The 144,179-nt window shown below is 39.0% G+C and overlaps 5 protein-coding genes and 2 long non-coding RNA genes across 8 annotated transcripts; 1 reads left to right on the top strand and 6 right to left on the bottom strand.

Moving 5' to 3' along the window:
• Nucleotides 1-1,085: 1,085 nt before the first annotated feature.
• Nucleotides 1,086-13,842, bottom strand: sybl1 (synaptobrevin-like 1). The gene is made up of 8 exons (XM_079892262.1): nt 13,613-13,842; nt 12,154-12,324; nt 12,009-12,066; nt 11,796-11,933; nt 5,121-5,211; nt 4,973-5,040; nt 4,789-4,881; nt 1,086-1,472 (listed from the first exon to the last, which is right to left on the bottom strand). The coding sequence occupies exons 2-8, from the start codon at nt 12,297-12,299 to the stop codon at nt 1,404-1,406; spliced, it is 663 nt and encodes a 220-aa protein (XP_079748388.1). The 5' UTR covers nt 12,300-12,324; nt 13,613-13,842; the 3' UTR covers nt 1,086-1,403.
• Nucleotides 13,843-31,632: 17,790 nt separating this feature from the next.
• LOC307171404 (nuclear GTPase SLIP-GC-like) lies at nt 31,633-39,520 on the bottom strand (the record flags this gene model as incomplete). Its single annotated transcript, XM_079893012.1, has 8 exons — nt 31,633-31,713; nt 31,835-31,954; nt 32,918-32,930; nt 33,115-33,293; nt 38,418-38,612; nt 38,702-38,902; nt 39,008-39,237; nt 39,508-39,520. The coding sequence occupies 8 exons, from the start codon at nt 39,518-39,520 to the stop codon at nt 31,633-31,635; spliced, it is 1,032 nt and encodes a 343-aa protein (XP_079749138.1).
• Nucleotides 39,521-45,381: 5,861 nt separating this feature from the next.
• Nucleotides 45,382-46,431, bottom strand: LOC307171721. Its single transcript, XR_013823587.1, has 4 exons — nt 46,295-46,431; nt 45,896-46,173; nt 45,572-45,749; nt 45,382-45,447 (listed from the first exon to the last, which is right to left on the bottom strand). It is a non-coding gene; the product is annotated as an uncharacterized lncRNA (long non-coding RNA).
• Nucleotides 46,432-50,306: 3,875 nt separating this feature from the next.
• polr1d (RNA polymerase I and III subunit D) lies at nt 50,307-72,271 on the bottom strand. Its single transcript, XM_079893382.1, has 5 exons — nt 72,175-72,271; nt 71,086-71,183; nt 70,786-70,862; nt 61,390-61,472; nt 50,307-52,255 (listed from the first exon to the last, which is right to left on the bottom strand). Exons 1-5 carry the CDS (start codon nt 72,208-72,210, stop codon nt 52,211-52,213), a joined length of 339 nt encoding a protein of 112 aa, XP_079749508.1. The 5' UTR covers nt 72,211-72,271; the 3' UTR covers nt 50,307-52,210.
• A 10,844-nt stretch (nt 72,272-83,115) lies between these two features.
• LOC307171535 lies at nt 83,116-83,977 on the top strand. Of its 2 annotated transcripts, XR_013823563.1 has the most exons (4): nt 83,116-83,212; nt 83,316-83,389; nt 83,466-83,710; nt 83,798-83,977. It is a non-coding gene; the product is annotated as an uncharacterized lncRNA (long non-coding RNA). The 2 variants fall into 2 exon arrangements; XR_013823562.1 differs by having other exon boundaries at nt 83,466-83,977.
• Nucleotides 83,978-92,762: 8,785 nt separating this feature from the next.
• On the bottom strand, nt 92,763-95,618 carry LOC307170619 (uncharacterized protein). The gene is made up of 3 exons (XM_079891805.1): nt 94,427-95,618; nt 93,540-94,088; nt 92,763-93,420 (listed from the first exon to the last, which is right to left on the bottom strand). The coding sequence occupies exons 2-3, from the start codon at nt 93,723-93,725 to the stop codon at nt 93,079-93,081; spliced, it is 528 nt and encodes a 175-aa protein (XP_079747931.1). The 5' UTR covers nt 93,726-94,088; nt 94,427-95,618; the 3' UTR covers nt 92,763-93,078.
• A 29,190-nt stretch (nt 95,619-124,808) lies between these two features.
• On the bottom strand, nt 124,809-126,571 carry sh2d1ab (SH2 domain containing 1A duplicate b). Its single transcript, XM_079893526.1, has 3 exons — nt 126,380-126,571; nt 126,118-126,181; nt 124,809-125,357 (listed from the first exon to the last, which is right to left on the bottom strand). Exons 1-3 carry the CDS (start codon nt 126,538-126,540, stop codon nt 125,232-125,234), a joined length of 351 nt encoding a protein of 116 aa, XP_079749652.1. The 5' UTR covers nt 126,541-126,571; the 3' UTR covers nt 124,809-125,231.
• Between the last annotated feature and the right edge of the window lie 17,608 nt (nt 126,572-144,179).

The following is a 144,179-nucleotide window of genomic DNA, read 5'->3' on the forward strand; positions in this document are numbered from 1 at the left end:
ACTCTTGTGTAGCTGTTGTATTTTATGTGAGTAGTGGAAGCTTTTTTTTTTTTTTTTCTTGTGGTAATTTTAAGAAAATGTCATGATGCAAAATAATAATAATGGTCTTAATATCATCTTCATTTTCTTTATGCAACAATATAGTTTCCTCTTTATTTAATCTTGGGGTGAAACATGTTATTGACAGGTTTTGTGAAATTCACCCAAAAACATGTAAGTTGTGAATTAGAGTTCTGTGCTGCATGAACAATATCACACACAAATACTATTTAATACAGATGACTTTAAAAACAAATATGCTACTCAATCAATCAAACACAAGTCATCTTGGTGAATGACATTAGTTAAGTCTGTAGAATATGAACTTGGTAAGAGTAAGAAACCGTGGAGTTCCCTTCAGTATGATAACAATAAATGTGAAAGATTAACATACAAATCCTGATATTGTAAGCAGCATATATCAAAATCTAATTAAAGCAAAGATCAAACAGATGTGCCAAGTCATTGTTAAAAATCACGAATTTCTATTTCATCACAGTTATGCTTTTCTCCTTCAAGACATGAATGGGGTTAACCATAAAAAATAAAACTCACCGTTACCCTAAATAGATTTGACTCATTTTCTATTCATCTTACTTTCTTCCATGAAACACAGAAAATAGAAATGTTTAGCAGATAATTTACACTGCCTTGCAAAAATAAGATAAAATAAGATCATATAACTGGTGTATCACAAAGGTAGTCCATAACACACGCACACCATACAACAGCTTTGTGTGAGGAACAAACCCAACTGTACTTCAATACTTAAGTTATCAAATATAATTTGCACTTAAATAATGATACCAAAAAAAAAAAAAAAAAAAACCACCAAAAGGGTGCCTTTAGATGTGCCCCGCATGTAAAATGACAGACTGGGATGTGAAGAATCTTCAAGATGCAACAGCAAATGAGAATTAAGCACACGATGAAGGGGAAGATCAATTTTGGTCCTCACACAAAGCGATTATATGGCTTTAGAAAACACTGCAGTGCATGAGTATTATAGACAACTTTTATGGCACTTTCTTTTTTTTAAGTTAACAAAATAAATCCCCTTCTATTTTCGTAGTATAGTGATGATGATGAGCAGCGTGAATTAACACCTCCCGTGTTTCGCAGAAAAAATAATGACAACAGAATTTTCATTTATAGGTGGACTACTCCTTTAAACTCCCCATCTTCACGAACTGCACTAAAACACTGTGAAAAGAACTCAAAGAATCAAAACTAGATGATTAACATCAACGGGAAAAGACAATGATGTATCGTTTGTAAGCGTACAGGAAACACTGCCGGAGTTTAGTGCTGTCCTGTGTTTGTAAGTCTCTGAGGTGAGTTGGGAGAATGAGTAAAGGTTTCTACTACTGCTTCCGACAGCTGGGCCAGCTGAGTCCTCCACAGGCAGCCGTCACGATAACATACAGCACAACCTGAGACGACAAGACAAAACCAGAAGAACATCATTTACTAGATCACCGTCTACTGTAGGGGAAACCGGGGACAGTTGCAACACTTTTTGCATTTCTCTCAGTTACTCAGAGACTATTTGGACTAGACCAACCAAATTTGTATATATTAAACTTGCATCTGTCTGCTTGCATTGCATCAACCCATACCATTTAAAGATGATTATATATGACATATCGTTCACAGTATTTATTTGAATGGAAGAAGCCAGATGTTGCAACTGACCCCGACCCAGGAGACATGCAACATGTTAAAAATACCTTAAATTTCACTAATTAACTTAAGCTTTTTGTCTCAATGAGCATAGAATTCTGAAAATATTAACTGTTTTAGGCCTACTATAATATTATAGTATTATTTATTTCAATAATATTGTTGTAGCCTATAATTTATTTATTTAGTCATATTTATCAAATAACAGTTATTGAGTTTTGTTTGTTCATGTGTAGAACATAGGCCTACATAGATTCAGTGTTCAGGTGTTACAGATGCTATTCAGTCCCTCCATATTTCAGTGTCAGACAGGAAGAATTGAACAATTTGCAATGCAACAAACTTTTATTAAACATGCAATTTATAACTTGTTGCAATCGTCCCCAACCCTATCAGCCATGACAGAACATCATACGCCTGCTAGACACACTGACTCTGACACATGCTAACCATGTCACTTAGAAGTAAACAAAACAATAATTCAAACTAAGTAAGTTTTGATTAATTCATACAAAATGTCAGGACAGTATGCCAAAAAATTACTTTCATACCTCCAAAACAAGTTTTGTTCAATAAATGCAGCAGCATGTTGAATATGTCTATTGTCTTCTTGTTGGGGGGAGGGTCTAACTGTGCATGTGCAGTATGAGTGTCATCACTCTAGCTTGTTTCTGATCAGAGAAAAATGACATGTTGCAAGCAACCATCCCCATGTTGCAACTGTCCCCGGTCTCCCCCCGTCTGGCCTCTTCACATGCAGTTAAAGCATTTTATTAATAAACGTTACAAAATGTTCACCACAGGATGTCAAAAAGTGGCACGAATGATTCCACAGATATTCGCTAAAAGCTTACTTAGCTTAGCTTGCTTATAGTCGTCTCTGTCCATTAAAACGAGAATGCAGCTTCCTGGCAACATTAAAACGTTGCTGTTCTTGCGTAACTTGACCAGCATGACAGAGTAAGATCAGAACAACAGCTCAAACACTGGCATGTATTTGGGGCAGGACTATCGTCTGGCCAATCAGTGGCAGAAGAAAAAGTGAAAAATGTTGACAGAAGTATCATTACATATGAGTCTTTCTGAGGTTCATTTAGTGCAGGGGTAGGCAAGTTCGGTCCTAGAGAGCCGCTGTCCTGCAGAGTTTAGCTGAAAAAACACTCACCTGCCTGTAGCCTCAGGGTACGTTTACACGACAACGATATAAAGATGTTTTTCCTTTGAGTTTTCCACGTACAGACCCACGTTCATTCACACGGATCCGCGAAAACGACTGAAAACGCTGTATTCTGCTGCCAGGCCAGTAGATGGCGATGAAACACTATAGACTGAACACGTAACATGCATGTGCATGACGTCATCATCTTCAGGCACCCAAAACGCTGTTGTCGTGTAAACGAAAACAGCCAAAACGCATTAAAAGGTTTTACGATTTTAGTTGAAAATGGTGTTGTGTAAACAGCCCCTTGAAGACATTGATTAGCTTGTTCAGGTGTGCTTGATTAGGGTTGGAGCTAAACTCTTCAGGACAGAACTTGCCAACCCCTGATTTAGTGAAACAGTGTGGAGAACATGTCTTGATTATTTTGAACTTGATTTTTATTCTGTTTTATTGCATTAAACATTTTGGAATTAATTTGGTTTAAATGTCTTCTACACAATTTCAGAAGAAAAAAACATACAGATTGAGATATAGGACCAGATTTACTAAAAAGGGCAAATTAGCTTAAAGGGGGGGTGAAATGCTATTTCATGCATACTGAGTTTTTTACACTGGTAAAGAGTTGGATTCCCATGCTAAACATGGACAAAGTTTCAAAAACTAAGTTGTACGTTTGAAGGAGTATTTTTGTTCCAAAAATACTCCTTCCGGTTTGTCACAAGTTTCGGAAAGTTTTTTTCGAGTATGGCTCTGTCTTACGTAAGATAGGGCGGAATTTCCTTATATGGGTCCTAAGGGCACTTCTCCAGTAAGATCGCGGCCGCGCGCGCACTCGTAGACCAGAGCAAGAGAGTGAAAGCAGTTCGCCATCAAAGCGCCCTGCCCGGCTTTTGGGAAGTCAATGTCACCAAAGAAGTGTGTTTTTGGTTGCCAGGGCAAGACAACCCTGCACAGATTCCCAAAGAACCCAGCGTTAAGGAACCCGTGGATGGAGTTTGTTTTCCTGAGCATAAACGGAGTTGTGTAAAGACTGTTGTTCCCTGCATTTCGACGATGATTGTTTTATAAACAAAGCCCAGATCTACGGATTTGCAGATCGTCTAATGCTTAAGGATCGAGCAGTCACAATGATAAAAATTCGCGGTCGTGCGTTGGAACCGGATGGTGAGTAAAACTGTTTGTTGAACAAATGTCTCTGTGTGTTGTCACTAGCTTGGCGCGTTAGCACAGCTAAGCTTCGCCCACACGGCCCGCCCCCAGCCGCTCGGTTTTTTCCGGAAAGACTCGGTACAGCCTATCTTTCTGTTAAAAATTTAATAAAACAAAATACTTTTTGGAGATATGAAGGATGCAATATTACTCTATAGGTACTCAAGATTAACAGGAGATTGAGTGAAAATGAGCATTTCACCCCCCCTTTAAGAGCGCAACTCCATAAAAGCACAGACGGGAGTGTAAAGTTCTGCTCGTGATCTACTGACAATATCAAATTAAAGAACACAGACGCAGCCAGATCATTTCCATAATGACCAAAACAAGTTACCAAGAGCAGCGCAAACTACCGTCCGGTTTAAGACATGCTTTTTTGGTGCGGTAAATAATGGCGTAAAAAACAGACGAGCGCAAACCTTGGCAAATCACCTTGCATGATTAATTTAAATATTCTCCTCCCATAAATGTTGCGCCTGAAAGGGAAACTCCTACAAATGCATATGCAATAAGGTCAGCCGCAAAAATAACTGTGTCCACGCCTTTTCAGTGCTAATTTTACACTCATGTCTTTAGTAAATCCTGACATTAGTTTTTCAACGCCAAAAGAGGGTTTAGTAAATCTGACTATATAGTTATTGCTGTGTCGCTCTTGAGTTTCTGACAATAAACCTACAGTCCGCTCCAGAACTTACCAGCACAACTATTACGACAATGACTGTTAACTTCATGTTCTTCATACACATGGCGTGGGCCAGGTTACGGCTTGTTGTTTTAAAGGTGACAGACTGCACATACAAGAGAAATATTCATCAGCATACACATTATACAGTGACATAAACAAATATGTTTCAAACAGGACATAAAACCAAAACTCACAGAATCCATCAAGTTCTCGGTTTTATCGATGAGCAGTTCGAGCCGCTCTCCTCTCTGAGCTACGAGATCTACAGTGGCACAATACAGCACACATTCACTCAAACGTTCACTGACATTAATAAAAGTGATCAAAGTGACTCAGTCTCACCAATGTTCCGGACCATAATGCCTTTCAAGTCATCTACGTGCATCTGAGTTTCCGTCAGTCTGTCTGAGCCTTTGGGATCTGAGTGATGTTTCTAACAATAACAGCAAAACACATGCATGTCAATATGTGGCAAAAAAATATTGTTCTGGGCATAGCTACTCAAAAATGAGAATTATTTTGAAATGCATAGAATGACATGAGGATGAGTAAATGATGACACAATTTATTTTTAGGAGCAACACACAGTGTTTCCCTGACTATCCAAAGCATGTAAATATGAGGTACGTGATTGGCTGTCTGTTTCTAAGCATCTAGTCATAACATTAGCTTGGTTTCTATTCAAAGTTGCAAATTTAACTAATGCGCAAAATTGTAATATTAAAACATTTGCGAATAAAGCACCGTTTCCATCCAGCAAATCGAAGAGAACAAAAACAAATTTCCTGATAAACTAGTGCTAAATATCACTAAGAAAAGTAGGAGAAGTCACTGTACAGTATATAATAATTTCTGTGACTTCTTTAAATGACTACTGTTTCAGAGAGTGCAGACGAAATGCAATGAACGTGTTATCTTGCTTTCGGAGGCAGATGCTGCTGTGGGAACGTGGTCGTGTAAGGGCGATCTGGGAGGGAATTATACCGAACCATTTTGACGACAGACTTTGTTTGGGTATTTCAGAACAACCAAAACAGCATTTCAGATTCTGTGCAACGAGAACGGTCCGCTGGTTTATTCGCTAAATGTGTTCCATCGTAATTTATGCGCATGTTTTCTTATCGGATAAAAAAATGTATCTGACTCAAACGAGCGCATAAGTTTTAAATGCACATTTTTTGCATTTATGCGCATCTTGGCATTTCCATCCATCAGTTTTTGATGCGATATCCCAAAACGAGCATAAAAATAGGTGGATGGAAACATAGCTATTCTAACATTATTCTAACATCTATCTTTTTACACTGCACACGCTTGGCACCAAGGGTAAAAAGTGTGATAACCCTGCTTTACAAGTGTGAAACGTTCCTCTACCCAGGGTTAAAAGCGAGGTTTAGAGAGATGATAACCCGGGGTTAAGTCGGTTCACTGAGTGGGTTCTGCAGTATGACTAGTCAAAGTCTTTCTGTGCGAGACTATTAAATGAATGATACTGTCTTTTCCGCCTGTACATGTCAGGTAAAATAACATTTGATACCCAAAATATAGCATGGGATTGCAGGTTTTGTTTTAATCATTCTCACAAACTCTGCATTTATAATGCAGGAAATTGACTACTGGATCAAATGTACATACTGTAGGTTTGTTGGCTGTGCTTAGACACTAATGATCAGCTGCTCAATACAAAATGTAAGTAAATTTGATTTGCAAAATTTGCAACTGATTATAAAAAGCTAAAGATTAGGGCCCGGTTTCACAGACAGGACTTATACTAAACCAGGATTAGGCCTTATTTCAATTAGAACATTTAAGTAGCTTTTATAAACATGCCTCAGAAAAGGCAAAAACATTACTGGTGTGCATCTTGAGATTAAACAATGGCAGTGACATATTTTAAGATATGTCAGTGCAAGTGGCTTTCAGAACAGCTCAAACATGCATTTTAGTCTGGACTAGCTTAAGCCTTGTCTGTGAAACCGGGGGTACATGTTTTTTTGTATGAAATGAAATGTTTATCATTGCACAATCACAATATATGATTGATAAGAGTATTATACACTAAAATATTTTGGCCAAATTGTGCAGCTCAACTCTGAGAATACCATCTCAACAGTCTGTTTACAGCACACACTGAACTAAGCTTTTCCAAACACACAGTGTACACTATAGCTCATGGCATCCTTGAACACCAATATTTTAATTTAAACCACTGTATGGCCAACTGAGATTTCACTACGGAGATAAAGGTTATGATCATGATTTTTTTACAGCACACTTTTTTATATATTTTTTATATTAGCACCGTTTGCATTTGGGATCTGAAAAAGTGCTTAGACCCGGAAACAAACGGATTAGCAAAGACATTTGACACACCATTGTGCCTTTGAGAAAGACATTTACGGTACCTACACACTAAAGGATGTTCTGGCGGAGAGTTTGATAAATAGGAATGAGCGTATGTTGTAGCAAAAGCTGTAATTTCCTCAATTTTCTTGTGATTGTGGCTGAAGAGTCACTTTGTTTCTACTGTATATCAGTGTCACTGAAGCCATGTTACTCCAGGTTTCTTTTGTTTACTGAAAATTCAAAGTGTCTGCTAAATGCATACTTGGAATTTTGTTCATAGGATACACTTTTCTCTAATTATTACTCAACACAGTCATGTGAAAAGTATTGAATAAGATCTAAGCTAAAGCTCAACACCATCACAGGCCCCTTAATCCTAAACCTACATGATCCATATCCACAGTCGTGTAGTTCAGAAGAGGGTTTCTCAACTGGTGGGTTGCAAGACCTTTTTGAGCTGGTCGTGGAGAGTGTATAGTCGAAGAAACAACAACCATAAAAAAAAAAAAAACGTAATTCTAAATGTTTTTCTGATGCGAAACCTTTATTTTGAAAGACGACCATGACAAAGTTGTTGTCTCTGTCAGACTCAGATTGCCTGAGAAAAATGCATTGTACTGATTCAGTATTTGCGCTCAGATGAGATGAGATGATGTCTGGCTATATGTCAGTATCATTATTCTAATGTTATTTTTCGTAACTTGTTACAAAATAAAAAGTCTCTCACCTCAGAAAAACAAACTTTCCTCTCTTGTCAGACATTATACTGCGCACGCTGTATATCAATTCACTATATATAAAAAGCAAAATTACGAACATGCAACGTCTTAGTTACGTTGTCAATTACTAAGTCATGAAATTACCAAAAAGTATCAATATATTATGTAGCTGGTACGTCGCGGGTTTGCATGCCGGTATGATGTTGCGGCATGCAATGTAATTGTAATGTAAATAAATGTAATGTAACGAATTATGTTCATCCTATTCATCAGGATGTTGTATGGACATCAAGGATGAATATATTTTATTAACAGTTCATGTTAGTATTGTGTATTTACTATGGTTACATATAATCCCCCCTTTTACAAGAAATAGTATAATCAAGTGTCTGTGAAGTTTCAACTCAAAATACCCCAGAGATCATTTATTATAGCATGTCAAATTTGCCCCTATTTGGGTGCGAGCAAAAATACACAGTTTTTGTGTGTGTAAACAGCTGGTGCTTCGGATTCTCCGGCAACAACAAAACTGGAGAATCTCCCGCAGCCAAAATGTCCGAAATTGTCAGTAGTGGAGTTCAGCCTCACATGTTTGAACCAGAGTCGGGCAATAATGGAGTTACAACTTTTAGTCTGCACCTGGAATTGATTCAATCGACTAGCATGTTCTGTCATGGTCATCTATAAATTGAACTGATGCTGTTTGCGAAGCAGTCTGGCGTAAAGTGATTTGCACAAACATAAGAATTTACCTAATTTCTTTGGCACATTTCCTTCATAAATAAACTTCATCCACTGTGTCCTCAGTACCGGGAGTCTATGGAGACTTATGCTGATTGGTACAACAGAACATCTATAATGTTTCTGTGGCGCTGACATTATATCAATAGGTGCTATATAACGAGGATATAAACATGGCGGACTATGTGAGGCTCACTCAGGGCGGGATCTATGCTAATTGGGCAGATCGTCACCAGTCATGGGCGGGGCTTGTACTGTGACATCACAGTAAGGGGAAATCTGGAACAGAGTATTTTTCAGTCACTGCTTCTCATTTCTGGGGATAAAAAAAAAATGCGTAAAAAATAAATAAAAAAAGAGGGTGGATTTTTATGATAGGTCCCCTTTAACCCAAAATACCACTATTTTAACTTTGTGCTTTCTATATTTTGATGACTGTGGCTCATACCAACTTACTAACTTTATTGCATTAACAAAAGCTCATTTGGGACTGCTATTCAACAGCTTTATCCAGTGTTAGTAATATTCTTACAGTTTATATATATGTTGTAAGTAAAGTGGGAAGGTACTTGTTTGTGTTTGCAATTTTTGAGAAATAATTTTGCTTGGTTCAAATTCCAAATTCCTAATGGGAAAATGTGGGTCCCATGGATCCCAAACCAGTTGAGAACCACTGGTCTAGGGTACACGCAGATATATGCCGTGTGACCAGCTACTTTTAAAGGGATTCTGCGTATGCCCACCCTGAATATGACAGACCATACGTTCAAACTCTAAATTGAAAATTAATCATTATTTTTGTACAAATCATTGCTTGATTTGCGAACATAGCCCTTCACGAAAGGCTTTAAGACGTGCAGAATCCTCTGTTGGCTGTTTGCTAGCAGCAATTCCCTTCACGGTGTACGTTTTTATTTTAGCAAATCAGTTTGAGTGAATGCAGAAAAATGATTATTGTTCATGACACCAACAACCAGCCAAGCAAGAAAACGTGATCAAAAAGAGAAATTATCTTTCACTATGGTAAGTTAAAGTTGTTAAACAGAGAAAAACATCTTTAGTGTTTCCTTAACCTTGAACCTCATTATTCCATTTTACAGTCTTTTTCATAAAAACACAACATAACGCATGAAGTCCAAGCACCACCGGCAGCTCATACCGATTCTCGAAGGTCCCTTTAATATGAAAAAAATATGCATTTTCATTTATACATGGTTGCAAAAACATTTTAGTTGTAATTTTGAAGTGCCATTGTTTAAAATGGCTGATGTTTCATGGAGGTTCAGTTGTTATTATGCTGTTCAAAATAAAAATAAAACAGATTTCATAGGGCCCTTTTATTGTTCAGATTTTAATAAATTATTACAATGATAATGCTTTAATAAACTCAATTGATTAAACTTGTTTTTTTTTTGGTGATTCATTTTTAAATAAACCATTAAAAGAGAATGCAGGAAATGGAAAACCTAGAATTAAAATAAAATTTATTTAAATAAATTTGGCAAGTTTTGCTGCACATTTGATCATTTCGATAGCATCCAGATAAAATCAAGAGCAGGCTTTCTGAGTAATAATAATAAATCTATTTCATATAGCACCTTTAAAAGCTGCTTTCTCAAAGCGCTTTAACAGCGGCAAACAGAGAAACAACAGAGAAAACAACACACTTTAAATACCACAATAAACAAATTAATAATCAAGTAAAAGCAATCCTAAAATAGAATGTTTTGAGAAGAGCTTTAAAAGTCACTAATGTATTTGCTTCCCTGATGTCAGTCGGGAGAGAATTCCAAAGCTTAGGAGCACAGGAAGAAAATGCTCGATCACCCCTAGAACGAAGCCGTGTCTTGGGAACAACCGAGAGACCACTCTGAGAGGAACGCAGATTACGACGTGGTGTGTAAGACATTAATAGATCAGTCAAGTACTGAGGAGACAAATTATGCAAAGCCTTATATGCTAACATAAGGATTTTAAAATCAATACGGTACCTGACAGGGAGCCAGTGCGTTGCGTCCTATAAAGAACGCACCTGTGTGGGATTTGCACGCTAGAGCACACTTTCGCTTGATCTTTCTGTGATGCATGTTTTGCCCTGTACTATTTTAATGTTTGAGTGTTCTTTGAGAACTTGGTAACTAGAGGCTCATTGGGGCCATCATTTCTCTGTGAGTATTTTGCCGTTCTTTCTGATCTGGTTGTTAAACCTGTTATTAAACAGGGAAGAGAAAAGAACAGGTGAGATATCACATGATATACATGTGCCTAAGATTGGTTTTGGTTTTGGTTCTTTCTTTGATTTGGCACAGTCTAGTTCTTTTCTTTTGTGAACCTTTTCCTTGGTTATGATTTGTATATAAGTTGTACATTTATGTAAATAAGTATCTTGGGGTATTCTTTTCATCTCGTTTCTCACTGTAATAAATGATCACTTTACCTAAATTAGACTGGTTTGTTTGAGATGTTTTCCAGTACACGTGTTTGATGTTGCACGCCTTCTTCTCCCTAGACTCAAAAGGTTTGTAACACAGGGGTAATATAATCACGAGCCCTGACCCCAGACAGAAGTCCAGCAGCCGAATTTTGTAAATACTGAAGTTTGTCAATTGAGGATTTAGATACCCCAGCTAGAAGACCATTACAGTACTCAACAGGAGAAAAGATGAAAGAGTTTATCAACCTCTCAGCAACTGAGAAGGACAACACAGGACGTAAACGTGCTATATTTCTGAGGTGAAAAAAGGATGTCTTAACCGTATTCAGCACAAAAGGCTCAAATGACAGCGTGGCATCAAATATGACACCAAGATTTTTTCATTTGCTTTGAAACTCCAAGGCAACACCATCAACAGACCCAGCCTTTCACAGCTGAGTAAGCCGCGTACTTCAGATCACCATGAGAATGGCGACGAAAGCTTTTCGCAAAATCCTGCAAATTCATTCTTTATGCTAAGAAATTACATTAGAGGTAACAGTTTTCGAACTGTACAGTTACATCCTCAGCTAATGCACCAGTATGGCTCTGTTTATCGGTTTACTACAGTACATGTAGGATGTTTTTGTGAAGTACTGAGACTTTTGAGGGTTTTCAGAGGGAAGAGTTTGGCAACACTGTTGATCAGCTAAACCTCATTTTGTGTCTTACCACAGAGACAAACATAAAAGAGTCTGAACAGGAAATTGCGTTTACAAATACGGCAGACGCACGTACCATTTGTGCAGCCAGCGTGCTGGAAAACTCACTGTTCATGGCGTAGGGCAGCGCGGTCTGAGCTCGCGAGCCGTAGGTGGTCTGAAATCTCTTCTTCACCTCATTGAGGAAGCCGAACGCACGGGAGCGCTCAAACTCCTGCAAGAGAGACGGACAGCTCAGTGTGTGAGCGGAGCCGCAGAGAAACAGAGCTCACGAGGCTGACACACTTACGTCATCAGTGATGCACAGATAGACGATCCTCTCGTGGCAGATGTAGTGGAAGAGATAGCTGGAAAACAACAGAAGCGCATCAGAACATCAGAACAGACAAACGTCACTAAACATTCACAGCCGAGCAGCACGATGTCAGTCGCACCTGCCGTGAGAATACGTGAGTTTGTTGTTTTCCGATGGGATTTTGGCCAGAATCTGTTCCGTCACCTCCAGAAAGTTGCCAGTGAAGCACGCGTGTTTAGCCAAAACGGTCGATCCTCGAGCCACCACCGCAAACAGGATAGCCATCACCGCAGATAAACCTGATCCAACACTGCACGGTTCACAAACAAACACATGTGAGACAATTCACACGGTATATACTGTAGACGTGAAAAAGGCAGAGCACATTTCTGAGAGGGTATACCTCCGTATTTTTGGTGAATTATGTGTCAGCATCAAAGGACCAATAACAGACAAGCCCATTATGCCAGTGGGAATTTTTGGTCACCTCCTGTCAAGTGCTGTGCCCACTTGGTCTGAAGAGGCACGTGGATTTTGAATGCAAAATTCCTCCAAAATGTATTTTTATTTTCCTTAAAAAATTTTGTAGGTTAAATATGATCATTGCTGTACATTTGTGGCCTTTGGGTGAAAAATCATTATTTTGAATCCATGGTGGCTGATGGCAACAAAAGATGAGTTCGTCACCACAAGACTAACCAAATAATTATACCATTTTGGGATATACTTATTATACATCCACTTAAATGTCAAATTTATGTGAAAATGTCCAATTTTGCTCAGTCAATCGCATGCTTGAGTACATCAGTGGTTGAATAGAAAAGCTGATGTTCAAATCTTCATGTAAGACATAAAATACATAGAAACTGAATTCATGCAGGACTTGACAATAATCATAATTCAAAAGAATGACATTGTGAATACTAAACGAAAAATACAGAGAAAATAAAGAGACTTGATTGCTAATAAAACATTATGCCAAACTACTTCAGTGTATGTTTTCAACTGTAAAACTATTTTATTTGTTTGATTTATCTATTTCATTATTAAATCATTATAAAAGTGTCTCTCTGGCGCTTGAATTTTATTATAAAACGCCTATGTGTTTTTCATAGGATCTTTGTTCCCCCCCCCCCCCCCCGTGTTTACATAGAATCATATTTTACTGTTCAAGCCTGTCTTCGTGATGGAAAGACTAACTTAGTTCATTCTAGATGTGTTTTGACATTTGTACTAGTGCAATAGGAATTCATTCGAGAGCATTACAGTGCGGTTTCATTTATTGTTACATTACATTAACCATATACAACATATGTGTAACATCTGCCTTCGTGAGCTTTTAGTTTATCTGACTTAAAATCTATCTGACATAGTTAATGACATGCGTAAAAGTGTTTCCTTTTTTCATCAGCTTAAGTTAGTAACCGAACTACACTGAGAGCTGCCGTCAATCATCGGGCTGCTTATTAGGAAATCAAAACGATGAGAAATCATAAAATACCATTTCCAGCATGAGATATATGAGGAAATGACTGTGGATTAGATAAGATGATCTGATGACATGATCAACCCAATCGATCATCTTTTGTCTAAGTTACCTGATTTTTTGATGATCAAACAGCCGCTCGCGCTCCGCTCTTTGATGTCTTTAAACGGAAGTGGCCATAAACAGTACTTTCATTGCCTGACAAACATGGTTGAAATCATAAACAAATGATACTATTAAAAATAACAGCAGTCTATGTAAATACAGAAATGAACAAACGTCACTGTTTTCCGCGATAGGTCACAAACGTGCGACCACGAAAAGATTTCCGCGTTGCGTCACACACGCGCGACAGGGTTCTTTAAAGGTATAGCTCACCCAAAAAGAAACAAGCTCTGTCATCATGTACTCACCCTCAAGGTGTTCCAAACCTGTATGAATTTCTTTCTTCTGCTGAACACCAAAGAAGATATTTTGAAGAATGTCGGTAACCAAACAGTTGATGGGCCCAACTGACTTCCATAGTATTTTTTTCTATTCACCTTATTGCCACCTTTAATACTTTGCTCCCCAGCATTTGGTCATCCAACTTCCGCTAAACTGACACGGCACATCCGGTAGCTAGTTCAGTAGTTAGAAGATTGTTTATAGCTATCAATATAACTTTAGTGAAATGACAAATAACGTTCATGCCATAAATGTTTTAAATTGGGAGCACGGAGAAAACTTCATACGACGATCAGTGGTCTCATGTCCCATCCATCGTCATTGTTAACTTGGGGAGACAATATGAAGAAGTGGCCAGAGGTAACCTATGGGGACATATTTAACTACTTTGTCCTGTCAGAAGGAAAATTTAAAAAAGTACTAAGGCCTACCAATATTTACATAGTGGGAAAATAGGTTGTGTACTGTTACACAGTTAGGGTGATGTGTTTGTGACATATACACAGCTGATAACCTGATGACCATCTGCAGGCTAAGTATCTTGTCAAACCTCTTAATTGCATAGTAGAGTAGGTAAGTGAATGGAGTCCAGGTAGGCTAAGTACACTGTGTGCATAATTATTATGCAAGTTGATCTTTGAAAAAAATATGATCAGAAAATCAATTTGCATAATAATTATATGCACGCACTGAATATGCAAAAGGTACGATAAAGGACTTAGGTAAAGTTGGTTTTATATTCGCATATTCGCACATTCGCGGACTTCCGCGTTCAATAACTCGTGAACTAAACGTTGTTGCTACACAAAACACCTATCACATATAACTACAGATAAAACACCAGAAGCTACAACATAATTTTCCTCAAAACGATCTTTCCTTCGCACTGGACAAAATACATTGATCTCTATGCGCAGGCTTCTAAGAAGGGACCATCTGCAAAGTGCAAACCCGAAGGAAAGTTCGTTTAGAGGAAGATTTAAATATTAAAACAATGTTATTTGTGTAGTAACAATATTCAGCTCACGAGATATTGAACACGGAACTCTGCAAATATGAAAATATAAAACCAACTTTACCCAAGTTGCAGACTTGATCATGTAGGACCTTCAGGACCACATACGTGGACAGCACCATGAACATAGTCAAGTAAAAAAAAACAAAAAAAACAAATTGCCAACCAGGGTAAAAATAGTTTCAGGTTTGATATTTGCTGCGTATTCACCTAGACTGCTTTAGTGTACTTTTGTGTAGGCTACTGTACATACAGTACGCAAAAATGTTTTATGTAAAAGTTACAGTAATTCACCAAAGGGATTTTTTTCATGTTCCAAAGGTTGTAGTATGTTCTGACCAGACTGACTTACTACAGGTGGAATTTTGACAATACCTCCCTTACTGTACGTTCAGTATACAAATATTAATTTTAAAAAATTACAGTAATTCACCTAAAGTATTTTTTCCAGTTCCAAAGGCTGTAGTGCTTTCCTAGTGACCACACTGACTTACTACACATACAATTTTGACAATACCTCATTTACTGTACGTACAATAAACAAATAAGTTTAAGAAAAAATTACAGTAATTCACCTAAAGTATTTTTTCATGTTCCAAAGGCTGTAGTGCTTTCCTAGTGACCACACTGACTTACTACAGGTGGAATTTTGACAATACCTCCTTTACTGTACGTACAATAAACAAATAAGTTTAAGAAAAAATTACAGTAATTCACCTAAAGTATTTTTTCCAGTTCCAAAGGCTGTAGTGCTTTCGTAGTGACCACACTGACTTACTACACGTACAATTTTGACAATACCTCCTTTACTGTACGTACTATAAACAAATAAGTTTAAGAAAAAATTACAGTAATTAACCTAAAGTATTTTTTCATGTTCCAAAGGCTGTAGTGCTTTCCTAGTGACCACACTGACTTACTACAGGTGAAATTTTGACAATTCCTCCCTTACTGTACAATTATAAAATATATTTATGTAATAAACATATTATTGCATTTGTTTATTACATATGTTTAAGTAATAAACTGTAATTCACCTATAGTGTTTTTTATATATTCCAAAAGTTGTAGTACTTTCATAGTGATCAGACTGACTTACTACATGTTAAATATTGCCAATACCTTACTGTAAGTATAGTACAAACATATTATTATTAAAAAAATACTGTAATTTCTCCTTTTTTCATGTTCCAATGGTTATAGTATGTTCCTAGTGATCACTCTACTCAATTAACTTTGATAAATGTATTAGGTAAAAGTATGTATTAGAACTGCTGTTCCTTGTACAACACAATTCTTTCATTGATTAAAAAAATGCAGATATTTTAGGTTAATCATATTTTCAGCGTTATAAATAAGCAACACCCTTATTGTAATGATTCAAGTTAAGTTTTTGTTATGAAGTCCTGAAGAAGTGGATTCTGGAACACACTGCTGCTTCAATGTACACTCACCTAAAGGATTATTAGGAACACCTGTTCAATTTCTCATTAATGCAATTATCTAATCAACCAATCACATGGCAGTTGCTTCAATGCATTTAGGGGTGTGGTCCTGGTCAAGACAATCTCCTGAACTCCAAACTGAATGTCAGAATGGGAAAGAAAGGTGATTTAACCCTCTGGGGTCTGGGGTGTTTTTGGGGTCCTTGAGATGTTCTGACATGCCCTGACATTTGTGCTTTTTTCAGTTGCTTATAAACATATTAATGGCAAAGGTGTAAATTCACTCTATATAGCACAAACAGGACTTCCATAATATGTGAGCCATATGTATGTACATGTTTTCATTTTTGAGAGAATAATGTTTATGCATGGTTATCGAAAAAACTAAAAATTAAAGTTTCTGAAATAAGGCCACAAAACACATACTAAATATGTGGCAATAAGACTTTTGACTAATGGATTTCATCGCCTAGTGTTTTTTCTTCAAAATGATATGAAAATCATCCTGCCTAATCATTCACAAAAAAACGATACATTGATTTTAGTTTTGTGAAACACTTTTAGTTTGGAAAGCCAATATGCGGATGGGGCGTAAACGCTCCAACAGCATCATGCATATGTAGTAGTTCACATATATAGCTATAGCTAACTATAGCTAACTTAAATATACAAGCTTCATAAAAATGATCATTCTAGGAGAAAAATTCAGATGGCATTTAGAGGCTTTTGCATCTGAACTCTTCATATATACACACACACACATACATACTTTATAATCTTTTCAAAACTAGTCAACGTCTTTCAAAACTAAAGTATACATTTTATCATACGTATTTCAAAGTAAAGGATTCATTAGTTAGTTGATGACTTTATTTTTGACAAAACACATACAGTATATATTCCTCATCTCAGTATAGCAATAGAGTTTGCTAAAAGCTGTTCATTCAATACAGCAGTATTTGAAAATCGATCATATTTTGAAAAATTACATTTATATTTGCATTTATGTCAAAACCTAGACACTTTTAAACATCAAAAGGACATTTATTAATATGTATTCGTGTCAAAATGACAAATAAACAGATTTTCCTATTCAATTTTGCATGGAAACGCTTCCAAGACGCTTGCGTGTCGCGTGAAAAATAGGCGTCGGTTCTATTTCTAGAATGCACGCGTTTTCCACGCGGCTCGTGCCGCGCCTGAGACGCGCGTCTCACACAGGCAGTATGCAAACTCTAAACTGTTAACATGGGAGCCGAAATAAAAACGGACACGCCACGCAGCTGAGACAACGCCACGCATCCAGTGTTTCACCGGCCTTTTCCAGCTGATGTGGGCGTTTCACAGGTTTGTATGGATCGCCTCACATTTGCGTTTGAATAGCGCGGTCTCCGTAGGCGGAGTCACATTAAAACTTAATTAGCTGAGATGAGAACGACTGACATCTCTCTCTTTACATACATATTATATAAACTGTGAATATTTGTTTTTTATAAAAATTACTTCATTTGAAAGAAGAGAATTCAAGCTTCATGCCTGTGTGACTGTATGCCTGTTTGACTGAGTATTCGCTGAGTTACAGTTAATTTTCGGACGCGTTTCAGAATTGACTTCACTGACGGAGAGTAGGCAGAACTCGCATCATGTTTATTTTTCTTTATTTGGCGAAAAGCACAACACTTTGTTTTTATTATGAGCATACACAAAAAAATACACACTAAACAGGATCGATTGATGTATAACACAAGCATATAAGATAAAAATTAATAATTTTTTTTTTTTTTTTTTTTGCACTCATACGGAAAAAAATGAGCCTATCGCGCCGGCGCGATAGTCGACCTCAGGGGGTTAAGCCATTTTGAGCGTGACATGGTTGTTGGTGCCAGACGGGCCGGTCTGAGTATTTCACAATCTGCTCAGTCACGCACAACCATGTCTAGGGTTTACAAAGAATGGTGTGAAAAGGGAAAAACATCCAGTATGCGGCAGTCCTGTGGGCGAAAATGCCTTGTTGATGCTAGAGGTCAGAGGAGAATGGGCCGACTGATTCAAGCTGATAGAAGAGCAACTTTGACTGAAATAACCACTCGTTACAACCGAGGTATGCAGCAAAGCATTTGTGAAGCCACAACATGCACAACCTTGAGGCGGATGGGCTACAACAGCAGAAGACCCCACCGGGTACCACTCATCTCCACTACAAATAGGAAAAAGAGACTACAATTTGCACGAGCTCACCAAAATTGGAAAGTTGAAGACTGGAAATATGTTGCCTGGTCTGATGAGTCTCGATTTCTGTTGAGACATTCAGATGGTAGAGTCAGAATTTGGCGTAAACAGAATGAGAACATGGATCCATCATGCCTTGTTACCACTGTGCAGGCTGGTGGTGGTGGTGTAATGGTGTGGGGGATGTTTTCTTGGCACACTTTAGGCCCCTTAGTGCCAATTGGGCATCGTTTAAATGCCACGGCCTACCTGAGCATTGTTTCTGACCATGTCCATCCCTTTATGACCACCATGTATCCATCCTTTGATGGCTACTTCCAGCAGGATAATGCACCATGTCACAAAGCTCGAATAATTTCAAATTGGTTTCTTGAACATGACAATGAGTTCACTGTACTAAAATGGCCCCCACAGTCACCAGATCTCAACCCAATAGAGCATCTTTGGGATGTGATGGAATGGGAGCTTCGTGCCCTGGATGTGCATCCCACAAATCTCCATCAACTGCAAGATGCTATCCTATCAATATGGGCCAACATTTCTAAAGAATGCTTTCAGCACCTTGTTGAATCAATGCCACGTAGAATTAAGGCAGTTCTGAAGGCGAAAGGGGGTCAAACACAGTATTAGTATGGTGTTCCTAATAATCCTTTAGGTGAGTGTATATCTAATGAGTGATTATAATCAAGGTATTAATCAATAGTTTTCCTTCTAAATATCAAATGAGTTGATTGACTTCTCTAGGCTAGATTTCTCTAGATTTTACTTTGTTATAGAAATTACCAGTGTGATTATCGAAAATGTTATTTCATGTATCTTTTAAATGTCTGTATTTGATATCTGAGGTGTAACGTATAAGGGTCTTGCCCATGCCAGGAATGCAGTAACAGTGCTTGCTCATTTAGCCCGGCTTCCAGAGATGAAATATGGATTTCTTTAACAGGTGTCACTACATCCATCTGCTTTTCTAGGCTACCCTGATAGCAATGGTCTCAGGAGTCATTGAAACCTATAGTTGAGAGACCATTTCTTAGTTAAAGTCTTTACTTTACAGTTAGATTTAAAGTATCCTCTCCTTGAGAGAAAGAACATGTTATCTTAATGTTTTGAGAAGACTCTCCTCCTCACCAAATCCAATCTTGAAGAAACTGTGTCTGTGTGTGTTAGTATTCTTGGTTACAGGTTAAGGAACAAGTGGAAATATAGCTGCAAGCAGCGATACGGGGCCAAGCCCCTGAAGCAGCAGCAAGAGCAGGAAGAGTAAAAACAGCCGAAATTGAAGAAAAAAAGAGCTGGTTTAGAAGTATATGTGAAAATGAACTCAAAATGAACAGAAGTTCAGATGAGAATGAACATAGAATGAACAAGACATACTTTAATCCAAGAGGAAGAAAGATTAGTACAACGTTGAATAATAAAGGAATCGACATGACACAACATTACACACAATTTTTAAAAATCATGCCATGTGGGGCTTGAACCCATTATCTCTGGGTCAGATACCTGTCACTCATATCATTGCGCCACTGGGAAGTTGTGTTTTTGGCAAGATGAAGAAGGTCCAATAGTTCAAGTGAGAAGCAATTCAAAATGAATAATTTTTGTATAAATTTGCTGCATGTTGTATTTATCGACTTCGTTCACATATAGGCACCATGTCTGGAACAGAAGCAACTTTTCCACCACTTAAGGCCACAATATCTCTTGCGATCTGGGAATGTGCCACACAGCATTCAAACCCACAACCGGAATGGTTCATGGTTCATGCTAACCAATTAGCATGCTAAGCTATCTACCATAAGGCAACAAATACAGGTCAAATTTGGAGAAAAATATATCGGGAACGGTAGCAAAAATCAAAAATCTGTTCAATCACTTCTGTGTGGCTCGGTCCAAAAATCATCTGAGCCAATTTTCGTAAAAATTGAACAAAATTTGAAGGAGGAGTAGCACAAAAAATGTAATACTGTACTTTTCAAAATGGCCACTAATGTAATGGGCAGAGTCTTATTGTAAGATATTGATTGTGATTACCATAATGAGTGGAATCAGGTGTACTGAGTTTCATTTTACATCTATTTACATTCACATCTACATCAAAGGGTTCAAAAGCTATAACCCTTTTAATGTGGAATTTTTGAACTGGTGGTGGCGCTATAGAGTTGGTCCTACAGACTCAAAAATTGGTCCAATAACTAATCATTACAATCACTACAAGTGTGGAAGGTCACGACGTGCCTAAATTCAGGGTCCGAATGTCAGCCGCATAATTGATGGAGATACAGTGGTGGTCAAAATTGATGGCACCCCTGATAAATATGATAAAAAATGGCTGTAAAAAATAAATCTGCATTGTTTATTCTTTTGATCTTTCATTTAAAAAATGCACAAAAATCTAACCTTTCATTGAAGTAAAAGAATTGAAAGTGGGGGGTAAATTACATTATAAAAAAAATGTTTTTCTCCAAAACACGCTGGCCATAATTGTTGGCACCCTGTTATTAAATACTTTTTGCAACCTCCTTTTGCCAAGATAACAGATCTGAGTTTTATTCTATAATGCCTGATGAGTTTGGAGAACACCTGACAAGAGATCAGAGACCATTCCTCCATACAGAATCTCTCCAGATCCTTCAGATTCCCAGATCCATGTTGGTGCTGCTTCTCTTCAGTTCACTCCACTCATCAGGTCAGGGAACTGGGACGCTCATGGCAGAAGCTTCATTTTGTGCTCCCTAACACATTTTTGTGTTGATTTTGATGTTTGTTTTGGACCGTTGTCCGGATGGAAGATCCAACCACGGCCCATTATAAGATTTCTAGCAGAGGCGTCAGGTTTAGATTTTTTATCTGTTTGTATTTGCTAGAATCCATAATACCATGTATCTGAACAAGATGTCCAGGACCTCCAGCAAATAAATAGGCCCACAACATATAAGATCCAGCAGTATATTTAACCGTAGGCATGGGGTACTCTTCATCCCTGTTTGCACCAAACACATCTGCTGGGTTTGCTGCCAAAAAGCCATTTTTTTCGTTTTATCTGACAATAGAATCCGGTCCCTTTTGAAGTTCCAGTCGTGTCTGACAACTGAATATGCTGGAGTTTATTTTTGGAAGAGCGACGAGGATTTTTCTTGAAACCCTCCCAAACAACATGTGGGGATGTAGGGGTGGTTTGATTTTTTTTTTTTTTTTTAAGCTTTCTGACCCCCAAGACTCAACTAATCTCTGCAATTCTCCATCTGTTATCCTTGGAGAGTCTTTGGCCACTCAAACCATCCTCCTCACCATCCATTAAGACAATATAGACACACGTCCTCTTCCTGGCAGATTCGTAACATCTTTAGTTGATTATAACTTCTTAATTATTGCCCTGATGGTCAAAATGGGGATTTTCATTTCAAGTCAAGTCAAGTCAAGTCAAGTCAAGTCATCTTCATTTATATAGCGCTTTTAACAATGTAGATTGTCTCAAAGCAGCTTTACAGAGATAAGCGTATAATTTAAGGTAACAGAGATTGTTTCGGCTTTACAGCAGAGTTAAGTTATTTCCATCTAAAGTTAGTTTTGATTGATTTGCTTCCGTCGCAATGATCATTTGTTATTAAATTAGGGGCCGCTAAGACGACACCATTCTCTCTACACAGACTTTAAACGCGAACCTGTGAGAAACGCTGATGGCGGTCACATGAGCATTTAGAACGGGTTCTATAGTTATGTGCGTTTGAATATACGCAGGTTTGGAATTCCCTACAAGCCAAGCCTAAACAAAATACTTGTCTTTCCTTATAAATTTTGATAAAGAATTTTATTTTATTTGTTGCTTTGGGGTAGGAACGCGAGACGAATTTTCCCGACAACGCCTTATCTGTAGAGTGGTAGTGGGATCCTCCATAGGGAGAGACTAGTTGGCACTTCAGCACTGCGTTGTCATCGGTCCAGGCGAAGGTCCTTCGTCAGATCTGGATACGGCCTGGATCCGGCAGGCTGCAGGAAAACCTCGGAATAAACACAGACACTAAAATTAGCGTAGATGCCATTCTTCTCATGATGTAACGAGTACATCAGGATTTTTGGGAAGTGTTCCCGGTTCCGGCTGACCTACTATATGCAGCCTAACATTCAATTATAGAAGTCTATAATGTATTATGTGAAAGCTAGGTCAAAGAGATGTGTCTTTAATCTGGCTTTGAACTGACAGAGTGTGTCTGCTTCCCGGACAATGGTAGGAAGACTGTTCCAGAGTTTTGGTGCTAAATAGGAAAAGGATCTACCGCCAGCAGTCGATTTTGACATTCTAGGTATTATCAACTGGCCGGAATTTTGAGATCGCAATAGACGTGACGGACTATAATGCGTTAAGAGCTTTAGATATTTTCTTACAGCCACTTTCTATTTTGTGACACTCAACAATCTTTTGCTGCACATGAGAACTATATTCTTTGGTTTTACTCATTGTGATGGATGATTAAGGGAATTTGGCCTTTGTGTTTCCTCATATTTAAACTCCTGTGAAACAAGAAGCCATAGCTGGACAATTTCATATTCCTAGTCACCCTGGTGTGCTTAAAAATGTAAATATTAATGGGAATATACTTCAGAGATATTTTTCTCATAAAAAAATTCTAGGGGTGCCTACGATTATGGCCAGCGTGTTTTGGAGAAAAACATTTATTTCATAATGTGATTTACCCCCCAATTTCAATTCTTTTACTTCAATGAAAGGTTAGATTTTTGTGAATTTTTTTAATGAAAGATCAAAAGGATAAACAATGCAGATTTATTTTTTACAGCCATTTTTTATCATATTTATCAGGGGTGCCATCAATTTTGACCACCACTGTATGCTTCAGTCTATCTATGTGTAGAAAAAGTGTGATTATTTATTAGACAATCAGAATCATTCAACCTGAAGCAATGACAAAGCTTAGACCTTGGTGAAGGGTATAATTGCTGTGATTTTTGTAAATGTAAGGGGAAGCAGCCTACTTTTGATCACTGGAGTAATCACTCCTTGTGATTCTTGAAGCTGACTTCTGCCTGACTTCTGCAAACTATCTTCAGTAAAATTTCCTTTAATTTATTATAATTCTGACTCTTAACTTAAATTGACTGCACTTCTAATGCCTGGTCTTAATAAATCCTATCTGGTCCTTGGGTCTTTAACTGTAAGTCCCAAAATACAGATATACAGTGGTAATCCATATTGAAACAAGGACAATAAAGCAGAAGTTTCAGCAGATATTCTTCAATGATGTTCCACTGTTTAAGGTACACAGTGAGCACAACCATTGGGCATCTTTTCCAGGTAGCTTGTCTGGTGATAGTCCAATGCAGCATACATTGGGTACCATCTTTGGCACTGTTCACATTGGTAAACATGACAAGGATTAATTATGTAACAAACCAACAGTTATAGTTATGTGTGTTAACCAATTACATAATTCATTGAATAAATATTAAATAACATGTTCAATTGCTTAAATATTTTTGTTTACCCAAAGTAGTCCTGACTGAAAACATTTGAAAAAATTGTATTCAAACACACACATTTGTTTTACTTAAACTTTTACGTCACTTCACTAAACGAAAATATTGTAAAGTACAATCAGTTAAAGGGTTTATGATAATATAAGAACAACTTAAACCAAGAGAGGATCAACAACAGCAAAATTTTGAAGAGGTGAAATTGAAATATTACTTTAACCACGAGGAATTAATTACAACTTTTATGTGTAATCCCAGTGGTATTCCATGAACAATTATAAAGATAATAGAAATAAAACAGTGCACTGTACATTACCTTGAATGCCTCCATGATCTTGCTGTTCATTATCTGTCAGATTTGCTGCACCAATGCGTACAGGTTCAGTCACTACTGTTAATAATAATGTAGCCCCTATTAATGTACTACAACTACTACAATGTACAAACAAACAAAAAATTACAGTATTATATTATTATGTAAAACAGTATTATTAGGTATTGTCAAAATTTCACCTGTAGTAAGTCAGTTTGGTCGCTAGGAAAGCACTACACCCTTTGGAACATGAAAAAATATTTAGGGTGAATTACAGTAATTTTTTTAAAAACATATTTGTCAACTGTAGGTACAGTAAGGGACTTTTTGTCAAAATTTCACCTGTAGTAAGTCAGTCTGGTCCGTAGTATAGCACTACACCCTTTGGAACACGAAAAAATACTTAGGGTGAATTACATTAATTAAAAAAAAAAAACATATTTGTCAACTGTAGCTCCAGTAAGGGACTTTTTGTCAAAATTTCACCTGTAGTAAGTCAGTCTGGTCTGTAGGAAAACACTACAGCCTTTGGAACACGAAAAAATACTTAGGGTGAATTACAGTAATTTTTTAAAAACATATTTGTCAACTGTAGTGTCACGTACTGCTCAGAGACACGAAGTAGGAGATCCAAATGCAGCTTTATTTTGTGGGGCAATCCAGAGGCGTAATCCAACATACAGGCTAGGGTCATACACAGGAAAGCAGTCCAAAACAAAGAAACAAACAAAAAAAAAAACAGGCAGGGACCAGAGGCAAGAGAGTAATCCAGGGACCAGAGGCAAGAGAGTAATCCAGGGACCAGAGGCAAGATATCCAAAAACAAGAAAAAAGACAACCAGGGAAACGCTCAGAATGGCAGTGTAACACTTAACAAGACTTCGCGGTGAGTGAATGAATGAACAAGGTATATATAGACAGACTAACAGGATGATGAGACGGGTGAATGCAATCAGTGAATGAGGTACAGGTGAATGTGATCAGTGATAAGTGATGATGAGTCCGGGCAGTGAGTTATGGGAAATGTAGTTAGTGAGTGAATATGATAGTCTGATGTGGACTGCCCTCTGGTGGCTCACAAGGGCAGCTCCAGCTGGTGATCGTTACATGTAGGTACAGTAAGGGACTTTTTGTCAAAATGTCACCTGTAGTAAGTCAGTCTGGTCACTAGGAAAGCACTACACCCTTTGGAACACGAAAAAATACTTAGGGCGAATTACAGTAATTTTTTTTAAAACATATTTGTCAACTGTAGGTACAGTAAGGGACTTTTTGTCAAAATTTCACCTGTAGTAAGTCAGTCTGGTCCATAGGATAGCACTACACCCTTTGGAACACGAAAAAATACTTAGGGTGAATTACAGTAATTTTTTAAAAAACATATTTGTCAACTGTAGGTACAGTAAGGGACTTTTTGTCAAAATTTCACCTGTAGTAAGTCAGTCTGGTCCGTAGGATAGCACTACACCCTTTGGAACACGAAAAAATACTTAGGGTGAATTACAGTAATTTTTTTAAAAACATATTTGTCAACTGTAGGTACAGTAAGGGACTTTTTGTCAAAATTTCACCTGTAGTAAGTCAGTGCTTTCACTAGGAAAGTACTACAACCTTTGGGATATATAAAAAAACACTATAGGTGATTTACAGTTTATTTCATAAACATATGTAATAAACATATGTAATAATATGCTCAGTACATAAACATGTTTGATAATTGTACAGTAAGGGAGGTATTGTCAAAATTTCACCTGTAGTAAGTCAGTCTGGTCACTAGGAAAGCACTAGTGACTACACCCTTTGGAACACGAAAAAATACTTAGGGTGAATTACAGTAATTTTTTTTTAAACATATTTGTCAACTGTAGGTACAGTAAGGGACTTTTTGTCAAAATTTCACCTGTAGTAAGTCAGTCTGGTCTGTAGGAAAACACTACAGCCTTTGGAACACGAAAAAATACTTAGGGTGAATTACAGTAATTAAAAAAAAACATATTTGTCAACTGTACGTACAGTAAGGGACTTTTTGTCAAAATTTCACCTGTAGTAAGTCAGTCTGGTCTGTAGGAAAACACTACAGCCTTTGGAACACGAAAAAATACTTAGGGTGAATTACAGTAATTTTTTAAAAAACATATTTGTCAACTGTAGGTACAGTAAGGGACTTTTTGTCAAAATTTCACCTGTAGTAAGTCAGCGTGGTCACTAGGAACATGCTACAACCTTCGGATAGTAAAAAATCCCTTTGGTGAATTAATGTAATTTTATTCAAAAAATATTTATGTACATTATGTACAGTGAGGCAGGTTTCCTAAATACAATCATTATAATGCACTTTTTATTGTTGCTAAAGTACAATCAATAGCATTAGAACACATAATGTGAGAGATATTTGCTGGTACATCTGTACTTTGCAAAAATGTAGTTGTCTGTTTGCACACAATGGAAAAAATATATAACTTTTTAGACGGTCCCTAATCTTCTTTACCACACACATTGAATGTTCAGTGAACATGTATGCCATTAAAACAATATTTGCCCATTTTGATCGATTGTGGAGAGTGTTGTAGTTCACCATCTTTGTCCTAAAGATCATGTAGCTGCTTTTATTTTGCAAAAATGTGCTTTATTGCGCTTGTTATTGAGACAGTTTTTAAGCAAAAAAAGTGCGAATGTGCGAATATAAAACCAACTTTACTTAAGTCGATAAACTTTACATTTATTTTGAACTCAAAATAATGATGTAACTCCAGATGATGTTTCTTTCTGTTTGAATTGAGTGCTGAGTGAGGCGAGCTCTGTATGTGACTGCTGTGTTTCAGCATTTCTGCTCGTGCTCAGGTGAGTGGAAGGAGAAATGGCTTAGTTGGTCAAACTTCCAATCCATCACATATATTTGCTAACACAAATTTAGGCCTTCAGCACTTATGAAATTAATTTACTTTCATGCTAAATATGATGAAGAAATATCAAAGATTAACGATGTACATGAGATAAGAATAAAACAACATTCTTTACACTAACATTGAGAACAGATCTGCTTTGTACTATTGCATGAAAAAAGACCCTTGCTTCAAATTCATCTTAATGCATCACGCAAAGGTTGTTGAAAATGTGACAGCTGCACCCAGCTTTTAAATGACATTTCCATTTCCTGCTGTAAACTGTCACAATAAAAACAACAACAACTTGGTAATAAAAAGTGCAATAAATGAATGCACCGTTTGTGTAACATGCAGTTTTCATCCTAAAACAAAACCCAAGGTTCAAAGAAATCTGATGAAAGTGAACTATTTAAAAAACACTAAAATACCAACACATTAATGTGAGTAATCTAATGTAAAACTAATGAAAACATTTACTTAAAATGTGTTACCTATAATAATCTGTTAATTCTACTTCTTCTCGGGCATTTTGTTGCTTGACCTCAGTTTGACAGTTGCTCTGCAAGTCTCTCCTGCTGTTCAATCTCTTTCGAGACATCTAAAGACAGATGTTACATATTAGGGATTGATTGAGATTAATTAGTCAACACTTCATATCACAAAATATTATTTGTTTAAACTCTTGTTTCTATGGTTAAATAGGATGACATACTCTCTTACCCATCAATTTGATATTGCTGGTTTTTGACAGTGAGAGTTCCATTGATCTCTTTAGTCCTGATTCAAGAGCATCCATTATGTCCAGATTTACAAAGAAACAAGAGAAGATTCTGCTTGACTTTAGTCATTGGACAACGAAATACATTAATGTCTTAATATGATATCAGTACCTTTAAATGTTTGAACTTTTTAAGCATTTCAATTTTGGCCTTGTTGAACATGCCATGTTTTATTTTATCGACTGTGGTTATTAGCAGTTCTTGCCTTTTCTTCATGGATCCGATTCCGGTCACTGCTGCAGCTTCTAAAATATGAAACACTCGGCTTTATTTCTTATGAAGACACATTAGAACAAGAACGTGTTTAAAATAAAACTGCTAACACTGCTTATCTATATATTGTACCATTTTGCATTGGTGGCTTGTGAAAATGTTTATCAAATTATATAGTAAATCAGAGCTCAACAATGAGGATGGCCCGCCGGCCCTGGATCAGTGCTGGATAGTCTTCATTCTTGAATTTATTTGATCAAGTCAAAAAATGTATGCCTTGCAAACTTAAATATTTGGTTCCCCTACGAAGTGGAACTTCGATGCTGCGTCATGGTGTTGATGCTATGGGAACACTACTGCATGAGCCGGTGTCTAAACACAGCAATCTGATTGGTGGAACATATGAGCATGGGGACACAGAGACCATTAATAGACATCAGAAATGTGCGTCATCAGCTTCTTTGTCTTCAGAAGCCGCATGTTTGTTCAGCGCAAAGCCTCAGGACCTCAGACCAGCTCTTCGTCGGTTACAGAGGCCAGCAGAAGGGAAAGGCTGTCTCCAGGCAGAGGATGGCCCACTGGATAGTGGATGCCATTGCCTTGGCTTACGAAGCCCAAGGCGTGCCCTGCCCGTCCGGGTTGAGAGCCCACTCCACTAAGAAGCAGTTTTGCTTCTTCCTGGGCGCTGGCACACAGTGCCTCGCTTGACAGAGATCTGTAGAGCTGTGGACTGGGTGACACCTAACACGTTATAGCTTACATGTTGAACCAGTTTCTTCCTGTGTGCTCGCTTCAACCAGCCAGTAACAATGAAGTGCCCGCTCTAGTGACGACTTGCTGCGCCACTCCCCTCCACACTGAGCAGATACATGCGCTTTTTGCTCCAGTCGAGTTCCCCACGAAACCTGTTGAGTTCATCCGCACCCCTTCAGCAGTCAGATGATGCGGAGCGTCTCACACCAAGCCTAGTGCTCATATGCTTGTGTAACTTGTGCTAGGCTGGGTTCCATATGTGGTGATCCCTGTGGCGATCCCATATGCGTATTCCTCCACGACCAGCTCCCTGCAGTGAGCCCGTGTCTTTCCCTTGGCAGAGTCCGCTCTGCCGTCACTGTCCGGTGTTACCTCCCCCTTCTCAGGCTGGAGCTACCCCAGTGACATTCCATATGGTGCACTGCCCCTAACCGGCCAGTCCATATGTGTATTCTCCACATGGTACCTCCCTTCGGGCAGGATGTGGCTTCCGCAGCGTTCCTTTCCCCTGGAAAGGCACGGTTTCCCAGTGTTATCCAAGAGTTCCACTGTGTGGGGTATAACAGAACAGCAGTTTGAACTCCCTCTATGCAGGCCTTCTGCTCCAGTCAGTTGGGGGTCTGAGAGTCTTGCGTAGGGTGCTGGATGTGGCAGCAACCATGGCGTTTTCCATAGGGATCCCAATGTCGAACATGAGCGACTGATAGGGAACGTCTCGGTTAATAATGTAACCCTCGTTCCCTTAAGGAGGGAACGGGAGACGTTACGTCCCATTGCCACTGTCGCTGACCATCGCTGTAACGGCCGTCATGATCTCGGCTCCTCAGCGAAAAAAAATGAGTGTGTGCGCTCGCTTCCTGTTTATACCTGTGCTGCGCGATTCACGCATGCCAACGTTCATTGGCTTGTTCTGTAGATAATTGAAGATGGTAGGTCTCCCTGAAGTGATCCCAATTACGTTGTCACGTCAACGTAATGTCTCCCATTCCCTCCTTCAGGGAACGAGGGTTACATTAGTAATCGAGACGTTTCTTGTAGTGATTCTAGTAGTGATAGAAATGCTCCCTTTTACTGTATAGAAAATGAGCTAGTGATTAGAATAATTGTTTTGGAAGCCCATATAGGTGACTATTGATATAAATAGTTAGTGATTTAATTGTAACTTTTAATGCTAGCTTACGTTCATAGCAAGAAGACATTTCCTTCTCAATGGTTATTTGGATTGATGAGTAGATGTGCTTCTTTGTATCAACAACGCCTCTTTTGAGTGATGACTTCAGTTTAGTTTCCTTACAAAATAGGGGAAAAACACAAAGTCAGAAAAGTGTCAAAACACAGAGTGGCTAAAGTTTGTTTTTTAATCAATGTCCCTGCTTACTTTAGTAATGGAAGTTTGAAGACATTGAGGAAGTAAAGCCAGAGAGACCCAGGCTCGTATTAAGACCCCTGAGTGCACACAAGAGGACAACTGAACTCACTTCTGTATTGATGAAGTTGTGAATGTGATATAATATGGGAGATTCAGGGGAAGCGGAGTCACTCTGGATGATACTGAACTTGTCAATCTGTTTTTGCACTGACTTCCCTGTTGTTCCAGTCACACTGAAGCCAAGAGAAAACAAAATAGAATTTAATTTAAAACAATTCAGAATATTGTTGTAATGATATAATCAAATGCAAGAATGACCAGATAACTAGTATAAACATATATTATACATTTGGTCCTGTCTAACGCTGTGAGAAACAAAGCTTTTGGTCTCATATTAATCTGCCAATGACAGAATGTCAGCAGTGAATCATTCACTCAACCGATTTATTCAAATTGTGGATTCATTCAGTAAAGAAGCAATCAAGCAACAGGAGGAGAGTAACTGTAGTGTTTTGTATCTTTTCTCATTTGATTTTAGCACAGCTGTCGTTACTAGGAAACATTGTTTGTTTACTTTGTTCACATGCTATGGTCTCCTTTGGTCACGTTGTAAACAGTTTTGGTAGGGACGTGTGTCCAGCTAAATTTACTAATGACATTTCAGGCGAGTTTTTAATTGATTAGTGTGGCAGCCCTCGTGTGAAGACCGAAGAGTGGAAAGATCAGCGACTCTACCTGCGCGACTCCACCGAGCAAGGACACAGACAAGGCACCTGAGTATTGTATTTTGTTGTTTCCTTCCTTCCTTCCTTTTTTCACAACTTGTTCTCATCTTTTTGTTTTGTGACCTGTTTTCACTATGTGCCTCCAAATCCCTACAATTACTAACACATGTAAATCACATCATGCATAGGGGGCAGTGCAATCCTAACTACCTGCATACTTTTTCTGTGTCTTCTAGTACATTACTTTCTTTTCCTATTGGTCTCTGGAATTGTCAGTCTGCTGTATACAAAGCTGAGTGGGTGGTGTGGCGCAATGGATAAGACACATGCCTTTGGTGTGAGAGACCCGGGTTCGAATCCACTGTGAGACACCAATGTGTCCCTGAGCAAGACACTTAACCCCTAGTTGCTCCAGAGGCGTGCGACCTCTGACATATATAGCAATTGTAAGTCGCTTTGGATAAAAGCGTCAGCTAAATGAATAAATGTAAATGTAAATGTAAATTAGGTTGTTCTCTAATTCCATGTAGACTTTAACTTTTGTCTCAACCTGAAACACATCCACATAACAGCAGTGAATTACAGGATAATGTATATTGGCACATTCTGAAGATGTGAAATATAAAATTAATATCATGTGCATGTAAAATATCAGCAATTCAGACTCATACCGTTTTCTTGTCTGTATCCAGCTGGACACTCTGGATCAAGGACAAAACTCCCTTTGCTTCATTGACATTATCTCTGGTCAGTTCTCTGTTAATGTTCTTGTTAAGAATCCTCAGTTCATCCTACAGCTTTGGGATTTCTACAGAAGTGTGTGATTTTGGTCAGTCCTTTGACTGCATTGCTTGTAAAATAACTTTAGATGATGCAATTCATTTTTTGAATTATGAATAATGTGGTAGTTTGGTAAACAGGATCGTTTACCTGTTTCACCAGGTTCCAGATTTAAATTATGGTCGAAGAAGGCATTGGAACTTACAGTGAAGACATTAAGAAAATTACCATCAGTGCTGATTTTTGTCTAAAAAAAATAAAATAATTATATATATATATATATATATATATATATATATATATATATATATATATATATATAAAATCATACATTACCAGAAATTATAAAAAATGGTAACATTTAAGAAAATACCATGATTTCGGAATTTTCAAACTTTTCTTTGACTCTTGTCTTGGCATGTTCATTTCTATGAAGTATGCATACTTTTTTCTGATCCTTATAAGAATGATAAAACAACAATATATTAATTTAATGTATAATAAAATAAAACCAGTGTGAAATTTAATTCAATGATTGATTATACAATCAATAGTCAATTTAATTAGTCAATGTGATTTTCCAAACCTTGTCTTCTGAGATTTGGTCTCTAACCCGTCTAGCTCTAAAAAGAAATATTAAAATGTCACAAAGTGTTGTTGTTTTGAAAATCTGATCTTTGTTTTGGACAAAATAGCTGTGACAAACAGAAGCTGTATAAAGGGGTGCTGTTTGTGAAATTCCGCAAATTACATTCAGACTGAATTAGTCTCCCGTCCAGCCCCTCAACCATTCTCCAAAAAAGGGGTGTCCAAACTCTGTCCTGCAGAGTTTAGCTTAACACACTGGCCTGGAAGTTTCTAGTATGCCTAGTAAGACCTTGATTAGCAGGTTCAGGTGTGTTTAATTGAGGTTGGAGCTGAACTCTGCAGGACTGTGGCTTCCAGGAGCAGGATTGGACACCCCTGCTCCAAACCATGTCAGGAAACCTGAACAAGCAAAACAATTGACATATTTCCCGACCGGCACTGTGTTTTTTTTTTGTTTTGTTTTTTGCTTTTGAGAGAGCGTAGAGACACAAAGACAAGTTGATTTATCTTTGATACATACTTCAGTGATATCTGCCAATAATAATCATGACACCTTTCATGGCAAAGAGATTCTAATTCTAACCTCATATAGGCTGCTGGATTGATATCATCCGTCTTTGTACAAATGAAGTTGATGCTTTTGCATTCTCCTCCTGGTCCCAGTTCTTCAATGCAGTGCTTTAAAATCCCCCAAGGCCCACTGTCAGTGCTTGCTCGATTAATAGCACTTACAATCCACACAAAAGAGCACTCTTTCAGTTTCTACAAGATTGGAAATAGTGAGTTAGATGACGTGCTTTTAGTAGCCTAATAGATTGTGTGTTTATATGTATTCAGTGTTGGGGGTAATGCATTACGTAATCAGATTACTTTTTTGATGCAACAAGTAAAGTAACATTAGGCCTACTTTATAAATTACCACATTAATATTTGAGTTACTTTTTATGACTTTTTATGTTACTTGTAATGCTCATTACATTACAGTTTAATTAATTTGCTTAAACACTTTTTAATCTACTGAATTAATTTTCTCTCTTCTCCAAAACAGTCCCTTAGACATATTCACTCATTTGAGCACGGGAACAGATAATAAATATAAAAGTAATAAAAGCACATTACTTTCAAATTTCAGTGAAAAAAAAAAATAATAATAATGTTGAGAGATTTTTTGTATGGCATACGTAGCTCTAGGGATCAGGAAATATTCTAAGTGGTCAAAATATAGTAAAATTCTAAATGTGTTTTTAATAGAAAATAAAGGTGTATGTTATATAGGCTATGTCGTTGAATGCCTTCCTGCAAAAAAAGCACTAAAACACCTGTAAGGCCTGGAAGAGTGCAAGCCTCAGCCTCAGAAAGTAACGTAATGTATTACTTCCCATTAAAAGTAATGCAATTAGTTAATTTTTAGGGAGTAACGCACTATTGTAACGCATTACTTTTAAAGGTGTCATTACATGTTTTCTTTTTTTTATTATTTTATGTTCCTTGAGCTTCACTTATGTTAAAGTTTTTTGCACACACACACAAAAAAAATCAAATATATATGCGGCAAAACAATTATTTTCAACCTTCATTCTGAACCTCCTGAAATTATCTGTTTTAAGGGGTGGCTCCATTAAGGAGTGTCAATAAATGGACACTTATGATTGGTTAACATATTTGCATAAGAAACAGTATCAACGCCCACGCACTATTGCAAATGAGTAATTGTTTTGGAAACATCATCCATGCAACAATTTTTTTTTTTTTTAACCATGTACAGACAAAGCATTATGAAATCATTTATTTGTGGTTTGTAATGCAGCTGCTGTCAGATCCAATACAGTCGACTGCTTCATCTTTTAACAAAAGTTTCTTTGCAAACTCTTGATTACACTGTGCCTCATTTACAAAACAAAATGCTCTGAACAAACATATAGTCCTCCAACACAAACCACAATTGCATTAAATAAACCATCTACTTGTTTCTGACGCTAGGATCCTTCTGGGGGGTATTCCAGAAAGCAGGTTATGTGACATACCCGGGTAAGTTTAAGGGTAAGTTAGTGGATAACCTCAACTTTCGGTTCCAAAAACGGAGGTAACTTTCTGGGTATGTATGTAACCATAGGAACTTACTCTCTGAAGATAACCTGCTCGGTAGCAGGTTATGTTCCAGGGTTAGTTTGTTTCAGAAGGTTGCTGAGCATGGCGTGCCGTTTTAAAGACGATCCAGTGGATGTGGAAGCACAGATAATACGAATTCTTTTCCGCCGTGAGAGGGTGATACGACCACGTATCAATGTGTTTTCGTATCCAAATGAATATTTGCGGGAGCGTTGCCGTTTTTCAAAAGAATCGTTAATTTATTAAAGAAGATAATGGAGTTAAATAATTAACTCCATTTATTTAACTTTTTGCGACGGTGAGTTTTTTGTATACAATAGGCGATGCAGAGCATGTGGGAAAGGCAACTGTGTGTAGGGCTGTTCGTACAGTATGCATTGCACTCAAACGGTTCCTACACACTTTTGTGCAGTTCCCTGGCCATAAACCACTGAGGGTCATTAAAGAGGAATTCCACAGAGTGGTGGGTTTGTCCATTCTATGATATTCTATGAAAGACCATTTTAGTTACATAGCACTATACTTAATCTATTCATACTGTATACAGTGACAGTCACAATAATTTTAAAAGTTTCTAATTATATAACTTTCAATTTCAGGGTTCCCAAATGTGACTGGGTGCATTGATGGAACCCACATTCCCATTAAAGCTCCTTCAGTCAATGAAGGAGACTATGTTAATAGGAAGTCAATCCATAGCATCAATGTGCAGGTGACAATAGATTTTTTGGGTGCTAAATGTTTGGGTGTTTAAACCATTAAATCACCCTCATTACTGGTCCCCACTAACTAGGTAAAATGTGATGCAACCCACCTCATCACTAATGTTGAAGCCAAATGGCCAGGGTCTGTACATGATGCCAGAATGTTTAGGGAGTCATCATTGTGCCACAAATTTCAACAGGGTATGTTTTGCCTTACACAATGTTTTTTTTATTTTATTTTTAATGTTTTTTTTAATGCAATTATACACTTTAATACCTTTATATGACACTTCAATGGTTACTTGCTGGGGGACAGAGGGTACCCCTGTCTGCCCTATATGATGACACCCTACCCTGAACCTGAGCCTGGACCACAGGCACAATTCAACCTGGCCCACAGCAGAACATGGACCATAGGCATCCTAAAGGCAAGGTTTCAGTGCCTGCGTGGGCTCAGGGTCAACCCAGAAAGGTCATGTGACATCACAGCTGCTTGTGTTGTTCTTCACAACATTGCCACACTGAGAGGTGAGAGGGCCCCCCCCCTTCTCTTGAAGATGGCCAAGAGGAACCCCCAGTGAACCCAGTAGACCAAAGAGATGGCAGGGTGGTACGAGACATGATTTGCCAAAATCACTTTAATTAAAACCAGTTAACAGTCAAGTGTTGCTCATTGTTTCTTTATTTCCTGTAACAAAAGACATTTGTATTTATTGCTTTAGATTTCATTCATCAACCAATGACAGATTAATGTTCACATACTTTTCCCCACCTTAAGCTGGTGCTCCAGCAATTCAAGTCTGGCCTTTTTTTAGGTTAAGCCTTTTCTCCTCCATTTGAAGCTGTATAAGGTCCATCTCCATGTCACTTTTTCTGATTTGCTTTTGAAGGTGGACCTTATACAGCTCTTTGGCAGGCAACTAGAAAGACAGAATAATTAAACATGACTGAAAGTCTGTAATACAAACACAGACCAAATATTTAAATGAGGAAGGAGAACTGCAGAACATTTCTTACACTGCTAAGATTCTGTGTGGAGGTAGATGGACCCTCATCTGTATTCAAATCTCCTGCCATATTCTGTAAAATGACAATGACAATTTATTTATTCTCTTATGTAAAAAAGGGGGAATTCATTCTATGCATCATACCTCTATGGGCCTCCCCACATTTTCTGTTTCTGTCACAGCAGAAGTGGTCTCTTCATCGTCAGCCTACAGTGAAAATAAGGAAGGATGCTTGGTCTAGCAAACAGAAACATAAAGACAATAATCACTTACAACTGTGACAGAGTGTGGTGTTGCAGGAGGATCCAATAATACAATGTGGCCATCAGCAACTGCAAGATAATTAAACCAATAAGATAATCATGCATATTCAATACTCAATGTTATTCTTAAACAAATACAACTAATAAAGAAGGACATTAGGAACATCTAAGAGTACTAGAAATAAGATTACAGTACACAGCATATGCAGTCAAAGCAGCATGCATACTGCAAGTGAATCAATGACTGTAAAATGCATTCAAAATGCCTATTTAAAATGGTGACAATGTTGATGATTTTCTTTATTAAAACACTGACAAAAACAGTGAAAACATCAATAAATCCTAAGTATTAATATGGTACACCTACATTTTACTAAGCCACTTGTCTTGGTAGCTGAGTCTGATGAATTGCCCCTGGAATCCCATCGACCACAGGTCGCCCTTTACAGGACAGTGCCAGTTCCTCAGCTGGGGTGAGGGAAGGTGGAGCTGGACCCCCACCTGTTTTACGGGCCTCAGCCTTCTTTCTATTGGCTACATAGAAAACTAAATTACATGGCGTCAGTAACAAGTTTAGAAAATATTACCTTGCTGGAGAATGTTTTTGTGTTTCATTTTGACTTGGCTCACACTTCTTCTGGCTCCAGAAGGACTACACCTGATAAAACAAGAAGCCAACATATTACTAGCCAATTATGTGCATTACTACTGTAATATTAAGAAGTGTATGGAGGCCAACAAGTAAATACTTGTCTATTTTTACTACATGCCCCAAATAATGTTTGCGTCACAATGAAAGGGGAAAATAGCCCATTTATAATTTTATAAACTCGTGCGTTTACTCTGTCCATTATTTTTTGCCAAGCCAACTCTCTTTCTTTTGCTGATGCAGCAGTATTGTTTTTTTTTTTTTTTTTTTTTTTTTATATAATGGGCTTATAGTCTTCATAAGCAAGCATTAAAACCTCCAACTCAGTTTCACCTAAGTATGTAGCTCACTTTTTTTCTCCCTGGGTTTCCATGGTGACTCCTGAAATCGGCGATCCATTGAAAATGTCTTTATGTACTCACCGTGCGCGCGCATTAACTCTGGGTAACCAGTAGGAGGTTGATTAAACTAACTCTTCTCAGGTGTTTTGGAACTGACATACTCATGGTATGCGGGTTTGGGGTAAATCAACCCAGAGGTTATGATTTACCAAATGGTAAGTTAACCAAGCTTTCTGGAATACCCCCCTGAAGTCTGTACAGATACACAAACAAGCTGTTTAAACTGGGCGTGTCAAAGCGAGCGTTCTTTCACTTATCCATTTGTCCTATTGTTAACAGATTCAAATGGGTGTATATGTCAAACTAAACTTGCATCTTTATACTGTATCCAGTGTAGACAGCATCAGTGATAATGGGTTCTGTTTGCTTTTGACGTGACGTGATGCTCATTAAACAACTGAACGCCAATGGGCGGAGCCTATATGGTGTGATGGTGTATACTATTGGTCAATGTGTTGCTCTAGACGCAGTCATATGTAAATGTGTTTGCCCGTGTGACAAAGATCCTGCAATATCAAAATTAGCCATTTTTGGAGCTTGATTTAATAAATGATTTGATTATAATGAGGACGTTTTGAGCTATGAAACTTGCAGGATGTTTTAATAGTATAAAGACCTCTTATATGGCAAAAATATCAAGGTAAATTTGATTTCTCATGTCATGACCCTTTTTAAAAGTAACTTTCCGCAATACGGTGTGTAGCCTATACTTAGCAAAAGGTTAATTGGAAAAGACTGCAGTAATATACGTACAGATTTCCACTGGTCATCTCTTAACTTGTTGCAGTCTCCACTGCCAGGAATATCAACAAGCACAATGTGTTCCAGGAGTTCATGACAATCTGGAACCTTAAAGGTCACACTCTTCACAAGGGGCCAGTACCAGTCACCAGGACTGGACTCACTGTGCAGAATGTAAGATTCTGCAACACTGGCAAATTCAGAGACCTGTTGAGAAAATAAGTAATGTTGGATATTCATTATACATTTAATGTTATGAACCATCAGGCATTAACATATTTAGTCTACTAACTTACATCCTTGTTTGAGATTGTTTTCTTATTGATAGACAAAAAAGTTTCAATCTCATCAAATAATGATGAGAATGTTTTCTTATCTGCATCAGCTCCATACAATGCAGTGATCTTTTCTACAGCAATTTCAAACAAGTCATCATTCCTGTCCTCAGTTTCAGCAGACAAAACTCTGAAAAGATCTTTGAGCTCGTTCTCCCAGTCCTGCTGAGGCACAATAAGGCTTTATTTCCTTCAACTTTGATTTATTTACATATTTATAAAGAACTCAAATTAAAAGCATAGTAAAATGAATACAAATGAAGAAACCTCTTTTGAGAAGAGTTCAATCTCTGCTATGTAGGTCCCCAAGACTGCATTTAATAGAGAGCTCTTCCCTTCTCCTGATTTCCCAAAAATCCCAATGGTTGCCTTCTTCCTGGTGACATTATTCATTTTATTTATCTTTAAAATGATGTCTCTGTGCATAATGATTGTGTGGACTAAGTTGTCAGTGACTTTTTTCATGATTTGCTCTGCCTTAAACATGATCTCCATATCTGCACAATGAAGAAGAGAATCACAATGGGGATTATTTAAAGCACACAGTAAATAAAGAAAATTTGTGCAGACCTTTGACTCTAGTAGTGCCAGATTAAGGGTAGACAGATTATAATTTTACTTGTCTGATGTCAGTGGTGACTCTATGCTTGAGTCAGACGATTTGTGATCATGCTTTCTTTTAGTACCTATAAGAGACTCATTATATTTCCTCAATCTTTGACTGTAGATCAAACACGCAATTTTTTTTTTTGGAGACACTTTTATACCTTGGCTCGCCATTGTGAGATCGATGGAAAGGGGAAAAAAAAAAAACACTCGGATCAAGCACATGGTCTAGATTTGTTTTTAACCAGCTTTATGTACCCCACTGTTAACATGCTGATTTTTATATCAGAAGTGGAACATATTTAGCCTACATTTATTATTCATAGATTTTATATACTGCCGGGATTCCTTATTCAATTTACAGCTAAAAGGAAGACCAGTGATGACTCTAGAACTTTTTGCTTCAACATTGTTTCATTACCAAAACATTATCAATTCCTTAACTTACATTTATTAATTTCTCTTATTACAGATTCAGCATTGTTAACGTAACTTAATCTAAATAGAACTAATATATATATATATATATATATATATATATATATATATATATATATATATATATATACATTAACTAATAATTAGGTTTTCAAATTTTAGCCAAATTTGAACTATAACAATTTAAGAGAAGTGTTACCTTGTATTTCTCAGGATAATGTCTGTGGAACAAGACACTGCTGCCTTTACAGTGTAACGTGGCTGCTGTAGACAAAAGAGGCATTGGATCCAAGTGCAGTGAAACTGTATTGAATCAGGACACCAGAAATAACTCCAGACAAGTTATAAACAAGATAAAATCGAGGAAATAGAACACGAAAGTAACAACAAACACACACGATACAACGATATACTGGCAATGCTAGACAAGGAACAAAATAAACACTGGGGTATTTACAAGGGGAGATGGGCAAACAAGACACACCTGGGAAAATCAAGAATCATGGTTACAATGGAGACAAACAAGGCAGGAGGCACACGGGAATTGAACACACAGGAGTGAACACAACAACATAAAACTCCTTTGTAAAACAGGGAAACATAGGCTGAGATTGTGACATACAGACTCAGCTTTTGGATGTGGACTTCTTGCTAAAACATTCCGATATCAAATGAAACACACTGTGTGCTAAGCAAGTAAAAGATTCACGAGTCTAGCGTTTTATTTGACTTCATATTGTACTAAATGTATTATTATTATTATATCTTTATATACTCAGTGTGACAAACTTTTGTCTTCCCAGTCTGGAAATGAGGGAGGCAGTGTCTGAGAGCAGCTTTGTAACAGAGTGTCTCTTTATAAACAAACTTCTTCATAAACAAACAAATAGTAAGCACAAGAGATTTTCAGCTATCTCAAATAGAATAGTTTCAAACCAACAATTGTTTGGGCACAGCACACTTCCCATGCAGCTCTCTTCACTCTTCTTCTTCTTGTACGGTTTAATAGCCGTTGACAAGCCAACTTTTGATGTATTATCACCACCAACTGGACTGGAGTGTGAAGCGTCAACGGGGAAGGAAAAACATAATCATGAGGAGGAAAAAGAAACGAAAAGACAGAAAAGAAAAGAAAAAAGAAAAGAAAAAATATTTATGCCATATGTAATATAGATTCTATTTTCCAGTCCTGTTTTTTGAGATAACCAAGTATTTCTATCCTGAGGCACAACTTAATAGATTTGATAGACTGAAATTGATTAAACCTATATCTTTCAATGTCTTAATCATCTCTTCTCTTTCCTTAGTAAATACTGCCGCAGTGCTCAATAGTATATTCAGTAGTCTCTGCTTCACTACAGGATATACATAATCCAGTTTGATGTTTCCCTATTGTGAACAATGAATGATTTAAACCAGAATTTCTTTCAGTCGTGTAATTATTATATCCTCTTTCTATTGAAGCATACTCTCCCTTGACTAACTTGTTTTTGGATATTTCCCTGTTCTAATTTTTTTTTTTTTCACTTTTTATTCATGTGTTCTTTAATTCTTCCTTTTATTTCTGCTTTACTCAGTGGAATTTGTACTTCAACATTCATATGTTGTATTGCCTGTTTTGCCAGTTTGCCGACTATTTCATTACCTTGTACTCCCACATGTGCAGGTCCCTTGAAGGGGATGGATTTTGAAATCCATTGCTGCTTCAATATATATCTAATGAGTGATAATAATCAAGGTATTAATCAACATTTTTCCTTCTAAATATCACATGAGTTGAATGACTTCTCTAGGCTGATGAGATTTTACTTTGTTAGAAGTTACCAGTGTGATTACTGAAATGTTCTTTTCATGTATTCTCTAATGTCTGTATTTGATATCTGAATGCAGTAACAGTGCTTGCTCATTTAGCCCGGCTTCCAGAAATGAAATATGGACTCGTTTCGTGTTTGAGAAAGGTCTTCAAGATGTGTTAAAACATACAGGGGTCATTGAAGTATATAGTTTAAGGGACCATTTCTTTGTTAAAGCTTTACTTTACTGTGTTTGACTAAAGTGTTTTCTCCTTGACAGAAAGAACATGTTATCTTGATGTTTTGAGAGGACTCTCCTCTTTATAGTTAGAGCCTGGCCAATTCCAACCTTGAAGAAGCTGTGTGTCGGTGTGTGTGTGTGTTAGTCTTCTTGGTTACAGGTTAAGGAACCACTGGCATTATTGGAGATTGACTGAGTTGTTGCTCTGGAAATGCTGGAGCCCAGCAATACAAATCTGCGACCTGGAAGGTCACGATGTGCCTAACTTCAGTGTCCAATTGTCAGCTGCATAATCGATGGAGATATGCTTCAGTCTATCTGTATCTGTGGAAAATTACTATGTTTATCTATTTCTTAGCCAATCAGAATCATTGTCAAGTGTCAGTAAAGGCCTCATCGACAAGACAGCCATCGGCACTGATCCTCAACAAATTCGTCTCCATACCCGAGTCATCACTCCGATCTTCAACCAGATGGAACTGGATAATATTCTGAATGTTCCAATCCAATCTGACTTCTGACCCATAATGCTGCCTGAATCATAATAATACACTGTTCCCCAGAGGAGAACTGGCCCCTCGACTGAGCCTGGTTTCTCCCAAGGTTTTTTTCTCCATTGTGTCACCTGATGGAGTTTTGGCTCCTTGCCACATTCGCCTTTGTCACCATTGGCTTTTGGCTTGCTTAGTTGGGGACATTTAATTTAATATTCAACAATATTCTTGATATGCCTGCATTGACACCATTATATGAGAACTGAACTGAGCTGGACCATGACATCACGGATTTTTCCAGAGCGGCTATTTATATATAAATTAATTCAATTAATAACTTTTTTACAACAAAAATGAAACATTACTGAACTTAAGCTGGACTGTGATGTTATTTTCTTGACAAAGTGAGGTTCCTGGGTAAGATGGTATCTGGTGAAGGTTATACGATGGACCCAGCGGAGATTGCCCCAGTGCAGGCCCTGTAGGAAAGGACACCGTCCACAGTGGGTGACCTAAGGAAAATGTTAGGGTTCCTGTCCTATTACCATTCTTATATCCCCAATTTCTCACGCATCGCCCAGCCACTGTACCAGCTACTTACAGCGAAAGAAAAGGGTTCGAGTGAAGTAGGAATTGTGTCAATGAAAGGAAAATCCACAGAGAAAAGGAAAGAAGGTAATTTGGCATCACGGACACCCATTGATTGGACACAAACCCATCAGGCGACACTTATTAACTTGATAGATCACCTCGTTTCCCAGAATTCACTCAGCCCTTCGTGCTACACTGCGATGCATCCCAGGGAGTGTTGGGTGCATTATTGTATCAATGCCAGAATGGGAAGATGGTAGTGATATCGTACGGGTCCAGAACACTAAGCACCCCCAGAAAAAAAATACCACATGCATTCTGGAAAGCTTGAATTATTAGCGTTGAAGTGGGCTGTTTGTGAACGTTTCCGCCATTACTTGTACTACGCACCATCTTTTGCTGTCTACACTGACAACAAACAACAATCCTCTTACCTATCTGCTCACGACCGCCAAACTGAATGCCACCGGGCACTGATGGGTTGCGCAGCTGGCCGACTTTAACTTTTACATAAAATTCCGTCCAGGTAAAAGTAATGCTGATGCGGACGGTCTGTCACACATGCTGCTAGACATCGACAAGTTAATGGAGCAGTGCACAGAACAAATGCAAGTTCTTCAGTGGAAGGAGTGGTAGTGGAGAGTGAAAATCCCTCGCAAGGAACATGGTTGATTCAAGGTGACCTGCGTCCACCACTGACCTCAGCGCAGATTCAAGGTGCTCAGGAGAATGGCAGTATTATTGGGAAAGTCCTGAAATTCAAGGAAAAATATCAACGACCAAGTAGAGAGGCAGTGAAAGCAGAATATCCTGATGTGGCAATGCTGTTAAAACAATGGTTCAAACTCTGTGTGGGGGGAAGATGGAGTACTGTATAGGAAAACCAGTAAAAGAGAACAGTTGCTCCTGCCAAATTCTTACCACTTAATCATTCTGTCTGAACTACACCAAAAGATGGGTCATCTGGGTGTGGAGACAACCCTCTGCCTTATCCAAAACCGCTTTTACTGGCCAAGAATGCAGAGAGAAGTGGAGCACTTCATCACCAAGGTATGCGAGTGTCTGAAAAAGAAACAGCCAGTAAGACAAACTCGAGCACCTTTAACCCCAATTCACACCACACATCCAATTGAAACGGTCTCAATAGACTTTCTTCATTTGGAGACCTGCAAGAAGCAAGGTTTCAAATACATTCTCGTGGTGATGAATAACTTCACTAGATTCGCACAGGCTTATGCAACCAAAGACAAGTCTGCAAAGACTGTTGCAGAGAAACTTTTAAATGATTTTGCTTTGAAGTTTGGTTTCCCCTGTAAAATCCATCATGACATGGGCAAAGAATTCGACTTAGCAAATTAAGAATTCGATTTAGCAAATTACTGAAAAAACTGAAAGAACTCTGTGGAATCCAGGAATAACACACTACACCCTGCCATCCACAAGGCAATGGACAAGTGGAGCGATTCAGTCACACTCTATTGTCCATGCTCCGTACACTCGCGGATGAGGAGAAAGTTGACTGGAAGAATTCCTTGGCCAAAGTGGTTCATGCCTACCAATGCACAAGAAGTGAAGCAACAGGATTCTCCCCGTACTACTTGTTGTATGGAAGATCCCCTCGTTTACCAATTGACATTCTCGTGAACCTAAGGCGGATGAAGTGTCCGGCACTTACCAGGACTATGTGTCTCGTTGGAAGGAAAGGATGAGTGAAGCATACCAAATTGCAGCAAAGACTGCTTCAAAAGTAGCAGCCCGTGGGAAAGCTCACTATGATCAGAAGGCTCAGGGGAGAGATCTTCAGCCTGGTGACCGGGTCCTGATCCGTAATTTGACTCCTATGGAAGGTCCAGGAAAGATACGGTCATACTGGGAAGATCAAGTACATATGGTTAAGGTAAGAAAACATGCTGAAATTCCTGTATGTGAGGTGAGACCTGAAAGCGTGTACGGAAAAGCTGTGTCATTCACAGAAATCTTCTCCTGCCCTGTGACTTTCTGTCCCTGAAAAGGGAGAAACCTGATCGACTTTGCTCACAAAACAATCGGAATACATCAAAAGGGGAAAAGACAAACTGAGAGAAAAGACCACTTCCAGTAAATTCCGAGAGTCGACTCAGAGGAGGAGTATGTATTAACCTGCCAGTGGCAAGAAGGGGATCACAGAGCCATAGGGGATCGCAGGCCTCTCAACCCAAGAGCACCACCTTTCAAGCCTCAACTCTACCTGGCAGCCCTACATTTTAATGAGAATGCTGGGCGTCCCCAAGCCAGGACAGCAGCTGGAGAGCCACTATTTAAGGTGGTTTTCCCAAAATACAAGAAAGGACAATTGTCCTTAATAATAAAATAAAATAAAATAAAATAGCTACACAGTAAAAAATCCCTGTGCCTTTTTTTCTGTACATTTACTTTGTTGCATTGCATATGCATTACATCTTGCATAAGTCTGTAATGTTAGACTCACCTGAACTAGTTGCAGATCAATAATAGTGCTGGTCCTTAGGTCCATCACTGAGTAACTTCCAAACTTGGCTGAATGACCTTTACGTAGAAAATTAATGTTTACTTTGTATTACATTCAGTATTTATTATTTATTATTATTACTCTGTATGTTTTGCTTTCACAGTAATATGTAAACTGAGACCGTTGTTCAGCATTTAGTACCTGGTGAATCTGCCCTCATGTCTCCGCCCAGGACAATGTTCTGCTGCTGTCTGAGCTGCTGCAACATGCCATCCTGTGCTGTCTTCCAGCTATGTACAATTGCAGGCTGTATGTACCTCCGGGCATGAATTTGAAAGGTGGTGTAGTGGATCATTTTCAGTTTCATTGCCTGGAATATCTAAGGTCAGAAAAGAGGATTCCTTCATTTAGCTTGATTTCAGGGACAGTATGTTCATTTATTTTTGTTCAGGGTTGATCTTTGTGATATTACTTGCAATAGTAAATTATAGGCTAGACACTAGACAGTTGGCCTCACCAACCTACCTGTTTAACCTTGAAGAAAGAGGCACCATTGACATACACTGCAACAGAAAGCTGGAGGTTCCCTGCAGGAGTGCTTTGTATAATTGGCTGACTATTCCATTTTCTGAAGAAGTCACAGTGTGGGCAGCGTTGTTCCACAGAGAGGAATGTGCCAAATACTTTTCTCTGTACATTGGTAACACGTTGACACACTAGGGCACTGCTCAAAGAGCTGCAGCAGGCAGTTTTCATAAACAATGTAAGTCGCTGTCTTGTGAACCGGCTTTGAAGACTCAAATCTATTAGAATAATAAAGAGTTACTTAAATAATTTTCAAATTCCACATAACATAAAAAATATATATATATATACAATTGAACTGATTGCAACATTTAACAAAAAAATTGTCTTGTCACTTACGTCACATCTGTTGGCTCAGTCAAGGTTGTGACAGTCAGCTGGATCATATGTGGAATCCATAGGCTCTTCCACATTCATACTTGAGCTGGCTCCAGAAGGGTCCTCCTCTTCCTCCTCTAGCTCCAAGCGAGATCTCTTATTTGTGAGGCCTCTTTATTGGTATTGATAGCAGTGGTATTAACTGACCAACACCAATATCTGGGTATAACATAGTTGTCTGTGTGCCTGTTACATAATAGTTGACATTTTAATACTGTTGGAGTAATAAAAAATAAAAAAAAATAAAAAATAAACTTTATTACTGACAATACCACAAAAACTGAATATATGACTTCACACTATATAAGATCTGGATCAGCTAACCTGTGCTTTTGTAGTGCGGACGTAACATTTTCATTGAGAGCTGGGTGCCAACTGTGCACAGTTTCTTTTGGCTGGCCACATGTTGCACCATGTCCAATTCTCCAGATGTGCTTGCCTATACAAAAGCAAATAAGTGATCAGATAACATAACTTGTTCCGGCGTAATATTGAAAAACATCAATTAGAGTATTTATAGTCTTGAATCATATGCATTTGCAGGATGTAAACAGTATTTTGCAGGTATTGTGTTACCATTCATCTTCATGCAGTTATAACTTTTTTTGACATTACTTCTTAATCAGTAACAGACACCGTTATAAACCATCTACAAAAGTAAGCTCAGTGTAGTGTTACCACATTAACTTTAACACCTGCGTACACAGTTTGTAATAACTAGGGGTGAAACGATACCCTCATGTCACGATTCGATACATATCACGATACTGAACTCACGATACGATATTATTGCGATACTCCAAGACATATGATAAAAGGTTAACAAAAAATGTACTGTTTATTAAACTGATAAATTTGATATTACATTGCGTGTATAAGTGAATATTCTTTGACTTGGTGCTGGAAACCCAAAGCACAGGACACTAGAGCTAAAGCACTAAAGCACAATAGAGACACCAGAATAAAAATATTCATGATTCTGAAGCTGAAAATACAGAGTTATGTTTCTCTGTCACTTACTAGATACATTTAAAATAATGTAGGCCACTTTTTTACACAGATATTCCACTATTGCATTATTATACATTATATATAATATTTTAATGTAGTACTGACACTAAAACTCTGAAAACGTAATTTTTTTCTCACATAGTAATTTTTATTTTGGGTGAACTATTCACGATATATTGTTGCATTTTTGTATTGCGATATATTGTGACACGATATATTGTTACACCCCTAGTAATAACACAATAACCATAACGCGTTGTTCATTATAAACGTGGGATTATGAATTATATTGAGAACGTCGTACATAGAAAACATGCCGCAATGTACCCTGAGTGTAAACCTTAGCCGCATTCATCGTGAAGCGTGCAAGCGATTTGCAAAGATTAATATAAAGGTTAATAAAACGTTACACTCACTTCTTCTGGAGGTGCAGCAGGAACACAAATAGTTGGTACTGATCCTTTTTTCAGGAGCAGCATCTTAGCAAAACCAGCTTTATACTGACTCTCGTTTGTAAAGCAGTCTGGTGAGAAATGGTTCGCGCAAACATGAAAGCATTGACGTTGATCGTGGAGAATATTACCTTCGAAAACAAAACTCAGCCACTGCGTCTTCAGCGGTTTGGATTTAAGAACATCAAAATAATGCTGTGTTCCTTATTGCACCCAAGAACAGAACACCACAATCACTTAGATGCTATTCTGCTCCAGCGTATAAACAATGCGGACTATGATGACAGCTCGCTCAGGGCGGGTCTGTGTTGAAACGCTGCTGTCAATTAACAATCGTGGGAGGGGCGTCCGACCGTGTGACGTCACACGGTCAGACGGCTCGATTTGAGACGGGGGAAAACATATAAGGAGATAAAAAAAAAAAAAAAACACTGGATGGATTTTTATCATTATATGATGGTTGTGTACAGGCACTGCCAACACACATTTCAGTACAATCAACTTGTAAAAGTGCATGTACCATTATATGACCCCTTTAAAAGCTGCTAGATCTGCTTATTTTTCAACCCTATTAGAAGAAAATAAATAAAACCCTAGGTATTTATTTGAAACAGTGGCTAAACTAACGAAAAATAAAGCTTCAAACCCAGAAGTTTCCAAGCAGCACAGTAGCAATGACTTCATGAACTTCTTCACTTATAAGATTGATAATATCAGGGAGAAAATTATAACTATGCAACCGTCTACTACAGTATCGCATCAGGCAGTACATTGTAGTCTCCCTAAGGAAAAATTCGATTCATTCATTACTATAGAAGAGGAAGAATTTTCTAAACTCGTTAAATCATCTAAATTGACAACGTGTATGTTAGACCCTATACCGACTAAGCTAATGAAAGAGATGCTTCCAGAGGTCATAGATCCTCTTCTTATTATCATTAATTCATCTTTGTCATTTGGATCCGTACCAAAAACTTTTAAGCTGGCTATGATTAAACCGCTTGTTAAAAAAACACAACTTGATCCTACAGAATTAGTCAATTACAGGCCGATCTCGAATCTACCTTATCTGTCAAAGATACTAGAAAAGGTGGTATCCTCACAACTATGTTCCTTTTTAGAAATAAATATCTGCGAGGATTTTCAATCAGGATTTAGACCGTACCATAGTACCGAGACAGCTCTCATTAGAGTCACAAATGATTTTCTCTAATCATCCAATCGTGGTTGTGTCTCTCTATTAGTGTTACTCGATCTTAGTGCTGCATTTGACACCATTGACCACAACATTCTTTTAAATAGGTTTGAAAATTATGTTGGGATTAGTGGAATTGCATTAGCATGGTTTAAATCATACTTATCTGACCGTTATCAGTTTGTAGCAGTAAATGAAGAGATGTCTCATCGATCACAAGTTCAGTATGGCGTACCACAAGGCTCAGTACTAGGACCACTGCTGTTTACTCTGTACATGCTACCCTTGAGATATATCATTAGGAAGTATGACATTAGTTTTCACTGTTATGCTGATGATACTCAGCTGTATATTTCTTCAAAACCTAATGAAACCTACCAATTCACAAAATTAATGGAATGCATAGCTGATATAAAAAACTGGATGACTAGCAACTTCCTACTACTTAACTCTGAAAAAACAGAGATTCTAATTATTGGACAAAAAACTTCCTCACATAATAACCTAGAATACTGTCTAACACTTGATGGCTGCTCTGTTAAGTCTTCGTCATTGGTTAGGAACCTGGGTGTGCTCTTTGATACCAACCTTTCATTTGAAAGTCACGTGTCTAGTATCTGTAAAACCAAATTTTTTCATCTTAAAAATATATCTAAAATACGTCATATGCTTTCAATGAAAAATGCAGAACAATTAGTTCATGCGTTCATGACATCAAGGCTAGATTATTGTAATGCTATATGGGTGGTTGCACTGCACGCTTAATAAACAATTATCACATAATTGGACAGAGAATTTATGTACTCTGAAAAGTGTTTAACAGAAAAAGAATGATACATATGTTTAAATTCAGTTAAACAGTGTTTGTTTTTGATGTTATTGAGCAAGATGTGTGTTCACATGCTTGATATGCAAACTATTTTTAAGTGAATATGTTTTAATTAGTTTAGTGAACAACAGAGAATGTTATAGAGTATTTAGAAAATGTTATACTGTTCAGGAACGTGTAATACAACGGCAGTTATTATTGTGTTGCACCAGAAACAACGTCTGCTCCTTTCTATATGTGTAACATTAACTTATAATTTTACACATGGTTTGTCTTAAACCATTTTAAAAACACCACATATACATTTAAACAACATTAAAAACTTGATTTTCACTACAGGGGGTCTTTAATTATTATTTTTTTACTGCAATTTTAAGTTAAATCTGTGAAACCTAAAAATGTTGCTAACTTATTTTATACGATAAATTTCTGGCAACCACAGCTGCCAGGTTTTTTTTTACCGTAAATTTAACAGATTTTTTTTTTAGTGTATAGGCTTAAGCCTTGTCTGTGAAACAGGGCATATGTTCCTTGTGTCATAAGGAGTCGATCTTTACCAATTCTTTAAGGTCAGCCATGCTGCTTGTCCACCACTCTCTTAAATGTAAACGTGAGAGAGACTTGTGCTCTTTAAACTCCATGTTGCAGTAGTTTTCTGCTGGTGATGGATAATGCTGGCATCAGCATGGCCTCCCTGTGGCGTTTTACTTCAGACCTGTTTCTGGGTAAAAATGAGCTGTCACAATTATTTGATTAAAAAACATCATCCTTGATTGACAATTTTCCATGTTTGACTAATCTGTAATTTGGTGGAGGGTCTGAGCAACAAAAAACTCATGACGTTGGCGTTGATAGAGACACACTTTACCATTTGAACTACAGGAACACTTAAAAACATTTAGCATAAAATCCAGTCCTTTAAACTTAACACAACAAATGTACCGTCTTGACTTGTCATTTGGCACAGTTTTGTGATTTATCTCACACTTATGGTGCCTGCTAAAGCCACTCGAGTCTTTTTATTGTGAACTCCAAATTCAAATAAACAACAACAAAAAAAATCAGCTGATTATTTGACAGCCATAGATTTCAATCTTAGCCATGAGAAATATATGTTGACTAAAATATTCTTGTGTTTGCTGCTAATATGATAGGGATATAAGCATAAAATGTCACATTTTACGGCTTAATTATTTTTGTGAGATTCACACACGTACATCATGATGAATCATCTTTAAATCTTACAGAAGCACTGGAATCTCAGCTTGATGACAATATAAAAAAGTAAATTCTGTCGTTAACTTGCATTATTTTCATTCGTAAGAATGTTGCTAAACAATTCTGGGAGTTAATGATGACAGAATTCAAATTTCTTCAAAAAAGAAAATTCTGTCATGAATTACTCACCCTCATGTCATTACAAACCCGTAAGACTTTAGCTCATCAACACACACATCAGTTGTGGTCAACGGAAGCTTAAGCATGTTCTCTTGATATGCGAGAACCAACGAGGTTCATTCTTGTGTTACGCGGAACATTTGTGCTTCTGTTTATGTTCACTGATCAATGTTTATATGCGAATAAAACCGATCGAGTCTCTTCAGAAAATTTTAACTAAACTGCTCAATTCATATGGATTAGTTTTTCGATCTCTTTATCAACTTTTTGAAGCGTCAAAGTGGTAGTTGCGTAGCTGTCAACGGAGGGACAGAAATCTCTCAGATTTCATTAAAAATATCTTCATTTGTATTCCGAAGATAAACGGAAGTCTTACAGGTTTGGATCGACATGAGGGTGAGTAAATTATGACAAATTTTTGGCAAACTAACCCTTTTAAGTCCAAATGTAGCTTGAGAATTTTCTCTCTCTCTGAGAATAGGAATGAAGACTTGCAAAAAACATACATACTGTTTTTATTGTTCAGGAATGCTCTATCAAAATGTATCATCTGAGCTCAAAGCACCTGCATCACTTATCTGTTGTATACATTGTAAATGCTGCTGATAAATATTAATCCAAGAACTTTTATGTGTTTTTTATATTTGAAAATGCATTACTTGCATGATTTTAAAACACATTCTGAATCAAATACATTTTACAACTATTTTCACAAGTAGAATTTTTTACTGGATATATACTCTATTGCTATAACCTTTGAAACTTTTTTTTTTAGTGCACTGGCACAAAACAATGTTCATGTACTCAAAAAAATGAAAGAAATAATAAGGATAATCACATCAATATACAAATTCAAACATACAAATGCTTTTGTTAATTTCTCACAAAAAAGAGAGGAACCGCAAGCAACACGTCTGACTGTCATTTACTCCTTCCTAAAGCTTCTACATTCTTCAGCAGATCAATGTCTGGCACTGTACAAGTGTTGATCCTCATGTCATCGATTCTTCTTTATCATTGAATGCTTTCATCCGTGCCTGTTTAAATCAGGATCAGAGAGAAACACAACATTGTTTGAATCTTGTAATGACAAATTGTATCTGCAAATGACTTCAGAATCTTTGCCTGAGAACAGGCCCAAGGGGGGAATTGGGGGGCAGACTTTAATAAATAATTTATCAGCAGTTTATGCTGGGAAGTGTAGGTTGTGCGGTGACAAGTAACTTAAAACTATTTCAAAGAAATCTATTTAAATGTGTTTTTAAATGGGAAGCACATCTCCTTAGACTTTCCCTGGAGCTGGTTCACCCTTCGCCTATAATCAGAAAATTCATTTTTAACGCATTATTACACAAAACGGAACTTGAAACAATTATAAATGACTAATCACTTGGAGACCCGCCACCTTCAACTATTTTAATGGGTAATGGGCTTCACTCACAAGTTTGTTACACATCAGTATGCTCCAGGTGTACATATTTTATTGCTAATTGGTATTGTACGCCAAAGCGGCATGATTCAACCAGATGGACCAGGATAATATTCTGAATGTTCCAATCCAATCTGCCTTCTGACCTGTAATGCTGCCTGAATCATAATCATACACTGTTCGTTCATTGGCCAGAGGAGAACTGGCCCCCGACTGAGCCTGGGTTCTCCCAAGTATTTTTTCTCCATTCTGTCACTGATGGATTTTTGGTTCCCTGCCACTTTCACCTTTGGCTTTTAGCTTGCTTAGTTGGGGACATTTAATATTCAATTAAAATAAATAATACAGGATTTTATTGTTTTGCCAAATAATGGAAGTGACCTCGACGTCCGGGTTAGCGGTAACATAAGCCATCAGGCAAGTGTTATTTAAATAAACTCCTGATGTACTTACAAACTTTCCAATGCCTCGTTTTATGAGTACAGAACCTATTTGTACTACTGTAGAAGTTTGGTACCATTCCGGGCATTATTAGTGGGGTAATTTACGAGATACAGCCTTGGATCCATCAGCGCCTGCACTAAGCCATCCGGCTGATATCTCTAAATAAGCTCTAACTTTAATAATGTTCGACCAGGGGGAAAAAAGCTTCTTGGTGGGGGGGGGGGGGGGGGGCTAAAATGCTAAAATGGCTGTTCTGTCCTCAGTTTGTAAATTGTTTTTTTGCTATAAGTTCAATTTCATGCTTGATAATTATTTTGTTTATTATAAGAAAAGAGACACAGGTATTTTGTAATGTAAGAAGAGTCTTTATTTTGAAAGAGCTTTTATTTTGACATGACCTTCCTGTTTACGTATGGGCGAGCCCATGAGCTTCCGTCCTTGAGCTTGCCAGAACCGTAATGTTACCGGCACGAAGCGCGTCGGGATATTTCTGATGTTTCGCTCCCGAATCTTGTTTGTCCCACACTCGTAAGGCGGCAATGTCTGTAAGTGTCTAACTTGAGTGATGATGTATATTGTATGTTTTGTGTAGAGGTAAACTTAATGAGCACGATGTAACGTCAACTCGAGAATGTATATTAGTAGCTACGTTACGTTGTTAACGTTCGTCTTTTGCTAATTAGCTAACTCATACTCTGTTAGCGTGCTAGTTATTGTACATTTTCTATTAAGCTAACGTGACTGTTTAAAGCTGGTAAATGGTGAAAGTTATATCTTGTACTTGCGAGGCAGGCTCCTAAGTATATTTTGTATTCTGTTTATTACAGTTTTACTCGATTTTCACTTGCAACGTTGGAAAATAAAGGAGCAAGGCGCTCGCGTCCTGGCTCGTTGAAACGAGTTTGGCTTGCTGTTGAGTCTGTGTTCACGCACCTAGCTCACACACAGACAGGGACAGTACAGTAAAAAGACAACCAGCGTGCGTTCAAGGGATAACGCAAGAACTCCAACATGGCGTCTGAATCGAAATCTAGAGATGAAACAAAGCCTGAAGCAAGCCCGCTACCACGTCCATCGTCTTCAAAGTCTTCGGTTCACTCGAGAGCCAGCTCAAAACGCTCGTCCCTCTTCAAGATCTTCTGTCATGGAGGCTGCCGCCAAAGCTAGAGCCGCAGCTGAAGCAGCGCTCACCAAGGCATCTTATGCTAAGCGACAGGTAGAAATGAAAAAGGAACAAGCTAAGCTAGATCTACAAAAGGCCACATTAGAAGCAGATTTGGAGGCATTGGCGTATGAAAGGGATGCAGAGGCGGCGCGGGTTGAAGCTGAAGTCTTAGAAGCAGCTGTAGCTATGGGGAATGAAGATGTACAAAGTCTAAGAAGTGTGGTTCCGCCACAAGTGATTCGACAGCGCACCGAAGAGTATGTGCAATGCCAGCCACGGATTAGCGTACAGTCTTCTTCCTCACCGCATCACTATGAAATGCAGCACACAGTGAACAGTCCTCCATGTCAGTCAGCACATGGAACTGTAGAGGAAAAGCCCCCACTCAGAGACTTCAGACCCTTTGCACATGAGCCCGCACATGCAGCTGAACAATCCCCAACCTCAAAACCGTCACACAGTCCATACAGACATGATCAGCCTCCTCTTTGCCCTGACTCTCCACCCATGAGAGACTTCGCCAAGTTCCTAGCACGCAGAGAATTAGTGACCACTGGCCTTACCAAGTTCGACGACTCACCAGAGAACTTCCGCGCATGGCAGTCGTCATTCTTCAATGCAACACAGGGCTTGGGGCTCGCCTACAGTGAAGAGTTAGACCTCCTCGTGAAGTGGCTAGGTAAAGAGTCAACGGAGCACGTGAAAAGGATTCGCGCTGTTCATGTCACTAACCCCAGAGCTGCCCTCCATCTGTCCTGGCAGAGACTGGAGGAATGCTACGGCACACCAGAGATGGTGGAGAATGCGCTGTTCAAAAGACTGGATAGCTTTCCACGTCTGTCTGCTAAAGACAATGCAAAACTGAGAGAGCTCAGTGATCTTCTTATGGAGTTGCTGGCAGCTAAGGATGACGGTTATCTCCCCGGGCTGGCCTACTTCTTTACTCCTCGTGGGATAAAGCCCATAGTCGAGAAGTTGCCTCCTGGCTTGCAGGAAAAATGGCTCACCACAGGCTCCCGCTTCAAAGAGCAACACAGAGTGACTTTTCCTCCTTTTTCGTTCTTCGTTGACTTCATCAACAGCCAGGCTAAAGCCCGCAATGACCCAAGTTTCACCCTGTCAAGCTACAGCCAGTCATACAGCAAAGGTGAGAAAACTCCATTCAAGCAAAGTGGATTCAAGACTGCTGTATCTGTTCACAAGACAGACGTGTCTGCTACAGTTGACGCAGACACCACAAGCGCCACAGACGCTGAAAAGAAAGACATTGATCCAGCTCGATATTGCCCTGTGCATAAGAAAACACATCCGTTAGAGAAATGTAGGTCATTCAGAATGAAAACACTGCAAGAACGAAAAGACATTCTTAAAGAACACAAACGCTGTTATAAATGCTGTACCCCAAACCACCTTGCCAGGGACTGCCGGACGACACTGAAATGCGGTGAGTGTGAGAGCGAAAGACACTGCTCAGCAATGCATCCTGACACCTCTCAGCCACCACCTCCGTCGTCTGTCCAACCAGGTGCAGAGGCTCAGCCAGCCAGTGTTCCCGTGGAAGTGAGATCGCAGTGCACCAAGGTCTGCAGCCTAAACAGTCTTCCACGCTCCTGCTCAAAGGTATGCCTGACGCGCGTCTTCCCTCAAGGTCAACCAGAACGCGCCATCAAGATATACGTCATACTCGACGATCAAAGTAACCGCTCCTTGGCACGCTCTGAATTTTTCCAGCTGTTTGGGGTCAACAGCAGCCCGTCACCATATCTGATGAGAACATGCGCCGGCACGACTGAGGTGACCGGAAGAAAAGCAGTTGGCTTTCAAATCAAAGCAGTGAATGGAGGTGTGTGCCTTGATCTACCGCCACTCATCGAGTGCAACGAGATATTGACCAACAAGTCTGAAGTCCCGACACCAGAGGTCGCCCTCGCACATCCTCACCTTAGACACATCGCTCTGCATATTCCCAAGCTGGATCCTGACGCCCAGATGATGATTCTGCTAGGGAGAGACATGATTCGTGCACACAAAGTGAGAGATCAAGTCAATGGGCCCCACAACGCACCCTTTGCCCAGCGTTTAGATTTAGGTTGGGTGATAATAGGTGAAGTGTGTCTTGACAATGCTCACAAGCCAACCGTGAACACCTTCAGAACCCACATTCTCCAGAATGGACGTCCGTCACTCCTCACTCCTTGCCACAATAGCATCTGCGTGAAAGAAAGACTGAGCTACGGCGGGGAGCACAGGTATGGCCACTCTGCACATATGACAAAGCCTAAGCCAGCTGAAGAACAGCTCGGGCTCACAGTATTCCAGAGAACAGACAATGACAATAAGAGTGCCATGTCCTTTGAGGATGAACTGTTTTTGAGCATTATGGAAAAAGAACTCCATCAGGATAAAGAGAATAACTGGGTAGCTCCGTTGCCATTTAAGTCTCCTCGTCCTCCGCTCCCCAACAACAGAGAGCAAGCTCTGTCACGCCTCAATTCTTTGAGACGCACGTTGAACAAGAATGCTGAGATGAAGCAGCAGTTTTCCTCCTTCATGGACAAGTTGTTCGAGAACAAGCATGCAGAGAGGGCATCGCCCGTTCAAGAGAAACAGGAATGCTGGTACCTGCCCATTTTCGGGGTGTACCATCCTCAAAAGCCAGGGCAGATACGAGTCGTGTTTGACTCAAGCGCCCAACAGCATGGTGTCTCCCTCAACTCAGTGCTGCTCACAGGCCCCGACCTAAACAATTCTCTCCTGGGCGTGCTGATACGGTTTAGAAAGGACCTCATCGCAGTCACTGCTGATATCCAACAGATGTTTTATGGATTCCTGGTGCGACACGACCACAGAGACTACCTGAGATTCCTGTGGCACGAAGACAATGACTTCTCGAAAGAGATTCAAGAATATCGCATGCGTGTGCATGTCTTTGGCAATAGCCCGTCCCCGGCGGTTGCCATCTACGGCCTACGACGAGCTGCTCAGAGAGGTGAGCCAAGGTACGGCGCAGACACTAAGCAGTTTGTTGATAGACACTTTTACGTGGACGACGGGCTCGTATCCCTGCCCACAAAGTCAGCAGCCATCGACCTGATGAAGCGAACATGTGCATCACTCGCAGAGTCCAACTTGAAACTGCACAAAATTGCCTCAAACAGCGTCGCTGTGATGAAAGCCTTTGAGCCTGAAGAACTGGCCACAGGCATCAAAGACTTAGGCCTGGACAACGACACCCTGCCTGTACAGAGGAGCTTAGGCCTATGCTGGGACATCAACACAGACATGTTCACCTTCAAGGTCGCCGTAGCTGACAAGCCTTACACCCGGCGCGGGGTGCTGTCAGTCATTAACAGCATCTTTGACCCCCTGGGTCTGGCAGCGCCAGTGACCATCAGAGGCAGACTGTTGCTACGAGAGCTGTCCAGCGGAGTTCAGGACTGGGACACTCCTCTGCCTGATGAAAAGGTGAGCAGATGGGAAGAGTGGAAAGCCTCACTTGAGAAGCTGAGTAACCTCCATGTCCCTCGCTGCTATGTGAAGATGTCACTCTCAAAAGCCAAATACACAGAACTGTGCCTTTTCTCTGATGCCTCGAACTGGGCTATAGGGGCAGTAGCCTACTTGAGAGCTGTCACTGTAGAGGGCCATTGTGAGGTTGGATTTGTGCTAGGGAAGGCTAAGCTGTCACCACAACCAGAACCCACAATCCCACGCCTCGAGCTCTGTGGAGCTGTTCTGGCAACTGAGATGGCAGAGCTGATCTTAGACGAACTGGACTTCAAGCCAGACGCTGTTAAATTCTACTGCGACAGCAAGGTGGTCCTCGGATACATCTGTAATGACTCAAAGCGCTTCTATGTGTACGTGCACAACCGTGTGCATCGTATACGCCAGACAACATCCCCAGATCAGTGGCATTACGTCCCTTCGGAACAGAACCCAGCGGACTTAGCCACCAGATCTGTAGCAGCATCACAGCTCATGGACACAATGTGGTTTAAAGGACCCGACTTCCTCTACAAGCCTCCAGAGATGGAGAAACGTGATCACTTTGGATTGATAGATCCTGAAGCAGATGTGGAAGTTAGACCACAGGTGACCGCTCTAGCTACCCACCTCAAACCTAAGAGACTTACTTCTGAGAGATTCCAGCGCTTTTCCACATGGAAGTCTCTGCTGAGAGCTGTTTCCTACTTGAAACATCAGGTGCGTTCGCACAAGGCAGACACAACAGACACACCACAGCACACATGCAAAGGCTGGCATCAGTGCAGTGGGCCTCGCACTCCTGAGGAGCGCGCAACAGCTAAGAGGCTCATACTAGAGACTGTTCAGGGAGATGCATATCCAGACGAATACGCCGCTCTTCAAGCAAACAGAGAAGTCTCTAACTCGAGTCAGCTCTTGACCCTTGACCCTTACATGAGCGACGGTCTGCTGCGGGTTGGAGGGCGTCTTAGAAATGCTTCTCTTGACTCTGAGGTAAAACACCCAATTATCCTCCCTAAGTATAGCCATGTAGCCAAGCTGCTTGTAGAACACCATCATGCTGAAGTGAAACACCAGGGGCGACAGTTCACAGAAGGGGCTATCAGAGCAGCTGGACTGTGGATTGTCGGTGGCAAGAGACTGGTGAGTTCTACCCTTCATCATTGTGTGACATGCCGTAAGCTCAGAGGGAAGCTGGAAGTGCAGAAAATGGCTGACCTCCCTCCAGAGCGGCTCGACACCTCCCCACCCTTCTCATACGTAGGGCTGGACGTATTTGGACCGTGGACAGTGATGACCCGATGCACTCGAGGAGGTGCAGCGCAGAGCAGAGCAAAAGGTGGGCCATTCTGTTCACGTGCATGAACACCAGGGGGGTACACATTGAAGTCATAGAGTCAATGGATGCCACAAGCTGTATTAATGCATTGCGAAGATTCTTTGCCATCAGAGGCCCGGCAAAGCAGCTCAGATCAGACAGGGGGACGAACTTCATAGCCGCCAGTGCAGAGCTGGGCATGGAGCGTCCTGAGGAAAAGCAGACCGAAATCCTGAGTTATCTCCACAGCAAAGACTGCACATGGGAGTTCAATCCGCCGCACGCCTCCCACATGGGGGGAGTGTGGGAACGTATGATTGGGGTCACACGCAGAATACTAGACTCTATGCTTTTGCAAAACAAGCATACTCACCTGACGCACGAGGTCCTGTGTACCTTGATGGCAGAGATATCAGCAATTATCAATGCACGGCCGCTGATTCCCATCTCATCAGACCCCTCCTCGCCCATTCTGCTGTCCCCTGCTATGCTCTTGACCCAAAAGCCAGGCCTACATGCTCCACCTGGAGACTTCACCAGTAAAGATCTCCTGAGAGGTCAGTGGAAACAAGTGCAAGCACTGGCAAACGAGTTTTGGGGCCGTTGGAGAACTGAGTACTTAAGCACTCTCCACTCAAGACGCAAGTGGCACAGAAATCAGCGCAACCTACAAACTGGAGACATTGTGCTGCTAAAACAGACTCAAGCACCAAGGAACGAGTGGCCAATGGCTTTGGTCACATCGGCCTCTCCGAGCAGCGATGGACGAGTCCGCAAAGTTGAGGTGCAGACCGCATCTCAGGGCACTTCAAAGACTTATCTGCGGCCCATCTCGGACGTCATCCTTCTCCTTGAAAAAGACTGAACAGACGTGCAACGAAAAAAAAAAAAAAAAAAGGAAAGTATATAAAGACAAGTTGAGTAGTGGCATTATGCCAGACGGGGAGTGTTCTGTCCTCAGTTTGTAAATTGTTTTTTTGCTATAAGTTCAATTTCATGCTTGATAATTATTTTGTTTATTATAAGAAAAGAGACACAGGTATTTTGTAATGTAAGAAGAGTCTTTATTTTGAAAGAGCTTTTATTTTGACATGACCTTCCTGTTTACGTATGGGCGAGCCCATGAGCTTCCGTCCTTGAGCTTGCCAGAACCGTAATGTTACCGGCACGAAGCGCGTCGGGATATTTCTGATGTTTCGCTCCCGAATCTTGTTTGTCCCACACTCGTAAGGCGGCAATGTCTGTAAGTGTCTAACTTGAGTGATGTATATTGTATGTTTTGTGTAGAGGTAAACTTAATGAGCACGATGTAACGTCAACTCGAGAATGTATATTAGTAGCTACGTTACGTTGTTAACGTTCGTCTTTTGCTAATTAGCTAACTCATACTCTGTTAGCGTGCTAGTTATTGTACATTTTCTATTAAGCTAACGTGACTGTTTAAAGCTGGTAAATGGTGAAAGTTATATCTTGTACTTGCGAGGCAGGCTCCTAAGTATATTTTGTATTCTGTTTATTACAGTTTTACTCGATTTTCACTTGCAACGTTGGAAAATAAAGGAGCAAGGCGCTCGCGTCCTGGCTCGTGGAAACGAGTTTGGCTTGCTGTTGAGTCTGTGTTCACGCACCTAGCTCACACACAGACAGGGACAGTACAATGGCAGTGAATAGAGGATGAGATTTTGAAACCCCTGGAGCCGTGCGGATTACTTTATGGTGGATGGATGCACTTTTTTGGGCTTCAAAATCTCATCCTCTATTCACTGCCATTACAAAGCTTGGAAGAGCAAGGATATTATTTAATATAACTCCGATTGTATTAGTCTGAAAGAAAAAAAAGTCATATACACATAGGCTTGAGGGTGAGTAAATAATGGGGTACTTTTTCATGTTTGGGTGAACTACCCTAACAAAAATCACCTCAATCATTCTAGAATGATTAACTCCATCCAAATAGAGCTATTTAAGTCATCTGGTGCAGCTCTACTTCATATTGTCTCCATGATATCTAGTCACATTCGCCAGCCTTAAAGCAGACATTTTGACATGTCTTTGACTGTTAAATAAGCCAATATTGCAATAAGAAAACAAATCAGTAGTTACATGCACTGTATGTGCACTTGAGGGGTGTGTGCACAGAAAACTGCCTGTCAGAGAATGAGAACCGAATCGAGTTCTCTTTCAAGTCTCATTGTGCCTGAATGGTGGAAAATCACTTTTAAACACGGTAACATTTTGAACAATCGTAATGTATACCGTTGTCAAATTTCTGCCTGTATATCGCCCACCCCTAAAGGTAAATAATACTTTCCATGTTCAGTCTTACCTCAAAAGTTTGCAAGACATGTTTGCACACTTCAGTCAGGTTGTTCAGCCCATTGCGCAGAGGTTCAGATGCTGGAGTTCCTTCTGCAACATTGATCAGAGAGCAAATGAACACTTATGTTTACTGAAAATAGACATGTTTACATGCTGCCTACAGTCATGATAAACCTGACATTTCAGCCTTTCAACCATTTTTAAGAAAAGTAATGTCAAAATTATAAATTATTATTTATTTTATATTAATTTAATATACGTACATAAAATGTAAAAAAATAAATAATAATAATAATAATAATAATAATAATAAAAATAAAAAATAATTATATATATATAACTAAACTACTTATTTGTATGATACAGCTGCAAATAAGTATTTGAACACCTGTCTATCAGCTAGAATTCTGACCCTCAAAGACCTGTTAGTCTGCCTTTAAAATGTCCACCTCCACTCCATTTATTATCCTAAATTAGATGCACCTGTTTGAGGTCGTTAGCTGCATAAAGACACCTGTCCACCCCATACAGATCTGGCCTTTAAAAACGCGCGTTTTCTCCCGCGGCATTCGGCAATTCGTCTCGTAGAGTCTCGCAGAATTCTGCAAGTGCTTTCGGGGGGGCGCTACTTACAAATTCCCTCAATGTGTTTCGCTTCACAGAATATCCACCAGGTGGCGCATAAAAAACAACTTTACGTTAGATTTTTTCTTTTACTTCATTACGTCACGATTGTGAGAAAACATCCACAATAAAATATAAATTATAAATAGTAATAGACACAAATATTTACAGTAGGCTACTGTATTATACAGACATTTGAAAATATTTGTAAATGCAAAAGGTTCATTAAGACAAGAAGGGGTATTGGACAACGTTTACGAATTTTTATATGCTTTGTCATTGCTGTGGTTTCCAGGAGATGAGTGCATGCAGAATATTTAACATTGCTTTTATTAAAACAGCAAAGTGACGTTCTTGCCAGTAGCGCATAACTTTTTTGTACAACTATTAAGATGATTGTGCATGCAATGCGCATTTATATAAGTGCAACAGAGAATTTAGTGTGAGCATAATACACGTGACTCTGCCTGTAAAAACCCAGCAGTATTTTTTATATATATACACAAAATCATCCTAACATAATGCAATTAAATAATGCGACTTACCCAGATTCTTAATTCGTGAAAATATTTCTTGTGTGATTGTTCTTGTGCAGATATTTCTTGTGAGGTAATGTTGCAGCTCAACGCGTAGCATTTATATTTTGGGCGCATCTGATTTGCCATTACATTATTAATAAATATTTTAATTGAACTGTCTTAATGCATTAAGCATAAAGATTTTTCCACGTTAGTCTCAGAATGTCCGGGGTTGGTTTGAGGTCTTGCCGACAGTTTGTAAATCTTCTAAATATTCATATTCACAAATTCCATACAAAGGGTGATCAACAGTTATGACTTCTAAAATAAAATAAAAATGACCAGATAAGAGGTATCTGATTGACAGTTTGACAGATGTTGTTTTAAAAAAATAATTACAACATTATGGGGAAGTGGTATTAAATATTCGGTAACACATAGCCTAATACAATTATTTTAAGTATGCATTTTGTTCAGTTTTGCTTTTACAAAATGTTCCCTGTTTTTTATATAATTAATTTAATCTGAGATGTGCGTTATATCGCTTTTTGATCATTATTTGTGTTGTCGAATTTTGACACAGTTTCATTACTTGTTCATAATAATTTGATTCATAATTATGTCGTTTTTTTCTAAAAGTAAAAGTAAAAAAACTAAAAGTTTTTCTAAAAGCAATATTCTAAAGAGATACAAAGACAGTGTACGTGTACCCACCAGATTTCGCCATGAGTCATTTTGTACCCACCACTTTTAACTTCCGTTGACCGTTTTCAGTGGTTATGAGGAGCAATATGAGAGAAAATTTTTGTAATCATTGTCTGACACAACAAAAAAAAATTATAATATTCATTTTATTTTAATTTTCGTGTTCGCATTTATGAGGGAAAAAACAACGTGTCAGTTTACGGTTATGGACGTGAGCGCTCTAAAAGCGGCAATAAAAGTCTGCTTTAAAACTTTCACAGAGACCTTAAACAGAACAGCTGCCTTTCTTTAAATCGAATTTCGTTTTGTATTAATTATGTCTTAATTTTAATCAATGTTTCGTGAACCAATTGCCTGGATTTAAGAAGTAAATATAGCAGACAATCACGACACCGGCGCCGGCGATATCTCATAAATGAACCGAAACTCAGCGTGTAATGCACATTCACATTTACAGTGTATTTAGACACATTTAGACGCATTCATAATCATTACTTTTACCGGTTCTTTGTGGCAAGCTTTATGCGTGCGGTCGTGCGCTTGAGTGCGGCTATATTATAGTAAATGCTCATTACTTAAAACAAAGCATAAGCCTCTTCCTGGCATGCAATGGAATCTACAATGTCAGTTGGTTATATCAACATATGTCAAATTAAGTTACGCGATATCAACAAATTAAGCTATAAACATTAATTTGAAATAACTTAAAGCGTATGTATAGTATATTTGCTTAAATAGCATTTAAACAAAGGAACTGCAAGGGATTAAAACCCCGCCCACACGCTGGTGAAAACTGGAAAAACCGGTTTTCTTTTGATTCCCTGAGAGGAGATCGATTAGCATTGGGGGTTGAATCGGCAGACCTGGGGGGTGGGTGGTTGTAATTTCTTGACTCTGTGCAATTGGTAGCAGCTAAAACAAGCAGCTAAAACAAAGACTGTGCAATTAATTACATTTTGGAAATAACTTTCTTCATGTCGTTTTATTTATACACTGTAAAACATTTTTTTTTTTTTTTTTTTTTGAATTTGTAAATATTAAATATGTTTTACAAACAATTGGTTTACAAACTCTTGGAGGTTTGTGGTTACCATCATTCAGAAGAGTGGTGCTTGTGTTTAGACTTGTGTTTTACGTGATTAAATCAGGAAGATTACATTGGTTTCTGTCCACACGGAGACGCATTTAAGACGATTTAATCAGGAAATGGAGGCACCGGCGCGATATAACTTGCATTGCTCGTGAACTGAGCTCGTCTCATAAATGAACCGAAACTCAGAAATGTATCTAGAAAGCTTGAAATGTCCACTTTTAAACAAAACAATTCAAAACGAAAAGAAACAGACAACTCTCTTTTGTAAGTGTGCATTTCTCTCTATAGGCACGTTCACAATATCTGCGAAGATGACGAGTCAGCATTGTCAACATCTTTGACTGACACATAAAACACTAGTTGATTAGTAAACAATTAAAATGTCTCCTTGCTATATTTGACACATGATTACTTTTGTCAGTTCTTTGTGGCAAGCTTTATGCATCCGTTAACTATCGAATATCGTGACTCATATTTTGTACCAGACCATTTATGGTTGTTCATATTGTTCAACAAAGTTCTTGATAAAAAAAGAAAAGAAAAAAAAGAAGCTACTGTGCCTAATATTATTGTTGTATAGCGCGCAAGGTTTATGCGCATGCTTTAAGTCTTCTCCGTTTTTAGTGTATGTCTGTGGCAGAATTGCAGTGCCTGGTCTGGTATGTATACTAGGCTACATCGTTTTGAGTCGGTTTCAGTGGTTTAGTGTGTACGCAGATATTTCTTGAGACGACGCCATGTTTTTATGTTTTTATGCACTTTTACTCTTTTAGTTTTGTTGCAATTTCACCAAAAGCTTATAATTAGGAAATACACACAACACGCTAAACTTGTATTCTCTATATGTTAAAAATGTTGTAAAAAATACGTATTATTCTTATATAATAAGAATAACAATATGATACATTTATATTGCACTCGAAATGATTTAGATATGGAAAGAGGAATTCTTCTCAACTACCACCAATAAAGTTTTAAAATTCTTCTTTAGAAAATATTATATTTTGATGATTCTGCAAGTTCAGCAGACAGTGAGGTTCGGGTTTGTTCCGATCAGAGCTCGTGAGTGGAGAGCGCATTTCTGAATATTCCGCTCCGCTCGTTCATTCCGCTCAGGGTCCACGGCCTCGCTCAACACAGATGTCCTGTTGCCTGGTTCGAAAATATGTGGAATACGGGCTGCTTTCGACTAAAAGTTTTTTTTTTTTTGTAGTCGACTAGTATACTAGGCTAGTTGTTCATTTAAGTAATTCGTGGACAAATCGCCCCTTTATATTAATTTAATTAGCCTACTTATGGATCATGAGCGTTTACGTAATATAGCCGCACTCAAGCGCACGACCGCACGCATAAAGCTTGCCACAAAGAACCGGTAAAAGTAATGATTATGAATGCGTCTAAATGTGTCTAAATACACTGTAAATGTGAATGTGCATTACACGCTGAGTTTCGGTTCATTTATGAGATATCGCCCGGCGCCTCCAATGTCGTGATTGTCTGCTATATTTACTTCTTAAATCCAGGCAATTGGTTCACGAAACATTGATTAAAATTAAGATATAATTAATACAAAACGAAATTCAATTTAAAGAAAGGCAGCTGTTCTGTTTGAGGTCTCTGTGAAAGTTTTAAAGCAGACTTTTATTGCCGCTTTTAGAGCGCTCACGTCCATAACCGTAAACTGACACGTTGTTTTTTCCCTCATAAATGCGAACACGAAAATTAAAATAAAATGAATATTATATATTTTTTTGTTGTGTCAGACAATGATTACAAAATTTTTCTCTCATATTGCTCCTCATAACCACTGAAAACGGTCAACGGAAGTTAAAAGTGGTGGGTACAAAATGACTCATGACGAAATCTGGTGGGTACACGTACAATGTCTTTGTATCTCTTTAGAATATTGCTTTTAGAAAAAACTTTGTTTTTTTTACTTTTAGAAAAAAATGACATAATTATGAATCAAATTATTATGAACAAATAATGAAACTGTGTCAAAATTCGACAACACAAAGAATGATCAAAAAGCGATATAACGCACATCTCAGGTTAAATTAATTAAGCTCCTCATAACCACTGAAAACGGTAAAAAAAAAAATCGAACCAAAAGTCAAATTAATATGGACTGAAGTTAAAAGTGGTGGGTACAAAATGACTCATGACGAAATCTGGTGGGTGCGTACCCACCGTCCCCACCGAAATCGACGCCTATAAGGGAAACATGATAGTATAAAAAGTACTGTGTGTAATGCAGAAAAGCGCATTACAACCATGTTAAAACTATTTAAAACGTTAAGATGCAAAAATGAACTAAATGTAAAATTAGATAATGATATTGCGCAAATGATCTCGGTCTCTTTAAAGGTCTTCGCAAATTATTGTGTTATAAGACTCAGTTATCATAGCCTACATCACGTCTCTTCTACTGTAAGTACACAGGAAAAAAAAAATAAGACAAATGATGCGCGTTTGAGTCGGATTTTTATGAAGAATATGTGACTGTTTATGTAACTGGCAAAAGAAAACATTGTATTCGTCATACTTCGTCAACTCAGTATGGCCACATGAAACACTACTGCCATCTACAGGTTTTAGTATTTCCTGCGTCCAACACCTAATCCCCCTTCTGCACGATCCCGCAGAATTTCGGAAGTGCTTGTGGCATTCTTTTCTCTGAGACGCGCATTTTTAAAGGCCACATCTGTACAATCAGTAAGAATCCAACTACTAACATGGCCAAGACCAAAGAGCTGTCCAAAGACACTAGAGACAAAATTGTACACCTCCACAAGGCTGGAAAGGGCTAAGGGGAAATTGCCAAGCAGCTTGGTGAAAAAAGGTCCACTGTTGGAGCAATCATTAGAAAATGGAAGAAGCTAAACATGACTGTCAATCTCCCTCGGACTGGGGCTCCATGCAAGATCTCATCTCGTGGGGTCTCAATGATCCTAAGAAAGGTGAGAAATCAGCCCAGAACTACACGGGAGGAGCTGGTCAATGACCTGAAAAGAGCTGGGACCACCGTTTCCAAGGTTACTGTTGGTAATACACTAAGACGTCATGGTTTGAAATCATGCATGGCACGGAAGGTTCCCCTGCTTAAACCAGCACATGTCAAGGCCCGTCTTAAGTTTGCCAATGACCATTTGGATGATCCAGAGGAGTCATGGGAGAAAGTCATGTGGTCAGATGAGACCAAAATAGAACTTTTTGGTCATAATTCCACTAAACGTGTTTGGAGGAAGAAGAATGATGAGTACCATCCCAAGAACACCATACCTACTGTGAAGCATGGGGGTGGTAGCATCATGCTTTGGGGGTGTTTTTCTGCACATGGGACAGGGCGACTGCACTGTATTAAGGAGAGGATGACCGGGGCCATGTATTGCGAGATTTTGGGGAACAACCTCCTTCCCTCAGTTAGAGCATTGAAGATGGGTTGAGGCTGGGTCTTCCAACATGACAATGACCCGAAGCACACAGCCAGGATAACCAAGGAGTGGCATATCAAGGTTCAAGGCACATGCGAGTAAATATTTCGGCGTGCGAACGTGAAAAAATATTTGGGCGCACTCGTGCGAGTGACACAGCATTTTTCTATAGAAACAGCTGCAAATACATCATCATGAGGAGGGGGAGAGTAGGACACTATATTACCGGGAGATCAGTTATTTAGGCCTAAATCTTCAGTAGATAGTCTGTAGCCTCATAAAAAAAAAAAAACTACAGTGCCCACACACAAACTATTTCAAAACAGCGCGAATTCATTCGCTCTTAAAACATCCTCTGATATAAACAAGTAGGTCTAGACTTAAAATTTATTAATTTTCGGCATTTAGTCATTTATTTGTAATAACCACTTTAAGTGGGCTATTTAAAAATGGTTATTTATATGTTAAATTATGTTTTTAAAACATAAGCGCAGAGTGTTACGTAATATTGTGTGTGTGTCAAAAGAATCTGTCCGCAGCTGCTCAAAAAAAAAAAAACAGGCAAACAGGCAAACATGTAAAATATAGCAGGAGACATTTTAATTATTTACTAATAAAACAGTTATTTTTTATGTCAGTGTCGGCTAGACAGATGAAGTTGACGACTCGCGATCTTTGCAGCGCCAGAGAGAAATGCACATTTCATACGAATTACATAAGCAGCAGTCTGTTTTCTTTCGTTTTGAATTGTTCTGCTTAAAAGTAGACATTTAAAGCTATCTATATGTCTCAGGTCTGTGAGGCAATAGGCTACCTTATAGCCCTACGCTGAGTTTCGGTTCATTTATGAGACGAGCTCTAGGTTCGCCAGCGCCTCCGTGTCCTGATTATCTATTTTCTAATAGCCTATAGGCCTATTTACTTATTTATTAAATCCAGACAATTGGTTGATGAAACATCGATTAAAATTAAGATACAATTAATACAAAACGAAATTAAATTTAAAGACAGGCTTTGTGCTTTCAGTTTGAGGTCTCTGTGAAAGTTTTAAAACATTCGTTTAGTGCCGCTTTAGAGCGCTCACGTCCGTAACGGAGAACTGTCTGTAACAATTTTTTTTTTTTTGCGAAATAAATTTCTAAAAAAATGCGACTTAGTCCAGTGCGACATAGGCTAGCCTATATATGTTTTGTGGCGCATTTTTTGACTGATATGCGACTCCGGAGCGACATAAAATAGGCTACGGTAAGTTATGTATTCTTTTTGTGCAAATGTCCCATAAATTCCCATCCTTTAAGGATTAATTTATGTCCCGTTGACCGGTCCATTGCATTACGAAAAAAAGCTAATCAATAAAGTCAAAAATGTGATGTGCAGTCAGGTTTGAGTGTGTGCGCTATTTGAACGAGTGTTCTTCTCACTGATATGCTTGTTGTGATTTGCGGAGTTTTGACGAGTTTTATAGTCTTGATTGTTTCTTATTCAAAAGTGGTGACGTCCCTACACCACCAGATGACTGTGCCCCCAAATATTTGTCTGTGCTCCTAAATTTTTTTATTTAGGCGCACCAGTGCTCCTTGTTCAAAAAGTAAGTGTAGAGCCCTGTCTAGAGAAGATCTGTGTGGAGGAGTGGGCCAAAATCCCTCCTGCAGTGTGTGCAAACCTGGTGAAAAACTACAGGAAACATTTGACCTCTGTAATTGCAAACAAAGGCTACTGTACCAAATATTAACATTGATTTTCTCAGGTGTTCAAATACTTATTTGCAGCTGTATCATACAAATAAATAGTTAAAAAATCATACATTGTGATTTCTGGATTTTTTTTTTTTAGATTATGTCTCTCACAGTGGACATGCACCTACAATGACAATTTCAGACCCCTCCATGATTTCTAAGTGGGAGAACTTGCAAAATAGCAGGGTGTTCAAATACTTATTTTCCTCACTGTATATAAATAATACACACACACACACACACACACACACACACCCCTTTCCTAATTGTTCATATTGTTTTTAGAATGCACATTAGCTTCATCAATCCACCAGTTAACCTTCATAACACTACGTGTACGCTGTGTAAAAATATGGGTCGATTTTCACATTATCCTGAACAAAAACAGCAGTCAGGCTGAGTGAAATTGTAAATTTATCCTCTGCCTGTAGAGACTTGCTTATGAAACAGCAGAAATATAGGTGTTACCTTGGTAACCCCTGAACACAAAGTTGTGCTTATAAACAGCACTTTAATGAAGCATATTATAGGTAATATGAAAAGAAAATGCCATTGAACCTTTTCTGAAGACAGTCATCTCCCTTCAGATATACATTCATATAACTGAAAGCGTGAGCCTACAGAACAACAGCGCTGTGTTTTACTTTCAAACATGCAGCACTCACATTTAATAAAATCATCGCCTGTTTTGAAGTTAATAATTAATCACATTCAGACATATTGCGATTCCGGTTTTCCCTTTTCCAAATTTAAGACCTCTTGAAATGATAATTAAGACTTATACTATTTAAGATATTTAATCATTTTTATGCCTTTAAATTTGATCAAACTGAATTAAGACTTTTTAAGGCAGGGACAATGTTGATAAAGTAAAGCAATTTCAAAAAGTGTCAATACAAACAATGCAAGAAACACGTTCACAAACATTACATGTATGTATGCATCTGGAAAATTTCTAAAAATTACACTTTGACAAGCTGTTTCAAAGTCCCACAACAAACTCCAAACAAACTTCATTTTGGCGTGATTTGGTCCTAAATGACGTCACCCCAGTTCGTTCTTCAATTTTGCTTAAAGTATATTGCGGAATATTCAGGCTCTCACTGCAGGCGCTATTCTGATTTTTCGCATATGTTACTAGATATGTTACTAGAGATGTAACAGTTTGACCTTCAATTATTGCACCACGTCTTCATGCTTTTGCCTACAAAATAGTGGTTTTCATTACAACAAAATGCCAGGACCTTAACTGTCAGAGATGACATGCTGAGGTGAATAAAGGAGTTCCCTCACCTCGCGTCTGTATCCGAAAGTTGATTTTGCTTTCCGATGGGTGTGTGATGCTGTATCCGCAGAATTCCACGTCCTGACTGAGGAAACAAAGTCACACATGAATCAAACTAAACACTGCCAAGACGGACAGATGCAGAAGTACAATTGCCAATCCTGCCAAAATGTTCATCTCAGTGCCTGTTAATAGCATGTCCACATCACTTGTTTCGACAAAGTTCTCACTGATATCACAAAGGCAACTGATGTTGGTGGCTAAACAAAAGAAAAAACAGATAAGTTAAATCTGGTAGCTTAACTTACCTCTTCATGATCATGTATCGGAGCGAGTTGCCCAGTGTGTGATCCTCTTCATGGAGCACAAACGTCACACAACCTTCATCTGCTCCATCTGTCCGGACCTATTGGAGAGTAGAAGACTGTTGATATTGATATATATCGATATATATCTGTGGTTTCAGCAGCAACATGAGGTTTAACACTCTTCATACTGAAGTTTATGTTGTAAATGGTGAAAGAGACTTTTGGATGTAAATCAGATGACATTCGACATTCTCTACAGATGAAATGGTTTTGATACTCATCTGATAGTTTAAATCTGAACAATCTACAAATAATTGAACTAGGGCTGCAACTAATGATTATTTTGATAATTAATAATTTCTTTATTAATTTATCAATTTATTAATTGGATAAAACTGTTGCCTTTAGTGTGCTCTTTGGGGGTTATATAGCATTTATATATTCTAAATAAAGCTACCTGAAATGCTTCTCCACTTTGATAAGTCAATATAAAATAAATATTTTCAAGATACTATTATGTATATCTGCTTTTATATCTTTGAAAAGCGGGCCCTGAGAAGCGATCATATCTTTATATTACTAATATCTATATAATATAACATAATATAATATAATATAATATAATATAATATAACATAATAAAATTATAATATAATATATAATATGCGTCTATACAATATAAAGGTTCTTGGCATCTAAATTTAGGAAAGGCAGATGTTTAGATGGCTAGATATTAATAACATATATATAACATCATACAAAATCCATAATAGATATTATATAATGTTATATAGATGTTAGTAATATATAGATATGATTATTTCTTAGGGTCTGCTTTTCAAAAATATCAAAGCAAATAAACATTAATTGTACTACCTAGTGTATATAATTTACTTTGTATTGACTTGTCAAAGTGGAGAAACATTTCAAATATTTTCACAGACAAAACACCACTCACACTGCAGCCTAGTGATACATTACAGTCTAGCAGTCCACGAATAAATCAAGACACAACATTCACAAGCGTCAATTTTTACCAAAAGCTGTATTAAAACCAAAGAATGAATGCGTGAATGAAGTTTTACTTACCATCTCCAGCGCGTGTTTCTGCCCGTGCTCAGCCATGCTGTATTGAGACGCGCATGCGCAGTGTTATCAGCTTGTTCTGGTTGCTCACATACATAAATATACATAGAATCTGCATTTGACTGCACCAAACGTCGGCGCGCACGCCATCTTGGAACGGTCAACATGTCGTCACTCACAATTAGAATCAATGATTCCAAAACATTACGCAGCTTCTGGTTGTGAAACCTCCGAGATTTTAAATCTGCAGTTGGATACTACCGTAAGAAGTGGGATAACCTTTCACAGGTGAGAATGTGTTGGTTTGTGTTTTATATGTATTAACTCAATATTACAGGTTTTTATACTATGGTAAAGTTTTAATGTCGTGGTAGCTTACGCTTACGTCTTTTCGTCTTGTTGTATTGTGTTAGTTTACCAAAATCATCTGCTGAAGTATATTGCAGAAATAGATCATAGATCATTCATGCGCCAAACTAACGATTGTTCACGGACCGGTTTTTGAAACGGCCATTAATGAGGGGTCTATGTTTATAATCTATAATCTATTTATAATCTCAAGGTGTTCGGCAGCGCCAATACAAAATACATCAAATTTACCCGAATTGTGACAAATACTGGTTGTGAGCTTGCAATATGAATTGAATTTGGGAAATAAAAATCTAAAAATAGAAAACAATATATACCGTTCAAAAGTTTGGGGTCAGTAAGATTTTGAATGTTTTTAAAAGAAGTATCTTCTGCTCACCAAGGCTGCATTTATTTGATTAAAAATACAAACAAACACAGTAATATTGTGAAATATTATTCCAATTTAAAACAGCTGTTTTCTATGTGAATATACAGTAAAGTGTAATTTATTCCTGTGATCAAAACTGAATTTTCAGCATCATTACTCCAGTCTTCAGTGTCACATGATCCTTCAGAAATCATTCTAATATGATGATTTGATGCACAAGAAACATTCATTATTATTATCAATGCTGAAAACAGTTATTTACATTTTTATTTCATGATGCTATGATGAATAGAAAGTTCAAAAGAACAGCATTTATCTGAAATCTAAAGCTTTTGTAACATTAAACACTACCATTCAAAAGTTTGGGGTCAGTAAGAATATTCATTTTATTTTTGGGGGAAAGAACTAAAATAAATCAATACTTTTATTCATCAAGGATGAGTTAAACTGATCAAAAGTTACAGTAAAGACATTTATAATGTTAGAAAATATTCTATTTTAAATAAATGCTGTTCTTTTGAACTTTCTATTCATCAAAGAATTTTGAAAAAAATTGTACACAACTGTTTCAACATTGATAATAATAATGAATGTTTCTTGAGCATCAAATCATCATATTAGAATGATTTCTGAAGGATCATGTGACACTGAAGACTGGAGTAATGATGCTGAAAATTCATGTGGGAGGAGACTGGCCAGCAATCAGTTTCAGGTGTAGGTGGTTAGTTCTATCATTAAGATCGCATAAAGGGTTCTTACAGCAACAGGTGGTGGTTTTTCTGCAGTTCTGGCGTGTGTTTGTTGTGCTCAACGTGCAGCCTCCGTACCCTTTCATAGGTATGTTTTTAGTTTGGGTTGTTTGCTTGAAGTTTCCAACTGCTCCTTGATGGTGCAATTCCATCTTTGTTATTTTCTCTTTTTTTTTTTTTTTTTTTTTTTTTTTCTCTCTCATTATTTTGTTATATGTTGTGCAGTAATTTTATTTTGTTGTAAATATGAGTTTTGAAGGGGAACAGGAGGAACTTCTTGCTCTACGTGAGGAAGTACAAAGGTTGCGAGTAGCTAATGCACAGGTTCATCAAGGAGAGGGTGCCAGTTCAGCTGCAAGTAGTACTAGTGGACCACCTGAGGTTTCTAATATTGCCTCAAGTCTCCCTAGTCAAGCAACATCTGAAAGGTTTGTTTATATTCAGCGGGAGAGGAAGTGTCCTTATTTTTCTGGCTTTAAATCCAAAACTGATTTATCGGTTTATGATTGGATCGAGAATGTTGAAGCATGTCTTCGGGATAGGTGTATTACTAATAGAGAGAAGGCCCTTTTCCTTTATGATCATTTGGAGGGGGAAGCAAAAGCAGAAATTAGGTTTCGCTCTTTGACAGATCGGGAAAACCCTGAGGTTGTTTTACAAATTTTAAAAGAATTGTACGGTTCCTCCTCTTCCTTTGTTGGTCTCCAAAAACAGTTTTTTGAATGAAAACAGAAAGATAATGAGTCATTAAAAGAGTTTTCTCACTCTCTGTGGGCTTTAATTGGAGATATCCAGCGTTCTTATCCAAATAAGCTAATAGATCCAGATATTTTGGTTAGAGACCAATTTGTCGAACATGTGCGTGATGTGGCATTGCGCAGAGAATTAAAGAGTATTGTGAGACAAAACTCGTCAATTTCTTTTCTAGCACTCCGACAGGAGGCTATTAAATGGGCTGAAGAGGGTGAGAGACCTTTTGGACAGGCTCGAGTAGGGCTTTACCATCAAGGAGCTGACTTTAATGTTGAGGGGGCCTGTAATTCAATGGGGACTGGGAAGGGGTTTGATTCGTCTGCTCTACAAGAGCAACTTCATAAACAGCAGTTGCAAATTAATAGCACCCTACAAAGTTTAGCTAAAATACAGTCTCTGTTGGATCAGTCTGCCTCCCGTCCTCTTAACTCTAATTATCAGTTTACTGCAGAAGGTTTGCCTATTTGCCTGCGTTGCCGTAAACCTGGACACATTCTTCGTCAGTGTCGTCAGGGGCCGAGACCACGAGCCACTAGCCCATCTGTTGAGACAAATGCCAACCCTGCTGCTACTGGACCCTCAGGTATGGGAGATGGGGGGAGAACAAGCATTAATAATGTGATTAGTAGCATGCAGAATTCACCACCTCTTATAGGTAAATGTCCAATTGTTGATGTGGTAATGGGTGGGGTAGAAGTGAAATGTCTGTTAGATACAGGTTCTATGGTCACCACCATTACAGAGTCATTCTTTAAAGAGGCATTTAAACCTTTGATGGCCCCTAGACTTCAATCATGTGGGTGGCTTGCCTTGAAGGCAGCTAATGGGTTAGATATTCCCTATGTAGGTTACTTGGAATTGGATGTCCAGGTGTTAGGCAGAAACATTCCAGGTCGGGGGGTTTTAGTGGTAAAAGATCCCCTTGGTGCTTCACAACAAGAGGCAGTACCAGGATTATTGGGAATGAATGTAATTGGAGAATGTTATCGAGAGTTTTTTTTTTTTACCTTTATTTTACCAGGGAAGAAAATCACATTGAGATTACAATCTCTTTTACAAGTGAGCCCTGGCCAAGAAGGCAGCACATAGAGGATACACTTTAACAAACAACAAACAACAAAAAACAGGGATGCACAGAAGTATTAAAATATACAGAAAATCACTATTTAAAACAATCACAAACATGATGATAAATTTGATTTAGATAAGACTTGAATTCAATATGTGAAATAAAAACCTCCAGTTTTAGCTGGTTCTGCAACTCATTCCATGAAGTTGGAGCACTGTAACTAAAAGCAGTTTTGCCAAACTCTGTTTTAATTTGCGGAACATCATACAGTATGTATCTACTTGATCTTAGCTTGTATTCAGATCTACTAGGTGTTAAGAGTGTAGTTAAATATAAAGGAATATGTCCAGTTATTGATTTATACACAAAGATCATCCAATGTTTGAACCTTCTTGTCTTAAGTGAGGACCAACCGACCATTTCATATAATACACAGTGATGAACAGAGTACTTTGCATGCGTTATAAATCTCAATGCTGAATGATACACAGAATCCAATGATTTCAACAAGGTCTTTGTGGAGTGTCTATAAAACACGTCTCCATAGTCTAAAACCGGCAAAAAGGTAGCTTCAACCAGCTTTTTCTTGGCTTTCTGTGTAAAGCAGGAACTGTTTCTGAAGTAAAAACCCAGCTTTAATTTCAATTTAGTGACTAACTGTTTAATATGCAAATTAAAAGACATGTTTTCCTCTAATATAAAACCCAAATATTTATATGAGCAAACTGATTCTATTGGCCTGCCCTGTAATGTGCGGAGTTGAGGCAAGGAAGGTCCAGGCTTACGGGTTCTATTAAAAAACATATATTTTGTTTTCTTATCATTTAAAACTAAATTGAATGCCTGTAGATTAATCTGGATATTTTCAAATGCTTTTTGTAGCCTTAAAATTGTCTCAGCAGGTGATTTTGCAGAACAATAAATAATAGTATCATCAGCATACAAATGCATTTTTGCATTAATCACATTTTCACTAATGTTATTAATATATACTGTAAACAGCAATGGCCCCAAAATAGAGCCCTGCGGTACTCCAGAGTTAACAGTAAGTTTCTCAGACGTACAGTCATTTAAAAGTACACGCTGACATCTGTTATTTAAGTAGCTACTGACCCAACCTATAGCAGCATCAGAGAGGCCAATGCATGCCAACCGTGATAATAAGATAGCATGATTGACTGTATCAAAGGCTTTTGTTAAATCAATAAATAACGCAGCACATGATTTATGATCATCTAAAGCACTGATTATGTCATTAAGTACTTTCATAGTAGCAGTGGTAGTACTATGATTTTTCCTAAAGCCAGACTGAAAAACTGATAAAATACTATTACTAACCAGGAATTGTTTTAATTGTTCACTGACGATAGATTCCAAAATCTTAGCTATCACTGATAATTTAGAGATTGGACGATAATTGTCCAAATTAGATGGGTCACCACCTTTCAGCATTGGTAGAACCAGGGCAGATTTCCAATCTTCAGGAACAATATTCTGTTCTAGTGATAAGTTTAAGATATAAGTCAATGGCTCAGCAATGACTTCTGCTGCAAATTTTAAAAATATTGGTGCAATCTCATCAGACCCTGCAGATTTACGAATATCCAGTTTTTCCAACGCCATTAAAACTTCATGACTCATAATAGGCGTAAAATTGAATCTAGTACTATAGTCTTCCCTTGATTGACATATGTTCAGATTATTTTGATCAGACAATCCACTGAATATAGCTCCAGCTGATACAAAATGCTTGTTAAAGCAGTTTACCATCTCGGTTCTATCGGTTATTTGCCTTTCATTTATTATTAATTGGTTTGGGAAACCATTAGATGATTGAGAAGAGGACAACGACTTGATGGTTTTCCAAAATTTAGTTGGGTTATTTAGATTTCTTGTTGTTTCATTAAAATAAAACTCAGATTTTGCCCTGCGAACCAGTGCTGTGCATCTATTTCTCAGTGCTCTAAAAGCCACCCAGTCCTTTTCTTGGCCAGTTTTTCTAGCTCTGGCCCAAGCTGAATTCCTTTCACGAAAAAGCTCAGACAGTTCATCAGTGAACCAAGGATTATCGCGGCCCTTCACTCTAAATTTCCTGATAGGTGCATGCTTATTTATGACCTTTAAAAATAATGTATGAAAATACTGCCATGCAGAGTTCACATCAGGTATTAAAACAAGTTTATCCCAATCACATGCAAACAAATCATGCAAAAAACCTTGAATATCAAAGTTCCTAAAACACCTTTTTTAAAGAATTCTAGGTTTTACTTTTAAAATCTTACAGTTTCGTATAGCTGCTACAGCACAGTGATCACTAACATCGTCTGGAAAAAATCCAATATGGGTATATTTATGGGGTTTATTTGTTAGAATGATATCTATTAGAGTGGATTTGCTTGGGTTCTTAAAATTAGTTCTTGTGGGTGTATTTAAGATTTGAGTTATATTCACTGAATCACAAAATTCCTTAAACTGGTTTGACACTGATGACAACCAATCCCAGTTTAAATCACCCAGCAGTAAGAATTCTTTTTCTAGCAACTCAGCTAACACTGATGACAGTGAGGTGAGAGTGTTATTTACTGCTGAGGGTGGTCTATAGCAGCCAACAATATTCAGATGACAATTATTCCCATAGTGTAAGTCAATAGCTAATAGCTCAAATTGTTTTGGGATGGACAATGACTTTATAACAGTTGCATGGAATTGTGATTTTATATAGATTGCCACACCGCCTCCCTTACTTTTCCTATCAGACCGAAAAACATTGTATCCCTCTATCGCAACATCATTATCTGCACTAGATTTTTTGAGCCAGGTCTCAGACAAGACCAAAATGTCAGTTTTGGTAGTCTTGGCCCAGATTTTTACTTGGTCTAATTTGGGCATTAAACTACGAACATTTAAATGTAGGACACCAAGGCCAGATCTATCTGAAAATTCCAGAGGGGTTGAAAGACAATTTCCCACTGGACCAGGATTTGGATTTATATTACCAGCCATCAAAAGCATCAACATTATCAGACATCGCTGCTTTACGTTTTTTAGTGGGAGATTGTAAACAGATTGTCCATTTTTAAAATCCAAACATAATTCTTTCGCAGAGCATAATACGTTCTGCAGAGTGAGAAGGAAAATGATAGTAAGATTTGTCCTTGATTCCATTACAACTGTAATTGGAATCGCTTGAAAAGATAGTTCCGTGCTTGTGTGTTTTGATGGTCGATGCAGGGGAAAACGTTCAGGGTTACACTCATTTTTGCCTTTGGCACAGCCTGGCCTGTAGCTTAGATCGAACATGCAGAAAGCGGCCCATATTAACAGCACAACTCTCATGTTGTCAACAATGTATGGAAAATACACCAACAACCAGTAGCCTAACTCATGGACTTCGGTTCGAAGACAACACCTCCGTGGCGTGGATTAATATCGGGGAGTAGAGGCCAGAGCCAGAAAGTACACGCCGTTGATTATTTAGGCGAAAAAGTTATTTGCACAACAAGGGGAAGTATTGTTTAGCTCGTTAGATGCTGATCAAGCTAAAGCAGGCTAGGAGAAGACTTTGCGCCATTGCCATAGATTAGAGGTTTGTCCAGTAACCAGCGAAGGTAGGGTCCGTGTGCTTGAAAGGGCAGGAGATTTTATACCAGCAGGGTCCCTAAAATTTGTAAAAGTTACTTGCCCAAAGGTTCCCTACACCGCCCCAAAACCTATGTTGTTGGAGCCAGGGGGCTCAGATCTTGCTCCAGGTTTGTTGCTGTCACCATCTTTAGTGACAGTTGTAAATGGTGTGACTTATGTACCTGTAGTTAATGTAGGAGTTACAGGGGCTACAGTGCATGCAAGACAGGTGCTGGGCAAGTTACATCATGTTGAGGGAATTGAAGGACAGCAGTTGAACTTTGTTGGGGAGGGTGAAGAGGTTGCGCATGTGACTGTAGTGAATGCCCATACAGTTATGGGATCTCATGTGCCTGTATCAGAGACTATTTCAGCATTACAATGGCCAGGGTTAACATCTGCGGAGAGTAGACAAGTAAAAGAGCTATTGGAGAAGTACCAACAGGTTTTTGCCAAAAGTGAGGGTGACCTAGGGTGTACTGATGAGATTGAACATGAAATACCACTTACTGATAATACCCCAGTGCGTCAGAGATATAGGAGAATACCCCCTATACAGTGGCAGGCTGTAAAAAATCACATTAAGCAGCTTCTGGACAGTAAGGTAATTAGAGAAAGCAGTAGTCCCTATGCGTCACCTATTGTGTTGGTACAGAAAAAGAGTGGCGAATTAAGAATGTGTGTGGACTATCGACAATTGAACGCCAAGACACGGAAGGATGCTTATCCACTTCCCCGTATTGAAGAGTCTTTGGATGCCCTGGCAGGTGCACAGTGGTTTTCTACCCTAGATCTGGCGAGTGGTTATAACCAGGTCATGGTGGCTGAAAGAGATAAAGCAAAGACTGCCTTTTGTACACCTTTTGGGCTCTTTGAGTTTGAGAGAATGCCATTTGGGTTATGTAATGCACCGGGGACTTTCCAAAGGCTCATGGAAAGAATATTTGGTGACCAGAGTTTACAGTCTGTCCTTTTGTATCTTGATGACGTTATTGTCTTCTCTTCTTCTGTGGAACAGCATTTGCAGAGATTGGAGGTGGTTCTTAGCCGACTGAAAAAGAAAGAACTAAAAGCAAAGTTAAGTAAATGCCATTTCTTTAAACAAGAAGTGCAGTACCTGGGGCATCGTGTTTCCAGAGAAGGGGTGGCGACTGATCCAGAAAAAACATCCGCTGTGGCAAATTGGAGGCGGCCTCGTGACGTGACGGAAGTCAGGTCTTTCCTGGGTTTCTGTAGTTACTATCGTCGCTTTGTGAAGGGTTTTGCCCAATTAGCTGCCCCCCTCCATCAACTGGTTGCTGATGTTCTTAAAACTGCGAAGAAAGGCAGGGCCAAACCAGGTACGTTTTTGCCTAACATGTGGACCGATGAGTGTGAGCAAAGTTTCAGAGAATTAAAGAGGACTCTTACATGTGCCCCTATTCTGGCCTTTGCCGACTTTACTAAGCCATTTGTTGTGGAAGTTGATGCGAGTCATCAGGGCTTAGGGGCCGTCCTGTCTCAAGAAAATCAGGGCAGGTTGAAGCCAGTAGCCTATGCCAGCCGGTCGCTGCGAAGGTCTGAGAGAAACATGGAGAATTATAGCTCTATGAAATTGGAGCTCTTGGCACTTAAGTGGGCTTTATCAGAGAAATTCAGAGAGTACTTGCTGGGAAGTAAATGCACTGTGTATACTGATAATAATCCTCTCAGCCATTTCCAGTCGATTAAGTTGGGTGCCACTGAACAACGATGGATAGCCCAATTGGCTGCTTTTGATTTTACTGTGCAGTACTGCCCAGGTCGTGTCAATGGCAATGCTGACTCTCTTTCTCGCCAATACAGTGAGCAGGTCAGCGAGGATCGTGGTGACGGATTTAACCCGCATGAGCAATGCCTCCTTGATGTTACTCAAAATGCAGGAGCCGATGTGATGTTGCAACAGATTGGGGTGTTTCCCAGTCGTTCCAGAGCTGACTTGGTGGCACTGCAAGGTGCAGATTCCCTGTTGAAGTCATTTCTCATTCTGGAGGTTGGGGCAACTACCAACTAAAGAACAACGGGTACAGCTGTCAAGAGATCTTCAGTGTCTGCTTCGTCAATGGGATCGGATAACTGAGAAAAATGGCCTGTTGTATAGACGGGCAATGACATCTCACGGTGAAGAGTTTTTTCAGTTGCTTTTGCCTTCTTGCCTCCGCCAGGAAGTTCTGTATAACCTTCATGATGGGCATGGGCATCAGGGGGTGCGAAGGACTACTGATCTGATCAGGCAAAGGTGCTACTGGCCAGGAATGGGAGTTGAGATAGAGAAGTACTGCCAGCATTGTCAACGTTGCATACTCTCAAAAGCTGTTCAGCCAGGAGTGAAGACATATCAAGGTGTACTCCTTGCTAGCCAGCCATTGGAGGTTCTTGCAATAGATTTCACTCTTTTGGAACCTGGTACGGATCGGCGAGAAAATGTGTTGGTCATGACTGATGTCTTTTCCAAATATACACAGGCGGTGCCTACTAAAGATCAAAGCGCCATTACCGTAGCCAAAACTCTGGTTGAGAGCTGGTTTTATCGTTTTGGAGTGCCTAAAAGGATACACTCTGATCAGGGGAGAAACTTTGAGAGTGCTCTTATTCGACAGCTCTGTAGCCTCTATGGGATTGAAAAATCTAGGACCACAACATACCATCCACAGGGAAATGGGCAGTGTGAGAGATTCAATCGGACTCTTCACGACCTGCTTCGCTCCCTTCCCCCAGAAAAAAAACGGGCGTGGCCCAAGTATATCTCACAGCTGGTTTGGGCATATAATACGACGACTCATCGCTCCACTGGACATTCACCGTATTCTTTAATGTTTGGGGTGTCCCCGCAACTTCCGGTTGATTCCCTTTTGGGTATGGATGTCTCCGAGGCTGACCAGGAAGTAATTAACTCCTGGGAAGAGTGGGTCCAGCACCACCAGGAACGGCTTCAGCTGGCACGTAATTTAGCATGGAAAAATCTTGAAGAAGCAGCAGAATATCGACAACAGCATCATAACAACCAGGTACACGATCGTGGATTGAGCAAAGGGCAACTGATTTATTTAAAAGACCATCGCCATCAAGGCCGTCATAAGATCCAAGATGTGTGGTCACCAGTGCTGTATAAAGTAGTCAATGTGCCAGACAAACCCGGTGCTCCGTACACAGTTACATCAGTTGATGGTGCTAGTAATGCACGCAGGGTACATAGGACTGAGATGAGAGCAGCTCGGCTTGAAGATCAGCCCTGTGAACCAGTAATACCCCAGCCCTGTCCGCAAGCTGGTGCCCAAGAAGGTGAACTCAATAGTGAAGAAGAGGATTATTCGGAGTGGCCTACTAAAGAAAAGTCTATTCTGTCTGTCGACAGCTTTCCAGAAGGGGCATACCATGTGTTAACGCCTGGTAGAGAAAAAAGTGTCCAGGAGGCAGATTCCGACGCTCAGGGAGATGTCATTCCAGTCAGTGATGGATTGGCGCAAGAGATATTGCAACCTCATTCCCATCAAGCCAGTTGTCAGCAGGAGATGCCACAACCTCAAGATGAGATGCTGACCCTTCGACGTACTTCAAGGCCAACAGCTGGTCAACATTCAAATCCGTACCATCTGCCGCAATCTGCAGTGACAAGCTTTTATGTTGGGGCGGTAGGGGCTGCTGCTTTTACAGGTCTAAACCAAGCTAATCCTTTTAGACCCTGGCTATAAGTTAGTCCTTGTCGTCGAGGCGACAACATCTTTTTGGGGGGGGTGAATGTGGGAGGAGACTGGCCAGCAATCAGTTTCAGGTGTAGGTGGTTAGTTCTATCATTAAGATCGCATAAAGGGTTCTTACAGCAACAGGTGGTGGTTTTTCTGCAGTTCTGGCGTGTGTTTGTTGTGCTCAACGTGCAGCCTCCGTACCCTTTCATAGGTATGTTTTTAGTTTGGGTTGTTTGCGTGAAGTTTCCAACTGCTCCTTGATGGTGCAATTCCATCTTTGTTATTTTCTTCTTTTAGGCTGATTTTTTTAAGAGGTTTATTCTCTGTCTGGGAAATGAGGCAGACAAACATTTATTGCTGCGGTACCTTCAATGGGCTGATGGCCGTGTTGGAATGCTGAATAATGGTAAACGCAGTATATACACTTTAAGACCGATCATTTATGAGTTTGATACAATTAATATACAAATGTATTTGATGTTGTGGTAATCTGTTCTCTTGTTTTATAGTACCTTTTATCAATCATGTTTGGGGATTGAGAGCTGAGATTGGGTAACTGTGTTGCAGTTGTACTTTCGCTGAAGTAGGTTTTGTTTTGTTGTTTTAAATTGTGGGCTGCATTGATGTGTATTAACATGCATGTTTCTTTATTGTTAAAGGGGCAGACCAGCCACTGTTTCTTGTGCATTTTAGATTTATATTGTGGTTTGTTATTGTTATTTGATATTGATTTTGATCTTAAATGTTATTTGTCATTTGCTTTGTTTTCTTTGGTACTGCTCTCCTCTTTTGTGTGTTCCAGTGGTCAGAGGCTTTGTACAGGGCCGGGCCTGCATCTACACTAAACCTCCTTCGGTGTAGGTGATTTGGGTGGTGTGACACTGCTGTGTGGTGTGTACTGGAGGTTGGCACTGAAATAGTGACTTGAAGGTTACTACTTATTTGCGGTGTATGCTGTGGGGTTTCTTCTGTCTTCTTCTGTCTCTTACAGGTGGTAGGAGGTCCACAAGAGCAGGTCCGACCCTCTTGCAGTCTTGAGGAGAGCCAATTCCAACTTCTGTGAATGTTATCAACAGTTTTTAACATTTGATGGTTCTATTGGAACAATAAAATTGTTAAATTTTTATAAACTACATTTGTTGTCCATAATCCGTATTGTGACCCCTAGAGGGCTCCTCCTGCCTTAAATAAGGAGGTGGCGTAGTCAACTTATATTTCCTACACTACATTCAGCTTTGATCACAGGAATAAATTACACTTTAAAATATATTAAAATAGAAAACAGTCATTTTAAATTGTCATAAAAATCAGCGTCAAAAGGCAATTGTATCCCTTTTCGCAGAACATCATTTGGCTGCCTTTTCAGTAAGAGGGCCAAAATTATGGAATTCTGTGACGTGAAGTAACAGGAGACAATAGCAAGTAAAACTGGTCCTTTATTGAACAATACGAGAAACCAGACTCAGAAGGTGTAGGAAGATAATAGGAACAGTCTCAGTCAATAGCAGGCAGGCCTCACGATCACACTCAGCATCAGAAGGAAGAAACTCAGGAACGGGTGCGTTGGCAGCGCAGGCTTGCGTGGGCAACTCTAAGATGCACAGTGAGGTGAATTCCCAGTGAAGACGAGACGTGAAGACAAACTGCAACGAAGAATCTCCCAAACGAAAACACAGGCTGGAGACACGAGGAGTCGAGGAGGAACAGGAACAAAACGGGAAACATCCACAAACAACGACCTGACAAACACAAGACGCACGAGGTGAGTATAAGTAGGCACTAGAAATGAGAATCACCTGCCGCTGATTCTCCCGGAGGATAATCAGCAACCATGCCCACACACCCACACACACACACATAACACAACGCAAGGAAGAGTCAATGAATACATCAACCGTGACAAATTCTCTGCCAGACCACTTGAAATATATCCCGACATTAGCCACCTTTAAAAAAAAAAAAAACCGTCAAATCATGGTTAATTCAAGAACAATATTGTTCTCACATTTAGTCTTTACACTTTGCCCTCTCTGTATATTTTTTTGTCCTTTTTATTTCCTTATATTGTATTTCTTTTTTTCTTTTTTCTTTTTTTGATAATGTTAGACTGTAGGCTATGTTTTATCAAAAAGCCCTACCAGGGACAAGTGTCGTGAATTAGCTTTAGCTAAAAAACACTATGATACATACATCGGATGACTGTTAAGCTTATCTATGTTATTTGAATCTGTCCCTACCTAAATAAACTTGATAATAATAATATTTCACAATATTACTGTTGTTTTTTTGTTTTGTTTTTTATCAAATAAATGCAGCCTTGGTGAGCAGAAGATACTTCTTTTAAAGTCCAACTGAAATCAAAATTGACCCTATTTACTTTGTTAGCGTATATTACTAGTCTTGTGGTGAAAAATTAATCCGTGCAAGTTAATGCACAAAAAAATTTGTTTGACTGGGTGTAACTAAAGGCACCAGGGTGGCGGTGCCACCGGCTTGGGCCCGCAATCGCTGCTCGCAGCTATATTTTTGTTTTCTTTTTGTTTATTACTTTGATTCATGTTAATGAGTGAGTGGTTTTCTGAATTTGTATTTGTTTCCGACTCAAATATTGTGTTGGTGGATTTATATATTATTTTTGGTTGACTTATGCTGCTGAAATTGTGATCTTTTGTTTACAGAGTTTTCTTGTTTTTTGGGGTTTTGATGTGTGACGATCAGGTCGGGACCAAGGAACTGGTCCCCTCCTGAAATTGTAAACCAAGTTTATTTTGTTTATTTATTATTTTGTTTATACACTGCTCAAAAAAATAAAGGGAACACTTTTTAATCAGAGAATAGCATCAAGTCAGTTAAACTCCTGGGATATTGATCTGGTCAGTTAAGTAACAGAGGGGGTTGGTAATCAGTTTCATCTGCTTTAGTGTTAATGAAATTAACAGCAGGTGCACTAGATGGGCAAAAGTGAGACAACCCCCAAAACAGGAATGGTTTTACAGGTGGAGGCCACTGACATTTTTTCCCTACTCATCTTTTTGGACTGTTTTTCACCAGTTTTGCATTTGTCTAGGGTCAGTGTCACTACTGGTAGCATGAGGCGATACCTGGACCCTACAGAGGTTGCGCAGGCAGTCCAGCTCCTTCAGGATGGCTCATCAATACGTGCCATTGCCAGAAGGTTTGCTGTGTCTCCCAGCACAGTCTCAAGAGCATGGAGGAGATTCCAGGAAGACAGACAGCTACTCTAGGAGTGCTGGACAGGGCCGTAGAAGGTCCTTAGCCCATCAGCAGGACCGGTATCTGCTCCTTTGTGCGAGGAGGAACATGATGAGCACTGCCAGAGCCCTACAAAATGACCTCCAGCAGGCCACTGGTGTGAATGTCTCTGACCAAACAATCAGAAACAGACTTCATGAGGGTGGTCTGAGGGCCCGACATCCTCTAGTGGGCCCTGTGCTCACTGCCCAGTACCAGGGAGCTCGATTGGCATTTCCCATTGAACACCAGAATTGGCAGGTCCGCCACTGGTGCCCTGTGGTTTTCACAAATGAGAGCAGGTTCACCCTGAGCACGTGACAGACAGGAAAGGGTTTGGAGAAGCCGTGGAGAATGTTATGCTGCCTGTAACATCGTTCAGCATGACCGGTTTGGTGGTGGGTCAGTGATGGTCTGGGGAGGCATATCCATGGAGGGACGCACAGACCTCTGCAGGCTAGACAATGGCACCCTGACTGCCATTAGGTATCGGGATGAAATCCTTGGATCCATTGTCAGACCCTATGCTGGTGCAGTGGGTCCTGGGTTCCTCCTGGTGCACAACAATGCCCGGCCTCATGTGGCGAGAGCATGCAGGCAGTTCCTGGAGGATGAAGGAATGATACCATTGAAGGGCCACCACGCTCACCTGACCTACATCCAATAGAACACCTCTGGGACATTGTGTTTCGTTCCATCTGACATCACCTGGTTGCACCTCAGACTGTCCAGGAGCTCAGTGATGCGCTGGTCCAGATCTGGGAGGAAATACCCCAGGACCCCATCCGTCGTCTCATTAGGAGCATGCCCCGACGTTGTCAGGCATGCATACAAGCACGTGGGGGCCATACAAACTACTGAGTACCATTTTGAGTTGCTGCAATGAAATTTCAGCAAAATTGACAAGCCTGCTGCATCATTTTTTCACTTAGATTTCCGGGGTGTCTTTGAATTCAATCCTCTGTAGGTTGATCATTTTCATTTCCATCAAACGATGTGGCATCCTTTCGTTCATAACACATTACCCAGTCCATATTAGTATAGATATCCAGCATGATATTTTTCCCCATTGAGATCTGATGTGTTTTCAAAGTGTTCCTTTAATTTTTTTGAGCAGTGTATATTATTTGTTTACATATCACTGGTTAATGTCTCTTTCCTTTTGCTTTTTGGCAGGTCCTGGGCACCCGGGGGCAGACAAGTGACAAAATTAGGTGGTGGTGTCCTCACTGTGTGCCGTGGTCTTCTCTGACATGAGTCGTTGATTGTGCTGTGCTGGTGTGTGTGTGCACTGAGTAGAGTAATTTCCAAAAAGGTGATATCCCGAGACTGCCCCCTGGGTATGCCCAGGTCCCTCCACAGCCAACATTAGAATTTAGCAAATTGAAGTGATTGCTGGTCAACACCTTTTAATGACAAATGTCTTTTAACGATTAATAAAATAAATGTACATCTTTTTTTGCAATTCGTCTGTGTCTCTGACTCAAAGTGATTAGGACCTGTGCGTGCCTTCTACATTAGAGGTACCGTTAGATTCCTGGGGTGAAATTCCCCAGGTGGCGTAGTCGAAAATAGGTTAGTTAGAACTGCCTGAGCGAATACCGCTCCGCCACACACACACACACACACACACACATATATATATATATATATATATATATATATATATATATATATATATATATATATATATATATATATATATATAATATAATGAGCCCCCTGGATGTTTTGCTGTGGGCAGCCTGCTTGAGAATCGCTGAAGTAGCCTATGACACTGAGGGGTCAAACACTCATTGACCCTGTCATCACCCAGACACCCAAACATGCAGAGACACTATATAAATATTGCACTATACGCTATTTGTATATTTGTAGTTTATATGTTTTTTTCTACTTATATACAGTATGTATATGTTTATTATTTTTTTAAATGTCTTTCATGGTGGAAAAGCAAATTAAGAATTTCATTGTACGGAATTGTGCATATGATAATAAAAGGCTTTGAACTTTGAACTTTTATGCCTGGTATACACTTTGTACGATTTTGGGCTGTCCCAGACGAAAGATGACCAATCGTGGTGATTTCTGTGGTCGTGGCTCCTAAACGGTGGCCCTACATCATACTAGGTTCAAAGACAGTTGTTGTCACAGTCTTATGAACAAAGATAGCCTGACAGTGTCATGAAATTTAACATGATCATTGCATTGTCTGTTTGCTGCTACGACCTACTTGTACTGATAGTCAATAAAAGTGCAAACATAAAAAGGCATATTGTTTTAAAGTTTCTGCAAACCAACCTTAAAATTTTATTTAATCATGCAGCTTTATTCACTTCTTGCACAAAACAGTCAAAACTGTTAACTTCCTTCAAAAAACGATTGTAACTTTTATCTGGATTATAACCTTCAATATCTTTGAAAGCCCAAAAAAGGCCTTTCGTCCACCAATAAACACGTGCATAAATTATCATGAATCGGAAGGCATATGCATTGCTTGTAACCAGTATTAAAACATTTCAATACAGCCAACCTTGGCAATAGCAAGCTATAGTCTGTTGGCGTAAAATAGCATTGTGCAAGGTCGGAAATGCCACCAAAATTAATAAAAATGTCCATAAAAACAATCACTTGCTTTGTTAATGAAGGAATCAACCAGTTTGAACAAGTCCCTAACTTTTGATAAATGATATAAATGTAAAATTTTATATTTAAAACATTAATCTCATAGCAAAATGTATGCAATTGCAGAGTAAATACATTTATACCACCTATGAGCAGCATTAAACAGTCTGTGTAAATACATCTAATTGCCATTTCATATGCAGCTTCTGTGCCACTTCTGCAGTGAAAAGCCCAATAGAGTCTTATTGTTCTAAATTAATTTATTGATTAATTAAATACATTTATTTAGGTTGTTCAATTAAAAGTCCTTAGGTTCCTTAGAGAAAACCAGTTAACCAAGAAAAACAAACGTTAACCTTTCAGTAAACAATAGTAAGCTCTAGCCACAAGATGGCAGTATAATATAATCCAGACAAATTCAAACGGTATAAAGTTAACAATAACAAACAATAACTTGGAGGAACCGACGCTGCAAAATAACAGCTTGCTTTTTGTTCCAAAAAAGTAATATTTTGCTCCACCTCTGAAAATAATTTCCTTTTAGCTTTTCAGTTGACATGATTGGTATTTTTATTTTTCAGCCCCTCTCTTCCTATAAATACCACTTTTCACCTTCCAACAAATTTGCCATGCACAGATTAGAACCAAAACCCATCCTAGAATCATAGAAGCAAAATGAATGCAGTACTGGGCTCAAATTATCCTGTCAAAAAATTAGATAAACATTCTGTATAACCAGATGAAATATAACTAAACTGTCCCATTTAAGAAGGACCATGTCAATAACTAAAAAGTTACAATATATAAAATGTATTCACCCCATAACGCATTTAAATATCTGTAAGAAATATTTAGAATTCCCTGTTGATAAATAAAAACACAAACCCCAATCAATATATAAAATAAAAAAAAAGCACCTTGTCAGACTTGACATTTCAGAATATGACAGTATTCTAATTCCAGACAAAAAATTTAAAAAGCAAGAGAACTTGAGAAAGTTTAGGGGGTTTAAGTTTTATTTTATTTATAGACAAAATGCCCTAATGTACGTGGCTGTATTGCAGGGGCTGACACTGAGTTCTCCCTTAAGCACACACACACACACACACACACACACACACAGAGAGAGAGAGAGAGATTCTCGAGAGATTATGCGAGATACAGCCGGGACTCTGGTTGAAAATCTGTTTGTGTGTTGGTGTGTTGTCTTCTTCACATCGCGGCACACCACTACAGGAGCAAAACTGTTAAATCTAGGATTTTTTGTCCTCATGTTTGTGGTCTCTCACATTTTGAAAATCTTATAAGATTTGAAATATCTTTTGGTCGGTTTGTGGGTGATAGACGCTGCTGCGAATTGAATCGGGTGTCTTGGGGACCTGATACAACCTGTGCCTTATTATAGAAAAGTAAGGATAGGAGAGCAGCTGATCAGGCTGAAGCAACTGTCCATCGATGGTGCGGACCCTTTCAAGCGCATGTTTGAGTGTTTCGTCACGAGACTGCTCCAGAGGAAAGTCAGGCGGCGTTACCTCCGCACTCGTTCTCGTTTGCTCTGAGACAGTCTGTGAGGGTGGTCTCGTAACAGTGTCTCCCGGCTTCTCTTCTCGCTAGCCCTGTCTCCCAAGAGGGATCTGCACATAGAATCCCCAATAATTGTGTAAAAGCAGGCCCCCCAAAATCAGCTGATGCCTAAGAAGGGAATTATCGCCACATTTAATCTATGCGTTTTCCCCCTGAATTAGATATTAGCAGGCACTAGAGGGTAATCCACCACCTTCCCACGCACACACCTCACCTTAACCTTGCGGCTCATATCCAATGCCCCTTGTTGCATCAGGCTTTGATGAGTGGAGGTTTGGTTACAGCCTGAATCCACCAAAGCCTGATATGTACCCCCATTAATACTCATTAGGAACTACCTGGCTTGATCGGGGGCAGCCCGCGTGGAGTGGGGGTCAACGTCCCCAACTCCATGACTGGATACCTATCCTGGAAGTGACCCAGGTCCCTGCATCTCCAACAGACCGGACCAGGTGGCAGAAAGTTGGCTAAGAGACTGACGGAGAGAGGGGAGCGGTGAAAAAGATGCAGAGGCTCGGGCGCTCTCCAACACGCCCCCTCATGTCCCAGGTCTGTAATCCAGGGAAACCTTCACAGGCCAGACTGCCTCTTCCCCGCTATGGCTGTCGAGGGGGGCGCTTTGCTTCGCAACCTGGGAATAGGGACAGGACGAGAGAGAGAAGAAAAAGAGGGAGAAGGGCTGAAGAGAGAAACAAGGTTCACAAATAAAAAGGATGAAGAAGTCAGGTCAGCGAGTTCTGTTTTATTTGTTCCTAAACCGAAATAGTGCCCCTGCGCATTCCACACAACACAGTCCGTGTCAGTAAAATAAAATATGTCCTCAGGTCTCTCCCTTTCCCAGGTCTGCAGGTCTCCATTTATTCCGTCTCTCCCCCAGTTGCTGGAATTAGAAAGTGGTGTTAAGTGTTTGCACTTGACCCACTTCTCACCGCTCGTCTCTGCACTCGCTCTCCCCATGCAGACTCCGCTTTAACTAATTCAATAAATAATGATCTTAATAAAGGAACTGAATCAACACTGAACTGACTTCAGCTGAACAACAGCCACAATGCATAATGTTCCTGTTATTGCTGTAAAGCTGCTTTGAAACAATCTGTATTGTATAATGCAGTGACTTGGTGACTTGACTTCCTGGGCTTCAGTTTGAGACACACACAGTTCAAGTCTTGCAGTCTAGAGTAACTATATGATGAGCTGAATTTCATTTTACATTTTTGCATTTAGCAGATGCTTTTATCCAAAGCGACTTACAAAAGAAGAAAAGGTGAATCAGGTGTGTTGAATGAGGGAGACTCCAGGCTCCAGGACAGGTTTGGGAACTAAACATGAAAGCAGAAGCCTTTCTGCATATGTATCATGTGCTAAGTATTCTACAAATACATATTTATGCACTTAATATTGTATTTACATCCTGTTTTCGGTCGAAGTCCAAAGTAGTCGATTGTCGAGTTCACGCGCATAGGTCTAGTTACCTATTATCACGTGCGTGAACTCGACAATCGACTACTTTGGACTTCGACCGAAAACAGGATGTAAATACAGGTATGAGCGCTGGCTGAATTAACATCACTTTTATTAATATCTTTCACATCTACTGCAATCAGATTCATCCGTGTTCACTCTGAAGGAATCACTCAACATGGCTGGGCACTTGTAATGACACACCAAGGATGTTAAGAGGCTAAAAGCAGGTTTAAAACTTGCCCCATTGAAGTCAACAGGGTGCAAATTTTAAAAAGAGAATAACACGGTTTAGGCAACACCGATTTTTGTCGTTGTTCTCTGTACTGACAGCACTCCAAATTTACAAAAAAATGAGCTCAATGTTAAAATTGACCGGAGTTCTCCTTTAACAATTTGAGATGAGTGTGATTGCTGGTCAATGCCTCTTTTAACTGCTAAAAAAATACTTTTGTACGATTACTTATGTCTCTGACTCCAATGGTGATTAGGACCTGTGCGTGCCTTTAGAGGTTGTTTAATTCCTGGGGTGGAATCCCCCAGGTGGCGTAGTCGGAAATTATATTAATCTGAGTTTGCTGAGTGCGTGTACAGTAAGCGCTCCGCCCCACCCCGTAGCTTCCCCGCTCTGCCACATTTATATCAGTATACTTCGTATGAAAAAAAAATACTTTAAATACATTTTGGTATACACTTTTTTCACTGGGGCTGCAATGAACTTTAACAACAGGCAAGGAGAGAATTCGGTATGAAACAATTTAAGAATAATAGCTCCTAAAATCATGTTATGCTCAGTTGTAGTTTTAATCCCAGATCATTAACACTAGAAGTCCCAGAGAGCAGCCATTTGGCTTTTCTACCTATAAAACCCGCAGGACAGCCGATGGGCTGGAAGGCTTTAGGCTAATATCCTTAATCACCTGTGAACGGTTGCTTTTGTTATGTAAATAATGTGGGGCCATGCTGAGCCACTTCAAGGAAACTTGTGTTTCACTTTGCCATCTTAGGGAGAAATCAACACACATGTTTTTTTTCCTTTGTTGCTGAGATTTATTGATAAAAACAGTACAAAATAAAATAGAAACCAACCATTTGTACACATATTTACAAATATTATTAAAATGTGAGTGAGTACATTCCAGCAATCACTCACAATCCTGGCACTGCCATGGTATCTCCCGTCTGCATTTACCACATGTGTATCTGTAGCAGTGAACACATCGCACAGTGGCATGATTGTTCTTGCATTGGTGTTTGACTTGACACATGGCTCTTTTTCCAGGGCTAGGTGTGGAGGGTTGTGTCCGAAGCAATTGTTCTTTTCTTGCCTTCTTCGCACACATATGAGAGTTAGCCAACTCTCTTGCAAGCTCCACCAGGAAGTCCACCCGTCTTTCCTGCCTTCCGGTGCATGCTTGATACAGCACGTGCATTCAGTGCTGCCATGTCAATCATGTTATAGAACACGGCAACTGGCCAGCGCCGTGTCCCTGTGCGGACAGTGTACTCCCGCACCATCTGGTCCATCACATCCACGCCGCACTTTGTGGTGTTGTAAAGGGTGACAGTGTTTGGCTTCCTTTTGGTGGTATTATCAGTCTGAATCACGCTGTGCATGCTGCTAAGAATGTAGACGGTCTTCTTCCGTTTGGGAGCATATGCCGTCAGCGTAGCAGCAGTGGTTGAAAACACCTAATAAATAAGATAAATTGTTATTTTCATAGCACTTTTACACACAATGACACACTTGGCGGTGTTGATTCTAAAAATTAGAAACACAAACATAGAACCACAAAAGACCTGCAACATACCTGAGTGGTGAATTCATTGCGATCTGTGTGTCTAGCGGATTGAGGGATTTCCCGGCGAATCTTGTTGACTGTGCCGAGGATGGTGGTTTTCCGGCTAAGAAGTTTATGCGCAAGTGACAGCGATGTGAAGAAATTGTCCGTGGTAACATTTCTGCCCTTGTCTAGGAATGGTTCCATCAGCCTCATCACTACATTTTGATGGAACCTTGGTAAGCCCCCGCAAGATGACAATTGCAATAAATGCCATTAGTTCAGGGAGGGCCATGAACCAATGAACATGCTCCATTTCCTGTGCATGTTGAATAGTCCATTCTTGAATGCTATGAAGCATGTCAAGAGTGATGAAACACAGGAAGCTCTGAAGGCGACTCGAGATACTTTTCCTGGCCTTAGCCGTTGGCTCTCCATCTGCAGCGTACGCTTTGATTGGGGTGAAAGGGAGACGCATCCCCACCTGTTCTTCACGCCACACTGTGCCATCTTTCGCTGTCTCTGTCAGGTCAGTCCCCAAACGGGCTCTCTTTTTTGGTTGAGGAGCAGTCTCCTCATCTGCAGTGTGAACAAATTCAAATTGTGAGCAATGGAAAAGTCAAATGATATCACAAATGCATGCATAGATACTAATAATAATTCCAGTATCTCCTTCTCTGTATCGAAATAATGTCTGAAATATCTTCCTAAATAAAAAGATACAACTAAAGCAAAGAAACAACTAATAATGTTTTGCACTTCAGATGGCAGTGAATGTCTGCTAAGTAGTACAAACAAAAAAGTGGACAATACAAAAAAGGCAGAGTAAATATTTATGTCACTCCACTCTGCTTTTTTGGTGTTTTCCACTTACTGGTTTGAAATGAAATAGGAAATAATATGAAATGAAACTTAACCTGAAGACAGATCAGACAGCTCTGAGTCCGAATCCAGCTGTAGTTCTATGTCTTCTCCATCTGAGTCACAAGGGTTTACTTCACTCAGGATAATTTCCAAGGCCTGCCGAGTGGTGAGTCTTCTCTGCATTTTCTTTTCTTGGAGAGGAGGTTCGTACACCACAGAATTCTTGAGGGCACTGAAGTAGTAGGCTATGTGCAGTGAGATTTTATCCACCTCAGCACAAAAGGAATTACCTCTCATTTGAGAGCAAGCTGCATGCAATTAGATGTGCTAATTCATACCTGTTTACACCTGGGCAAGACCTTACATGCCAATGTGAGACATGGTCAATCAAGTTCTCTGCTTTTAACAGCCCTCCCTCCCCCACACATACAAACAAGCCACCAGCAACCATTCACACACACCCCCCAACCCCCCTGCAGATTGCTCAGGTAATGACCACATTTACACATGAATTGATGCTAATGATAGCCAAAAGACTAGCCAGTTAGCATCCACTTGGCTAAAGGAGGGTTACAAATCTCTGGGACTTCTAGTGTTAATGTGGTGTCAGGCAAAAGTGTTAGTAACAGTAGCAGTATTGTTGAGTGTTGATTTTAGTATTAGCATTAAACTCAGAAGATTAACTGGTTGAATTTTTTTAACAGAGAAAACAAAGTGTTTATTTTAGAAATCAGACAATGACTAAAATGGTACTTTATGAGAAAAAATGCAACGCCCCAAACTGTGGGAAGATTTTGCAAAGGTGCGAAGAGCTCATCTTCTCAAAGTGAGAAGTGCATAAACAGGAAACCATTTTCTTTTGGCATGTGCCCCAATATTTCCAGTGTTTCTTTTGAGATTTGAAACAGAACTTTACACAGGAAGGTAAAGGAGAATGATTGTGGAAAAAAAAACCCAACAAAAAAAACAACAATAAAAAAAATACTGGTGAGCAGACACTTCTCTAACGGTTGGGTTTTGCACGGATCAGATAGCCAAGGAGCTGCAGCCACAGAATTTAACTGTTAAACCGCATTTTCTGCAGAAGACACACAAAACATACCGTGTTAGAGTTGACAGCTCTTTCCGCATGACCTGTGTTCTGTGTGATGCTGTCCACACAACATATGTGTCATCTGGAGGGATCTACATTGTGCAGTGCACAAGTGTGAAATTGCACTGCATGGTGAGAATAGTCCTAACCTCATGAGTGCAGTGGAGAGAGAGACAGAGAGCTGGAGCACAGACAAAGGGTACGCAAAATGAAACACCCTCAGACCTCTAAACAGTTGCATCACCAGCACCTGTCATTTCTCTCAGTGAACCACAGACCACCTCACCACACACGTGTGACATGGGCTGCATGCTGCTGTCAAAGCTGTAGCTGTCTGGAGTTTTTACTTTCCGTTCGATGAGTAAGAACATGTAAATGTTCATTAATCAGTGCAGTTTTTTTGTTTAAAAAAATATTTATGGCAAAACAAAAGGGAGCAAGTGAAATTACATTAGAAATTCATAACAATTTCAAAGGAAATTGGGGTGACACTTTAGTTTAGGGTCCAGTTCTCAGTATTAACTAGTTGTTTATTAGCATGCATATTACTAGGATATTGGCTGTTTATTAGTACTTATAAAGCACATATTAATGCTTTATTCTGCATGACCATATTCTACATTCCTTAATCCTACAATACCTAAACTTAACAAGCACTTAATACATTTAACATTAACATTATCAACATTTGAAGTGGATCAAAAAAGTTCATCAAAGTTGTCCAAAGACAAGAACGGGTATTGTTCAAAGTTCATGTATAACTCTGATGAAAGGTTTTGATCCTCTTCAAATGATGACCACTGTAGTTAGTAATACTGTAATAGTGAGAATTGGACCCTAATCAAAATTGTGACTGAAATTGCCAATGAGGGAATATAGGTGTGCTAGAGTGTAAATAGACACTCTGAAAATAGTATTCTCTAAAGCAGTGGTTCTCAACTCCAGTCCTCGGGACCCGTTGCTCTGCACATTTTGTATGTCTCTCTTATCTGACACACTCAGTTCAGTTCATGGAGTCTCTCTGAACGAGCTGATGATCTGATTCAGATGTGTTAAATAAGGGAGACATACAAAATGTGCAGAGCAGCGGGTCCCGAGGACTGGAGTTGAGAACCACTGCTCTAAAGAAATGTCCACCACTTAGAGAGAATCTTTGAGCCTGCGGTTCAGGGCAAATTAATTTCCCTTCACACTTCTCTAGCGGATAGATTGCTCGCTGTCGTATCGCTCGCTCAAAGTGTTGGTGCATGCTTAAAAATAGAAAAGTTCTTGCAGATTAGAAAAAAAAAATATCTTGCATATTATTAAAATGTTGACCATTGAGCCATTGTCCTGATTTAAAAATGATTATTTTAAAAACTGTTTGTCACTGGTTGTGACGGAGAGACTAAACAAAGGAATAACACAAATATTATGAAGAAGGTTTAACAGGCTTTAATATCCAACAGGTATTCCCACAACAATAATCCAGACACAACTACACATAGATGAGACTCGACCATGAACACAAACTGACCTGACCTTAAGTAGAGAGAGGATAATGAGACATGAACACCTGAACACAATGACACACTCCTGAACTGAGTAATGAATCAAATTAACAACCTCACAGCAAACTAACTAAGGTGAAAACACAAACATATAGTCCATGTGGAGATGACAAAGAATAAACATAACCAGAGAAACATGACACTGTTCACTTTAAGGTTCTTTAGGGAACTCAAAACTCCTCTTTTTGGAACCTTTATTTTTAAGAGTGTGGGGTGTTGAAATACAGACATTTTTAGATGAAACCACTGCACACAGGAAATCACACTGCATGAATCAGAAAATAGCATTAACTTATTTATAAGTAACTTTGCAAATGCATGTCAAAACCAGCACTATCTGCCTTATATCTGCAAACACTTTATTGTGATTCCCCCAAAAAGACATGCCAAATTATTCCCCGAACCCTAACCTAACAGTCTACTAAGAGTTAGTTGTGCAATGTTACTTATAGTCAGTAGAATGTCTAAAGTGGACTATTAAAATAAACTGTAACCTAATTTGTAACTAATTTATCCTAATTATGACTAAATCATACAACACAGATCATAGTAATATGTAGTAATATTTTTTTTTCTTTCAACAATAGCGCAAGTAAAACCAAAATGTTGAATTATATAATATAACTGAGTTAATACAGATATTTACAGTTGTGTAAATTAAGTTTATATCTAGTAGCCTAATTTAGTTTAACAAATTTTGTAAAGATCTTTCTGATGGTGCTGCTGTGTATTTTATGTTTTCAAACGTCTGCATGGGCCAGATGGTCTATTCTGTCTGTGTGATACTACAGAAACATCTACAGCCCTGCTGTTGTCTGACACTTCACATAAGTCAAAGGACCATAAACACCTGTGGAAACACACAACCGTCTATCTCTTGAACAAGGTTTGTTTTTTTGTGCACCACTGAATACTGGCTGCATGCATCTGTAGATGTACATTTTGCATTGTGTTTTCTCTGCCTCTCTCTTTCTTTAGGCATCTGTTGTGTTGTGTGTGAATGTTCTAGAAACAGACTGAATGGTTCCTCTCATTTATGTTTACCATATGTTGAGTTCCTACAGGAGTCTCTGGGTTGCTCATTTGCTATTTGGCCGTACACAGCACAGACCTCTGAAAGTGGAACAAGTTGTTGCATGGAACGGATTATTCAGTGCCAGTCATAAACTATGTAAACTCATCTGAAATCTGTCATCTAACCATCTAATAATGTTCTGTTATTCTAATTCAAATGATTAAAAAGCCATAAAAACATGCAGATTTCAACACATTACATGACACAGTTTTCAAACTTAAAACTTGTCTATGTGTTTTGACAAACAAAACAAACAAAACTATGTGTTTTGGCCGTTCATTTACACGTCAACAGCGTTTTGGGGTCCCTGAAAACGCAAACTTTTGAAAACGGGTTTCAAAGTGTACTTTTTGAAAACAGTACCGTTATCTTCTTCGTGAAAAATACAAAAACACAAATTTGTGAAAACGGCACCGTCATGCATTACATTTACATTTATTCATTTAGCATACGCTTTTATCCAAAGTGACTTACAAATGAGAACAATAGAAGCAGTTATACTAACAGCAGGACAACAATATGCAAGTGCTATGATCCTTCTGAGTTTAATCTGATGCAGTACATGTTAATTTATTTATTATTTTTTTAAAATAGATATAGAATAGAAGAGAAATTGTTAGTATTAATAGATCAAGTGCTGTCGAAAAAGAAGCGTCTTCAGCCGTTTCTTGAAAGTGACTATGGACTCAGCAGCTCTGGTTGACTTAGCCAGATCATTCCACCAGCAGGGAACAGTCCAGGTATTGTGTGCCTCTTTGAGATGGCACCACAAGATGCCGTTCGCTTGCAGAGCTCAAGTTTCTGGATGGCACATAAGTCTGAAGTAATGAGTTTAACCCTCATGTGGTGTTCGGGTCATTTTGACCCGGAGAGAATTTTCTTTTACCCCAAAATACTAGTTAATGTTATCGCTTTGGACTGAAACTTAATGACTCTATTCACAGATGGTGAACTACTTCTCAAATGTTTTTGGACAATTTTCTTACTTTTTTAAGGGGGGTTTTGTCACCTTGTTACACTTGTGGTCTTCCCGGTCAAAAATGACCGGACTACAAAAAATTGCTTATAAATCACTTGTTATGCTATATTTTCACCCAATATTGGATTTAATCTTTTTGTCAACTTGCTCTCTTTCAATTAGTACTGGTTTTATATTTCTATTTGCATCTGATAAATCGTAGGCCTCATTTATTTGAAAGTAGGCATCTCATTTTTTGAGTAAAAAAAACATTATTTTTGAATAATTTTGGAAATTTTAAATAAAATCTGAAGAAAATTGGCACTGTTGATCACACTAGTCTACTTTAATATTTCACCAGGAATTTTGTTTTGAAAAGCTTTTATTTTGTATAAAATGGCACATTGTCACACTTGTGGTCTTCCCGGTCAAAAATGACCGGCCTACAAAAAATTGCTTATAAATCACTCTTTATGCAATATTATCACCCAATATTGGATTCAATCTTTTTGTCCACTTGTTCTCTTTCAATTAGGACTGGTTTTATATTTCTATTTGCATCTGATTAATTGTAGGCCTCATTTATTTGAGAGTAGGCATCTCAATTTTTGAGTAAAAAAAAAACATTATTTTTGAATAATTTTGGAAAAATAAAATAAAATCTGAAGAAAATTGGCACTGTTGATCACACTAGTCTACTTTAATTTTTCACCAGGAATTTTGTTTTGAAAAACTTTTATTTTGTACAATATGGCACAGAGTTATACTTGTGGTGTTCCACTGGGCCATTGTGGGCCATTGTTTCAATGGGCCATTGAAAATGAATGGGAGAGACCAATGCAAACAATGAATGGAACAACACAAAATAGGTATCATTTTAAAGCTTAGAATCTCAGCTTTTTAATGCATCTAATCACTTTGATCAACTCCTAACGAGTGCTGAGTTACCACTCTAAAACTGAGTGTACCCCCGCAGCTGTGAAATAAAACTTAAAATAGGTGTCATTTGAAAGCTTAGAGTCTGAAATTTACAATGAATGTAGCCAATTTGATAAACTCATAAGTAGTGCTGAGTTATTTGCTGATAAATAGAAGAAAAAAAATCATAATTTATAAACTACTTTTTTGTACTACATTCAGCAATATGTCAAATACATCATACAGCTCAGATAGTCCTGTGTCATATGTCATTTGAAATGTCTCAATGAATAGAATACAGCAAGCATAATTGTTTCAGGATTTTTACTAAACTTGAGCGAGGTTTTTGTAAAAGAAGCCCTTCAAGAGACCCATGTGTAAACCATATATGGATGATGGAATTTTAGTCCATCATAATCCATCACTCATATAATCATAATCCATCACTCAGAACTAAAGATATTCCTCATGGAGTTCTAACACAAAAAAATCCACACTCATGTAGCCAAGCAAGGTAGCTTAGACTTGGCCTTTTTACTCGTATCTTCATAAAAAGTACATTGATCATGAAAAATGGCACAACGTTATTTACAGCAGGAGCTCACGATTAAAAAGAGCCCAAACTCAATATATTCCATTAATCAGATCTAAAGATATTCCTCATGGCGTTCTAACTTTTCAGTCTCTCCCATTCACTTTCAATGGCCCATTGAAACAATGGCCCAGTGGAACACCACAAGTATAACTCTGTGCCATTTTGTTCAAAATAAACGTTTTTCAAAACAAAATTCCTGGTGAAAAATTAAAGTAGACTAGTGTGATCAACAGTGCCAGTTTTCTTCAGATTTTATTTTATATTTCCAAAATTATTCAAAAATAATGTTTTTTTTACTCAAAAAATGAGATGCCTACTCTCAAACAAATGAGGCCTACGATTATTCAGATGCAAATAGAGTCCTAATTGAAAGAGAAGAAGTTGACAAAAAGATTGAATCCAATATTAAGTGATAATACAACATAACAAGTGATTTATAAGCTTTTTTTTGTAGGCCGGTCATTTTTGACCGGGAAGATCCCGGGGGTTATAGGGTTTTGAACACCACACAAGGGTTAAGTAAAAGGGAGCAGAGCCAGTAGTTGTTCTGTAGGCAGACGTCAGTGACTTGAATTTGATGCGAGTGGCAACTGGCAACCAGTGCAATTTTGTGAGGAGAGGAGTGACGTGCTTTCTTTGGCTTGTTAAAGACCTCTCTAGCTGAAGCATTCTGGATCAGTTGCAGAGGTTTGACAGTGCAAGCTGGAAGACCAGCCAGGAGAGCATTACAATAGTCCAGTCTGGATAGAACTAGCGCTTGGACAAGGAGTTGTGTAGCATATGCTCTGATAGGAAGGGCCTGATCGTCCTAATGTTGTACAAGACAAATCTGCAGGACCGGGCAGTTCTAGCAATGTGGTCTGTGAAGTTCAATTGATCATCAATTACCACTCCAAGGTTCCTGGCTGACCTTGATGCAGTTATGGCTGACGAGCATAGCTGAATGGTGAAGTTGTGAAGAAGTGTTGGGTTGGCCGGGACCTTCTCTTCGCAAGGTTTAGTTGAAGGTGGTGGTCCTTCATCCAGCCAGAAATGTCTGTCAGGCAGGCTGAGATACAATCAGCTACCGTCGGATCCTCTGGTTGGAATGAGAGGTAGAGTTGTGTGTCATCAGTGTAGAAGTGATAGGAAAAGCCATGTTTCTGAATCACAGATCCTAGTGATGTCATGTAGATGGAGAAGAGAAGTGGTCCAAGCACTGAGCCCTGAGGTACTCCAGTAGCTAGATGTTGGGTCTTAGACACCACAGCCCTCCACACCCCTCCATGATACCATAAAGGACCTACCTGAGAGGTAAGACTTGAACCATTGGAGTGCGGTTCCCGAGATGCCTTTCATCTTTAGGATTGACAGGAGGATCTGGTGGTTAACTGTGTCAAAGGCAGCAGACAGATCCAGCAGGATGAGAACTGAGGATTTGGAAGCTGCTCTTGCCAGTCTCAGAGCTTCAATTACTGAGAGCAGGGCAGTCTCAGCTGAGTGTCCGCTTTTGAAACTAGACTGATTGTTGTCCAAGAGGTTGTTCTGTGTAAGGAAGGAAGAGATCTGGTTGAAAACAACTTCAAGTGTTCAAGTGTTTTTGCGACGAATGATAGAAGAGATAACGGTCTGTAATTTTCCAGATGTGCTGGATTTATCCAGCACAGATCATGCGTATTATGTTTGGTCTAGAGGCGCGCAAGTTTCACTTTACTAAGTGACATCGCCAACTACTGGCCTGACATGAATAATACAGCATTTTTAAGCGCTTTTGCTGATCCGTGTGAACGGGATTGTTTTGGCGATGTTGTCGTCTGTACACTAAGATGCAAAGGAAATATATTTGTATCACTTTTTACGCACATGGTAACACATGATGTTAAATTGTCAAATTGTCAAATAAAGTGACTTAATCGGACACTTTACACATAAATAGTACCGTTTACTGAGAATGACCCAATTACAAGGAAGTTTACTGTAATATGTTTATAAATTACTGTTATATGCTTTCTTTGTTTAGCAGCTTATTATTGTTCGTATAAATACGCAAGCTAGTTTTGATTTATTTTAGTCAATAGGAATTGCTTTGCGTAGTTAAAGTCTAGTTCATTGGCTGACATATGGAAGTAAAATAATGACAAATGTTTTTGAAACAAAAAAGCTTGTTGAATTGCAACTACTTGAAAAAATATGTATTGCGTTAACCCTGCTTGCATTTTAATGCATTGTATTTTTAGGGCTTGCATTTTTATGGGCTAAAATTCAACATGGTTGTATATTTAAGCTGTGAATATTTCAATTCAAAACATTTCACACATGTTTTAATTAACAAAAATTCAGTAATCCATATTCACCTGTCAGATTTCACTTCCAAAATATTCATTCTGTTTAAAAATACAACCTTATAATATTCGACAGTGTCAGCTGAAATATACAACCATGTTGAATTTCAGCCCTTAAAAATGCAAGCAGGGTTAATGCAATGCATATTTTTTCAAGTAGTGCAATCCAACAAGCTTTTTTGTTTAAAAAACATTTGTCATTATTTTACTTCCATACTGACATTTGAAAAATTCTTGTCATTTCAAAGTAACTGATCGCGGGGACAGTCCCTGTGAAACATGCGGTCAGCGCTTCTCTAAATGACTTTACTTATCTTGGAGATTGTCATGCCGAAATTATTCAACAACATTAAGAGGTGTTCGAACATTTATTGAAGACGTTTCCCCACTCATCCAAAAGGCTCCAGTAGATGTAGAATGGTTGAGTTTCCATCCCAGAAGCATTTAGTCTCACACTCGATGGTAATCATATTGAATGGGGAAACTACTGGTTGAAGATGAAAGGGCAGTGTTGTAGGTGGCTGACATGTGGTGTTGCGGTGAATTTGTCTTTTGAAAAGGAAAATGTGACTAACTATATATTTTTTAAAAGGACAATATTCTTACTGAGGCGTGAAATAAGCAATGATGGCAGAAAAGCCAAAAAAACAAAGGAAGGAGCCAGAAAAGGGATGGTTTGTTTGGTTTCATTTTACTCTGATATGGCTGTGTGTCTCAGTCGACCCTTATATTTCAGCTAAGGTTTGATTGCTTTTGGCTTGCTTAGTTGGGGACATTTAATATTCAACAATATTATTGATCTGCCTGCATTGACACCATTATATGAGAACTGAACTGAGTTGGACGATGACATCACTGTTTTCTCAAGAGCGGATATATATACAGTATATATACATATATATACATATATATATATATATATATATATATAAGTATATATATATACCGGGTTCAAGTGGTTTAAGGCCTTTAAGCACATGCGTAAAAAGATATTATGTTTTATTTAGCAAGCATGTAAAAACTTAGGAAACCAAAAGTAATTTATAAAAGATCATATAAGAGATTCAGTCAAGAATCATTTTGAACAGATGCAAATAATGTATGTTGGATTGATGTTTATAAGGAAGTTCATCCTGATAATGCATTGTAAGCATTTGAAAGATTATTTTACCCTTTGGTGGACAAACATGCACCTATGAAAAAATTTACAGTGAAGAATGTTAGGGCAGCATGGATTGTTAATGAGTTGAAAAACATTATGTTTGAGAGAGATGTGGCATAGGGTACAGCAAGCAGAACTGGGAACAAGGAGGATTGGGACATATATTGCAAATTAATAAATCAAGTAGCCTAACTAAAATTAATAGGAAAAAGAAAATAATGTTTTACAAAATTAAAATAAGTGAATGTAAATATGATTGTAAAAAAATGTGGAGTACACTCAATTAAATAATGGATAGGAAATCAAGTCAAATTCCTTCTTTTATTGATACAGGTGACTAATTTTTAACTATTTTTAAACCATATGAAATTGGAAATTATTTTAATGATTTTTTCATAAATAAAGTTTTAAGAAAATAAGGTTTTGTTTTTGGGTTTGTTCTTGTCATGTTTCTGTGTCATGTCATGTTTCCATGTCTGTCATGTGATTCCCTGTTTGTCATGTGATCCTGCCATGTGTCTTGTCATTGGTTTATTGTCTGATTATTGTTCACAGGTGTCCCTTGTCTAGTCATTAGTCTTGTGTGTATTTAAGCCCTCATGTTTGCCATCTGTCTTGGTCAAGTATTGTTTCCTGTAAATCTGTTGTTGTGCAAGTTCATGTTCATGCCTTGGTTTTTGTTTTCATGCCACGCCATGTTTTTGTTTCATGTTTTTTTTATTTATAATAAACTGCACTTGGGTTCTCTCAACTTGCCTCCAGTGGATACCATTATTACAGTTGATAAATCCTTTACAGTCATTTTGGCATCATGCCTCAACTTTGCTGCTGCGGTATACAAAAACGGTTTGAAAATCGACACGAAATCCATGAGTTTTTTTCGGCACGATCTGGAGATGATACAATTCGATTTTGGTGAAAATCGGACAAACGGTCTAGGAAAAGTTAGAAAAAGTAGGTATTGAATGAAAATCAAGATGGCGGACAGTTTGGCTGACTATGGGAACATTTGGTACTGTATCTATGTGTTCGGCATAACCCAAGGAATCTATTAAGACCAGTGTCATTACAATAGGCAAATGTATTAAAAATTAAAGTTTGGAAATTTTCTTAACTTTTTTACCACAAGGTGGCGCTGCCCTGAAACTTTTTGAGTACCTTCAAGACATGGTGCCAGTGACATACCAATTTTCTTAAAGGGATCGTTCACTTTGAAATTAAATTTTGGTATGTTTTAGCTTACCTCAAGGGCATCCAAGATGTAGGTGTCTTTGTTTCCGCAGTAGTTTCAATTTTGATATTTTTAGGTCAAACCGTTCTTGTCTGTCAGTCATATAATGCAGGTCTATGGTCACCCCCTCAAAGACCATGCACAGAGAAGTCCTAATTAAACAATTCCCCATCGTAAGTACACATTGATGGCCTAAGACACGAAACGAGCGGTTTGTGTGAGAAAACGAACAGTATTTATATCGTTTTTACCTCTTGTACACAACCACATCCAAGTGATCTGAGGGCGCGCTCGCTTCCGGCGCTTTCTTCTTCTTGTTTTTTTTACGGCGGATCGCAAACAAATATGTGCATTACCGCCACCCATCTCAGAAATGGACCATTGACACTTTTCTATACTACTTTAACCTATCAACCGACATAAATTCCCCTTATTTACCCGCAGAGAGGCTTCATAGAATTTCATCCGGCGCTGCGGAAAAATTACCATTTCCCCCCCATAACAGGAAAAAAAAAAAACTAATTTAATTCCGGCGCTTTCCGGCACTTGCACAGCGCGCACACGTCACACACCAGGAAGCGCGCGCGCCCTCAGATCACTTGGACGCTTGGACGTGTTTTTTTTTTCCTGTCATGGGGGCTGAGAGTGGACGGAGGAGCTGAACCGGATGAAATTCTATGAAGCCGCCGGATGAAATTCTATGAAGCCTCTATGCGGGTAAATAAGGGGAATTTATGTTGGTTGATAGGTTAAAGAAGTATAGGAAAGTGTCAATGGTCCATTTCTGAGATAGGTGGCGGTAATGCACATATTTGTTTACGATCCGCCGTAAAAAAAAAACAAGAAGAAAGCGCTGGAAGCGAGCGCGCCCTCAGATCACTTGATGTGGTTGTGTACAAGAGGTAAAAACGATATAAATACTGTTCGTTTTCTCACACAAACCGCTTGTTATGATGTAACCGATGTGGCTCGGGTTAAATCAATCACTGTGGTACGTCTGGTCAGGACGCAATGAAGATGCACTTAGGTTTCGTTGAGGATTTATTGGGTGTACTTGTATGTGTGTGGTTCTATAAGACAAATAGAAACCAATATATCAATACTTAACATTCATAAAATAATTGTTAATCAATAACAAAGACATTTCAATAGTTAGAAAGCATTAGAACATATCCAGAAGTCATATTATTCACTTTTGTTATCTTATCTGACTTTGGTCAGACTGGGGATCGAACCCCTGGCCATTGCGTTAATGACGTCACATCGATAGCACGTGCAAAACAAAATGACGAAGCACTTTTCTTAGCATACTCGGCAATATCAACAAATAATATAAATATACCCGTCCCAAATGAAAGGCTATTACAATAATGCTTGATATAAACAACAAGAACGTACTCTGTAAACAATTATTAACATGCAATAAGATAATATGCAGATCGATCGGCCGTACAAACTACTTTAATTAGGCCTATTTAACCTAACAAACAGAACTATGTTGATAACTTATAAACCACAAATGAAATACAATCTATAAACATAGAAACTTACTTTTAGATGCACGCACACGATTAATAACACCACTTTCTGATCTGAGGCAATCTCTCGTGAGCTCCGCAGTCCACACTCTACAGATTCATAACAACAACTAACGCACTTCCTTTCCAGCATATTACAATTACTCCGTTATTCCACAAGGGGGCGTTCACAGTCCATAGTCATTGAATCTGTCAACTCTCAATATGAAAACCCTACTAATAAATCTATTACCTGAAGTGCTAAATACAAACCCTTTGTAACAGCCGCCCCCAAATTTGCATAGTCAAATTTGCTTATTTAGAAGGGCTTGAAACTACATCTGTGCCTGGGAGTGCCGGTAGTTTGATGAGGCGCGCTACAGGTCTGATATATGTTCTGTCTTTAATTTTCACCTCAGCTGTTCTGATTCGTCCATCAGTCCCGGGGAAAACATTAGTGATTCTTCCTACAGGCCAGAGTGCTCTGGGTAACTGTGGATCCACAGTCATAACAATCATGTCCAACTGCAACTGGTCTTTGTCCCTCTGCCATTTAGCACGGGTTTGTAGGTTGGGCAGGTAGTACTTAGTGAAGTGTGTCCAGAACTGATCGGCAAGTACTTGAGAGTGTCTCCATCTACGGCGGCTTAAGAGTTCTGTTTCATGATAAACGGTCTGTGGGAGTGATGGATCCAGCCGCCCCATGAGAAGAAGGTTTGGAGTCACCGGGTTGGGGTCAGCAATATCTGTGGAAATGTAACCCAGAGGTTTAGAATTCAGAATTCCTTCTATTTCAGTGAGAACCGTGTTCAGGACCTCCTCAGTCGTACTTTGCCCTTGTAAAGTGGCATACAGTGCAGACTTGATGGATCTTATCTCACGTTCCCAAACTCCTCCAAAATGGGGACTACTGGGAGGATTAAATCTGAAATGTATTTGCTGTTTGGCCAACTCTGTCTGCAGGGTAGGACCCAATGATTTGAATGACTCTTGGAGCTCTCTTTCGCCACCTTTAAAGTTTGTGCCTTGATCTGATAGCAATTCTGAAGGTTTTCCTCGGCGTGATGTAAAGCGTCTTAGAGCCATCAGGAATGAGTCAGTATCAAGGCTGCTTAAAAGGTCGATGTGGACAGCACGGGTAGTCAGGCATTTAAACAAGATGCCCCAACGTTTCTCACATCGTCTACCTATTTTAACTGTAAATGGTCCAAAACAGTCCATTCCAGTAGAGAAGAATGGGGGTTTGAATATTTGCAGTCTGGCCTGAGGGAGATCTGCCATTTGAGGCACTGTCGGTTTAGCTCGCCACCTTTGACAGTCTGGGCAGGAGTATTGCTGCCGTTTAACGGCTTCTCTACCGCGTAAAATCCAATATTTACGGCGGATCTCTGCAAAGACCCGTTCAGAACCAGGGTGATGAAGCTCTTTATCCATGTCCTGAATGAGTAATTGGGTTATTTTGTGGGATGGATCTAGGACAACTGGGTGGATAACATCTGCATCCAGTTGTTGACTGCGGCGAAGTCGCCCACCAACTCGAATGAGGCCCACTGTATGGTCATACTCAGGTGCCAAAGTTATTAGGCGGCTAGAATACGGTACTGGTTTACCTTCCACTAGACAGTGGAGGTCCTCAGGGAAGCTATCATATTGAACTTTCTTCAGAATGTCTCTTTCTGCTAATTGATGATCCTCAGCTGAGGGATCCCCTTCTTTACCTGCCACCTCATGGCGTAGAAGTGCTGCAGCTTCCACTAAAGCTTTAAAACTGCTGAACTGTTGTGGGTCAGGCAAGGACTGAATATCAGTAACTGTTACGTGACTACAGAAAGTAGTCTTCTTCAGTTCAGCAGGATTGTCAGAAACGCAGAAACGCAGCATGTCGCCTCAAGTCATGCTTGTGATGAAAATGTACCAAGTTTGGTCTGAATGGATAAAGCGTTGCGGAGATACAGCCCTAAGTCTGTTTTTGCAAGCACTACGTAAAATTAGTTTGTGCCGCATTCGAGAACGGTTTGACGAATCAACTTGAATTCCGTAACTTTCTGTCGGCATGGTCTGAAGATGATCTGGTTCCATTTTCATGAAAATTGGAGCAATCGTCTAGGACGAGTTAAAAAAAGTAGGTTTGAAAAAAAAAAAAAAAATGGCAGAATTTTTTTCATGACGGAAAAAAAAACGCCATAGGGTGCAATCGAATCGGCTTGAGCCAAGGAATCAGGAATCAGAAAGATTTTTGCTACTGGCCCTTATCGTTCAAAAGTTCTTAGCATAAACATGCTAAGAACAATGCGCATGCGTCGCGTCTGAACGTGTTGTTGTCTTTGGAGCTCCATCGATTGATTTATAATTCTTGATTTTCTCTTTAAACTCACTTACAACGAACATTTTCTACTTTTCCTCACCTCATAGTTATAACACGGACTGTTGAGCAGACGCGTCTCAAGCCTATTAGTGATTCAATGCCGGATACTCTTAAAGGTTACTCCCTTGGATCACGGCTGAACGCGTCTTCTCCACACTCACTTACAAACAAACATTTTTTCGCCTATCTAGCGTCTACTCTACACCCGTACCACTAAAAAGACGGATTATAGCCAAGACTTCAGCCATAAAATAGTATTAATATAAATAGTATCACTGGTAGCGTCGTTGCTAACTTAACGTTACTGTCCATCTGTTAAAATGGCGAATATATCAGATGTAAGTAGTCTACCTTTTGGTGCAGGTGAAGACACATTTGAACTTCACGCACTGCAGTCTGAGCTGGAAGCTGTTGAGAAACAGATCCACGACCTTTTAGTGAGACAGGCCGAGCTGATAGACCGGCGTTTGGCTCTTGAAACATCACGCGCCGATGCACACAAATCAGTGATTAACGTTACTAACCCGCTGATTCCGACCTCGTCTACTCCGTGCGTTACTCAGCATCGGTCCCGAGCGTCGAGGTCGCGATCAGCCATGGTCTCGATCACTCCGGCTCCAACACGCCACCACGAAGCCTGGATGGTTCCGCAGCGGAAGACGCGAGTCAGGTCTAGACCAAGAAAACTCTCTCCGACCCTCCCGGTTTTCGAGATATCCACACAAAACCGCTTCTCACCGCTTCAACAGAACGTGATGCTGTGATCATCGGCGATTCCATCGTTCGAAACGTACACGCTACGTTAAGTAAAAGTAAGGTGCATAGTCACTGCTTTCCTGGTGCTCGTGTTTCTGAAATCGCTGCTCGCGTTCCCGAGATTCTGAACGAGCGCGTCGGAACTGTGGTCCTGCAGGACCGCTTCCCACGTACCGACTAGGTCATGAAAAGTTTAGTAGATTATTCGCGCTAAATGAATGGTTAATGTCATGGTGCAATGAGCAGAAACTGCTCTTTGTAAATAATTGGAATCTGTTTTGGGAGCGTCCTAGGCTTTACCGTGCTGATGGCTTACACCCAAGCAGATTCGGATCGGATCTTCTGTCAGATAACATCTCCAAAATGTTAAATACCTTTTGACTAGTAACCAAAAGTTAGAGATCTATAGAGATATTCTCAATGTTACTCAGAAAACGGGCTATCAGTTTATTTCGTTTGAAGTACTTGTACTAAATGTTACGCTCTTAGATGTTCGAAAAACATCCCTATTATCTCTAGCCTTGGCTACCGTATATAGACCGCCTGGGCCTTACGCTGATTTCCTAAAAGAGTTTGCAGATTTTCTCTCAGACCTATTAGTTAATGTCGATAAAGCATTAATTGTTGGAGACTTTAATATCCACGTAGATAATTCAAATGATGCGTTAGGGGCTGCGTTTACAGATTTATTAAACTCCTTTGGGGTCAAGCAAAACGTTACCGGACCAACTCATCATTTTAATCATACACTCGATTTAATTATATCACATGGAACCGATCCAACCGATATAGATATCATTCCACAAAGTGACGATGTCATTGACCATTACATGGTAACTTGCATATTACGTACTCCTGTAATATATCATGCTGCGCCGCGTTATCGATTAGGCAGAACAATACTTCCATCCACCATAGATAATTTTTCAAATTGCTTATCTGATCTGTCTCAGCTGCTCAGTGAACCCAAACAAACAGATGAACTTGAGGAATTAACTAGCACTATGAGCACCATTCTCTCTGGAACATTGGATATTGCTGCACCCATTAGATTAAAAAAGGTCAGAGAGAAAAGTAAAGCACCATGGTACAACAATACTACGCATGTTCTAAAGAGAGAAACCCGTAATTTAGAGCGTAAATGGAAAAAAACTAACTTAGAGGTCTTTAGAATCGCATGGAAAGACAGTATGTCACGTTATAAAAAGGCCCTAAAAGCGGCCAGGGCTGAGCACCTCCGAAAACTAATAGAAAACAACCAAAACAATCCTAGGTTCTTATTTAACACCGTGGCTAGACTAACAAATAAACAGATGTCACCTGAACAAAATATTCCGTTACAGTTTAGTTGTAATGATTTCATGAAGTTCTTCACTGAGAAAATAGAAAACATCAGAACCACAATTGTAAACGTTCAATCCTCAATCGCGCCTTATAATTCAGCCTCAATTATCACCCCGCAAGAACAATTACAGTGCTTTACAACTATAGAACAAAAAGAGATAAATAAACTTATCACTTCATCTAAAACAACAACATGTTTATTAGATCCTATACCAACTAAACTACTGAAAGAAGTGTTACCTGTAGTGGAAGAGCCTCTCCTCAATATTATTAACTCATCTTTATCTTTAGGTCATGTTCCAAGAACATTTAAACTGGCAGTTATAAAACCTCTCATTAAGAAACCACAATTAGATCCACATAATCTAGCAAATTATAGACCCATTTCAAATCTACCTTTTATGTCTAAAATACTAGAAAAAGTTGTGTCCGCCCAACTGGGCTCATTCTTGCATGAAAATGACATCTATGAAAAGTTTCAGTCAGGATTCAGGCCGCATCATAGCACTGAAACTGCGCTTGTTAAAATCACAAATGATTTACTTTTAGCTTCTGACCAAGGCTGTATCTCAATATTAGTTTTACTTGATCTTAGTGCTGCGTTCGATACTATAGATCACACAATACTCTTAGATCGACTACAAAATTATACTGGTGTTCAAGGACAAGTATTAAGCTGGTTTAGATCGTATTTATCTGACCGCTACCATTTTGTCTATTTAAATGGAGAAAAATCGATCATAACTCCAGTAAACTATGGAGTGCCGCAGGGATCTGTGTTAGGCCCTCTGTTATTTTCAATATATATGCTGCCACTTGGAAATATTATAAGGAAACATGGAATTAGTTTCCATTGTTATGCTGATGACACTCAAATCTATATTTCATCACAGCCAGATGAAAACGCTAAATTATCCAAATTGACAGAGTGTGTTAAAGATATAAAAGATTGGATGACGCGCAATTTTCTTTTATTAAATCCAGACAAGACAGAGGTACTAATCATCGGTTCAAAAAACCACCCACAAAACCTCTCACAATACAACTTTAACATAGTAGGATGTCCTGTTACTTTATCCTCTACAGTAAAAGATCTGGGTGTTATATTAGACTGCAACCTGTCTTTTGAAAATCATATTTCATATGTTACAAGAACAGCCTTTTTCCACCTTAGAAACATTGCTAAGCTACGTAACATGCTATCAGTTTCTGACGCAGAAAAGTTAGTTCATGCATTCATGACCTCGAGACTAGATTACTGTAATGCTTTATTAGCTGGTTGTCCTGCAACCTCAATAAACAAGCTACAGTTAGTCCAAAATGCCGCCACTAGAGTTCTAACTAGATCAAGAAAATATGATCATATAAAACCAATTTTATCATCACTACATTGGTTACCTATAAAGTTCCGTATTAATTACAAGGTATTGCTACTGACTTATAAAGCCCTAAACGGCTTAGCTCCAGTCTATTTAACCGATCTTCTATCGCCCTATAATCCATCGCGCTCTTTAAGATCACTAAATTCTAGGCTTTTGGTCATACCTAGGATATCCAGATCCACCAAAGGAGGGAGAGCATTTTCACATTTAGCTCCAAAACTCTGGAATAGTCTTCCTGATACAGTTCGTTGCTCAGACTCGCTCTCCCAGTTTAAAACTAGATTAAAGACGCATCTCTTCAGCCAGGCATTCATATAATACTTTTAATCTTACAGTTAAATCCGACCTCTAGTTCATAAACGCCAGAGGAGAACTGGCCCCCGACTGAGCCTGGGTTCTCCCAAGGTTTTTTTTTTTCTCCATTAGGTCACCTGATGGAGTTTTTCGGTTCCTTGCCACTGTTGCCTTTGGCTTGCTCAGTTGGGGATATTTGGGGATATTTAATTTAATTAATCAATCAACGATACTATTGATCAGCATTACCAAACGTGAACATTCCACTAGAAACAAACATTGATGTATTGTTTTAATTTAATACTGTGAAGCTGCTTTGATACAACCTGCGTTGTGAAAAGCGCTATATAAATAAACTTGACTTGACTTGACTTGACTTAAACATGAGTGAAAATTTGGTCAGATGGTAGCGCTAGAGGGATTGAGTTAGAGACTCCAAATCTGCTATGGTGACAGTTCAGAATATCCTGTATCAGTTTGTCAACTTTCCCGCAAGCAGTTCTATGGTCTGCCATAGACTTCCATGGTGGAAGAAGAAGCAAAAAACGGAAGAAGAATAATAAGAACGCCAACGGATACAATAGGTGCCTACACACTTTCAGTGCTTGGTGCCCAATGAACTAAATTAATAACTTTTTTACAACAAAAATGAATATCACTGAACTTACTTAAGCTGGACTATGACACTATTTTCTTCTAGATCTGCTGTACAGCCCAAAAAAAAAAAATGTTGCAATTTGTTCCTGTTATCATTGTAAAGATGCTTTGAAACAATCGGTATTGTAAAAAGCGCTATAAATAAAGGTGACTTGACTTGATTGGTTTCCTGAATGGTTTAAAGGGTCATTTGTTAACCTTTTCTCAGAAGTTAATTATAGAATCCTCAAGTCAATGTCACATGTCTAAAATGCAGAATTACAATATGTCCCAGTATATCCACAAGTATAAAAAATATCTTTAAGCAATTCACCATTTTTCTAGGATATTGATTGGGTCTAAATTTGTATTAAGTGTCCTAACACATAACTACTATGTATTATACATTACTATGTATAATACAAAAATAATATAGAATTATTAGCATAATAGTTTTGCACAATAAGTACACTGTACTTAAAAAAATATTACTATTATTATTATTATTATTATTATTATTATTTTATGTAAGTACATTGTAGTACACCTAATTTAAAGTGGGACCCGATGTTGTATTAGAATGATATAATCTGCATGCAGTTCATGAATTTGTATTAATTTAGAGGCCACATGAAATTTTTGTACTTTTAAAAATGCCCCAAAATGTTTGCCGCATCTCTAAAGATAATTTTTCCCTCATACCAGTATACACATTTCAACCTTGTTACTAATAATTTTTTTTTTCAACTATCTAGAAAAGTACCATCATACACTGTAAATGGCACCCACTGAAGTGTTTAGTTTTGAGGTTAGCACTTTGCCCAGAAGGTAAATAAACTAGCTGACAAGTGGAGCTGACAAAAAACAAAAAGTCAAGGGCAAAAACAAAAAAAGTGGTTGGTGGGAGGAGACAGTGAGGAGCCAGGAGCAGCCAGATGTTCCCAGGGCGGAGTCGAAGGCGGGAGTAGCCATGGGGCCAACTTGATACCCTGGGGACAACCGACGGAGAAGCAGCCACCAAAGATGGAGACACAAGTGGAGCCACTGATAGTGCAGCAGATTAGTAAAAAAATCGTTCACTTTGGTATAGAAGCATGAAATTTGGCACAGATACTCTCTAAGGGCCACTATTTTGGAAAAAGGCGTTGGCCACTCAAAAATTCAATATGGCGGCCATTTTTCAAAATGGCCGCCATTGCTATTCAATGCTTATTATATAAATTATTCAAACAGTGATCCAAGCATAACATTTTATACAAATATACTCTCTAAAGGACATGTTAATAGAAAAAGATGCTTGTCCCTCAAAAATTCAAGATGGCCGCCATTTTTAAAGATGGCCACTGTTCCTGTCGAATATTAAGGTGAGACATGGCAGGCAAAAACATTGTTTTTTTTTTTTACTGGTCAATTTTGAGATTTTTGGATATTTGTCTTCAATAACATGTCTTCTTTCAGACTGTGCTGAAAAAAAAGTCCGAAATACACATTTAGGTCCTTATTTTACTACACTTTGTCTGTTTGCGTTTGTAGATTTCGCGTAAATTCAACAAAAGTTGTCGTTGTAAATCCTCCCGCCGATCCGCGATCTCTGTCTGCTCTCTGTCATCACAGGCACCGCTGGAAAGCTCTCTCTTCACTGTACAATGCTGTCGGATCCAAATATGGTCATTTCCTTTTTATCAGCAACCAATCGTGAAAGTAAAAGGGCTGAATGCGCAATCTCATTGGCTGATGATAAATCTTTAAAGCCCGTTTTCTCAAAATGACCTTTCTCTCATACTCCAAGTCTGAAATCTCCACTTCAGTAGCACCTAATTACACCAATCTTTCCAGTCTTGTACCTAGTTATATTATGAAGACATTAACAGAGGGATCTGTAAATATATTATTCCTAGCCTGATTTATATAACATTTTATTCCAAAAAACATGGCGAAAATCATTTTTAAGGCTATTGACAGTATATTCTGATTTACAGGATAACAAAAGTAGATATCCATAAATCCCTCTGTAATTTCCCCATCTAATATGTGAACACAATGAAAAAATAATTTTTAATCTGGCTTTATCCAATACTCAGATTTCGTTTTTTTTTTTAATATATACAAATTAGCGCATATTTAATTAGATATTGTCTAATTTGCATATTTAAACATTAAATTACAGAAAACTTTTAATACATTTTTTTCTCATCTTAATGTAGGTAATCAACTGGGAAAGTTTCATGGTGATATCTGCTAGTTATAATTTTTACCCTATTCACCCGTAGTGTCTCGCCTTAATTATTTAAATTGTTAAAATGGTGATGCAAGCATACAATTAGGCAGAAATACTCTTCAAGGAACACTCTTTTGGAAAAAGGTATGTGCCACTCAAAAATTCAGGATGGCCACCATTTTCAAGATGGCCACCATTTCTGTCAAATAGTTATAATGTCTGCTTTGTCTGCCTCCTCTTCTTTGACCTGTCCAGCTTAGTTAAACTTGCCAGGGATATAAAATCCCCGCCGGCTTAGCTCTCAGGTTCAATGGAGTTTATACACAAGCCTCTCCACCACGGCAAGGTGTAGTCCACAGAGAGGAAGGGCCACTGTTAGAAAAAAGGATACGCTGCTGGTACAGGTTGCACATACAGTGGGGAGAACAAGTATTGGATACACTGCTGATTTTGAAGGTTTTCCTGCTTAAAAAGCATGTAGAGGTCTGTAATTTTTATCATAGGTACACTTCAACTGTGAGAGACGGAAATCCAGAAAATCACATTGTATGATTTTTAAATAATTAATTTGCATTTTATTGCATGACATAAGTATTTGATCACCTACCAACCAGTAATAATTCCGACTCTCACAGACCTGTTAGTTTTTCTTTAAGAATACCCTCTGGTTCTCCACTCATTACCTGTATTAACGGCACCTGTTTGAACTCGTTACCTGTATACCTGTACACACACTCAATCAAACAGACTCTAACCTCTCCACAATGGCCAAGACCAGAGAGCTTTGTAAGGACATCAGGGATAAAATTGTAGACCTGCTTAAGGCTGGGATGGGCTACAGGACAATAGGCAAGCAGCTTGGTGAGAAGGCAACAACTGTTGGCGCAATTATTAGAAAATGGAAGAAGTTCAAGATGACGGTCAATCTCCCTCCATCTGGGGCACCATGCAAGATCTCACCTCGTGGGGCATCAATGATCATGAGGAAGGTGAGGGATCAGCCCAAAACTACACGGCAGAACCTGGTCAATGACCTGAAGAGAGCAGGGATGACAGTCTCAAAGAAAACCATTAGTAACACACTACGCCGTCATGGATTAAAATCCTGCAGTGCACGCAAGGTCCCCCTGCTCAAGCCGAAGCATGTCCAGGCCCGTCTGAAGTTTGCCAATGACCATCTGGATGATCCGGAGGAGGAATGGGAGAAGGTCATGTGGTCTGATTTTGGTCTAAACTCCACTCGCCGTGTTTGGAGGAAGAAGAAGGATGAGTACAACCCCAAGAACACCATCCCAACCGTGAAGCATGGAGGTGGAAACATCATTCTTTGGGGATGCTTTTCTGCAAAGGGGACAGGCCGACTGCACAGTATTGAGGGGAGGATGTATTGCGAGATCTTGGCCAACAACCTCCTTCCCTTAGTAAGAGCATTGAAGATGGGTCGTGCCTGGGTCTTCCAGCCAAGGTTATAATCGTTAACGAAAACTAACGAAAAAACGAAAACTAGGTGGGAAAAAACATTGTCGTTAACTGAAATAAAAATAAAAACGAGGCATTACAAAAAAACGATAACTAACTAAAACTGTAATGTGTGTTTGGCAAAACTAACTTAAATAAAATAAAATTATAGAGTAAATGTCCTTAGTTTTCGTCTTTGTCAAGGTCTTTCATTTTTTAACGCTATTTAAAACACGCAGCGTATTCGTTCAGCTGCATTTCCTTTCCCTGCTCTCCCTCCGTCTCTGTCACTCATGCGTCTCTCACATGCGCGCGCGCGCACACACTCACACACACACACACACACACACAGCCCCTCCGTGCACACCGTCTCCATGAGAACGAGTCGAGTGTTCGTTCGATGTTGAAAGCAAGTTCGCTAAAGGTTAGTATCTGTATCTCGTGAACACCTTACAATCACACATTAAAAAGTGGTATCAAAATATTTTAAATTCTGAATATAATTTTGTCAGTGTGTTAATGTCGACCCGAGAAGCGATTGCGCCTTTTTTTAGAAAGTTAACTAGTCGCAAGTTTGAGGTAAAATGCACTTTTTGGTTGTGGTTGTCGATGTCAAAACACTATATAAGCTTTGATTCAAATATTAAATAATGTTATGTCATTTTTTTACTTTTACACTTAATGTTTGCTGCTTCAATCCAGATGAGTAGGCTATTGACTGTAGGGAAAGTGGGGTGAGTTGTGCCAGTTTTTACTCAAAGTGACTTTAAAGTGAGGCCATGGCAGTAATTCCTTCAACTTAACGATGTACATATATTTCAGGATGTGGTGCATCCCTGAGAACAATAACTTTGGATCTGAAATAAATTGTTTCAGAAATATAGCTTTTGGGGAAAAAGTGGTCTCATGGCACAACTTGCCCCTGGTGCGGGGTAAGTTGTGCCTTTAGGGGAATACATTGGGGTAAATTGTGCCAGTGATTTCTGAAGTAAAACAGAACATTTTAATGTTATGAACTGTAATGCTATATGAAAGCAAGACAAATTCAATACAAAATTACTCATTTAAGGTTTATTTTAGATATTGTCACCCTGGAAAACCATAGCATGCGTTTTTCCTACTATGGTCAATTGCATAGGGATTTTGTATTGAACATAACTCTGGATCACAGTGTCATAGAGACAAGGGGGCGGGCTCATTTTACTCAGACGACCAATCAGTCTCTCAGGATCATTGTGAAGCTATCAAGCTACGCCCTAGCAACCATTTAGAGCACCATAGCAACACAATATATGATATTTGTGACTCATTTCAGGCAAAAAGGCTTTGGCAATAGATGCCTGTTGACATAGCGCTGTCTGTCGATTATGTAACATATAAGAATAAAGTGACTAGGCTAATTTCTAAACATACTATTGTGACATAGGCCACTTAAAAACGGAATAAAACTTCTCTTTAATAACATAGTGCAAACTCAAAACTGAAATCAGTGTTAGCTAAATTAAACAAATAGCAGGAAGGCCTAAGTCAAACAATGATGAGGCATGCCCATCTCCTCACTTCTCAAGATTATCCCCTGTGAGTATGTAGGTCTAGGTGGTCTGGATCTGGCACAACTTAACCCAGGCCCTTTGGCACAAATCACCCCGGACCCACAAGTTTGAAAAACTAGCATGATCCAGCAGTTAAGAGCTAACATCGTGCTAACTGTATAGACTCATTGTGTAGCCTACTAAAGCACTAAAACATGTGTGAAATGTTTTCAAACTTGTCTATAATTTTTCAGACACTACAATCAAAAAACCTTAATCATAGAAATTTTACTTTGAAAGGGAAAAAACTGTTTTTTTGCACTAAAATGTGCTTAACTCTCATGCCATGTGTCTCTCTTCTTTGGAGGATGAGTAAAAGTGATTGCTTTTCAAAATTATGTGGTCACATGACCAATTTCTTCTATGGTTTTCCAGAAACAAGGGGTGAAACTACTTCCCCCCCTGGCACAAATCACCCCACTCTCCCCATAGGGTAAATTTAGTATAGGGTGTGAAAATTGTACAGCTGTGGTATTTGTATAGGGTGTGAATTCTGTATAGAAGATGTGTAGATTTTTGGTACAGCGTGTGGATTTTGTAAGAGGTAAAGGAATTTCAATGGGGTGTGAATTTTTTTCTAAAATTGTATTATGTTTTTATTATTACACAATACTTTTTCCGACTTTTTTGAATCTTGCCCCTGACAAATAACCCAAATTACAAAAAAAGACTAAAACTAACACTAAAACTAATAAAAACTAAACTAAAACTAAGCATTTTCAAAAAATAAAAAATAAACTAAACTAGCAAACCTACTTTAAAAACTAATTAAAACTAAACTGAATTTGAAAACAAAAAGTCAAAACGAAATAAAAATAAAAACTAATGAAAAATGCAAAACTATAATAACCCTGCTTCCAGCAGGACAATGACCCGAAACACACAGCCAGGGCAACTAAGGAGTGGCTTAGTTGGCGTATGATCTCTGTAATTGCAAACAAAGGTTTCTGTACCAAATATTAAGTTCTGCTTATCTGATGTATCAAATACTTATGTCTTACAATAAAATGCAAATTAATTACTTAAAAATCATACAATGTGATTTTCTGGATTTTTGCTTTAGATTCTGTCACTCACAGTTGAAGAGTACCTATGATAAAAATTACAGACTACATGCTTTGTAAGTGGGAAAACCTGCAAAATCAGCAGTGTATCAAATACTTGTTCTCCCCACTGTATCTGCGAGAGGGAAGGTGGAAGGACCATCAGAATTAAGACTGGTTTCAACAATATAGGTGACCAGTTCAGAAAGAGCCATAAGAAAGATGGCTGGTTGAATCGTTTCACTCTGTGACTCTTTCTCAAGCCTTCTGAGGTGGAGTTTCTCTCTGCTGTAAAGATGAATGAGACACAAATGATGGTATTTCAGCTCCTGCGCAATGGCATCAGCACCACTTAGTTGAGACAATAATTTAGCATCATTTAGTGTTTGTGCACATTCATGTAGTCTGTCATTCAGTTGCAGTGTCATTACCTGATGTAGGTCAGATTAAGGAGATATGTTATCACAAAAAAAGCAAACCTGATCATCTAGACTTTTCTGCATCATGGTTCTGCGATGCTTTGTTTGGCCTTCATCTGTCTCACTACATTGAGCATCGGATTGTTGCTTCTGGGCACGAAGTAACTTTGTGTTGTTGAACCAAAGTTGACAATTGTAGTGATACTTTGCTTGGTTACTTCTCAAAGTAGCTTCTATACCACCACCTTCATCCAGTCGTTCCAGGTCCAGGGTCATTGGCATTTTGTTCATCTTGTGAAAGAGTGGAATGTTAGTGGCAATCATTTTATAGCCATCATGTTGAGAAACATGATGGGTAGGTGGTGATTGGAGGGGTTCCTTTGTGTCTGTCTGACAAATACAACATTTCATCCAATCAGTTGGCCTCTTGGCTGACATGGGATTTTCATTTGCCATTTTGGAGGTTTGTTGTCTGATTAAGGCCGAGGGGTTATCCTTTTACCACCTCAATCATAGACATAGTACACATTCAGGTATGGGATACAACTAGGTACGGGTCACCTACACCTAGCCCGATCATTCATCCAGTGTCATTTAAGTCCCGTGTGATCTGTACACCTTCCAGGTAAGCATACATGAACAAGTCATGTACTGCCCCGCTTACCCTTGGCTCGGCTCTCCCACGCTGGCACAACCTGTCAATTCAGGTGCGGCTATCTAAATACATCTATTACTAGCTAATTGATGAGGGGCTGTTAGAAAGCATTTGGGGCACTAAACTTAGCTATACTATTACTACTAGTCAAGAACTACAGTGAAAGTAAAACTAGATCAGCTGACACTGAATCACATTCTGAGTTCCACAGCAGTGAAGTCACCAGTGTGCCCTGGTTGTGTAGTGACGTTCACTCTATTAAACAAAACCTTCCTTAACACATTAAATTGAGCTCTGACAGAAATGGTGGCCATCTTGAAAATGGTCGCTATCTTGAATTTTTGAGTGGCACACATCTTTTTCCATGATAATGTTCCTTTAAGAATATTTGTACCAAATTTCATGATAGCATCACCATTTGAAAAACAAAAATTGAGGATTCAAGAAAAATGGCGGCCATCTTGAAAAATGGCAGCCATCTTGAAAAATGGTTACCATCTTGAATTTTTGAGGGACAAGCACCGTTTTCCAAAAAAAACATTCTTAAGAGAGTATTTTTACAAAATGTTATGCCTACATCACTGTTTGAACGATTGACATAATGAGCATTTGACAGAAATAGCGGCCATCTTGAAAAAATGGCCGCCATGTTGAATTTTTGGATGGCCAACGCCTTTTTCCCATAGAGTGACCCTTAGAGAGTATCTGTGCCAAATTTCATGCTTCTATACCAATTTGAACGATTCTCTCGAAATATGCCATTAATCTGCTGCACTATGAGCTGATGAGCCCACGCAACGCTGATGGTCCTGGAGACCGAGGTATAGCCGAGGTGACAAGTGTCCGAGGTGGAACCGGGGAATCAGAGGACAGAGGCTGAGCAGGTGGGATCGAGGACGAAGGCAGAGCCAGACAGAGCCGAAGGTGGTTCGGGCTCGTCCATCACGACGGGCTGGTCTCCACAGTCTGCAGTGGGCACAGATCTCTGGCAGCTCTGGAGTCGGAGCGGGGCTGGTGAGTTCTTCCTCAGCGGGGCAGACGGTGATCTGGGACTCGTTGCACACCAGCACCCACTCGACGAACTCTGCAAATGTGCCCCGAGGACCCACACCGGGCAGGCGAGCCTTTGTGTGCTTGTTAAGGTTGGCAAAAACGAAACCACACAGGGAGCAATCGGGAAGTCCGTTAAGCTCGCCAGATAGAAAAATCCGCTAGTGTGAGCATCGAGGCTTTGCTGTTTCTAAGGCATATCAGCAGTACAGCAGGTGAGGCCATGCTGTTTTCGGTTGGGCCCGTTCTTCTGTTACACTACGTGGTATATTAGAAACTTGCACAACGAGGAATAATTCCAGGAAAAATACTTTAATCACAAACACTCAGGAATCAGGAGAAAAACAAACAAACATCAAGAGAATGGACAGAGACTTAGGGTGCTTTCACGATTTGCTGCGGTCCGAGCGCGATTGTTCCCTGCACCCCCGCAGCGTTGGTCTCGTTTCACACTCAACTTGATTCTATCAAACCCTGTTGCGTTTGCGTGCATATTACGTCATCGCAAACGTGCACGGCGCATGATAGAAAACAGAATGCGGGTCAATATATTGTGTTTTTTATTAATTCGGTGTAATTATGCGCAGCTGAGTGAACAACACGGGTTTACTGTGTGTGTGTGTGTGTGTGTGTCGCATAAGGTGGCTTTCTGCGGCTTGCAAATGGACTCTTATGAATTGACAGTGTATTTCCATTAATTTGTTGACCTGATTCCACGTGCTATGCGCGAATACACTGCAGGCTCACTGTTATGCCCCTTTTGGTGTCTGTGTTTTTATGCTGTTGTGGGAAGTGTTTGTTTTTATCCAGGAAGAAGACCGGATTGGTTCCTGCAGTCTGATTGGTGCCACGCCCTGATTGATCAGCTGACACCTGGATGTGTATAAATGCCTCCTTTGTAGATCTACGAATGATGTGTAACACATTTACAAGTGATGAATAGTTTACACTTTAGATTAGGGGATGCAGAAAGTGTTGTAAATGATTTATTCATGCGTTCACACATCATTGTGTTGAACACTGTTTCTTACCTGTTACAAATGATCTGTACGTGTATACAAGGCATTTACAACACTTTCTGCACCCTCTAATTGCTACATACATACAAAAAAATAACAATTTATCAAGAAACGCATATTCATGTTTTGTAAATAATTAATTAATCATTTACTAATCACTTGTAAATGACTTGTAACGGAATTTACAAAACATACATCAAATGTTAGTATATCACTTGCTAATCGTTTATAAATGTTTTGTAAATGATTAGTTCATCATTAACTAACCACTCATAAACGACTTACAACTGAACGTTATTATAAAGTGTTACCGTTTGGTTTTGATGTGACAAAGCGTGACATCTAAGTGGTTGAGCTTTTTACTTACTTTTTAAGACGTTTTCCCATTAACACAATCATTTTATTCATAGCCAATGATAACCAATCACATCCAATCATAGCTCGATGGAGGTATTGCCTCCTCTCACGTGACTTTCCCCCATTCATTCTCAATTACCCCCCACCAAAACTCAAAACTCAATGGGCTCAGGGGAGGCACGAGAGATGCGGCGTCCCGCCGTAACTTTACCTGCGGGTGTTGCTGTTGAACAGTGTTACTTTAGAAAAACAAGTGATTTATACACTTTTTAATGTCACATTTTGTAATATTTGCGTTGTTTTATTTTTATGGATTATTTTCTCATCCTCTTTTTTGTGTGGAGGCACTGCCTCCCTTGCCTCCTTGGAAGAAACGCCACTGATAGTGTCTAAGACATCTCTCACTTTTCACCCTGTGCTCTCAGTTCTCTGGTGTGGACTCAGCCTCTGTCCTCCACGCTGCTCTTCAACATCGATGGAAGTCACACAAATTACTTTCTTCAAGCTGGAAAATGACTTCGTCCAAAACTGAAAATTCTGTCATGATTTACTCTCCCTCGTGTTGTTCCAAACTCGTATGGATTTCTTTCTTCAGTTTGACTCAAAATAAGATATTTATATCTTCGTGAGATACTTTTATGGGGTCTAATGTTATTTGGACCCAGAAGTTCTTCAAAACATCTTCTTTTGCTTTTTGCAGAAAGACAGAATGACACAGGTTTAGAGTGACATGAGGAGAGTGAATAATTGCAGATTTCATGGGCGCAGGGTCAGTCCCGAGCACACAATGTGTCTGGCCATTTCCGATTACTGGGTGTTGGAATCCCCCCTGGGTCCCGCTCGTGGCACAGACACTGTTCGGCTGAACCATCCCTTTATTCATTAATGGCAACATGCAATGCGTTGAAAGAATTGTAGGCACTTGGCAGACATAGAGCGTTTCAACATTCATTTCATAAAAAAAAAAAAAAAAAAGAGATTAGGTAAGAGTTTGTTGGAAAAAGAGGTCAGACTTTATTTTAAGGTATTTGTGTTACAGCGTAATTATACAAGTAAAGTACCGAGAAATAATAATGAACTAAATGTACTTATTATACGGTTAAGGTTTGGTTTAGGGTTAGTTGCATGTAATGTACATGTAGCATGTGTAGCAAGGACAATAAAGTGTCCCTGAATAAGTCTTCACAAAAGACTTCCAATTTCTAAATTTGTTGTAATAATTAATCAAAAATGTCAAGCTCAATTAACACACAAATGATAGTGATCACATTCTACAGAAAAACATTATTTTTGCACAAAGAAAAAAGTTTTATTTAACATTTTCTGTTTTATTAAACATTTAAAAATATAATTATTTATTATTATTAAATTACTAATTATTATTATTAAATAGAAATAGTCCAAGTCAATTCAAGTCAAGTATTATTGACTCATAATGTGTGATTTATTAAAAGTCACCAGACACACAAGAAATTATATTCCCAGTATTTATTCAGTTATCTATTCAAATTCAAATGATACTTTAGGAATTACTGAGATGAAGTAAATAATCAGCATGTATACATATGTATGATAATAATCTAAAAAAAACCCACACACATATTTGTGAAAGGAGTAACGGATTAAGTAGGATTAAAAAAAACCCAGATATTTGTTGACCATCGATCACAGTATTAAATACATTTGAGATTAAGCTTTCACAATTTCCCACAGTAAAACATTCTTTACAAATTAAGATTTTTCTTTTATACAAATCCTTTTATTATATGTACAAATCCACATTATTATGAAACAGCATAAAGATGCTTGTAGATTGTTTAGTTGGTTTTAGGATGGTGATGAGGAATATTCTAGCAGAACTTCTGGGCAGTTACGGGATAGAGGAGAGGAACAGCGATGCCCTGGTCTGGTTTCTCAAAGGCACTTATCAAATTCTTGACTTTTCGGAACAAGCGTTTAGTCTGACCCGGTGCTGTCTGTCAAAAAATAAACGAATAAATAAACAAACAAACAACAACAATATCAGTATCATTTATTTGCCATGACCCGTGAACTAGGGCAGATCAACTCAAATCTGTAAATCAGAAATAGTCCAAATATACATGTATACATGTGAGCACCCATATTTCTTTAATGTTATCTATATAAGATCTATAGCCATAATGTCACGCAGTCTCAAAATGAGATGTTGGCTTTATAGATGTTAGAGCGGAGAGATTTTTCTCTGTAAATCACTTAAATCTCAGCCCAGACAAACAATACCTTTCCACAGCTGTTTCATTCCCATTATACATTTCACATGTATACATTAGTCATTCTCAGGAAACACACAGTTTTGTAATGTTATCCTCATCAATTACTACTGACAGATTTACACAATTTCTAGTTACACATGATATATATGTGAAGAAACTATTTTTAAATGTTTGCATTGGAAAATCAGCCAATTTGTGTCTCCAGCACTCATCATAATTTAGTTGTCAAAAAAAAAAAAAAAAAACTCCACTTAAATTTAGCTGCTGTTCAAATACAAAAAGAACATCTAAATGAACAGCAATGAAGGAGTTATAATTATCGGGCTAACTGTCACAAATTTAGACAATTGTAAGATACAAAGCTAGAGTATTTTTTAAAGCTAATCATATTTCAATAATAATATCTGATGTTGCATATGAGGTTTGCTTTTGTGTAGTGTCTTTTAAAGTATCATTTTGTTCTTGAGTTCAAGATTCTCACCTCAGCCGCCCAGGAGCCCGCTGTGTCTTTCTGGAGCCGGTACGTGTAGACAAAACCTTTACACCTGGCAGTGTGAGAAATCACAGATTAATAAAAGCAAAGGCCAATAAATAGAACTTGCCCGTTTGAAATTGTACATGTGCAGTTAATATAAAAATTTTGACTTAACAATTTGTAATTGTGAAATTTTGCGTTAACTCGAGTGACACGCTTGAAATGAGCTTAAAGCTCCAAAAAATGCTGAGATTTCTTGAGGACTTACAGGACACAGAGGCAGTAGGCCCCAGGAACGCTCTCACTGTCTCGAATTAAATAGCTCCCATCTTTGCCCGCTTCACACAGACGCATCTCACACGTTTCTCGATTGATGGCCCCATGATAAACAGAAAGTGATTCCATTGTGCTGCATGCATTGTTTCTCATGCAATCACTACCAGCGAGTGATATTTGTCCCTTGGGCAGGAAATGATGAAACAAGGCAGGAAATAAGCTCTTCAAAAAATAAGACAATTTCTGCAACAATAGCAAATGCATGCAAACATTAGTAAATGGTAATTTCAGTTCATCTAGAGTTCAACTGCCATGCAGATATCTGGATGTACTGCTGAAATTATACTTTACAAATTAGTGCTGCACAATGGTGTCATTCTTTTTTGTTTTTGAAATTGTTAATATATAATACACACTGCCATCAGATAATGCCATTATTACAGAATGGTGCAAAACAGAATTCAAAGAGCCCTTTATGTTTCACACAGTATGTCCACACAATAAATCATTACAATTATATTGATTTTCAAGCAGCTTTCAAGCTGTAATCACCTCAGACTGTGCAAAGGTCTATTAGAGTGGTTTTCAGTAATAAAATAGGTCACAATTTAGACTCTGTAAATGACAACAACAAAGAAGAAAAAGAAAATAACAACAATAACAACAATTCTATGTTTTATGTTCAAGTTTCTTGTAGCATGTTTGAGAGTTGTACACGAACAAAGTGGAAAAATGCTTCTGAATCCAGTACAGACTGCCGTCACAGAACATCCCTGTCACCACTACATCCTGTCTCTGCGTGTTTGTACCTTCTTTTTTTTTTTCTTTTCTTTTTTTTTGTAGTGCGTGTATCTTTAGCTGAATGTTTTTGAAGTATATATACAAAGAAATAGATCTGCATAGTGAAAAAGACAATTTTAGACTAATTATTTCATTTGATTTATTTCAACTGATGTGGAAATGTAAATGAGTTAACAGGTCAATAAATCAGAGAATGTGGAATATACACTGAGAGTAAAAACACTGTGGAGATGTTATTGAAATGTATTATTTTGGGCTAAAAGGGGAAGTTTATTAAGAAAGAGAGGTTCTTCAGAGGCTGGTCGATTGGTGCCTGTTGTCCATAAAGTATTAATACACAGGGTTGATGCTGCATGTTGCATCGATTGGGCCCTGCTGTTATTATGATAAAAAAGAGGGCACATTGAACAAGATCGCTGTGTTAGTATGACAAGCAACTTAATGACTGTGCAAGAAGTAATATTCAGCAGAAGAAAGATCCATCTTAGGTATATATGACTTTCTTCTTTCAGACGAATACAATATATTTCTTACACAAACTAAGAATGCCTTTATTAACCCCCTGGAGCCGTGTAGAGTTCCTTTATAATGGATGGATGCACTTTTTTGAGCTTCAGTCTGATGGTTGCAATCCACTGCCATTTTAAAGCTCGGAAGCATCAGGGTCAGGGTGTTTATTAATACAAGTCCGATTGTCATTAAAGTCATATACACCTAGGATGGCTTGAGGGTGAGTAAATCATGGGCTAATTTTCATTTTAAAGTGAACTACTCCTTTAAAAGGGTTAATTCACCCGAAAAATGAAAATTATCCCATAAATAATTTACTCATCCTAAAGCCATCCTAGGTGTATATGACTTTCTTCTTTCAGCCAAACACAATCGGAATTATATAAAAAAATATAAGGCCGCCTGAAGCGAAGCAATGCATTTTTGTAAGAAAAATGTCCATATTTCTAACTTTATAAACTATAATCACTGGCTTCTGGTAACGGCCGTACGCCTGTCTAGTTCCAGTGAGAGCGTGTCCTCTGACCCGACGCATGACGTAAGAGTTTTGTTCTTGGGTTGTCAAGCAGGTTTGGTTGAGCTTCTGTTTATGTTTGCTTGTCAATGTTTAGATGTGAATAAAAGCCTAAATTAAATCTGTTCAGCATATAAAGTGATTGAGTCTCTTCAGAAAATTTTGACTAATTCATATGGATTAGTTTTATGATCTTGTTATGAACTTTTTGAAGCGCCAAAATGTCAGTTGCATAGCTGTCTATGGAGGAATATAAAGCTCTCAGATTTCATTAAAAAGATCTTCATTTGTGTTCCGAAGATGAACAAACGTCTTACGAGTTTGCAATGACATGAGGGTGAGTAAATAATGACATGTCATTTTTGGGTGAACTAACCCTTTAACTTTTTGCCTTGTTTGTTCTGTGTGTGATTTTATACTAGACTAGTTGTACAGTATGTTTGCGATTTTACGCATACCGGAAGTGTTTTGCAGACTATTTTCCAGAAATCATTGTCTGTTATCAAGAGATCTTCTCTGTATTGATTTACTGGCAGTGAGTTTGTTTGTGACTCTGTGGATGATACTACAGTATTTACTGTGTAAAAGGTATTTTTACTGACATTCTAATCTTGTTGATTCTGAGGGTTGTTGTGGTTGTTCTGTTGTCTCAAATTTTGATTTGTTGATAATATTAGTATTGGTATTTGCCTAAATATCTGTAAATTTAACATAGCTGTATATTTTAAGATGATTTAAGTACATAATGCCTCAATTTCTCCATTGAATGCAATTAGGTGGAGTTAAAAAGTGTGTAATGTTTTGGTAATGGCAGCTGTTATTATAATGACATTTTCCAGAAGTTTTATGGCTACTGCAAAGTGCAATAGTTTACACTAGTCAATTTCAGTAACACATAAATATTGCCCTCTTGTGGGCTACACAATTATGGTCATTTAAATGAATAATTAAAATGAGTTGTATTCTTCCATTCAAGAGAAGTGTATGGGACACATTTTAAGCACATATTTCCAGAGAACATTCTGGTAAGGCCAATGAGACCAATGAAAAATGTGATATTTGCAGAGGAGAGGTGGGAAAAAAGGGAAGAACCAGCACCTAAAAATTATTAATGAACGAATAAACCGAATGAAACACACACACACACACACACATATATATATATATATATATATATATATATATATATATAAGCGAATAATTAATTACTATGATAATAACGCTTGTAACCGTCTCATAAAATATATATGATATATGGTATTAAACAATAATTATTATACTATTATTGTCAGTTCCAATGACCGTTAAATGGATGAAAACAGGTTTGTTTGGTTGAACAAATGCTTTATAACAAACTTGAAACCAGTTTGTTTTATTTATTAAATTTAAATAATCAAAAACACATCTAATTACATTTAATAATTGATTGTGGATTAGATTGACAACTTATTTTATCATTAAAAATGTATTTGTAACAATGAGTCCACTGAAGGCAAGGTTAAAGAACTCAAGTGCAGTTTAATTCAAATTAAGATCAAACAAAACAAAAGGCATGGCATGAAACTCAAGACAGAAACAGACATAGACTTAAAAACAGTGGTTATAGGTAACAATACTTGACAAAGACACATGGCAAACATGAGGGCTTAAATACACACGACTAATGACTAGACAAGAGACACCTGTGAACAATGAAACAATGAACCAATGACAACATGACAACACAGAACACATGGCAGGATCACATGACTAGAACAGGGGATTACATGACAGACATGAAACAAAACCAAACTGTGACAGTATAAAACTTTTTAAGAGTAATATGTATCTTATTCAGAAATTCAGTTAAATTTAACGATTTAATTTAAAAAAAAGTGGGAAAAAAATGTATTATCAAAAATGGTGTTAATAAAATTAATACATACAACTTTAACAATTCAATTAATGTTTTAAAATGTAAACAAATGAACATTTAACTTCCATCCTTTACACAACAGAGGTTTACTAAACTAAAGCATGGACAAGTAATTAAATTCCTTAAATAATTTGTATTGATATTTTATTATTATTATTTTGAGAAGAACATTCTATTGTACAAAAGTAACATATTTCTGTCATAATTTCTTCAAGTTTTATTTTGACGTGTGTAGTGACTATTGAGCTTTAGAGTGTATTCTCAAATGAAATGACGAAATGTCTATTAAGCTTTTTTCTCATAGTAGCTCTGAAGATGTTCATGTATTCATGTCCAGATGTAGCCTGGCTAACGTCAGACCAAGTCTCAATGAGACTTGGTCTGGGAACTACGTGCGCATTTTCTCGTATTTGAGGCGTGGTTTACGAATGCCCAGAGCCGTTTATTGGGCGCTATGAATGTCTATCAAATGCGCCTGTATGTAGCTCATAGCCAATCGCTTCAATTATACCAGATGACGTATGTAGAGTGAGAGAAATTCGACGAGGAAAAAGACGATGGGTCAAAGATTTATTTGTACACGATGGCGTTTAGCGAATATTACCGTTTGTGAAAGATAAACATGAGGGTAGAAGGTAACGTCGAGTCTGATATAAACAAACTGCTTCGGTGTCGTCATCATCTTGCTGCTCCCTCCCCGTTCTGTGATTGGTTCCCTTTTTCAGGGGAAAAATTGTCCCATGGTGTCCAGACTGCCTAGCAGCGTGAATAGAATCGCGCTGCGAGCAAGGCAGTATGGGGAAACCCAGGCTAGTCCAGATGTTCATATACAGATGTTCATGTATTCATGTATTGTGAGATGGCAGATGCTGAAAAAACAATGAGCGTTATGCGTACTTGAGTATGTAAATGAAACGGCCCAGCTCATTTACAGAGATGCGCAGATCAAGCCAATTATATATTTATATAGCAGTCTTTTTGCGCTTTAATATTCAAAGACATTAGACCATGTTACATTTTGATTGCAGCTCTACTTTAGATTTATTCATCCATCCATGAATTATCGCATTTTATGTGACATATGTAAATTACATTTTCATGGCTGGATTCCAGGATTCACTCTGCATCACGAAAATCAGGGCCGTTTCTAGGCATAGGCAAACTAGGCGGTCGCCTAGGGCGCAAACAGCTGGGGGGCGCCAGTGAGAGCACCCACCACACCAAGAGATTTTTTTTCTCGCCCAAGCGAGTGGAAGAAAAATCCTTCTTTTTTTACATTTCCGATAATGGAGCGTATATTTGCACTAAGTGCCTGTCTTTTTGGCAAAAAGACGCCCATCTCTAAATATCTACAGTGGCATAGGTCGTAAGGCATGAGGTGCTTGAAAGTAGCTTTTGATGCGTTCGACTCGAGTTCGAATCCGCCTTTTGCCGAACTCGCTCTTCTCCCTTTTCCCAACACATGAGATGTAAAATTGATAGCCTAACATAAAGGTCTCTAGCGTTATATTTTGTCAACGAACTAAAATCGAAATCGTGATATGTCTTTGTGCCTTTATAAAACAGCACAAGACTTTAATTAAGTAGCCTATATAGGCATTCTGTTTGTGCTGCGTGATTTAAAGAAAAGTGCGCACTTTGCTCATGCGATTAGGTGTTTTTCTCCAAAATAAAAGCTCAAGGGTTTATTTCTTGCAAGTGAAAAAATTAGGACAAAAGTATTGTAATTTTCCTATACTATAGTAGGCTATAATGTAAAATACACTTTTGAAATATTCATTTTAATTTATACAGTACATATTATTGGCTATATGGATTTTACATCATAGGAATACTTATATAAATCATAAACACCAGTGATAATATAATGTAGACTGAGACTCTATATCATAACTAAGATGTTTGAGCCCTTTAGTGTCCAGGTACAAGTCAATGGTTTTTCTTTGTTCAATGTGCACAGTTCATGGGTTGAAGCTCTTAATTTTTAGCTCTCAAAGTACCAGATTGATGCATTAATTTAACCTTAAAATGTACAAAATTTTCTAGCGGGGGAGCATGCCCCGAAACCCCCTAGAGGGACAGAGGTCCACCCAACATAGTTTCACAAAATCCTATGGGAGAGAACGATCATTTATTAACTTTACTCCAGCATAGTGCAACAACAAAGTCCTTTTAAGTGAGTAAAACTGTTAATGCCAAATTACAATATATAATTTGGGGGGGGGGGGGGGTGCTCAATAGGAATCTTGCCTAGGGTGTCAAAAAGGCTAGAAACGGCCCTGACGAAAATCATATGGTTTTAAGTTATAAACAGGACATAACTTCTTCTGCACGGCGGGATGGTGTTCAGAGCGAACATGCTCAATGTATTTCCTCCTTTTGTAGGCACTTTGTGTCCACATTTTCTGCAAACTGGTTATATCTATCCTTGAGGACAACCACGCATCCATTTTTTTCGATATCCAAAGTATTCCCATACTGCAAATTTTAACTTATTTTTTGATGGGGGATAGAAAATAGAGATAACATCTGTCTCTGACATTTTCTCCACTGTATGTGTGTGGGAAGCGCAAGTTTAGAGTCTAAGCAGCCAAGTGGAAAGATGCTGCGTATGCACAGGTGAGGTTCTTAGTCTGTTTTTTCCCCAATACCGTAGATAAGCAAATGTGCACGATATGATAATTGTATACGTGTTCATACCGTGATAGGCCTATACCGTCATACTGGTATACCACTACAACCCTAGTTGCATGGTTATAATTTTCTCTTTAATAGTATCAATTTCGCAAGTAAAGGAATTCAAAAGTCATTACTGCTGGGCTGTTTGGAAGATATATTTCTCGTTTATATAGCCTCTGTATCGAATAAATACCTAGGGTTGTATTTGTTCTCTTCTAAGAGAGTCAAAAAGAAAGCAGATCTAACAGTTTTTAAAAGCCTTTCTGTATGCATTAACACTGTCCTTCTACGAAATGTGAAATACCTCTAGTTTTGTTTTCTTCCTGCTGTGGTTGTTCTCTTGAGGGCGTGAGTGTGCTTGTTATACCCTGGCGCCAGATTATTTTCCTTAATCTTCTTTAGGCGCAAAGGACCGATTGTGTCTAAAGGGCTGCAAAAGAGAGTGACAAAAATCGAGTCTACTTCAAACTTTCCCAAATGTTTATAGTATTCTCATGTGTTTTATGCATGTCCCTATGTTTTATTAGCCTAGTTATGATTCTTTGGTTATGTGAGAGTAATGTCACGGGGTGACTATATGTTCAGTGGGGGAGGAACGCACACGCCAGGGAAAGGGTTTCCCTCGAGGAGTGTTTTTTTAATGGAACACCCAGCAAAATGGCTGTTTCCTGTGCCTGGATGTAAACAGTGACAATCTAGCGATCTAATAGATAAATCAGCTTCAGGTGTTCGGCGGGAAGAATCTATGCTGGCAATTGGCCCGCATGTGTGGCGGGAGTGCTTTATATGTTCATTGTTGCCGACAGTTGAAGGACAGCAGACGCGGGGGAGAACGCGGCAGAGGCGAGGGAGAGACCGGCGCCCAGGAAGGGGCGCTCGGCCGACGATTTGATTGAGCGCGTTTGTAACGCGAAACCGACGAGGATCTGAAACGAAACCGGCATTCTGACGGAATGGGAATTCGCGATCATTACGGCTGCCGCCGTCACGTGGACACGGCCCCGATTGTCGGGTTGAGAGGCGTGCAATTTAGGGAGGGGCGGCTAGCGCCCGCCCCCCTGCCTGTGACAGTAACTTCAAATATTGATATCCAAAGATGATGTATCACTTCTTTAACGTCTTCAAATCCCCTCTTTCTTGGTATCAAAATAATCATCTTTTGATTTTATAATCAATGGTGTACAACATGTTATGATAAATTCCATCATAAATATTTTTTACCATACTTTTGTGTAAAGACTCTACAAATTTTCCATGCCACCTGTTGCCCAATGGCATCTGCTGAACCTTTTGCAAGAGGCCTATATACCCCTCGGGTCCCAGCAAGTTTTCACTAAGATGGTAGGACCCAGCGATCCATTTCGCCTCTTTGTATACCTTGTTTATTTGTGTAGCCTGCCCTCCATATAATAAATATGCACTTGCTTTGCAATTCATCCATTTGGTTATTATGGAATCAAACTAATCAAGAGTTCTTGACTTTGATGGGTTCTTCTTATTTGCTTTCATGTAGCTGTATGAGATTTTTATAGACAACTATGCAGGGTCTTGAAGTTCTATCACACCACATGTAGTCACTTACATGTATGCTTACTTGGCATATGTAACTCTTTAGGTATTTACAACACCACTGGTCACTATATGATAAAAGTGTGAAAATTAATCGTAAGAAGAAGTTTATATTAGTTCCAGTTTGCTCTGTGTGGATGTATTGTTCTGTTCCAGTGATGTTCTATGACTAAAACTTGAAGGGAAAATATATCACCTATGGGGTCAAAGCCTGTTGCCCAATGGTATCTGCTGAACCTTATGCAAGAGGCATATATACCCCTTGGGTCCCAGCAAGTTTTCACCAAGATGGTAGGACCCAGTGATCCATTTCGCTTCTTTGTATACCTTGCTTATTCGTGTAGCCTGCCTGTGCTGTTGCTTATGTTTAGCTGTGTTTCTTTTCCGCCTCCCACTGGACATTTAAGGTACTGCATTATGTTTATATAGTTTACTTTCGATTTCCCTCAGTGAATGCAGTCAAGAACAACGGGCACGCAATTTCCATCGGCTATTGATTCCATCGTTTAAACCTTGGAAATATATGTCTGTAAGTGCAATATTTTTCACTAATTAGTGATTTAAAGTGTTTAAGAATTTTTAGAACAGCGATTATTGCTATATTTTTTTTATAAGCACACTTGATTTGTGTTATTGATAACGTGCAATGTTGTAGCATCGGTACATGCTAGTTTCTCTTCTGTTTGTACATTATCTCATTTGAATTTAATTTCTCTGTGTTTATTACTTAAAATTATGTGAAAGGAACTATGTACAAACCGTAATGTTAAAGGGTTAGTTCACCCAAAAATGAAAATTCTGTCAGTAATTACTCACCCTCATGTTGTTCCAACCGCGTAAGACCTTCGTTCATCTTCGGAACACAAATTAAGATATTTTTGATGAAATCTGAGCTGTCTCACTTCTCCATAGGCTGCTATGTGACCGAAACTTGCTGGCCCAGAAAAGTTATTAAAGAGATCGTTAATATAGTCCAAGTTACTCCAGTGGCTCAATCTTAAGTATATCAAGCGACGAGAATACTTTTTGTGCGCAAAAACAAACAAAAATAACGACTTTATTCCACTTTTCATTTCCTTCTCTCTGGGCCTCGTAGTGTTTTTGCGCTGCGCGTCTGTGTTGCACGTCATCACGCATCACACACATGACCGGCGTCGGCCAATAGTGAGCCTACGTGGTGACGTGTAATACAGACGCGCTGCGCAAAAAGACTACGCGAACCAACTAGAGGCCCAGAGAGAAGGAAATGAAAAGTGGAATAAAGTCGTTATTTTTGTTTGTTTTTGCGCACAAAAAGTATTCTCGTCGCTTGATATACTTAAGATTGAGCCACTGGAGTCACTTGGACTATATTAACGATCTCTTTGATGACTTTTCTGGGCCAGCAAGTTTCGGTCACATAGCAGCCTATGGAGGAGTGAGACATAGCTCAGATTTCATCAAAAATATCTTAATTTGTGTTCCGAAGATGAACGAAGGTCTTACGCGGTTGGAACAACATGAGGGTGAGTAATTACTGACAGAATTTTCATTTTTGGGTGAACTAACCCTTTAAGCTGGATATGTGTATGTAAATGTGAACATAATGTTCATACATATTTTTCTTCTCGTTTGTAGTTTTACAGACAAAATATTGAGAAGTGAATCACCAGTAAAGTCACTAAAGTTATGAAGACTGCTTTCTGGAGTTCTTTTTTCAAGTTGTACGCTATCTGTTAAGCCTTTGCTTAAGCTACGCAATTGGTCAGAACAGAATAGTAAAAAGACATTGACACAGCGGGTGAAAACAGCGGAACCACACAGCCATTGTTACATTGCGATGCACAACTCTTCATAAGCAAGTAAAGTATGGAGTCACACAGTGATGAGAAAGATAAATCTCAAGCCTTTGAGATTAGATCACAATCTTCTAGCTGCAAGTCATCTCAACGATCAAGTCGGTCATCAGCAAGTGTGGCAGCGACTCGAGCTCGAGCTAAAGCCGAAGCAGCTCGAGCTAAAGCATCTTATGCAGAAAAAGAAGCAGCTATGATGAGGAAAAAAGCAGAAGTAGAAGCAGATCTATTCTTGCTACAATCTCAAAAAGAAGCAACTGCAGCGTCTGCTGAAGCAGCGATTTATGAGGCAGCAGCTGACATAGAGGAGGGAAATATAGTTGAATTGGACCATGAGACAAGCTTAGTTTGCACTCAGCGTACTGAAGAGTATGTTCAGAAGCATACAATGGAACAACATCAGCAGCGGTTCCCTGATACTCCGATTTTAAAGTCATCCATAAGGAGCGCTGAACCTCTTCAGTGTGAAGCTACAGTAACATCTTCACATGTACATCCATCGTATGGAATGGAGGAGTTAAAAATAAAATATGAGACCAGGGATAGCCAGAGAGGCGAAGATCATGGACATCACTCTGCTTTTGAGGCTTCTCCTATTCCCAGCTTTAGAGCTCCCATGGTTAACCTGCCATACACGTCTGATTTAGCTAACTACATGGTAAGAAAAGAGATGGTGAGTTCTGGTCTTGTGAAGGTCGATGATCACCCTGAGAACTACTGGGCCTGGAAATCCTCTTTTCAAGATGTCACAAAAGACCTTGGATTAACAGCTAGAGAAGAGCTCGACCTTCTCACAAAATGGCTCGGCCCAGAGTCATCCATGCAAGCAAAACGGATCAGATCGGTTCATGCACACTATCCTATAGCAGGTGTCCGTATGCTTTGGCAGCGATTGGAAGAGTGTTACGGGAGCCCAGAAGTAATTGAGAATGCACTGTTGAGAAAACTGGAGGAGTTTCCAAACATTTCTAATAGAGATGGGCAAAGACTCAGGGAGCTAGGAGACATGCTCATGGAATTGGAATCTGCAAAGACAGGGGGACATTTACCAGGTTTAGCAATTCTTGACACTGCAAGGGGAGTTAATCCCATCATTGAGAAGCTTCCCTTTAATCTGCAGGAAAGATGGATCACTCATGGAGCTAAGTATAAAGAGGATTATCATGTCTCTTTTCCACCATTTGGCTTCTTTGTGCGGTTCATTTGCGACCAAGCAAGAATAAGAAATGATCCCAGTTTTTTGTTACCTATGCAGAGTCGTCTTAAACAGGAGAAATTTTCACGGGTCAGCAACAAAATACCTGTGTCAGTAAGGAAAACTGAAGTGTTAGACACAGTTTCAAGAACCAGAACCAACCAACCTCTAGAACAAAAGATTTTGGACCCTAGTAAGCAATGTCCAATTCACAATAAGCCGCATCCGTTGTCAAAGTGCCGTGGTTTTAGAGGAAAGACCCTGGATGAAAGAAAAACTTACCTCAAAGAATAGTCTATCTGCTTCAGATGTTGCAGTTCCGCCAATCACATAGCCAAAGAATGTGGGGCAGCTGTTAAATGTAGAGAGTGTAACAGTGATCGCCATGTCTCTGCATTGCACCCAGGGCCTGCTCCATGGGCCGAGGAAGCTCCAGTAAAAGAGCGAGAGCAAGGCGGGGAGTCTGAAGGAGATATATCATCTGATGTTACTTCTAAGTGCACGGAAATCTGCGGCAAAGCTCCCAGAGCTAGATCATGCTCGAAAATCTGTTTGGTTGACGTTTATCCATCTGACTGTCCTAAAAAGGCTAAGATGATGTATGCAGTTCTGGACGATCAGAGTAACCGGTCTCTAGCAAGGTCTGACTTCTTTGAGTTGTTTGGGATCAACGGAGACTCTTTCCCCTATACTCTTCATACATGTGCTGGTTCATCAAAGACGATGGGAAGGAAAGCAGACAATTTCATTGTTTGTTCACTTTATGGGAAAACGCAGGTGCCACTTCCCACTCTCTTAGAATGCAATATGTTGCCTGAAGATCGTGACGCAATTCCAACACCAGGAATAGCAGAATACTTCCCTCATCTCAAGTCAATGGCTGAAAAAATACCACCTTATGATGCAAGAGCTCCCATTCTTCTCCTTTTAGGAAGGGACATCCTAAGTGTGCATAAGGTTCGAGAACAGTATAATGGACCTGGTAACACGCCATATGCTCAGCGTCTTGATTTAGGCTGGGTCATTGTGGGAGAAGTGTGTATGGGAGGAGTACACAAGTCCGAGACTGCAAATGTTTTCAGGACAAACATACTACAAAATGGACGTACCTCTTTTTTCTCACCCTGCTCTAAAGGAATTCAGGTCAAAGAACAGTTTGGCACTCCTAATAATCTTTACCAGTCTACTCTACCTTGCTGTCCAGTCACAGGCTGTCTTACAGATCATCTGGGTGACAAAGTCTTTCAGAGGACTCCCGATGATAATAAACTTTCTCTGTCTGTTGAAGATGAGATCTTCCTTGATGTTATGAACAGAGAAATGTACATAGATGAGTCGAACCACTGGGTAGCTCCCTTGCCATTCCGTTTACCTCACAGCCCACTGCCGAACAACCGTGACCAAGCTATGAAGCGTCTTAATGCCCTGCAACGCACTTTACAAAGGAAACCTGAGATGGCTAAACACTTTGTCGAGTTAATTCAAAACATGTTCATCAACAAACATGCTGAACTAGCTCCCCCACTGCAGCCTGAGGAAGAATGCTGGTATTTACCAATATTCGGTGTATACCACCCTATGCAACTTGGGAAGATTAGGGTCGTCTTCGATTCTAGTGCACCATGTGAAGGCATCTCTTTGAATAGCACACTTCTTAGTGGACCAGATCTAAACAACAAGCTACTCGGGGTCCTGATGCGCTTTCGTAAGGAGCAGATTGCAGTAACAGCTGATGTAGAACAAATGTTCTACTGCTTCAAGGTCAGAGAAGATCACCAAAACTTTTTGAGGTTCTTGTGGTTCAGGGATAACGATCTGTCCAAAGAAATTACAGAGTACCGAATGACGGTTCATGTTTTTGGGAACAGCCCATCTCCAGCTGTGGCAATCTTTGGAATAAGACGAGCAGCTGATTTCGGAGAAGAGGAGCATGGTAGAGAAGCCAAACAGTTTGTCCATCAAAACTTTTATGTGGACGACGGCCTGATTTCGGTCTCCAGTGCAGCTGAAGCCATCAGTCTCCTGAGTGTTGTGGAAATTCATTATTTCTTATATGCATTTTGTTTTCCAAACTGTTAATCTCATTTGATTATGTGTTTCTGTGAGGGTTTCTAACAGCTGAGGGGGACAGGAAAAGAACAGGCTAATAAAACCAGATGGGCCAGTAAGATAGTAAGCACCTGGTCACGGGAAGGGACTCGGACAGGGGAATACAGGGGGTAGTTAGTAATAAAAGTGAAGTACCATGTCCTCTCCTGAGGGAAGCAGGAGATAATTTAGGTCATAAATGAAGGCCTTTTGGCTTCTCAGGGACAAAGAACAGTGTGACCTGCCCAGGGGGGGTAAAACCAGTCCATACCAGCTTGAGATATAAGATGTCTTTAAAGAAATTTACAGAAACGGGGAAAGGAGGAGTCAAAAATGTCAGAAACCTGTATAAAATGTCTATGTTTTATTGAGTCTGTAGGCATTCTGTTTCAAAGCTGGGTAGCTGCGGTTGTGAAAAGAATCCTCAAAGAATAAACCCTTTTCTCTTTATTACAATTTTGCCTCTTGAAAGTTTCTTACACCTTTTGATGCTGTTTTTGTTAAACTCTGAAAATTGCTCTTACAAGTGGTGTCAGAAGTGGGATCCTGTGCGGACTCTTCTTCTCCTGGTCCTGAGAACGGATTTGACGGAAGTGCAACCCGGCAGCACCAGGCGGCCGTCTCATACCTCGTCGGATTGAAATAGAAACTCAACGGGTTAAGGGAGAGAGAGCCAATACCCGCATTCAGGACCAAGGGAAGAACTCCCACCAGGGTCAAAAGAATCCGTGGCAATTGCAGAAAAGAGAAAGCATCACTGGGTAAGAAACGCCAAATTGTTTTATTGAAGTTAAGAGTAAATTGATAAATTATGAGTGAACGTGAACCATATTGGCTGAATTTGTCTCTTTGGTGCGAACTGAGTTTTCAAGCAGGAAATTGATCTGAGGAAGTCAGGTCAACTGTCCGAAAACTAGCTCGTAGGTGGACGAAAGAGCCGCAGCTGATTCAGAGCATATTTGCTAAACCTGTCCGATTTTGGGTTAAAAAGTTGGATCTGTTGAAGACGTTTGACAGATTGGTAAGACGCGCGTCAAAAGGAAAAATCCAAGAGAGAAGATTCAGCCAAAATGGGCTCATCTGACAGTAAATTAGACCATTTTTATACACCCATTTTCTGTCAAATGAGAAATAATTATGGTAGTAAATGTATGGTTGACATACAAAAACTGATCAAATATCACGATTTCCCCGAGGCGGGAACCTTGAGTAAGATAAGACTCAATGTCGTAAAAGAATCAATAGAAAAAAACGAGGGAAAACAGAATGGTTGCTGTGTGTGTGTTAAACATGTGTGTAAGGGATGTGAACAGACTATAATGTGTTGGGTGGAAGAGGCTGACAGGCGAGAACGAAAGCAAATACAAAAAGAACTAGCATATAATACTGAGAACGAAGTGAAGAGTGTTGTATGTGTGAAAACAGTTCCACGGGAACAGAATGCTACTAATGAACCGAATGTATGCGTTTCCCCACATGTGACCGAGTTGGCAACGGTTTCGCCGCCTGCCTACAACACAAACCACTATCCCGTAGCAGAGATAACGGCCGTTAAGATGGACTTTGATCTGGACCGCTCTCCAACGCCCCTGAGAACCGCACAAGAACTGGAGCAGGACAGACAGCGAATGGCACAAAGACTAACAGCGCAGTTTCATGCACATTGTCAGCGGCACCAGTACAGCAGGGGAAGGCAGAATCCTCAGCACAGGCCGCAACAAGCAGCGAAGAAGACGAGGGGGAAATTTAAAAAGCCCCTCACAATCATAGTTGTGCAACAAAAACAACCTAACAAACCTGTGTTTTCCCATTCAAACCCGGCTCATCAAAAAGGACAGAGAGGAAAAGCTGCTGGAGTAAAATTGAACTGTTATGTTTGCTCGACAAATGCACACGCGTTCCGAGACTGTACAAGATGCAGACTGTGCAGGAAGGACGGACACTGGAGCAGCGCGTGTCCAAACGTGAAGTCGGATTGAACCGAGAGGGCAGGAGAGCGGGACGGAGAGGGTTCAGCTCTGGAAAGTCAATCTCTGGCTACAGCAAAGGGAAGTGAAATTATTTTTACTAACACGACGCACACACGAACACATACACTGATTTACTTTCTGCTACCTGCAATGAAAAAAATAAAATAAATAAATAAACTGCTTGCAAAACCTTTATGTGTGGCTGATGAAGTTTTGAGCAAAGCTGTGACTGATGATTTGAGATGAAAATGTACAAAAGATAAAATGCATTGTACATCACGTGTCGTGGCAGAGCGAGATTCAGACTTTGAAAAGATGTGGTTTAACTCTGTGGAGAATGAAAGTGTGAAATTTGGCAAGATTTTCTGGAAAGAAAATGTGTGTGCACTATCTGCGGTGTTGAATGAGAGTCAGAAAGGGTTGTTGTAGTTTTTTCATGAGTGTAAAACTGTGAACGGACAGTGAATTGTTGGATGGGAAAGAAGCAGATAAAGGAGAACAGAGTCGATACAGAAGGAACTTGAATGTAGCGAAAGATAGAATGTTTTTCCTGATGGAAATTACAAACAGTAAATTGTTGGATTGCAGATAAAAAAAATAAAAAAATGAATGTAGGGAAAGATAAGGAATGTTTCATTAAGCAAAACGGGAAAAATTCTAAACCTGTTTAGAATATTTAGATTTTCCGTGTCACTTATGAAAATTAATCTTGTGGTTTCTGTGAAACAGTAGAGATAAGTGGGACTGAATAATTATAATACAATCTTGTGATTTAAGTTGAATCTGCAAACTAACCATTTGATAGAAGAATAAGCTTTTAAAACCAGTGTTGATGAAATTAATGACACGTTAAAGTTTTAATACTGTATGAAGAGTAACTGAACAGTCCTGATAAATAGTGAGATAAAAGAGAGAAAATGCTGTAAGCAGCTCTGCTCTGAAGCTCTCAATTTAAAGAGATTTGCAGATGATGTTTTTTGTAAAAGTTTGATTTTGATTGGAAAGGTAAACAATAACTTGACTGGCTCCAAACAAAGAAAGTGCCAAAATTACACAAATTTAAAGAAAAGTGTGTTATTATGTGTTAATATGGGTTAGAAAGTAGATCAATGTTAACATGATGAAGATTATGATTCGGCTATTGTAATTGAATTTGCAAACAGGACTGTAATAGAAAAATACAGACAACTGCTTATCAGTGGCTCTGTTTACATTTTCAACACACTGCTTCGGGGGTGTGAAGTAGGGTGGAGATGTTAGAGAGATCACGGTGATAAGACTGTAGGCAGAATAACAGAGAGTGTTTTATTGCGGTCAGCGGGGTCATTCAGTGACTGTAAATGCCCACTGTATGACTGTAAAAGTAAATGAGGGAGAAAAGAAAGTTGATAGATGGAACTTTTTGAAAGTTGTAAGAAGATTGAAAGATTTAAGTGTAAGGAATTCCTTTTGAAAGGAAAGAACTATAAAAAGTACCGGTTGACGTAAAATTACAGATAAGACTCAATGTCGTAAAAGAATCAATAGAAAAGAACGAGGGAAAACAGAATGGTTGCTGTGTGTGTGTTAAACATGTGTGTAAGGGATGTGAACAGACTATAATGTGTTGGGTGGAAGAGGCTGACAGGCGAGAACGAAAGCAAATACAAAAAGAACTAGCATATAATACTGAGAACGAAGTGAAGAGTGTTGTATGTGTGAAAACAGTTCCACGGGAACAGAATGCTACTAATGAACCGAATGTATGCGTTTCCCCACATGTGACCGAGTTGGCAACGGCTCCGCCGCCTGCCTACAACACAAACCACTATCCCGTAGCAGAGATAACGGCCGTTAAGATGGACTTTGATCTGGACCGCTCTCCACCGCCCCTGAGAACCGCACAAGAATGACTGTAAAAGTAAATGAGGGAGAAAAGAAAGTTGATAGATGGAACTTTTTGAAAGTTGTAAGAAGATTGAACGATTTAAGTGTAAGGAATTCCTTTTGAAAGGAAAGAACTATAAAAAGTACCGGTTGACGTAAAATTACAGATAAGACTAAATGAGTTGTAAAATATTTTAAAAGTACCGGTCACTAAAAGGATGATTGTGTTTTGAATGAAATGCTTTGATAAGGATTTAGATGATATAGAGAGACAAATCTAACGAATGATTTATAATGATAATCAAAAAAAATGTATCACAAGCAGAGAGCGCAGCCTCAAAAGATAGTATGAATCATAGAAGCAGATTGATAAACTCCTAGAGAAAACATTGAAGTCGGGTATTAAATTATGGTAATTGAAAACCTGACAACTAAAATTGAAATGAAATTTGAAACGTTATTAAGAACTAGAATAATACTAATTATTTCATAAAGATAAAATAGGCTAAACAGAAGCAGTGTTGTGGGATTAACAGTTTCTAAATGTAAAATGTGTAAAAAGGGCATTTGATTAAACAAAAGCTTGTTGTTGACTATGAAAAGAGCTAACAGCTGATGTTTTGGGTTCAAAAGATAAGATTGTGATGTGGGGCCAAAACAGGTTTGCTATCTGAATTTGATATGCTGTAACTGAAACTGCCACAGTTTCAGTGCAACAGAGACTGTAATGGAAATTTTACATTTAGATGTGTTCTTTTACATTTAGGTGTGTGCAACTTGTTAACGTTGAACATTTATTTTTACTCATAAGCATTTAAAGAAATATAATCATATAGGCTTGCAGGGGCAA

Source organism: Squalius cephalus (assembly GCF_949319135.1).
Source record: "Squalius cephalus genome assembly, chromosome: 14".
Classification (NCBI taxonomy): domain Eukaryota; kingdom Metazoa; phylum Chordata; class Actinopteri; order Cypriniformes; family Leuciscidae; genus Squalius; species Squalius cephalus.

Excerpts from the sequence above, each read along its gene's own strand:
- sybl1 (XM_079892262.1), bottom strand. The coding sequence starts at position 12,299 with ATGGCTATCCTGTTTGCGGTGGTGGCTCGAGGATCGACCGTTTTGGCT. Across the intron at positions 5,212-11,795 it reads GCACGCTGGCTGCACAAATG|AAACATCACTCAGATCCCAA; the intron begins GTACGTGCGTCT and ends TGTTATTGTTAG. Across the intron at positions 1,473-4,788 it reads TTGTCGTAATAGTTGTGCTG|GTTGTGCTGTATGTTATCGT; the intron begins GTAAGTTCTGGA and ends TTGTCGTCTCAG.
- polr1d (XM_079893382.1), bottom strand. The coding sequence starts at position 72,210 with ATGGCTGAGCACGGGCAGAAACACGCGCTGGAGATG. Across the intron at positions 61,473-70,785 it reads CTTTCGGATACAGACGCGAG|AAGGAACTCCAGCATCTGAA; the intron begins GTGAGGGAACTC and ends TCAATGTTGCAG. Across the intron at positions 52,256-61,389 it reads ATGTCTTGCAAACTTTTGAG|GCACGGATGAAAGCATTCAA; the intron begins GTAAGACTGAAC and ends TGATTTAAACAG.
- LOC307170619 (XM_079891805.1), bottom strand. The coding sequence starts at position 93,725 with ATGAGGCTGATGGAACCATTCCTAGACAAGGGCAGAAATGTTACCACG. Across the intron at positions 93,421-93,539 it reads GCAATGAATTCACCACTCAG|GTGTTTTCAACCACTGCTGC; the intron begins GTATGTTGCAGG and ends CTTATTTATTAG.
- sh2d1ab (XM_079893526.1), bottom strand. The coding sequence starts at position 126,540 with ATGAGAAACAATGCATGCAGCACAATGGAATCACTTTCTGTTTATCAT. Across the intron at positions 126,182-126,379 it reads GCCTACTGCCTCTGTGTCCT|GTGTAAAGGTTTTGTCTACA; the intron begins GTAAGTCCTCAA and ends TCACACTGCCAG. Across the intron at positions 125,358-126,117 it reads CGGGCTCCTGGGCGGCTGAG|ACAGCACCGGGTCAGACTAA; the intron begins GTGAGAATCTTG and ends ATTTTTTGACAG.